This window comes from Arvicola amphibius, chromosome 12, assembly GCF_903992535.2.
Source record: "Arvicola amphibius chromosome 12, mArvAmp1.2, whole genome shotgun sequence".
In the NCBI taxonomy this organism is placed as follows: domain Eukaryota; kingdom Metazoa; phylum Chordata; class Mammalia; order Rodentia; family Cricetidae; genus Arvicola; species Arvicola amphibius.
The window spans coordinates 85,459,689-85,583,194 of record NC_052058.2 but is presented as its reverse complement, the minus strand read 5'-3'; the positions used below and the strand labels follow the sequence as shown (position 1 = coordinate 85,583,194).

Genomic DNA, 123,506 nt, shown 5'->3' with positions numbered 1-123,506 from the left:
CCTGAAATTCTCTGTAAGAATCGAGTTGACAGACCCTGGAGACTTTCCTGATGATCCCTCATCTCTGCTTGGCACTTTTTGTCCGAGACAGCATGACTGCGAATATTCTATGACAGTTAAAACAAGTCTTGGCAGGGTGTGATGACACACGCAGTCCCTGCACGCTGAAGGCAGAGGCGGGGTTATGGGAGCAAAGCTGAGGCTAGCCAGAGCTCTGTAGTGAATCCGGGCTGAAGCCAAACCAAAGCCCTGGTCCTCTGGGAGGGGCGCTGGGAAGACAATGAGAAGATGTCTGGGGAGCTGGCTCAGCGAGTGAGAGGGTTGCTATGCGAGCCCAAGGACCTGAGTTCGAATCCCCATTTTGTGTGGTAACCTCTGCACCATAGGGTTTATCCTGTCAATTTAGCACAAGCTGGAGTTAGCTGAAAGCAGGGAACCTCAACTGGGGGGAAAAAAACTCTCTAAGATTCACGCGTTGTCGCTGAGCAGTGGTGGCACACGCCTTTAATCCTAGCCTCAGGGGAATCTCTAAATTCAAGGCCAGCCTGGTCTACAGAGGACTGCCAGGTCTCTAAACCCTGTCTTGGGGGTGGGGTGGAGGGAGAATTCAAATGTAAGGTTTTTTTTTCTTTTTTTCTTCATTCCCCCCAGACAGGTTCCTCTGTGTAACAGCTCTGGCGGTCCTGGAACTCAGTTTGTAGACCAGGCTGGCCTCAAACTCACAGAGATCCGCCTGCCTCTGGTAAGGCATTTTTTTCACTATGACTGAGGACCCAGCCCTTTATGGGTGGTGCTCTCTCTGTGCTGGTAGTCCTGGGTTCTATAAGAAAACAGGTTGAGCAAGCCACGGGAAACAAGCTGGTACCCATCCACAGCCTTTGCTTCAGCTCTTGCCTCCAGGTTCCTGCCCTGTTTGAGTTCCGGTTCTGACTTCCTTCAGTGATAAGACTACAATGTGTGAGTATAAGCCAAATAAACCTTTTCCTCCACGCTTGCTTGTGGTCATGATGTTTTGTGGCAGCCATAGAAACCCTGACTAAGACAGGGACTGAGACGATGAATTCTGGAGCTTGGTGACTTCCAGCTTAGCTCCTGGCTCAGTAAGTGACAGTCTCAAAGGAATAGCATAGAGAGTGGTAGAACAGGACACTCTGTCCCCTGGCTTCCTTGTGGCCACAAGTACAACCATACCCATACGCATATGGGCATACATCACACATACATACAGCATACTTACGCGCACACACACAACACACAATGTTTTTAAAAATGAGAAAATGAGTCTAGGCATTGTAAAATTTACCTCAGCGAGGAGAACCAGAAGGTGTGGTAGGTTTTCTGGCATCTGTGTGACCCTTGAGTGTAAACTGGCCTCTGTTGACCTATCTCTACCACAGGAGGCGGTGACAGGTGACTGTAGGCCAATTTCTAAAAGACTGGTTGTAACGTCCATGGTCTGCACTTGATCTCTGCCCCTTTGGAATGTGGAGGAGACAGAGAGTTGCCACCATGGGCGAGCCCTCTCCTAGGCCCAGTGCAGGGAGCTGGAAGTTCCGGGTAGGCCTGTCTTGTCATACAGGGCTCTGCACATGCCAGTGGCAGCTGAGGCTGCACAGTGCAGCGAGATTGAGCTGGTTGGGTTTAGCTTTCTCCAGTTCCCGTCTTGCAGGACCCAGACGTACTCACTCTTGTTGTTGTTGTTGGCTTTGGTTTTTGAAGACAGGCTTTCTCTGTGTAACAGTCCTGGCTGTCCTGCAGCTCACTCTGTAGACCAGGCTGGCCTTGAACTCACACAGATCCACCTACCTCTGCCTCCAGAGTGCTGGGACTAAAGGCGTGCGCCTCCACTGCCAGCCTCATTGTCTTAAGTGAAAGGAAGCGAGCTGCTAGAGGTTGTTTTTCAACAAATATAGGAATGCTTAAAAAGAGAACCCAGCCCTTGGGATCTCAGACTGCACAATACACAGCTTCAGCCTTCTTAGGGCCGGTTTTCCAGGTTCCTTCCTGCTCCTGACAGGCTCACAGAATGTCACTGCTCCTCTACCTACTAGACTGAATGCATCCCCATTGTCCCAACCAAGCTAAGGTGCAGATGGGCATGTCTGCTGATACCAGCAGCTCCATGGCCTAGAGCTGGACGCGGCCCACGACACCATGCTGGCAGGCAAGATCCCGGGTGCGGACAGGATTCTTCCAAGACCTCCTTCAGTGAGACAGTCTAGGAAGCATACCACCCCCCAGGCTGTCTTTGTGGACCTGGTGTAATTATCTGTTCTGTCCCTTTAAGAGCCAAGCCCCGCCCACTCCCTCCCCTGTCCACTAGGGCAAGCAGATCTTCCTTCCTGCTTACAGCCTGAGTCTCTTCCTTTTTCCTTCTTCCTCTCAAAGAGGCAGCTTCTGCCTCTCCCCACTTCTCCCCTCCCCCTCCTGTCTCTCGCCACCCCCTTTCTCTCATTGCCTTTCTGCTCTTCTCCTCTTCTCCCCTCCCCTTCCTCTCCATAATCCACTAAACAAATATCCAACCTCACTCTGCATGGTATGCCTATCTGTCTGTCTCTCACCTACCACCTGGGACAGCCACCTTAGGAGACCTGTGGCATGGTCTCGCGTGCCGTCCCTGCCTAGGACTGGCTGCTCTGGGGCCCCTGATGCCTGCCTCAGCTCGGGGACCTGCTGCGTGTTCTCATGGCCTGCTGCCCACTGCAGCCACTCAAGACCCACAGCAGTTTTAATTAATCCATTATAGACGGGGCAGCCCATATTTCTTGTCAACCCCGAAGTCAGCAGGAAGCTCTGTTTAGGGAGAAAACACTTAGAATGCAGGTGGTCCCTTGCCAAGAACGACACCAGGGCCTGAAGCCTATGGTTTTTGTCTAGAAGCCAAGGGTTAGGGGAAAGTGGGGGTGGGAGGGTGGGGGTTGGGAGATTTTTGTGCTTTGCTGAGAGGGACATTAGTTGCTCCTTCTACCTAGAAACCACCAGATGTTTGAGTCAAGGGTCAGACCTACTATGAAGACTGCAGAAAGAAAGGGATGAAGTTAAAAATATTTTTGTTTTTTTTTTTGTTTTGTTTTTTGTTTTTTTTAGTTTTCATAAGACAGGGTTTTTTTCTGTGTAGCTTTGGAGCCTGCCCTGGAACTAGCTCTTGTAGATCAGGCTGGCCTCAAACTCACAGAGATCTGCCTGCCTCTGCCTCCTGAGTGCGGGGATTAAAGGTGTGCGCCACCACTACCTGGCTGAAAATAAAATTCTTAACCCTCCCTTTCTCTTCACTCAGGCTCTTGAGGATAACAAAGAGCCCAAGGACTGGAGATGAAAACATTCCTGACAGCCCCTGCTTAGCTTTGACTGAAATGGCCCTCTAACAGGGTGGACCTGTGTGAACTTGGTTGGGCCCATCTTCCCTTCTGCATATGAAGCTCTGCAGTTTCTTGACAACTTTACCCTTCTTCCATCTTCATAAAGATGCTTTAAGTGTTAAACTGCAGACTGGGTTTTCTGCTTTATTTCTTATTCCATACTAAAGTAAGATTCCTCTGAACACTGATTCCTCGCCAGGCTAATTGGAGTGTCTGCAATCAGAGAGAAGGGACTGTTAGAACAAGCTCTCATGCAGCCCAGGCTGGCCTCAGAATCACTTTATAGTGACGATGACGTTGGACTCTCCATCTTCCTGCCTCCATTTCCCAAATGCTAGAACTACAGATGTACACACTCAGCATAGGGAATATTGAAAGTACCTCAGCCTCAACGGGAACATGGGTTTACACGTGGAACCATGGACCCGACAGTGGTTGGTGTACACCTTTAATCCCAGTTCTTGGGGGGCAGAGACAGGTGGATCTCTGTTGAGTTCAAGTCTAACCTAGTCTACAGAGCTAGTTCTGGGACATCCAGGGCTACATGAGAAGCCCTGTCTCGAATCTCTCCCCCACCAAAAAAAGAAGTCCCACGGAGATCAGTGTGTCCATCACTGTTGTGCCTGTGCCATTACACTGTACAGTGTCCCAGCAAAGCTTGGAGTACCTTGAGCCCTCTCAGGAAATGAGATTAGTCTCTTTGTCTTTGTCTTTCTTCTGCCTCTCAAGATGGAGTAGGAGCTGGCAACTGTTGGCAGCTGTTCCATCCTGAACAACAGGGAAGATGCTGCCAACAACTGTGCCCATTGCCGTGTACCCATGGAGGAGGAGATAGCCAATCTGGTCATGGGATGAATCTGAAGACTGCTGTGTGGAGCCAGGTGTCCCCGGGCACCTGCAGGAGGTCACTGTACCCTTAGCCCTCCCTCCCTGGATTAGAAGATTACCATGTACAGGAGAAAGGGAAACCACACAGCCTGTGGCTGAAGCCGCAGACGTCATTCCTCTGTCCTGTTTGTCTTCCCAGCTTCCCCTAGGGGGAGCTATGGGTCCTGCTTGGTGTGGATACTGGCTGGGAAGCTTGAGTAACCTGCTCTATACCCTGAATTTCTGGGCTCGCACTTCTCGTCTGCTGCTTGCCTGTCTTTCTGGTCCAAACCTTCTTTGAACTTTGATCCGTTTCTAACAGTCGATTGTTGTTCTTGGACTCTGTAGATCCGTCCAGCTGGGAGAGCCTCCCTTAGCTCTTAAGTATTTTTCCAGTTTACTCCTCACTGTCTGAGAGTGAAGCCAGCTGGGAGCCAATGTTTGGCTCTGCGGCTCTACAGAAATGGTGTAGATTTGTTTGGCTGCTTCTGTAGACACTGGGACCTCTGGGTTCTGTGAGCCCGTCCTTAGAAAGAAGGGAAACAAACATCTTTCTTTTCCTTTCTTTCTTCCTTCCTTCCTTCTTTCTCTCTTTCTCTTTCTCTCTTTCTCTTTCTCCCTCCCTCCCTCCCTCCCTCCCTGCCTCCCTCTCTTTCCCTTCCTTCCTTTCTTTCTTCCTTCCTTCCTTCCTTTCTTCCTTCTTTTCTTCCTTCCTTCCTTCTCTCTCTCTCTCTCTCTCTCTCTCTCTCTCTCTCTCTCTCTCTCTCTCTCTCTCTCTCTCTCTCTCTCTCTTTCTTTCTTTGGTTTTCCTGTGAGACAGTCCTGACTGTCCTGGAATTCACACTGTAGACTAGGCTTGGCCTCCAACTCACAGAGATTCACCTGCCTCTGCCTCCCAAGTGCTGGGATTAAAGGTGTATACCACCACTACCCAGCCAAAATACCTTTCTTATGCAGTATTTAGGCATGTATTTGGCAGATGGCTACTTTTTGGCTCAAGGAACATTAGGATTACTAGAGTACTTGGTAAACGGTAGGCTCTAAGGCTCCAGGGAAGGGTGGGGCCTGGGGCTTTGTATAGACTCAGCCATCTCACTGTGCCTGACTACATCACCTGTCTATCAAGAAGTCCAAACATCTTGTAAGTATTCTTTCCTCACAGAGGTAAAACAAATGACAAGAGCCATTTGGGTGGTGATGGGAATTTCCGTATCTTGTTTGTTTTGATTATATAATTTCTGTATCTATATAGGCTTGTCAAACCTTTCATTCTACATATAAGATATAGGAGTATAAACTATGCTTCAAAATCTTTCTTATGTGGAAAGGAATGCAGTTGTGTGTATGTAATAATCACTGTATGGACAGTCAGAGTTCTCTAAGAGGGAGGGGTTGGGGACAAGGGACATACTACCTGTATCCTTAACAGTGTGGTTCCTTGTCTAAACAGACCAGGACACTGCCCAGGGCTTGCTGTCCTCGGAGCTCTGAGGCTTTAACTCCCTGTTTAACACAGCATCTTCCTCTTGAGCAAGAAGTCCAGGCTGGAGTTTGCTGTCTACAAACTATATGTCTACAGACCCACAATGTCCACAGCATGTGAGCCCTGCCTGCAGCTCCAGCCTTAGCCCCCACACCACCCTGAGTTCTCAGACTGGACCTTCATGATAAACCATCCATGGTGTCTGTCACTGCAGCTTGGACACTGAGCACTTGACCTACAACAGGTTCAGCAGCCAGATTGTGCCTTCCAGCTCCCTGTGTTTGATGGTGCCCTCAATGTGGACGTCATGGAGTTCCAGACCTTTCTGGCGCCCTACCCTGCATCCAGCTTCCCGAGGACCCGCTCACCTGTTCCAGCTCAGAAGACCCACTGTGAGAAATGAGTGAACATCACACTTTCCGATTAGACTGTCAAGAACGGGAAGTTCATTGCCTGCCATCTGCTCCTTTGTGAAAACCGAGTGCCTATGGATGTCACTGTTGCTGTTGCTGCTGTCAAGTCCAAGTGCAGCATCCAGTCTGTAAACTGGTGTCCCACAGGGCTCAGGGCAAGTTGAGGGTAAAGAGGATTAACACATGACCCATGTGGTCACTAAGAGAAATTCCAGGAGACACGAATGCACTGAGAATGGAAAGAATAGGGCAGGTGACCCTTGAACTGTCAGAGAAGTGAGGCCTTGGGGCCAGAAGCCAAGAGCGTGGCTTCCTCGTTCACACGTGCCAGGGACATAGACATGTGACTGGGCTCTCCTCTGAAGGGAATTGCTCCCCACCTCCCCGGTATCTTGCTCTGTATAGCTGTCTAACCAGGAACCAGGCTCCTGCTGCAGCCTCCAAGGTGTGCATTAAACACCTGAATGAGGGAACAATTTGGGAAATTCAGAATGGCCTTCATCAGATTAGGGGGTGTAGGAGTCAAAGGCTTCTTGTGTTCTGCACCTGTCATTTCCTCTTGGAGTAATAAACTCATTTAATCCCCACCTCGTCATCCACCCCATTCCTAACGAGCTGGCACATAGAACTAAGTATAAGTTTTATGGGCTTTGCTCTAGAGCAGTGTGGTTCTCAACCTTCCTAATGCTGAGATTCTTTAACACAGTTCCTCACGTTGTGGTGATCCCCTCCCCAACCATAAGATTATTTGGTTGCTACTTCATAACTGTAATTTTGCTACTGTTATGAATCATAATGTAAATATCTGATATATAGGATATCTGCTATGTGACCCCCAAAGGGGTTGTGACCCACAGGTTGAGAACCACTGCTATAGAAACGGATTCTAGAAAGATTCAACATGGCAGTGGTGGCAATAGAGAGCATACTCTGGGGGCTGGAGTGACGGCTCAGTGGTTGAGAGCACTGGCTGCTCTTCCAGAGGACCCTGTTCATTTCTCAGCACCCACAGCTGTCTGCAACTCCAGTTCGAGGGGACCTGACACCCTCACACAGACAGACACACAGGCAAAACACCAATGCACACATAAATAAATCTAAAGAAAGAAAGGAAGGAAGGTAGGCAGAAGAAAGGAAGAAAATAAAGAAAGAGAGAGAGAAGAAAGAAAGGAAAGAAAGAAAGAAAGAAAGGAAGGAAGGAAGGAAGGAAGAAAGGAAGAAAGAGCGAGCAAAAAGTACTCTGCCTTCCTGCACTGTGGTGCTGCTGTATGGCTCACTAGACAGGAGGCACAGACACCTGGACTTGCAGATAATAGTTATTTGCTGGTTAAGGGGCTGTTCTGTAGTTCAGGTTGGTAGGAGGAGTACATCTTGAGACACTCGCTGTGGCTATTGCCACATTAGGAAGTTTTCCCTGTTCCTAGGAACTCTCACTGCGTTAGGAATCAGTGAACTTGCTGCCCTCAGGGGCACTGGCTGGAAGCAACCATTTTTTTAAAGGAGGGAAAACAACCTCAATTATGGAATACATTTGTTTAGCGGTTCTTTTATTTTTTATTTTTATTTAATTTTTAAAGGATTTTATTATTTTTAATTCTGTGTCTGTGTGCGCATGTGAGTACAGGTACCTGAGGAGGCCAGAGACTTTAGATTTCCCCGGGGGCTGGAGTTGCAGGCTGTTATGAGTCACGTTGGTGCTGGGAGCTGCCTGGGTCTTCTGTAAGAGCAGTAAGCTTTCTGCCACCGAGCCCTCTCTCTAGTTCCACATCTATTTTTTTTAAAGATTTATTTATTATGTATACAGTATTCTGCCTGTGTGCATGCCTGCAGGCCAGAAAAGGGGAGAAGATGTCATTACAGATGGTTGTGAGCCACCATGTGGTTGTTGGGAATTGAACTCAGGACCTCTGGAAGAGCAGGCAGTGCTCTTAACCACTGAGCCATCTCTCCAGCCCCCACATCTGTTCTTATACCTAACGAAATTAACGGTACTTCCCCCAAATAAGGACTGGTGAGGCGGCTCCACAGGGAAAGGCAGCAGCTGCTGAGCCTGATGGCCTGAGCTCCATCCCGTGGACCCACGGCGAAGAGGAAGAGAATTGATGCTGGCAAGTTGTCGTCCGGCTTCCACGTACATGCTGTGGCAGACACACACACACCACAGTTTTGTTGTTTTTTTTTTTTTTTTAAAAAAGAATACCAAATAAGTATTCAAACTGACCCAGTTGTCCTAAATGTTTGTCTGTTTGAGGACAGAGCCTTTCTCCTCAGGCCGTGGTGTCCTGGAACATAGGGTCCTTTTGCAGGGACCTCCTAGCGTTGGAATTGTGGATTTCTTTCTTTCTCACATTGTTTGATTCATTTGTTTAGTGTCTGTGTGCATGGGCCTGCTTGCTGGTGATCATAGTACAACATATGTGTGGAGGTCAAAGGGCAATCGGTGGAGTTGGGTTCTCCTTATATCACAGGGATCCAAGGGACTGAACTCTGGTCATTGGACCCAGCGACAGCAAGCGCCCTGTCCTGCTAAGACATTTCACCTGCCCCTGGAATTACAGGTTTCTGTCGCTGTGGCTGTTTCCTTGTTTTGGCAAGGTGGTAAAATATCAGATACCAAGTCACTGTTCTTTCCCCAGGGATGGGATTGCTTTTTCCTTGAGTCAGGGTTTCACTGTGTAGCCCTGGCTGTCCTGAACTCACTCTGTAGACCAGGCTGGCCCCAAACTCAGAGATTCGCCTGCCTCTGCCTCCCAAGTGCTGGGATTAAAGGCATGTGCCATCACTGCCTGACCAGTTGTGGGATCTTTGTGTAGACTCTTCCCAAAACACGAAGAACCAGCTACTGAGACCACCTCCTGTTTCTTCCTAGGATGGCATCAATATCTAGCCCTTTACCCCCATGAGGTGCTGCATGTAGCTGCGTGCTGACCACCACCACGGCCATCTCTGAGACCCAGACCTGCCTTGGCCTTGAGTTTTAGTGCTGTGTGGGAAGCAGTCTCAGTGCGCTAGTCTGTGGGCAGCCTATGGACGAAGGATAGTTCTGAGGCCAGAGAGGAGAGGCCTGCTCTGGAGAAAGATCAATACAGTGTAGTTTCAGAGAAGTGGGTACAGCAGAGCACCTGGTGTCCCCCAGTTTTCTGTCTCCCTGCCCCTGCAGATGCCATCCTGACAAGGACTTTCAAGGATGGCTCAGTCCCGGGCCATCCTGCTTGTGCTTCACGTCGGTCCTTACATATTCCCTGTCCCTCGTCCACCCCAACAAAGGTTGAGTCTTCTACAGCCCTTATCTTCTGGGAAGGATCTGCTCAATGTCAATGCCCAGAAGAAATCGCACCTAAAAATTTAACCAAACCTCCCTCCTCGTGGCCAGCAGAGGACATTAGAGGTTGAACTCAGGTAACCTACCCAGGCCATCTTAAAATGTAAGGTGCAGCCAGGCCGTGGTGGTGCATGATCCCAGCAGGAGGCAGAGGCAAGCAGATCTCTGAGTTCCAGGCCAGCCAGGGCTTCACAGAGAAACTCTGTCTGGAAAAACAAAACAAAATAAAACAAAAATGTAAGCTCCATGCTTTATAGGGAGACACAGAAGCCAACAAGCAGAATTCCAAAAGAGAGCCTTTCTCTTCTTTTGGCCATGAACATATGAAATAACTTTTTTTTAAGAAAAAGATGTATTTATTTATTATGCATACAGTGTCCTGACTATATATATGCACGCAGGACAGAAAAGAGCATCAGATCATATGGTTGTGAGCCACCATATGGTTGCTGGAAACTGATCTCAGGTCCTCTGGAAGAGCAGCCAGCACGCTTAACTTCCAAGCCATCTCTCTGGCCCATGAAATAACTTTTTAAAAGTGTTTGAAACCTTTTGAACAGAAATTTGAAGTCTCATTATCAATGGAGTCCCTAATGAGATGACTAGGGAATTTGTTTTAGAGGCTAGCCAGGTCTGAACACATGGTCTTAAAAATCAATCAGCCAAGTGGCGCTGGTGCACGCCTTTAATCCCAGCACTCGGGAGGCAGAGGCAGGCGGATCTTTGAATTCGAGGCCAGCCTGGTCTACAAGAGCTAGTTCCAGGAAAGGCTCCAAAGCTACAGAGAAACCCTGTCTTGAAAAACCAAAAAAAAAAAAAAAAAAAAGTATTAGTAAAACTTTCTAATAATAGCTAAAGATTGAACAGGTGCCTCTCTTTCTAGCACAGCCCAGGGGCTGGGACGGGAAGGCTTCTGCTTCATGATGTACTTGACAAGTTGCCCTGTGCCAGGCAGAGGTGGCTGGTTTATGCTCTCTAAAAAGAGAGAACTTTCAGGGAGACAGATTCTGGTCTTAGTAAAACCACTAGGCAGAAACTAGCCAGCCTAGTCCCCACTAGAAAAATAAAGCCCTTAATACTCTTAGTTTGCTCTGAGTTTGGGACTTTCAATTCTGGGGGCTCTGGTCATGCCTCTGCTATTTGGGGCAAGTGGATTTTTGTGGTTGGTTGGTTTGGGTTGGAATCCAGGACGTCTCTGGAGCCCATGCTGACTTGACTCAGCCTCCCGCCGTGCTTCACGGCAGCTGGGATAGCTGAGCCCTCTGCCTGGTTTCAAGCTTTGTTTAAGTACTGATGCACCTTGGAGTTGTCTGAGCATGTCTGAGCATGTCCTGTGGCCTTGCTTTAGGTTTGGGTTCAGGAGGCTAGGACTATCGTCCATGTAGAGACAGATTATGTGTTTCTGTAGGCCTCGCCTGATTGGCCCCCAGGAGGGTACCACAGCCCAGAACTTAGGTCTTGAAATGATAGGAGTTGTGAGTCAAGAGATCTGGCAGTCTCTTCGTCGCCTGTCTCCTATTCCCCCACTCTGTCCTGTAGTGTGAAGCGGCGGGGCTGCGTCCCGCCACCCGCCGCTGGCTTTACCCAAAATAATTACACGGAAACTGTATTCTTTTAAAACACTGCCTGGCCCATAGTTTCAGCCTCTTATTGGTTAATTCTCACATCTTGCTTTAACCCATATTTAGTAATCTGGGTAGCACCACGAGGTGTGCCTTACCAGGAGAGATCTTAATCTGTGTCCATCTCGGAGAGGAGAAGCATGGAGACTCACTATGGCGACTGCCTGAAGCGTCTCCCCCACTCTACTTCCTTGTTCCCACAATTCTGTTCTGTCTACTCCACCTACCTAATTTTCTGTCTCTTAAAGGGCCAAGGCAGTTTTCTTTATTAATTAACCAATGAAAGAAACATAGACAGATAACTCTCCTCCATCACTTCTTCTTCTTCTTCTTCTTCTTCTTCTTCTTCTTCTTCTTCCTTTCTCCTTTTCCTCCTCCTCCTCTTCTTCTTCTTTCTTCCTTCTTTTTTTTTTTTGTGGGGTGGGAGATCAAGACCAGATTTCTATGTATAACCCTGGCTATCCTCCCAGGCATTCGGATTAAAGGTCTGTCCTGCCACACCTTGAAGTTACAGAGGTCAATCTACCTCCGTCTCCCAAGTGTTGGGATTAAAGGTGCATACCACCACAACAAACTACTTCCTTTTTCTTTCTTTCTTTCTTTTTTTAACTGTAAGAACTTTAACTTTTAGCCTGCATGTATTTTTAACTCACTGTAAACCATTTAGAGGTTTTCTTTGTCTTTGAATCTCTCTTTACTGTATATCTCTCTTTTTCTGACCACACGAGTCTTTAATTTACCAAACAATATCAGTAGGACTAAAGCCGTGACATTGGCGGGTGGATCCAGCCCATTCCTTAGCTTTCCAGCCTCACGGCAGAGGTACCAGCTGTAGCCTTGTTTATCACCACAACTCTATGGCGGATCAAGGTCCCTGCCAGCAAGCAAGCTGCAACAGTGTTAAACAACAATCAAAAGCTCCATGGTCAGGACCGCCTGCTTGAAAGAGTCAGAGTTTGCCATGGCAGGACGGACCAGAACGCCAGCATTTTAAAACAGCACAACTTTTTTCCTGCTGTGGCTCAAAACCGAAAAGCACACGTTCAGCTTTTCATCAACACCATTTAAGTGTTTCGTGGCAGGACCTCTTAAAATGGCTGCAGGGTTTTGCACCTAAAGCTGAGTCAGGAAGCCTCTCTCAGATGAGAGTGTTTGCTTGCCTCTTGAAAACAGAGAGCCAGACAGCTTTCTCAAGCTTTCTGTGGATTCAGTTATCCACGTTGGGTGCCATTCTGAAGTGAGGAGCAGACGGGCTGCGTTCCTGCCGCCCTGGCTCCTGCATGGCTAGCTTTACACCCGAAATAACATCACACAAATTGTATTCTTTTAAATACTGCCTGGCCCATTACTTCCAGCCTCTTACTCACATCTTGACTAACCCATATCTAATAATCTGTATAGCACCACAAAGTGGTGCCTTACCAGGTAGATTCTAGCCTACGTCCATCTTGGGCTGGAGCTTCATCGCGTCTGGCTTCTCTCTCTGAGGAGAGGCACAGCTGTCTGTCTAACTTAGGAGAGGTGTAGCATCTGACTGATCCTTCTACCTCACTTCCTCTTCCTGTTCTGTCTACTCCACCCACCTAAGGGGCGGTCTATCAAATGGGCCAGGCAGTTTCTTTATTAGCCAATGAAATCAACTCAAACAGAAGACTCTCCCACATCAAGGCTGGCCTCAAACTCACTGAGACCCGCTTGTCTCTGTCTTCCAAGTGTCACCACTGCTGAGCCAGTTCAAGGTTCCTAGCCTATGTCACTTGTTCCTCCTGATTCTCTGGTGGCCCAGCTGACTTTGGCTGGTCCTTTTGGGCTCATGTTCCTTTTCCCGTTTAAACAGCACTGCTGTATCCACTGTTGGCTCTTTATTTCAGAATCTTTTCCTCCAAAGCTGTTCCTGGAAGCCAGCCTGGTTCTTCCACTGCTCAAAATGCTGAGGCTAGAAGGATAGTTAGGTATGGCAGGGAAACGAGGTTAGACCATTACAGCAGTGGTGGTGCACGCCTTTAATCCCAGCTCTTGGGAGGCAGAGGCGGCCAGATCTCTGTGAGTTTGAGGCCAGCCTGGACCACGGAGCAAGATCTAGGACAGCCAGGGCTACACAGAGAAACCCTATTTCGAAAAACAACAAAAACTAAATAAAACAAAACAAAAAAAGAGGTTAGACCATTCTACCCTATTAAAGTACCTATCAGGCCGGGCGGTGGTGGCGCACGCCTTTAATCCCAGCACTCGGGAGGCAGAGGCAGGCGGATCTCTGTGAGTTCGAGACCAGCCTGGTCTACAAGAGCTAGTTCCAGGACAGGCTCCAAAGCCACAGAGAAACCCTGTCTCGAAAAACAAAAAACAAAAACAAAAACAAAAAAAAAAAAAATAAAGTACCTATCATATGCACTGGTACAGGGAACCACTTCCTATAGAACCCCAGCAGCACAGACACTGAGAGAAACAATTAATAAATGGGACCTCCTGAAACTGAAAAGCTTCTGTAAAGCAAAGGACACAGTTAACAAGACAAAAAGACAGCTACAGAATGGGGAAATATCTTCACTAACCCCACATCAGACAGAGGTCTGATCTCCAAAATATACAAAGAACTCAAGAAATTGGACACCAAAAAAGACATAATCTAATTTAAAAAAAATGGAGTACAGACCTAAACAGAGAACTCTCAACAGAGGAATCTAAATGGCTGAAGACACTTAAGGAAATGTTCAACATCCTTAGTCATCAGAGAAATGCAAATCAAAACAACTCTGAGATTCCATCTTACACCTGAAAGAATGGCCAAGATCAAAAACGCTGATGAAAATTTATGCTGGAGAGGTTGTGGGGGAAGGGAACACTCTGCATTGCTGGTGGGAATGCAAGCTGGTACAACCCCCTTGGATGTCAGTGTGGCAATTTCTCAGAAAATTAGGTAACAACCTTCCTCAAGACCCAGTAATACCACTTTTGGGCATATATCCCAAGAATGCCCAATCATGCCACAAGGACATGTGCTCAACTATGTTCATAGCAGCTTTGTTTGTCATAGCCAGAACCTGGAAACAACCTAAATGTTCCTTAGCCGAAGAATGGATAAGGAAAATGTGGTACATTTACACAGTGGAGTACTACACAGCAGAAAAGAATAATAACATCTTGAATTTTGCAGGAAAATGGATGGAGCTAGAAAGAATTGTTTTGAGTGAGGTAACCCAGACACAGAAAGACAATTATCACATGTACTTACTTATAGGTGATTTTTAAAATAAAGCAAAGAAAGCCAACCTACAACCACAATCCCAGAGAACTTAGACAACAATGCGGACACTAAGAGAGACTTACATAGATCTAATCTACATGGGAAGTAGAAAGTAGAAAAAGACAAGATCTCCTGAGTAAATTGGGAGCATGGGGACCTTGGGGGAGGGTTGAACAGGGGAGGGAAGAGGCAGAGAGGGGAGCAGAGAAAAATGTAGAGCTCAATAAATATCAATAAAAAATTGTTTACAAAAAAATAAATAAAGTACCTATCAAAGATGCAGATCCATCCCTCTGTTCTGCCAGTATCTCCACCCACAAACCAGTGAGCTGGTGGTTCCTTTCTTCCTTTCCATCTCTAGGTACATGAATTTATCTATAATCTCTATAAGTTCCTATCTTAGAGGGACCCTTCTACACAGGACACTCGGCAACAGGAAGGAGAGGATCCAGAGAGCTGGACACCTAACCTCAGCACTCTTGGCGATGGGGTCTCCATAGGGTAAGCCAGTAAGTGCAGAGAGCAAGCTAGACATTGCTCTTTGATAAACCAGATACCACCTGGGTGAACAGAGGGGTCAAGGGACACAGCTGAGCGAGGTGGCGGGGTTATGATATGCAGATAAAAAGGAGGCGGGGTTGTGATATGCAGACAAACAAGGAGGTGGGATTACGATATGCAGATAAACAAAGAGGTGGGGTTATGATATGCAGACGAACAAGGAAGTGGTGTTATGATACGCACATGAACAAGGAGGTGGGGTTTGGCATAAGGCTGGCTCTAGGCTGGTTTAGCTAATCTCCATAAGAGCAATCTCTGCCGAGGAGCAGCCTTCAGGCCTTAGATGTCAGAGAGGAGAGAGCTATGGTCACCATTTTCTGTATGCACTATCAACATCCGCACATGGAATACAGGGAAGGCTTTGCAGCTTCTCTCTGGGTTAGAGACTAGGGTCCTCGTCTCTAACAAGCAATATACATGTCAACAACATACGTTCACTCAGTACCTTACAGAACTGGGGCTTTCTACACTCCCCACAACCTCATAACCCCCTTATATCCTTTTTGAGGGGAGTGGGAATTGGTTTTTCTGAGATAAGGTCTTCTGTATCCCAGACTGGACTTGAACTCCCTGTATAGTTGAGGATGGCCCCGACTTCTGATCCTGCTGCCTATCCCTACACTCTCTTTTCTCCCATTTTAAAATAAACATGAACAAAACTGGGCAGTGGTGGTACAGGCCTTTAATCCCAGCACTCGGGAAGCAGAAGAAAATGGATCTCTGCGTTCCAGGCCAGCCTGGTCTACATGAGTGAGTTTCAGCACAGTTAAGATTGTTACACAGAGAAACCCTGTCAAAAAAATAAAAATAAAAAATAAAAAAGAGAACTCTAGAGGTCCATCCAAAGTTCCTGACCTATGACAGAATTCAACAAGCAGGTCTCTGTCCTGAGAATGTAGCTGAACATTTCTGTGTTCAATCTCTATTGAGGGAGTGAGGGGGAAAGAGGAGGGGGAAATGTGAGGAGGAAGAGGGAGAGAGAAAAAATAAAGAATTGGAGTGGGGGGGGAGACCAGATGAGTGTTAGGATACACGGTGAGTTCAAGGCCAGTCTAAGGTGCAGAGTGAAACGGTCTCAAACCATCCCATTTACTCACCCCACCCCTCCAAGAAAGTAGACAAACTTGGGAAGTAGAGGCAGGAGAATTTCAAGTTCCAATTCAGCACAGAAGGACTCTTGTCTCAAAAAGGTTTGCCAACCATCACAAAAAAAAAAAAGAGTTAGCTGTTCCACTTGGCCAACCCAACAGCCTTCTCTCTCTCTCTCTCTCTCTCTCTCTCTCTCTCTCTCTCACACACACACACACACACTCCTGAGCCTTGATAAAATACTAGAATCCCCTGACATAGCCACTTCTAAGGGGTCTCTAGCACAGGGGGCATGACACCTACTTGCCGTGAATCTGGGCCAGATAGGGAACACAGCTAGGAAGAGGAAGCTACGCTGTGTAAGCAAATCATAACGTGACGTGAGCACTCCCAGTAGACATGTGAATGAAGTCCAGAAGCAGAGCAGATGCTGGGCTTGTGGCAGGATCTTGAGAGATGAGTACTGGACTGGCAGGCCAGGAAGGATCACGATAAGGGGGCAGTATACTGTCTTAGAATGAAGTAGCTCCCTAATGCCTATGCTGAAGGTAAAAGGGAAGCTAGTGAAAAATAGGGGGTGTGTCCAAGGAAGAGGCAGACATCTCCATTCTATCTCATTGCCAAGGGCTCAGACTAAGAAGTGAGAAGAGCATTCCCAAAGCACATGAGCCTTTCTTTGAGGGCAGAGTGTGGTGGCTTTTGATGTTGCTGTTTTTTATTTTTTGTTTTGTTTTGTTTTTTAATGCTTGAATTTGTGTCCATGGTGGGGGTAGGGAGCGGAGTCAGAGGACAATATCCAGAAGTCACTTCTTTCCACTTTGTTCCACCTTGTTGAGTGCAGAGACTAGACTCAGGTCCTCTTGCTGGACTCAGAGTGGGTGCTTTAGTTATATGCCCCAGATTGGGCTCTGGTACAGGAAGATTGGTGCTGGAGCTGCTCAGTTATGGTCAGAGAAAGGTGGGAGCCACTGAAACCTGAGCGGTAACTAATGTAGGTGGTTCCCTGTGTTCTTGGCACCTTACTTCACAAAGACTCATTCTCATTGTTCAGGGCAGAGGGATATGTTAGAAACCAAATCAGTGATAGACTTTTGGGCCTCAGCCTCAGGCTGAGCTAGCCCTGTGCGACTCTCCAGAGCACTGACTGCCCGAGGAAAGCTGGGAATGGAGATGTGGCAAGATTCGACTGAAGGCATAGTGTGCGCTTCCCTTGACGCTAGGGAGCCAGCAGGAAGCAGGTGGTTCCTTTCCCCTTCCTCACCCTTCCCTGGTACCTGGTCTTGGAAAAGACAGTGTGTTGCAGCAGCCCACTCCTTACACAGAATGGTTAGGACCTGGGCAAGTAGTGTCTTCTTTGCCTATAAATTAAAGAACTTGAGCTTGATCCTCGCTTGAGAACATCCATCTCTGTTCTTATGGAATATCTACAGAGGCCAGACAGAAAGAACCTGAACAATGAGCTCTCCCACCCCAGTACCCCATTCCTCCTTGCTGATCTGGAGTCTGCCTTGTCCCCTCAGTCTGAGCAGGCTCCCTACCTATCTCAGGCAAGCCCCTAGGAGGTGTGAGGCTGTCTCTTCTGGGAATGGCTACTCCTAAGTTGTTGGAAAGACAGTGGACAAATCCCTTAAGGGATTTCATGCAGTAACAAGGGAGGGGCAGACAGAAAATCCTGGCCTGTTTCGCCATTATAGCCAGGAGTATTCCACTGGAGAATAATTCCCACTACGGTGCCTGTGCCCCTTGGAAACACTTTCCAGCCCAAGCCCAAGCCATGCCTAATTGCTTTGTTTCAGGCACAAGAACCAGCGTGGGTATCTGTTTTGCTGGGTTTCTGCTGCATCATTAGTGGCTAAGAGCACATTCTGAAGCTGGAATGTCTGGATTTGAATCCGAGCTTTGCCACTTATTACTCTATGTTCTTGGCTATGTTGCCGGACCTCAGTTTCCTGCTCTATAAAACAAGACAAGAACAATAACCTTACCTTGAAGTGGCTGGGAGGAGCAGCCACACGGTGGTGAAACTTAGTAAGCCCTGCATAGTTGGGCGATTACCAGCCACTGTGATTGTAACCTTCCACAAAGGAGGGAAGGGGGCCTTGTGCACTTCAGCCCTGGCTCTGCCATTGCCGTTCTCCACATAATCATCCTCTGTTCCCTTTCTACAAAACCGCCTCTTTGTGCCTCTCCACGACTCTTCACTCTCCCCAATTACGCTCTTTTGAAGACACCCCGAATTGAAGACATTCATTCTTAATGGTTAATTATTCCAATTTTCCCTTCGCCAAGGCCTCTCACTGCTTGTGTTTCTCCTCTTACCCCCCGAGGTTTCAGTGTTTCGGAGCCCACACCGTCTGCTCTGCGCGTCCAGCTCTGGCTGCAAGCCCACCTGGACAAAGCCCCCTCAGTACCCTCTGTCCCTGCCCTGCTCTCCCAGAGCCCCAGTTTCTCACGCAGGCGTGAAGAAGCTCTTGGGCAGGTCAGAGGGGTTATTCATTTTATACAGGCTCAACTTTGTCTCCATTCCCAGCCACTCGGCCAGCAGTAAGCCCCGAGAACTCCTCTGAGTGATAAACAGACCCTAGGCACTGACGGTCTGCAGAAGGAATGGAAGCAGCAAATGGAAAGCTTTCTTGCACTTATCTCTTGCTATATTATAAACTACCCCAGGGCTGGGCGGTGGTGGTGCACACCTTTAAACCCATCATTTAGGAGGCAGAGGCAGGTGGATCTCTGTGAATCTGAGATTACCCTGGTCTACAGGCTGAGTTCCAAGACAGTCAGGGCGACACAGGGAAACCTTGTCTCAGAAACAAAAGAAAACAAAAAACTACCCTGGAACTAGGTAGTTTATAACCAGCATCTTTTCTCCATTCATGATTCTGTAACATGGGCAGGACTAGATGGTGGTGGTTCACCTTCATGGTATGGGACTGGTTGGGACAACCCAAGATGGCTGCACCCATGTTTGAGGCCTTAACTGGAAAGGCTGGGGAGAGGATCCTTTCTTTCCAGTCTCTCATCCTCTTAGACTTCAACAGTGTGATCAGACTTTGTATGGCTGCTTCCAGAGCAAAACCAAGTTGTGAGGGCTCTTGAGACCATACGTTTTAGAAATAAAATCACACAAAGGCAAAGAGCAACCTCAGACCTCTTGAGAAGCATCACGGGGCTGGAGAGATGGCTCAGTTGTTAAGAGCGCTGGCTATTCTTCCAGAGGACCCAGGTTCATTTTCCAGCACCCACATGGCTGCTCATCTGTAACTCCAATTCCAGAGGATCTGACACTCTCACACACATGGAGGCAAGACACCAATGCACATACAATAAATTTTTAAGAGAAAAAAAGCAGGCCGGGTGGTGGTGGCACACGCCTTTAATCCCAGGATTTGGGAGGCAGAGGCAGGTGGATCTGTGTGAGTTTGAGGCCAGCCTAGTCTACAGAGTGAGTTCTGGGACAGCCAGTACTGTTACACAGAGAAACCCTGTCTTGAAAAACAAAACGAAACAAAACAAAACAAAAAAGCTGGGTGGTGGTGGTGCATGCCTTTAATTCTATCACTCGGGAGGCAGAAGCAGAGAGTTTGAGGCCAGCCTGGTCTACAGAGTGAGTTCCAGGACTGACTCCATAGCTACTGGGAAACACTGTATCAAAAAACCAAAAAATAAAAAAGTCCTTACAGCTACTTCTAAAGATGAGGGGCCTGGAAAGATAGCACAGAGTTTAGCTCCCATCACCTACCCACAATGGAAAACTCAAGGCCTCCTATAACCAGTTCTGACCTCCATGGGTATCCACACTTAGAACAGATGCACCCATAACTAAAAATAACATAAATCTTTTTATCTTTTTAAAGTAAAGATGAGAAACTATTGGGGCAGGGTGGCCCACCTAATCCAAATTAACCAGTGTCCTTATAAGAAATCGGGCTAGGGATGTATCTCAGTTAGTAGGGTGGCACACACCTGTAATCTCTGCACTCTGAAGGTAGAGGCAGGAGCATCATGTAAGGATATCCTGGGCTACACAGTGAATTTGAGGCCAACTTAGCTATATGAGACCCTGTCTTAAAAAAAAAAAAAGGAAGGTCCAACAAGATAGCTGAGCCGGTAAAGGTGCTTGCTGCTAAGACTGATGACCTGGGTTTGGTTCCTGGGATTCACATGGGGGAAGGAGAGAACACGCACACCAATGTAAAAAAAAAAAAGTTTTAGCCAGGTGTGTGTAATGGTGCACATCTTTAATCCTAGCACTCAGGAAGCAGAGACGGGTCAATTTCTGTGAGTTCCAGAACAGTCAAAACTACATCATGAGATGCTGTCTCAAAATAAATAGTTAAAAAAAGAATAAGCTAGGCAGTGGTGGTGTATGCCTTTAATCCCAGCACTCAGGAAGCAGAGGCAGGTGGACTTTTGTGAGTTTGAGGCCAGCCTGGTCTACAGAGCTAGCCAGGATAGCCAGGGTTATACATAGAAATCTGGTCTTGATCTCCCACCCCACAAAAAAAAAAACAAAAAAAAAGAAGAAGGAAGAAAGAAGAAGAAGAGGAGGAAGAAGAAGAGGAGGAGGAGGAGGAAGAAGAAGAAGAAGAAGAAGAAGAAGAAGAAGAAGAAGAAGAAGAAGAAGAAGAAGAAGAAGAAGAAGAAGAAGAAGAAGAAGTGATGGAGGAGAGTTATCTGTCTATGTTTCTTTCATTGGTTAATTAATAAAGAAAACTGCCTTGGCCCTTTAAGAGACAGAAAATTAGGTAGGTGGAGTAGACAGAACAGAATTGTGGGAACAAGGAAGTAGAGTTGGGGAGACGCTTCAGGCAGTCTCCATAGGGAGTCTCCATGCTTCTCCTCTCCGAGATGGACACAGGTTAAGATCTCTCCTGGTAAGCCACACCTCGTGGTGCTACATAAATTACTAAATATGGGTTAAAGCAAGATATGAGAATTAGCCAATAAGAGGCTGAAACTATGGGCCAGGCAGTGTTTTAAAAGAATACAGTTTCCGTGTAATTATTTCGGGTGTAAAGCTAGCCGGTAGCCGGGTGGCGGGACACAGCCTGCCGTTTCCTTCAACAAAGAAGAAAAGAAGGAGAAGGAGAAGGAAAAGAAGAAGAAGAAGAAGAAGAAGAAGAAGAAGAAGAAGAAGAAGAAGAAGAAGAAGAAAAAGAAGAAGAAGGAGGAGGAGGAGGTGGCTCAGTAGACCCCCATGCTGGAAGGACAAAACCAACTCCTGAAAGTTGTCATTTGACTTCTACCAGTATGCCGTGACTTGTGTGGCCCCTCAACTAAACCGAAAAATATAATAAAAGAAATTATTCATTTTGGATTTTTTGGGATTTTTTTGGCATGGTTTTTCTGTGACAGCCTTGGTTGTCCTGAAATTCACTTTGTAGATCAGGCTGACCTTGACTCACAGAGCTCTGCCGGCCTACGCCTCCCGTGTGATGGGTTTAAAGGCGTGCACCAACACCCAACTGTAATAAAAGTATTTTAAAGATGAAAAAAAAGTATCATCTTTTAAAGGGGAGGGGAAGAACCCGGGTCTGATGTGGGCACAGGGAGAATGCCCAGTGAAGGCTGGAACTATGCCAGGGACAGAGGCTCAGAACTGCACCCTCTTGTGCCCCCACCCCATGCCGCATGAGCCCCCACTCCACCACCATGAACCCCATCCCACACCCCATAAGCCCCATCCCACACCCAATGAGCTCCCACTAAACCCCCATGAACCAGCACCCCACACCCCATGAGCCTCTATCCCACACCCCATGAACCCTTACCCCATACCCCATGAACCCCTACCCCAAACCCTATGAACCCTTACTCCACACTCCATGAGCCTCTATCCCACACCCCATGAACACCTACCCCACACTCCATGAACCCACACCCCATACCCCATGAGTCCCTACCCCACACCCCATGAACCCACACCCACACCCCATGAGCCTCTATCCCACACCCCATGAACCCCACCCCACACCCCATGAACCCCTACCCCACACCCCATGGGCCCCTACCCCACACCCTATGAATCTCTACCCCACACCCTATGAACATCTACCCCACACCCCATGAGCCCCCACTACACCCCCATGAACCCCTACCCCACACCCCATGAGCCCCCACTACACCCCCATGAACCCCTACCCCACACCCCATGGGCCCCTACCCCACCCCAGCCCCATGAGCCCCACCCCCGTGAACCAGCCCTGCCGACATTGACACAGGTCTTCCGGCCTTCAGTCAGGAGCTCTGTCTTAACCTGACATTTAGTACTGTAGCAGCCCTGGCAAAATGGCAAGGACAAAGTCATCCATTTTGTGACAGGATCTCTCTATGTAGCCCTGGCTGGCCTCTGCTTCTGCCTCCTGAGTATTGGGATTAAAGGCCAGCAGGAAAACATTCTTTCTCTCTCTCTCCCTCTTTCATTTTTTTGTCTAAGTCTGTTTTGTTTTTGTTTTTGTTTTTTGTTTGTTTGTTTTTCACTTAACAGCAACACTTGGATTTTTTTTAAGATTTATTTATTTATTATGTGTACAGTATTCTGTCTCCATGTATGCCCACAGGCCAGAAGAGGGCACCAGATCTCATTACAGATGGTAGTGAGCCACCATGTGGTTGCTGGGAATTGAACTCAGGACCTCTGGAAGAACAGGCAATGCTCTTAACCACTGAGCCATCTCTCCAGCCCCAACACTTGAATTTTTGACCCTGAGAAAAGTGATTTCCTGTTTCGGCTTTCAGAACTCTGAAAGAACCAATTTCTACTGCTTTGAGTCACAAAGGTGGTTTGGCATTAGACACGGGAACTGAATAGAAGTCGAAAGAGTGAATGATGGCAGTTGGGAGACGGCGGGCGAGCCTGTCGCTCTAGAACTAAGTGGGTAGCCCCTTCAAAACTTTTCAATTTTCACATTTTCTAATGTTAAGTGTAGCAAGAATAATTCTGGTAAGCATTATTAGAGTGGCAGGATTCTTCTTCTGTTTTGATTCGATGATCTCAGAGTACCAACTGATTTAGCTGCAAAGACATTGGGCATCACAGCCTGGTGTCTGCCTCTAAGATCTGCTCCATGCAAGAGCTGGCTACTCCTCTGGATGCAGCCGCAGACTCAGCACCACACTGGTCCTCGGAAAGGGGGAAGGGGTGAGGTATGGAAGGAACTCAAAAGTAACTGAACCCCAACACTTAATGGAGTTTGGAGACAGAAACAAGCCCCCCCAAAAAACACCCACAATTACACACTAGTAGTTGGGTAAAGCTGGCCACAATCCTGGGTGGTATTTAGTATTTAGAACCCAGGCCTAACCCTAGAGCAGACCTGCTGCTTACAGACTTAAAATACAGAAATACAAACACTGAGTGACACTGTTGGGAGGACGCTACGGTGGAAACCTACGGTGGAAACATCTTTTATTTTACGTGCATTGGAGCTTTGCAGTGGGTGTTGGGGCTCCCGGAACTGGAGTCACAGTTAAACTGCCATGAGGGTTCTGGGAATTGAACCCAGGTCCTCTGGAAGATTAGCCAGTGCTCTTCACCACTGGTATAGACATCTTTATTTTGGGTAAGGTCCCACGGTTACAGGTTGGCACAGAGAGGAGCTGCAGATCAAGTAAGGGAGTCTCCCACAAAGCCTTTCGGTAATTCCTGGACCCCAGAAACATCAACGTATGAGCTTCCTTTGAAGTAGGTACCCGGGACTGAGGAAAGCAGCTCTGCCTCTCCTGTCCATGGAGCCCATGTCTCCTGGAGTGCTCCTTAGCCAGATCCTCATCAGTCGGGCAGGCACAGATGGCTGAGGGACAGCATGTGTCATTGCTGTCACCTTCCTGGAGTTTCTCTTGGGTCATTTCCCTCCCTGACTTTATTGCTAGACTAAAAGTCAAAGTTGCTGAGAGATAATAAAGTTTTCCCCTCCCTTTTTTTTTTCGTTCCTGAGGCAGAGTTTCACTATATAGCCCAGGTTTGCCTCAAAGTATCCCCTGAAGTGCTGAGATTGTAGGCACAGCTGGCTCAAGTCCTCCTCTTGATGACATGCATACACAGGAACAGCCTTGTGGCCATCTGTGTGGAGCACGCGCCACAGGGCTGCGCAAGAACCAAAAGGAAAACAGGAGGCGAGGACCAGGCAAGGACAGATAAGCCCTGACTCCGAGGGAGGACTGCCAAGGACTTGATGGAAAGCTGCCTAACTCCCTTCTCTTTAGGGTGCAAAGGACAGAACGGTAGGATAAGATTTGATTGTCTTGAGCTTCTAAATTCTGTGCTCAATAAGAGTTCTGCAGTCGGCTGGGCAGTGGTGGCGCATGCCTTTAATCCTAGCACTCGAGAGGCAGGTGGATCTCTGTGAGTTCAAGGCCAGCCTGGTCTACAGAGTGAGTTCCAGGACAGCCAGGGCTATACAGAGAAACCCTGTCTCAAAAAACAAAAGAGAGAGAGGGGGGGAGGGAGGGAGGGAGGGAGGGAGGGAAGAAGGGAGGGAGGGAGAGAGAGAGAGGGAGGGAGAGAGAGAGAGAGAGCGCTAGCTGTGCAGCCTACACCAGAATCCCTGGGAGGGTTTGTACCCATTGACTATGCATGCCTGGATCCTGGTATCCTCAGAGACTAGAAGAGGGCTTTGGATTCAGGCCCTCAAGAGCAACAAGTGCTCTTAACCGCTGAACTGTCTCCAGCCTCGAGGACAGCCTTTAAGAACTGCTGCTGTCCCTGGCTTTGCCCTGGAGTCACAGTGGAGTTGCTCCGGAGTAGGCCCGTTTGTTTTCTACAACCTTCCTGAGTGAAGCAAATGTGCAGCCAGAGTTGAAAACCGCAGCCTAGGGCCCCAGACATTTGAGGAAACAGGATGGTCAGATGGTGCATACTTTAGAAATTGTTCCTCAGCCTGACACTCCATCCAGGCCCAAACAAAATAGAACTTAAAAAAAAAAAAAATCCCTAACATCTTGAAGTTAACAGACTTGAAGTCAAGCTCACTGACTCAAATTCCTGCCACCTCTTTTGAATACGTTGTGATCGCCTGTGCCCTGCCCCAGCGCCCCAGGCTGGGGGTTAAACCTAGGGTCCTGACTATGCTGGGTAAGCACTTGCCATGGAGGTAGGTCCCTACTGTGTGTGCTTCTTGTTCCATCATGGTCCCATCCCTGTGGATCCTGTGACAGTTACCAAGGAGGTGAGGGTTCACGCCTATGAGGGAGTCTGCACATCTCTCTCAGACATGAGCCCAGAGACACAAGCTCAGGGTTATCAACCCTTCCTAGCTGCTGACTGAACTTGGGTCTAGATAACTTCAGCCTGTTTCGTACCTGTCTTGCCTCTGAGTGTGGCTGCTGAGCAGGAAGGAGGCTGGGGCTCTGAGCAGAGCCCATCCAAGTCCACACAACTTAATAGCGGTGTGAGCGTGCCATGTGTTTCATGCACTCCTTGCCTCAATTACAAACCTCCAAGGTAAAATAAGGTAAATGGAGCCTGTTGCACTGAGCCGTACAGAGGAAGGCCCTGGAAATGCTTAGCGCAGCGTCTGACCCAGATGGTAATTTGGATACCTCACGATGCCAGCCGTTTTGTAAAGTATCCCTGGGTTCTCGTGCAGAACTGTGTCCGTGGTCTGATGTCTAGGACAGCACACAGCTAGACCCGGAATGCTGGGAGTTGCCCTATGATTAACATGGAGAGAAGGCTGCCTCCACAGGTTTGCTGACTGGTGAATACTTTGTTCACAGAACATCCCAAACGTGAAGGTGATGTGGTAAATGGCCAGGGTCTCAGAGAGGAGTCTAGAGGAAAAATGCAGGTGATTCATGTTAATCCCAAAGATGGGAGAAGAAAAGACCACCGACCCAAGTCATCGCGGCCAAATTCAAGCAAGATTTGTTATTTGTGTACACAGGCTGCCTCCCGCTAAGGTGGGGCTCGAGAGGTTTGCCCTGGGTGAGAGGAAGACAAGGCTTTTACAGCTCAGGGGCAGGGAGTGGTGAATGGATAGGTGAGGTTGCAGGAGCAGATCACAAGCGTTCAGGTTAGTTCCTCCTGAAACAAAGACAGGCTTGCAAGGGGGGCTTACCTAGGTAGTCATTGGTGGTCGTAGAAGCTTTTGAAACAAAGGTAGGGTTGCAAGATAGTTATAAACAACTTTTGAAATGACGTGGGTGCCATTCCTGGAACGGGCAGTATAGAACCATGTGTAGTTAAGGTTACAGGTGGGGCATAGCCCAATCCTTGAGAAACACAGGTTTAATTATAAGCAGGAATGAGCCCAGTTTTTCCTTACTATAAGATGGCTTTTAAGCCTCAGATGAGAGAGACTCGTTCTTCAGTTAATATTTTGAGTCTTGACAGACAGAGGGAGAAGACTCCTCTCTGGATTCTTCTAGTAGAAACGTGCTTGGCTGATTGAGTGGGGTGGGGTAGCCGGTGACGTGGCTACTACCTCAGACTCGGGACTAAGGGGTCTGAAGAAACTAGAGGTGGTGCTGTCTCTGATTGGATTGCTTTTTTTCCCCAGCAGATGAAACGCCTGCTGTGTGTCCTCTATGAGACCTCAGGTCCACAGTGATGAAGAACACAGACATGCAGCTTCTAACCTCAGAAAGCAGGTGTTTGGGTCTAAAGAGGGGGATCAGGAACCTTGAAGAGCCACACGTTTGTAGAGACATGCAAAACAGAGAAGGAGGTTTCCAAGGGAACAAACAACAGAGGGCCTGACCTTGGCGGCCTTTGTGGTAGCGGAAAAAGACTGAGGACAAGTGGTTTGCAAGGTGGAGGCGGCTCAGGCCAGAAAAACGGCACAGGCAAAAGAGCAGAGGCCGGTGGTGAGCTATGAGAGCCGTGCCGCAGACAGTGCTTAGCCATGAACTTAGCGAGTTCTTACAAACGTCTGTGATCCAGAAGCTGTGGGGAAGCCTCTGCAGAACTCTAAAACTTTCTTTTTAACCTTTATTTTTATGTGTATGGATGTTTTGCCTGCATTTATGTCTGTGCACCATGTGGGCCTGCAGAAGCCAAAGAAAACCTTGGATCCCCTGGAACTGGAGTAATAGACAGTTGTGAGGCACCATGTGGATTCTAGGAGTCGAACCAGGGTCCTCTGGAAGAGCAACCAGTGCTCTTAACTGCCAGCTGAGCCATCTCTTCAGCTTGCTGGTGAACTTTAAATCGGGTAACGTCATGACCTCCTGTGAAGAATCTTTGCCCTCACACAGTAATCACATTTGATTGCCATACAACCCTGTAGAGATGCTATCTGTCTTGCATCCCAGCCCCAGCGGTCTCCAGCAGCTAAACCATATCACCCGCCCTTCTTTCTCCTACCAGCAGATGCCTATCTACACCCACACTGATGGAAGGAAAGTGATGTTGCTTGTGGGAAATCCAGGGAACCCGATTTCTCTGCCCTATCTCTTAGCCCTCTTGGTGACAATATTGCTTCTTGAATCTCAGGTTTCTTGAAGTTGCCCAACCAGAAGGGAGACACTCACTCTCCAAGGCCTTTTGGTTGGAAAAAACCTGCCCCTCCCTTTTCACCTGGGGCAGGACTGGCAGGGATAGAAACGTCCTGCCTGCCTGGGCCTGTCTGAGACTCCCTTTACAAACCCAGCGAGCAGGGTTCGTGGGCAATCCGAAGGCTGAGGCTCAGGAATCTTCATCCAGGAACAAGAGCCTGCAGTAGGTGGGTAAGTGCTGGAGCCAATGTGGTTTCTTTAGACAGGGTTTCTCTGTGTAACAGCACTGGCTGCCCTGGAACTCACTCTGTAGAGCAGGCTTCCCTCGAACTCATGGAGCTTCAACTGCCTCCTCCTTCTGAGTGCTGGGATTAAAGATGTGTGCCACCACCTGGCTACTATATGTCTTACATGTAGGAATTCCTTTTTTCACATGCCAAGCTTGCCTGGTAGGTGGAACTCCTTGTTTTACAGGTGGGGAAATGAGCTCCAATGAGATCTTTCAGCTATAAACTAGCTGGAATTAAAAACCCAGATTTGGGAGATGCTAAAGCTTTTGTCCTGTCCTTGAACTTCAGTAACCAGAGAAGATCTGACTTGTTCCACCTCTGCTTCAGTAATATGGAGATCTCCCTCCTGAGATCACTTGGTAGAAATGCAGTTTACATATGCATCTACACAATACACACACACTGGTGGTGGCACACGCTTTTAATCCCAGCACTTGGGAGGCAGAGGCAGGTGGATATCTGTGATTTCAAGGCCAGCCTGGTCTACAAAGCTAGTTCCAAGACAGGCACCAAAGCTACAGAGAAACCTTGTCTTGAAGAAACAAAACAAACAAACAAAAAAAACTACAATACACACACACACACACACACACACACACACAGTTAAAAATAAATATTTTTAAAAATCAAAATAAGGCTCCCCTAAAGAGGGAGACGGGCATGTGGGAGAGTGAAGCAGGATTGCTGTAAATATGAAACTATCTTGGACTATATAGTTTCAGGCCTGTCTGTGGTACAGAGACAGACTTTGGCTCTCCAAGAGAACAAGAGGTGGTTCTGCTGGGCCACAGTGGGAGGTCCCTGGACTCTCAGTTGCTCTACCCATCAGCCATGCAGGTTTGTCTCCAGTCCTCAAGAATGAGGGACTATCACCATTTCTCTGGTTTCAACTGGGCAGAGGGAACCTGTATCACTCTGATCGTGGGCTTTCTTGGCAGAAAGTGGCCATGAAACATGAATGCCATTCTTCTACAATGCCATTCCAGAAAATGGGAACTCCCTGCTTTTGACAAAGATGCACGCAGCACAAGAAAAGAGGTCAGCGAGGATAATGGCTGCTCGGCTGACCTGAAGGGATCCACCAGACACAATGGGGGGGCAGGGAGCTTGTACTTTCATTTTGTAGCCCGGAAGCCCTACTTTTCAAATTGACCAGGCTCAAGTTGCTGCTCCCCAAAGATACCTGAACCTCCACCCCCGTATCAGCCACATAGCATCTCTGCCTGAGTAGGGAAAAGTTGGATCGTGCCCCCTGCAAGGCATGTCTGAGGACAGGTTGGGTGAGCCAGGGTGTTGGGGTTTCTCAAGGTCACTGGACTGATGTTACTCGGAGGTAGAAGTAGCGGGATAGGCATCAGAGGAAGGCTAGGCACTACTGGTAGCTTGATGGTGGCTGTGGTGAAGTTTCTCCAAAGCCCACCTCTTTCAGCTGCAGAAACCTCCCTGTGACTCTCCACCTTTGGCTGCAAGACGTAGAACACCAAGGCTGGCCTCAGGTAGTACCTAGGTCACATCAATCCTGTTAGCCAGTGACATTCCAGGTAACTTCTCTCATATGAGTATCTATCTATCTATCTATCTATCTATCTATCTATCTATCTATCTATCTATCTATCCATCCATCCATTATCTATCTAACATCTACCAATATATATGGCAATACATATTTATCAGTGTTGATATGGTGGCACACTTCTATAATCCCAGCACCAAGGAGGTGGAGGCAGGAGGATTTCAAGTTTGAAGCCTTTGTCCAAAAAGGGAAAGAAAGCCAGGCAGTGGTGATGATGTACACCTTTAATCCCAACACTCAGGAGGCAGAGGCAGCCTGGTCTATAGAGTGAGTTTCAAGACAGCCAAAGCTACACAGACAAACCTGTAAATGGAGACCGTTTTTCGTTTCCCAGCCGCCTAGACCTGAATAATCACACAGAAACTTTATTAATTAAACACTATTTGGCCGATGGCTCAGGTGTATTTTTAGCTAACTCTTACATCTTAAATTAACCCATTTCTAGTAATCTGTGTATTGCCACAAGCCTGTGGCTTACTGGTAAGGTTCTGGTGTCTTTCTCCTTCAGCAGCTACCTGTCATCTGCCTGACTCCACCTTCTTTCCTCCTCTATCTCTGCTTGGATTTCCTGCCTTGCTATATTCTGCCCTGCCATAGACCAAAGCAACTTCTTTATTAATCAATGGTAATAAAATATATTCATACGGCCGGGCGGTGGTGGCGCACGCCTTTAATCCCAGCACTCGGGAGGCAGAGGCAGGCGGATCTCTGTGAGTTCGAGGCCAGCCTGGTCTACAAGAGCTAGTTCCAGGACAGGCTCCAAAGCCACAGAGAAACCCTGTCTCGAAAAACCAAAAAATCCCAGCACTCGGGAGGCAGAGGCAGGCGGATCTCTGTGAGTTCGAGACCAGCCTGGTCTACAAGAGTTAGTTCCAGGACAGGCTCCAAAGCCACAGAGAAACCCTGTCTCGAAAAACCAAAAAAAAAATATATATATATATATATATATATTCATACATACAAAACGGAATCACACATCAGAAACCTGTCTCAAAAACAAAAACTAAAAAAACAAAACAAAAAGGGAAACGAGAGAACGAATGAAAAACTTTGTAAAGAATCTTTCTTGATTTCTAATTATCACTGTTATAGTTATTGAGTGTCATGAACTTGACAGTGTGTGCAGAGTCTGGAGTCGTGGTTTCCAGCATAGGATTCAGGTCACCAAACCTGTACGGCAGGAGCTTTTACCCACTGAGCCATCGTGCCGTTTCTCATGTGTGTCAGCCCACGGACTCCTTAGGGGCTCGGTATGACTCAATGGCAGAGTGTGTGCTCAGTCTCCAGCACTAGAACAAAGCTGGGTGTGTTTTCCACGCTCACGCTCTTACTGCATTACTCCCCACTCCCACCTCTGTGAAGATGAAGTGTGTACACACGCTTACACACACCCTGCTGGGGGAGATCCCAGCATCCCAGGAATGTAAGGATTCTGAGAGGGACCAAGCCTTTTCCCCAAAAGGAAGAATGTTTCCTAATGCCTTCTTTCCCTGCCTACTATTCCCTTGGATTTCTCCAAAGTCATTCATATAGGCCAGAGTGAAATGGCTTCAAGTTTTTAATCATTCACAGTCTCCTATGCCATCACCTCCGGTCAGCTTCTCTGTTTAAGGCATCGCCCTCCCAGAGGTAGATATGCCTGATCATGAGACCACCGGCCTGATTGGCATTTACCGTCAGCTTCACGCAGCTCACTTGGTACCCAACGCTTTTCACAAGGATCTGATCCATCTGCCCTTGCACGAGACGGCCCAGCAGGGTAAAGTGGGTACAGTTGGGGGGCTCACCTTCAGGCTGGTAGCCCAGCTCTACCTGTCCTTTTTCGAGGATGTGTTCTCCATCCATGATGGAGCCTGTTCTTATTTGCACTCTGTCCAGGTTTGCTGGATGGTTCAAAATCACTATCCAATAGTTCCCTGTAGTGACATTGTAGGTCCAAAAGAAGGACTCATCCAGGGTGTAGGCCTCCTGGGGGGAATGAACACCAGAGTGCCTCATGTCTGTGAAAACAGCTCCGGGGAGGACATCAGGACCATGGGGATTTTTCTCCTGGGCTGTTAAGGTCTTGTTCTCAAAAGTGAAGCGAGCTAACCTGTGGTAGAAGAGGAAAGGTCTGCAGAGGATTGGGTTTGGCTGATCCAGGAGGATACGGAAGTGAAGGATCAGCCAGTCGAGTGGTCGCTCCTTGTGGAAGAGGAGGAGGAAACGGACCAGGAGAGGAAGGTCCCTGTTGTGGAAAAGTTTGCCAAGAAAGCCCATATTAGAGAACTCCAGGAGCACCCATGTGTGGGGCTTCCTGTTGATCACCTTTGAGTGAATGTGGGTGACAAAATTGGGGGCACAAAAGACATCATCTTCTATCAACAGGAAATAAGTAGAGAGCTTTGTGGCAAAGCTCATGAGGAAGGCATGATCTACATTCTGCTTGGAGTACATCTGCCCTTGAGAGAGCTCATTGTGGTCGTTATTCACAGTGGGGTAGGCATCAGATGAGGCATGGATCAATAGCAATTGCCCTGCCAAGATCTGTGAGCTGTAGAGGCTTGAAATATGGAGAACAGTTTTTCTGAGCCAGGTAGAGTCAGAATCTGCCAGGTGAACCAGCACCGTTATCCGTTTCTGCTCAGCTATGGAGGAGGCGTGGTACAGCGAGGCCAGGGTATCCAAGAGGCCACCTTGACCCTGTCGTGACACTGAGGTGATCCCCACCGTCAGCCATGCTAAGAGGTAAAAGAGGGACAACTGTCAACGTGTGGTGGGGTGGTGAGAGCGAGCATACAGACTAGAGAAACAAGGCATGGTGAGCCACGCCTGTATCTACCCTTAGTACTGGTGAAGCTGACACAGGAGGACCAGGAATTCAGTATGAGCAACATAGTACAGTGAGATTCTGTCTCAATTAAAATAAAATAAACTTAAAGTATTAGGGAATGGGGCTGGAGAAGTGGCTCATCCTCTGCTCGTGCGAGGATCCAAGTTTGGTTCCCTGTGCCCATGTTAGGAGACTCACAACAGCTTATAACTTCAGCCCCAGGATCCGACACCCTCTTCCGACCTCCATGTACACCCACCCATACACGTGTGCTTATACACACATAATAAATCTTAAAGATGAGAGAATGCTGTCTGGGATATTTAGTTTTTAGCTTGGCAGAGAGAATGCACATTCTTGTTACTTAAAAAAAAAACTTTTTTTTAAAGATTTATTTATTTTATTTTAAGTGCATTGGTGTGTACCTACATGTATGTCTGTGTGAGGATGTCAGATCCCCTGGAACTGGAGTTACAGACAGTTGGTTTTTTTTTTTTTTTTTTTTTTTTTTTGTTTTTCGAGACAGGGTTTCTCTGTAGCTTTAGAGCCTGTCCTGGAACTAGCTCTTGTAGACCAGGCTGGTCTCGAACTCACAGAGATCTGCCTGCCTCTGCCTCCCGAGTGCTGGAATTAAAGGCGTGCGCCACCACCACCCGGCGAGTTACAGACAGTTGTGAGCTGCCATGTGAATCTGGGTTTTCTGGAAGAGCAGTCAGTGCTCTTAACTGCTGAACCATCTATGCAGCTCCCATTCTTGCTACCTTTACTTTTTAAAGATTTATTTGTAGCTAGGCAGTAGTAGCACATGCCTTTAGTCCCAGCACTTGGAAGGTAGAGTTCAAGGCCAGCCTGGTCTACAGGAGAGAGTTCCAGGGCAGACAGAGCTACACAGAGAGACCCTGCTCAACCCCACTCCCCACAAATGTCTTATGTATACAGTGTTCTGCCTGCATGTATGCCTGTGCACCAGATCCCATCACAGACGGCTGTGAGCCACCAGCTTGGTACTCCTAAGTCTGGTCATTCGTCCTGAAATTTTAGTCTCATCTGCAAATTTATTAGGCATGCAGAATCCTGATGCCACCTTCAGATCTGTTCCAACTAGATCACTTGTATGTACTTAAGGGCTGAGGGAATACTAAGCTAAGTGTTGCTGGAGCTTCTGAATATTCTTTTCTAAGACAAGCTAGCTAGGTGTGGTGGCACAAGCCTTTAATCCCAGTACTCCAGAGGCAGAAGCTGGTAGGTCTCTGACTTTGAGGCCAGCCTGGGTTACAGAGTGAGTTCCAGGACAGCCAGGGCTACACAAAGAAAACTTGTCTCAAAAAAGAAAAAAAAATAAAGACAAGATCTTTCTGTGTGTGCCCTGCTGGCCTGGAACTCACTTGTTGCCTAAGATGACCTCGAATTGCAGCCATCTCCTGCCTCAGCCTCCTAAGTGCTGAGGTTGCAAGTGTGTGTCGGCACGTCCAACCTTTTTCTGAGTCTTTTTTAAAACTTGAAGCTTGTGACTAAAGAAGTTGATAAATATTAGCTTTTTGTTATGATTATACTATAATTCTTTCTGCTTTATCCTTTTGTTCAAATCATCTTCCCAAATGTCCCCTTTAACGAAGGTATATGGAGCAGGGAGCTTTTTCTAAAAACCAGGAGCCCTCTCTTGTTTTGGTCTGCTTTCCAGGTGCTAGAGATTGAGTGACAGATTTTATAAACACTGTCTTGGTTTTTTTTTTTTTTTTTTCAACACAACACAAGCTAGAGCCACATGCAAAAGAGTAATCTTTTTTCTTTAAGGTTTTTCGAGGCAGGGTTTCTCTAACAGTCCTGACTGTCCTGGAACTCACTTTGTAGATCAGACTGGCCTCGAACTCACAGAGATCCACCTGCCTCTGTCTCCTGAGTGATGGAATTAAAGGTGTGCGCCACCACTGCCCAGCAGAAGGGCAGTCTTAATTGGGAAAATGCCTCCATAAATTTGGCCTGTAGTCAAGTTTGTAGGGCATTTTCTTGATTAATAACTTATGTTGGAGGGCTCAGCTCACTGCAGGGAGGTTCCCCCCTGGGCAGCTGGTCTTGGGGTCTAGAAGAAAGCAAACTGGGCAAACCAATAAGCAGTGTCCCTCCATGGCCTCTGTACCAGATCCTGCCTCCCGGTTCCTGCATGAGTTCCTGTCTTGGTTTCCTTGAGTGATGGACTGTCACCTGGAGGCCTAAACTGATGTAACCCTTTCCTCCCCAGGTTGCTTTGTGGCTGAGATGCGCAGTCTGTGAAAGCACTCAGCTGTTTCAGTTCCCCAGTCCAGGAGCCCGGGAGCCCACGATTCTTACCCCAGTTCTGTCACCTCTGACTGTGGTGTAACTAAATCCTTTCAGCCCTGCGTTTAGTCCTAAAACCCATGAAGCCAAAGGATTTGGGCTCTCTGTTCTAAGATCCTCCTGTCTCAAATGTTCTTTAATCCAGTGATTGGTCTTTCTAACAACAACTAACTTTATTTTTTCCCTCCAATGATTTTCTCTTCATTTTTTGATGTTTTTTGTTTGTTTCTTTTTTGAGAGAGAGTTCCTCTCTGTAGTCCTGGAACTAGCTCTGTAGACCAGGCTGGCCTTCAACTCAGAGACTTACCTGCCTCTGCCTTCTGATTGCTGAGATTAAAGGCATGAGCAACCACTTCCCGGCTTCTTTTCATTCTTATATATTTTATTTAATCATTGAATTCCTCTACCTAAGAATGTAGACAATCTTAGCCACAACTCTTCTTTTAAATATTTTAACTAATCTCTCTTCCCTCTTATTTAAATGCTATAAAGCCTCACAGTTTCTGGCATAGTGGAACAATAAACGTGTAATACCAGCACCCAGGACACCGAGGCAGGAAGATCTCAAGTTCAAAGCCATCTCGAGATACATAGTGAGGTGGAGGCCAGCCTACGCTGCAAAGGGAGATTCCTTATTTAAAAAAAAAAAAAGACTGGTGGAGTTGGAGAGATGGCTTAGTAGTTAAGAAAGCTTGATGTTGTTGCAGAATTGTTTTTAGCACCCAGATCAGGCGGGTCATGTCTACCTGAAACTCCAGCTCCTGGGGATCCATACCTATACCACACACACACACACACACACACACACACACACACACAATACACACATAAACAAACAAACAAAAAACAATGATTGGCATCATGCCCCTCCAAAAAGGTCACATAAGGTGTGGAGAGACTGCCTAGTGATAAGAGTTCCTACTGCTCTGACAGAGGAGCTGAGTTCAGTTCCCAGCACCCATCTGGTAGGCTTACAAACTGCCTATGGCTGCAGCTCCAGGGTCTGATGCCCTCTTCTGGCCTTTTGTACTTGCATGCATGTACATGTAGCCATAGACAGAGACACATGCCTTCAATTAATTAGAAATAAAGAGTATGATACAATGGTGCACACCTTCAATCCCAGCACTTAAGAGGCAGAGGCGGGAGGTTCTCTATGAACTCAACCTGGTCTACATAGTGAGACTCTCTTTTGAAATCAATAAACAAAAAACCATATGATCATCCACCCTCCAGCTCCTCACCACCACCAAAAGCCATATAACTATCCATTCCTAGGGCATGATCATAATTGCAGATTGAAATATTAGGTTACACAATGGAGTTATGCTCCTTGTTTACCCAATGTAAACATGTATGATATTGCAGATGAGTCTATATACAATGTAATGTTCAGAAATGTTTTGTAATATGTAGTCAACATATTGTATTCACCTACTTTAAGTAATATATATATATATATATATATATATGCATGTGAGTATGTGTGTGTTGTGAGTGATGTGGAACGATCCTTTTGTACACTGTGAATATGTGTTACTCTCATTGGCTAATAAAGAGCTGACTGGCCAATAGCTAAGCAGGAAAAGGTTGGGTGGGACTTGCGGACAGAAAGACAGCACTGGGTACAAGAGGGCAGGGGCCACCAGGAGACACACAGAGAAACAAGATGCTGTGCTGAAGAAAGGTACTGCCACATGGTAGAGTGTAGATAAGAAATATGGGTTAATTTAATTTGAAAGAGCCAGCTAGTAACAAGCCTAAGCTATTGGCCAAGCATTAAATTAAATTGATATTAAGGTTTTGTGTGGTGTGTGATTGTTTTATTCAGGAGCTAGGTAGCAGGACAGAGCTGACTGGTGGAACACAGAAAAAACGTCTGCCTACAGGTGTGTGTGTGTGTGTGTGTGTGTGTGTGTGTGTGTGTGTGATGCTGGGAACTGAACTCAGGTCCTCTGGAAGAAAAGTAAGTGCTCCTAACCACTGAACTATCCTTCCACCCCCTGATTCCACCTATTGAAACACTACCTTGATCTGTTTTTAATTCCTCATACCCTGATTTGTCGATGTTCTGGGAGGGGCTGACAGTCAGATTCAAGTGTTCCTGAACAGAGTTCTGCCTTTCCTCCTCCCGTTCTCTTCTTTCCTAGTCATCTTCCCTCATAGGATCCTCCCCTCCCCGACACTCCAGCTCCCTCTCCCTGGTACTTACTCTTTCTTCTCTGGTGGATTTTTTCCAAATATTTGGAGGTGATGGTCTGCCAGTCTTCTAGGGATCTGGGCTTCTTCTTACTGCTATGCCTCATCACCTGGACCATTGACATATATATCAATCAAAATATTTCTGCTAGAGCCGGGCGGTGATGGTGCATGCCTTTAATACCAGCATTCAGGAGGCAGAGGCAGGCGGAGCTCTGTGAGTTGGCCTGGTCTACAAGAGCTTCAAAGCTACAGAGAAACCCTGTCCCAAAAAACAAAACAAAACCCAAAATATTTCTCCTAGCCTCCCATATGCCATTTCAGGGGCAGAGGTGAGATGACCCAGTCTTCTAGAGCAAGTCCAACACAGTGCCTGCCACGGGACAAAAGAGTCATGGCTCTGGCAGTATTTGTTTTCTCTTTTACCTTGAGAAACACGACACAAAAATGTAGCTAATTCATGGGATAATGGGTAGACCCACACCCCAGCTCCACTCAGAGCTCCCAGCTCCCAGGTGGAGAGGGTTAGAAGCAAAGGCCAGGTTCCCGAGGCAACCTGCCTGTCCTCACCTTCCCACTGTGCATGCCCATTTCCCCAAAGAATAGTCACCACATTTTGGACGTCTTCAATCTCCTCAGGCACCTTCAGGATGATGAAGAACCACAGCAATATGATGGCCACAGAGGCTCTGAAGCACTGCCTGATGGACCACCGCATGGCTGCTCTGGGCTGTGGTTCCTACAGCAGGAAGTCAGGGTGTCCAGCGAGAACTCCATCCTCCCTGACTGTAAGATTACTGTTAACTTACACTAGTAGGCTCTGATCTGGGAACCCGACAGAACACACACAACCGTCTTCCCCACCTAGAGAAAGAATGTCTCCTGTCCTGTGGTGACATTTGTTGCCTTTCTTCATACATTTGTTTGGAGTTTCGACTTTCTCAAAGTTTCCCCTGCTCAGAATGATAGGGCTAACTGAAACATTATTAACGTGGCCAGTTTGTACTAGCAAACAGATGGCCATTGTACTGTATGCATTTAAAAAAAGTGTCAAAGCTGGGAGTGGTGGTGCACCCCTTTAATCCCAGCACTTGGAAAGGCAGGGACAGGTGGCTCTCTGTGAGTTCTAGGCCAGCCTGGTCTATAAAGTGAGTTCCAGGTCAACCAGTGCTGTTACACTGATTAAACCCTGTCTCAAAAAAAAATTGGTTTACAACAAAAAGTCAAACTATTAGGTGGGTTGGGGTGGTGGTGGTGGGGTGGCAGTAGTGTTAGTGGCACATGCCTTTAATTCCAACACTCAAGAGGCAGAGGCAGGCAGATCTCTGAGTTCAAGGCCAGGCTGGTCTACAAAGTGAGTTCCAGGACAGCCGGAGCTACGTAGATAAACCTTGTCTCAGAAGAAAAACAAAACCCAATGAAGCACAAGTCAAACTATTAAAATAAAATAGCTGAAGTCGACAGACATAGTGGCACATGCCTGTAATCCTAGCACTTGAGAGGTGGAGCCAGAAGGATCAGGATTCAATGTGTCCTTGGTTGTGTAGTGAGTTTGAAGCCAGCCTGGGCTATCTGAAACCCTGTCTCAAAAAAACAGATAAATAAATATAGCTGAAATTGATGTGATGCTAAAGTCTGTGTCAAATTGATACTTTCCTTGTCTTTTAAAATCAAAGACTTTTAAATATACTTGGACTCATAAGCCTTAGTTAGAGCAGGATTCTGCAAATTCAGAGTAAGTTAGGTGAGTTTGGGGTTATTGGAACACAGGCCAGCTCAGGCTCAAAAGTGCCTGCATCCAGCCCTCTTGAATATCTTTTCTGATTGATCCTAAACTATCAGAAGAAAGGCTTTCATATGCCTTGTCACCTGAGCTCAGTTATTGTCCTGCATACTCAGGACACAAAAAAAGAAACTCTAGCCAAGTGATTTCTATGCTCCAGAGACTACAATATTCTCCAGTTTCTTTCATTCCTTGAGATGTCTCCCAGCATAGTGGGGTTTAACTTTTTTAATTAATTGATTAATTAATTCATTACTATTATTCTTTCATTCATTTTTTTGGCCCTTAGGAGTTGAGCCATCTCTCCAGCCCAAATTTCTTTTTAAAAAAATTATGTGTGTCTTTATGTGTGCTTATGTAAGTGCAGTGCCCATGGGGGCCAGAAGAGGGTGCTGGGATACACCTAGAACTGGAGTTCACGGTGGTGTGAGCTGCCTACTCTGGAACTGAACTGAACTCCAGTTCTCTGCAAATGGCATCACATGCTCTTGAGGGCTGAGCCCTCCCTCCACCCCCTGAGTTATTTTTTTATAATAGTTATAAAAAACAATACTTACTACTAATAATAAAGTTATATAGATAACTTTTTCTTAACTGTTTTCGTTAAGACTTTTGTCACATGAGTGATTCACGTATGAATTTCCATGTGAGAGACCCAGATGGTCCAGGCTTCTCTAGACCATAAACTCATGGACAAGTATACTTACTGAAAAGGCTAAGTAATTACAGCTAAAAGGCTTCACCACAATAGACATAGCTCAGTTCCCTTCTGCTCTTCCCGGGACATTGTTAGGCAACAGGGAATTCTGTTCTTGTTCTGTCTTCTCAGGTCAACGGTCTTCTGGAAAAGGCAGGACAAAGACTAAGAGGAACCCGAGGGCTGTCACTCCAGCCGTTAGGGACAGTGGTCTGAGGTCTCTGAGGTTTCCTCCCCTTAAGCTCAGCTTCCTCTGTGATGTGACTATTGTGTCTCTAGCACCCCTGCATAGCATCAGAGGAGCACAGGTAAGCACACTTACATGTGATGAGTGTGTGCTTCATAATCCCTATCTAGTAATTATTATTTTTTAAAAGTATTTATTTAGCTTTATTTTATGTGTATTTGGTATGAAGATTCCCTGGAACTGGAGTTACAGTTTTGAGCTGCTATGGTGGGAATTGAACCTCAGTCATCTGAGAAAGCAGTCAGTGCTCTTAACCACTGAGCCATCTTTCCAGCCCCCTAGTAATTATTATTTGCCTTAAAAACCAGCAACTGTTCTGTTTTTGTTTTGTTTTGTTTTTAAAGACAGTTTCTCTGTAGCTTTGGAGGCTGTACTGGAACTAGCTGTTGTAGACCAGGCTGGCCTTGAACTCAAAAGACCCCTCTGCTTCCAAGTGCTGGGTTTAAAAGCCTGTACAGGTGCCACCACCTCACACTCAGGAGTCTCAGGTGGGAGCATGTGAGTTAGGATCCAACATGGGCTACATAAGAAAATCCTGTCAAAAAGAAAAAAGAAGAAGAAGCAGGCTTTTAACCATGCACGCCTTTAATTCCAGCACTTGGGAGACAGAGGCAGATGGATCTCTGTGAGTTCAGGGCCAGCCTGGTCTCCAGAGTGAGTTCCAGGACAGGCAGTGCTACACAGTGAAAATTTGTCTCAAAAATAACATAAACAAACAAACAAATAAAATTATTAATTAAATAAATTAAAATTATTATTACAGTAAAAATTCTAAATCAAGTGAGATACCTCTTCTGCTTGCCATCCTCTGGTGGCCTCTCACTGCAAATACGTTTCAACTCCTGATTATGGCCTACTTGTAAAATTTCTCTCTAGACTTCTATAGAGGCTTGTTTTCTTGGAGGATATCCTGTAAGGCATACTGGACTCTTTTTGTTGTTGTTGTTTGGTTGGTTGGTTGGTTTTTTGAGACAGAGTTTCTCTGTAGCTTTGGAGCCTGTCCTGGAACTAGCTCTTGTAGGTCAGGCTGGCCTCGAACTCACAGAGATCTGCCTGCCTCTGCCTCCTGAGTGCTGGGATTAAAATCTTTTGCCACCACTGCCTGGCGGCATACTGGACTCTTGAGTCAGGGTCTTTGCACATGCTGTTCCTTTTTTTAAAATCTAATACTTATTTTTATTTCATGTGCATTTGTGTTTTGCCTGCCTGTATGTCTCTCTGTATAAGGTCATCAGATCCCCTGGAACTGGAACCCACAAGACAGTTGTGAGCTGCCATGTGGGTGCTGGGAATTGAACCTGCAGTCAGTGCTCTTAACCACGGAGCCGTCTCTCCATCCCTGCACGTGTCAGTCTTTTAGAACACTTCCCTGTAGATTTACCCCATAGCTGCCCCTTCCCTGTAACTGAATTCCAAGCTCAGATGTTCTCTTTGATGCCTTGAGTTACTGGTGGGAAAGCCTCATGCCACCATTTCCATCCTTCCACCTACCTACTGGATAATCTGTTATATTTTCCTGAGCATTTTGCTACCAGAAACAATCTTGGTTGTTGTGTTTACTGTCTGTCACTGTCTGCTAGCCTAGAATTATAAACTTCAGAGGGCAGCCACTTGGTTTTATTTGGTACTATATCTCCAACATTTTGCAGAGTACCTGGCCCTGAGAACCATGCTCAATAAGTCTTTATTAGCTCATGGGTTATGGGAGAACCGTGATAGTTGACAAAATTCACCAGGAAACACTATGGTAGATGCTAAGGGCATAGTAGGGCCATGAGGCCAGAGAAGGACTATAGGTACAGGAGGGTTAAAACACAGATTATGGGCTCAGACAAACTAGGCTAGAATCTACTTCTGTTCAACTTGTTTGTGTGACCTTAGCCAAATGACTCAGTCTTTCTGAAGCCGAGCTCCTCCTCTATCAGCCGAAGATGGCAGATGACTACTCTCAAGTGCCTAGGGGTTCTTTGTTATTTAAGATGGGATCTCATGCAGGCCTTGCTGGAATGCACTTTACTCAGTAGCTCAGGCTGCCTTTAGACCTCTTACACTTTTGGCAGCCCATGACCTTCTGTAGCTGCAGTTCCAGCCGCTCTAATGTTCTGTCTGCCACACAATGCTTGTTGGTACTACATATCTTGGGTAAGTACTTAAATCGGCTGAAGTCAGAATTCCCCTCTTGTCCTGGGCGGGTGAACCACGTCTGCAGGTTAGGGATGGTGATGAACACGCCCTTCTTTCTCTACTTCCTCCCAGGTGCTTCAGCCCGTGCTCCCTTGACAATCAGTGTTTTGTCAGGGACCATGGGAACTCATCAGCCCACTCATTTCATCTGGGGGCTAGAGAGGGCTGGTGTGACACCCAGGGGACCATCTGACCACAGTGTTTGAAAAAGTGAATTGAGTCTGAATACTTAAAATAATGGGAGAGCTCAAGTTAGCTGGGCTAAATTTAATCCCAGGCAGAGGTAGGTAGATCTCTCTGAGTTCAAGGCTGACTTTATCTACACTGAGAATTCCAGGTCAGCCAGGGCTATTATAGTAAGCCCCTGGAAAAAAGGATGAGTCTAAGCAAAAGAAAGAAACAAAAACTAGTGTGGTGGTATACACCTGTAATCCTAGCACTTGGGAGGTAGAGGCAAGAGGACTAACAATTCAAGGTTATCCTTGAGGAAGTATTGAGTCCAAGGCCAGCCCAGGGTACCAGGACAGCTTGTCTCAGCAGCCCCAAACAAAACAAAAAGTATAACAACTTACAGACACATCCTGGACTTTGCTGGCACTTATTTTATATAAGGTGTTAAAGACGGAACACAGAGTGGTTCCTAGGTCTGACGGGCTGTGAACAAACGAAGGAAAATGAGTGGATGAAGGCAGACGACTGAAAAACTCAACAGCAAACCCAGCAGAGGAGCCGAGATAGGACTATCCGTTGTCTACACCGTGTAGACAGTGTTCTTGGGGACAGAGAGGAGCCGAGATAGGACTATCCGTTGTCTACACCGTGTAGACAGTGTTCTTGGGGACAGAGAGGAGACAAGATAGGACTATCCGTTGTCTACACCGTGTAGACAGTGTTCTTGGGGACAGAGAGGAGCCGAGATAGGACTATCCGTTGTCTACACTGTGTAGACAGTGTTCTTGGGGACAGAGAGGAGACAAGATAGGACTATCCGTTGTCTACACCGTGTAGACAGTGTTCTTGGGGACAGAGAGGAGACAAGATAGGACTATCCGTTGTCTACACCGTGTAGACAGTGTTCTTGGGGACAGAGAGGAGCCGAGATAGGACTATCCGTTGTCTACACCGTGTAGACAGTGTTCTTGGGGACAGAGAGGAGCCGAGATAGGACTATCCGTTTTCTCCATCGTGTAGACAGTGTTCTTGGGGACAGAGAGGAGACAAGATAGGACTATCCGTTGTCTACATCGTGTAGACAGTGTTCTTGGGGACAGAGAGGAGCCGAGATAGGACTATCCGTTGTCTCCATCGTGTAGACAGTGTTCTTGGGGACAGAGAGGAGCCGAGATAGGACTATCAGTTTTCTACATCGTGTAGACAGTGTTCTTGGGGACAGAGAGGAGACATGGGGGAGCAAGGGGCAGTGGCCAAAATTAAAGATTAGTTGGGTATTTGAGGAAGATTTGTTATTGGTAATTCCTAAGGGCTCTCTAGAGAAAACCAATAGGATATGTGGCCGGATATATATCCATAGAATACACATACATTTAGATCACGTGGCTATATCTATATATCAAGAGGGAGACCGATTTTAAGGAAATCGGTTAATCACAATTCTGGAAGCTACAAGTCCAAGGTCAAGATTCTAGGAGGCCTTTCTCCAAGGTCTCATCCAGGCTCGTGGCTGGTGGCCTTCCAGCATCTGCACTTCTCTCCCTAATGTACCTTGGTACATCTTCTTGAAAGCTGTCAGCAGTAGAGAAACAGAGGCTAGCCTTAGAGCAGTCTTTTTTTTTTTTTTTTCAAGCACAGTCCATTATGGGCCACGAAAATCAATTTCATAAGGCTTAACCAGCACATGCTATGAAACTTTTGGTAACTCTGTAAAAAAACCCACTGGAGCGAACTGTCAAAGTTTGCAGTCACTGCAGCTTACAAGGAAGTTGTGGGACCCAGACAGAAGGGAAAGGCGCAGCTGGTGGGAGATATGAGGCAAGGCCCCTATATCTGACTGCAGCTTCCAGAGCTCAGCCTGGTGTTTGGGAAGATCAAAGGCGGCCAGGCACGGAGCCTGCCATTCTCATCCTTGCTCTGCAGTTGTTATCAGTGTGATCTTGGCTCATTAGTCTGAGTCTCAGGTCCTCTGAGAAATATGACAGCAATACCACCTCCTTCACAGGGCTGGCGTGTCTAGTAGGCTATGAACTACTCCTGGCTAGTGACACTGATTTTTGTTTTGTTTTCTTATTTATTCATGCCAGGGAAGAAAAGTGTGGAAAAGCCTCCTTTAGCATTTAGGAAGTTGTGCTTGCTCAACATATAGTGTGATTTAGTTGGATCAGGAATTTCAAACAGATACGGTAGATGGAGTGGTACTCTGGAAAGTTCCAGCACGTTCCATCCCAGATAGAGAATTCCAAATATCTGTGCTATCCGAGGAACAGGATGTGCTAGTGGAGTCCCTCAGCCCAGAGACCTGAGAGTTGGTGGATGCCCAGGGACCGTGGCTTTCTCTCGTCCTCCAGGAGCAAAGGAGTGTTCCTTGGCCAAGAACTAAGGGAGGCTGAGTTTCAGGTCAGTTTGGGTTATATTGTGAATTTGAGGCCATTCTGAGTTGTATAGCAAGACCCTGTCTCAAAAACAAAATATAAAATTATTAAATATGGGGGTGGGAAGATGGCTCAGTGGTAAAGAGCACTGGCTGCTCTTCCAGAGGTCCTGAGTTCAATTCCTAGCAACCACACGGTGGCTCATAACCATCTGAAGTAAGATCTGGTACCCTCTTCTGGAGTACAAGTATAAATGCAGGCAGACCACTGTATATATAATGAATAAATAAATCTTAAAAAATATAGTATTGTTCCTTGAGAGTCTCAGGCCTCTCTAAAGTGGCCTAACCGGAATGGGAAGAAACGCCCTGAAGCCCAAGCCTTGGTGTGGGTTACTCTGCCCCTCCCAGCCCCTGTGGGTAGGGCTAGCACTATCGTGGGAACATTCCTCTTGAGATCCACGTAGGGTCTAGTTCTTTGGGCCTCACACCCAGGTAAACCGAAGGTGTAAGCGTTTGGATCCCAGTCGAGCTGATTCAGCAGATTCCAAGGGTGGTGAGGGTTTGGGACAGTTGCTCTGATGTAGTGCTTGTCTAAGAGAGATCTTCCTCTTCCGTGTGTGTGTGTGTGTGTGTGTGTGTGTGTGTGTGTGTGTGTGCGTGCGCGCGCGCGCGCGCGCGCGCAGGACGAGGCAATGGTATCTAGTTAAAAGATGCCTCCCCAAGACCAGACCAACTGTTCAAGGACCGAGCCCACAATGAGAGCCTTTATCATGGTGTCAGATGCGGGTGGGGACCCAAAGAGTACCGCTATCCCACAGAGAAGGCCTTGCAGCTGAGGAGGAGGGACACCGAGCACAGTGGAATTAAGCAGGCCAGGGGAGGGGGAGGACGCTTTAATCTCATTTTATTCGCCCACTGCGTGGGCTGTCTCAAGACTCCACCACCGCGACTCCTTCCTGTGCACAGCATATTCTTTTCCGCGTCCAGCCCAAAGCTTCCTCCTCAGCCAATTGGAGCCGCATAAACTCAAGGCCATCCCCCGCCCCCCTTTTCAACAAATATTTGTGGAGCAACTCCCACGTGCTTGGTACTGACTTTTCTCCTTCCCTCTAGTGACTTACCAAGGGGTGGGACAACGTGCTGAGGAGGCAGCTGGGACTACTGTGGGAAACTGATGTCAAACTAGAAATCAGCGATAAAGAGTAGGAACACGACGTTGTGGAAAGACACAAAACAAGTTAACGCAGAGGGGACACCTGACACCAAATATTTCAGAGCACGAAAGAAGGTGCTGAGTTCAGATGCTGGCACTGAACTGGATAAGAGAAACTGAGATGGTGCACATCGCGGAAATTTGGGAAAACGGGAGAGGGGGGAGGGGTGGTGGTAGACTAAACCGAGGCCGGGGAGGAAGGGAGGCGCACGGACAACACCGGAGCCCCGTCGAGAGGACAGCCGCGCGGAGGGGGTGGGGAGCGGGACCGACACGTGCGCTACGTGCTGCGCCGGCTGCCGCCCCCTCCCGGGCGGCTGGGGAGCCAGGCCTGCCCCCCTCATCCGTTGCTCAGACCCTGAGCAAGGGGTGGGGGTGGGGGCGACGGAGAACGAGAGGAAAGTCTCTCCTCGCTTGGAACCCCGAAGCCTGGTCTCTCCTGCCCGGCGGCCGGAAGGAGCAAGGCTAGCGCCTCTTAGACCAGCAAGCGAATTTGGGGCACACAGGCTGAACTCTTGGGGTGCAGGCCTGGGGTGGGACTCAGCCCTCTGGAGGAGCATGAGGGCCGACGGCTGAGTGGGCCGGATGAAGACATCGATCCCTAAAGATATACTTAAAGGCTCTCCAGCACTCATGGGGTGCTTTGGGGGACGGAGTCCGGGGCGGAGGCGGAGTGTTGTTCATGAGTAAGGAGGGGGGTTCCTGGAGACGTGGCACTCGGAGCGGGCTCGGTTCTCCTCGGGCCGCCGGGACTGCAAACCCCGCTTTCCCCCGGGAACCTGGCGCTGCGGCTCCGCCCAGCCCTCGCTCCCAGCCGTCTGGGAAGCGGAGAGTGTGCACCTCCGGGCCGGGGTTAGCAAGGGCCGGCCTCTGAGACGTCCAGCCGGCCCCACACTAGACAATGCGGAGCGGGCCCCGCCCCCGGAGGCTGATGCGGCTCGGGCCGCGGCCAATCATCGCCTGTGGCTAGGCTCTTTAAAAAAAGAAGAGCCGGCCGCGGTGTGGCTGTCAGCTGGAGAGGGATCCCTCCGCCCATGTAAACACACATCATAAAGGGCAAGGGGAAGCGTCTTCGGTGGGGCGGGGGGTGGGGGGGTGGGTGGGGGCTGGTACCTTAGTAGAGATCCTTCTCAGCCCCTAGGGTTCTCTTTACTAGCTTGGCAGCCGCCTGCTCCCTCAGCGTCTGTTTGGGTCGGTGCGGAGCCAAACAGTTGCTGCTTGATCTGAGCAGTAGGATCTCATCATTTAGGGTCACTGCCGGAAATGGAGGAAGTAGGAGTAGCAGACCTTGAAAGTTGGGAGAGAGATGTAACCCATAGATGACAACTGAGATTTTTTTTTCCTAAACTCGTGCCCTCCAGTTGCATACCCATAATTCATGTACGTCTAGAAGTCTCAACCTACCTAATTTGTAGGATGCCAACGTCAAAGGTACTGCGTTCTCCCAAGGCAGAGAACTTGACAGGAAATCAACTCCAGGAGGAACCTCAAACACAGGCACACATATAATACCCTGGGTCAAGAACGACAATAAAAGATTTCCTTCAGTCAACATGTCATCTGACACCCCAGTCTTTGGGAATGGGGTCAACCTGGGTTACACTGTAAATTCCAGGACAGCTTTGGCTATAAGTATGCAATCCTGTCTTAATTGTTCCTCCCAATACACTATCAAGAAAAAAAATCTGTAAGGGTACAAAATATGGCAAACTGGGTGAAGTGACACATGTCTCTAATCCTAGCACCTCTGAACTGGAAGTCAGCCTGATCTATGTTAGTTTTAGGCAAATCAGAGATACTTAGTGAAATCCTGACTAAAAAAAAAAATTGGCTCCTTTCTCTCCTTTCTCTTCTCCTTCTCTCTCTCCCTCTCTCCCTCTCCCTCCCCCTCTAAGCAATAAAGGTTTAGTTTAAAAAAATTGGCAAATTCTTATTCCTAGGTTTCCCCACAATTTTGTAACCTACTGTATCACCTTATCTTACAACGAAGATACTTTTTTTTCTTGAGTAGGTTAACTGTCTCTTTGGGTTCCATCTTATTTGCAGAATTAGGGAGCAAGAAAAGGTCAAGTCAGACTCCAAAGCCCTAGGGAGTTATGGAGAGGTCGCTTTCTCCAGGAATCGCTGAACCAACTGTTTTGGAGGCTGTGGACCTCTGGGAAGTTTATTGAAGAATGAGACTTTTTCCCTCTTCATCTTAAAATTAAAATGTTTATATATATATATATACACATATATATACATATATATACATACATATATATATATATATATATATATATATATATATATATATATTTGAAACAGGTTTCTCTTGTGTAGCCTTGGCAGTCTTGGAACTTGAGAGCTCTGTAGACTAGGCTGGCCTTGAACTCACAGAGATCTTCCTGCCTCTGCCTCCCAAGTGCTGGGATTAAAGGTGTGTGCCACCACTGTCCAGATATTTTCTATATTTTAAAAGTATCTTTAAATTGTGTGTGTGTTGCCTGTAGATGCCAAAAGAAGGCATCAGACCCCTTGAAGTTGAAGAGGCAATTGTGAGCTGATGGACACTGGATCTGTAAACTGAATTTATGAAATTATACAGGAGCAAAATGTCCTTAACCCGCTGAGCCATCCCTCCAGCCTCCTTGTTTTTTGATGCAAGTTCTCATTATGTAGATCTGGCTGGCTGGGAACTCAGTGTAGATCAGGCTGGCTTTAGCCTCCCAAGTGCTGGGATTAAAGGTGTGTGCTATCACTTCTAGCTTTTCTGTTTTAAACTGAGGAAGCATAGCCTGTGTGTGACAGGATACATCTGTAATTACAGCACCTGTAAAGGCAGGAAGATCAGGAGATCAAAGTCATCCTCTGCTACATAGAGTTTCAGGCCAGCCTGGGCTACATGAGTCTTAATAAAAACTAAACCCTGAGACTAAGAGAGATATCCTTCCTCCAGGTTGTTCTGAAGAGAGGGCTGGAGTCTGTGACAGTCTTCCATGAGTTTGGCTGCTTTCTGGAATAAAATCATTTCATGGCTCAAGTTCTACTTAGGATCTCCTTTTGATTTCCATGGCTCACTTTGAAACACTGGGCTCATCCCTCAGTACTGAAGCCCTTTCCTCCAGAGCTAGCTGTACCTTTCGGCTGTGGGGACCCTGCTCTCTGTGTGTACCAGACACATCTCAAACTCAACCTGTTCCAGCATGAATGCATTTTCTCTAGAATGGTTTGTGCAGGGGGTGATCTGGACGACTGTCCAGCAATGCCAATTGGCCAGTATCTACTGAGGCAGGTGTGCCAGACCCTTTGTATGGCATCCTGTGATTCCTTCCTAGTCTAATTTTTATTTCCTGCAGTTTCATCCTTTCTTTCTTTCTTTCTTTCTTTCTTTCTTTCTTTCTTTCTTTCTTTCTTTCTTTCTTTCTTTCTTTCTTTCCCTTTCTTTCCTTTTTTTCTTTTTGGTTTTTCCAGACAGGGTTTCTCTGTGTAGTCATGGCTGTCTTGGAACTCTATCTGTAGACCAGGCTGGTCTTGAACTCACAGAGATCCGCCTGCCTCTGCCTGCCGAGTGCTGGGATTAAAGGTTTTGCTCAAGTTCAACCTTGTCATAAGGCTGTAAAAGATTTCTGTGCGACACCTCCATTTTCCAATTAATAGTTTGAACTGTTGGATTTTGGCACATGCTTAAGCTACCTCACACGCTAAACAAATGCGCAAAGCATTTAACACAGTATCTAGGATAAGCAAATGTTCAGTGTTTTTACTATCCGCATTACTATTGTTTATGTCTGTCCTCGCTGCTCTTGTGTTCAAGCTGTCTTCTCTACCTAGAGAATCCTCCTCCAGTTTTTACTGTGTAAATCCTTGGTGGCAAAAAGTGTATGGCGTGATTGAATGATCGATTATAGATTTGATCTCTCTACAGGATCGCTAACTTCTTGAGAGCAAGAATTCTGAAAACTTCAGTGGTCAATGAACCATGAAGCCTAAATCCCGTCCCAAGCGGAAGGCCCCAGCCCCTCCCGGTTGGGGGGCGGGGTGGGACCTGGCTCCGGGTGGCAGTAGGAACTATTTTCCTTGCCGTGGCGGCGGAGGCACACGGCGTGGTGTAGCGGCAAGACGTCGTCGGAGGAAGGCTGAAAAAACCCTAGGTGCTGCCGTTGCTAGTAGAAGTCGGACTTGTCTCCGGAGCTGCGCGTCTGCACAGGTCTCGGACGGAGCGGAGCTTGCTACCGCGGTCGCGGAGCCTGCCCCGTGCTCGCCCCTGCCGACGTCGCAGTGATGGAGCCGGCCACCGTGCTGCCCCCAGGCCCGCGTCCGGCGCTACCCCTCGGGGGCCCGGGCCCGCTGGGCGAGTTCCTGCCTCCCCCCGAGTGTCCTGTCTTCGAGCCCAGTTGGGAAGAGTTCGCCGACCCCTTCGCTTTCATCCACAAGATCCGGCCCATAGCCGAGCAGACTGGGATCTGTAAGGTGCGGCCGCCGCCGGTGAGTCAGCCAGCACCCCGGATCCTGCTCGCGGCTGGGGGAGGGAGCGAGGACGCGCGGCCGGGGAGGCCCGAGGCGCGGGGGCGGGGAGCGGGGAGCGGTCGCCCCAGCGGGGCCCGGTCAAGTTTGGGGTGCCTCAGTGGATGGGAGTTGCGGCGGCTGGAAGGCGGCGCGGGGGCTCGTCCGGGTGGGATGCGGGCTGTGAGCACAGCGGGCGCTGGCAGCGCGGCCCGAGGACCGGGTCGGTGCGGCTCCCGGGGCCGGTGCGCCGTACGGCCGGGCAGCGGTGCGGGCTGGAGTGGTGGCAGCCGCCGGACTGGCCACCCGGGAGGTCCCCCTGAGCCCGGCTGAGGCGCGGACGTGAAGGCAAAGCTCTGGGCCCGCACGGCTCGGTGGCTGGTCTTCGCCTCCTCCCCGGGGTGCGGGGGTGTGTTATGGGTGGGGGTGGGGGACTTGCGAGTTGTCGTGTGAGGAGGAAAGTTTTCAATATGGCGGCGGGAGCCCCTGGTCCTTTGTGTGGTGGCGGCGTCGGCCGGGAGCTGCCCTCACCTGAGCGCCCCACCCTCCGGACCCGGGTCCCCCACCACCACCTGGTCCCTCGGCCTCCCGGAGTCCCCGGGCCGGGCTGGGGCAGGGGGCGGCCTGAGCCACTGGGGGAGGGGAGGAGCCGCGGGTCCGGCCTGGAGCGACTGTGTGGCTCGGGGCGCAAGTGTCGTGGGGGGCACTTGGGGGACTGTGGGGCGGGACAGCGGTGCCCCGATGCTCGCCCGCCCGCCCTGGTGGGCGCTCCCACACGGCCTTCGGGCCGGACGGCGCTGCTCCCGGGGGAGGCCTGGCTGGGGCTGAGGGCAAGACGGGCCGTGTTTGTGGAGAGATGTCAGACGAGGTCCCCAGCCTCCCCTACTCGGCCAACCAGCGGGGGCTCTGGCGCCTCGAGCTTTGGGGGGCTGTGAGGGGTGGGGTGTCCCCGAAGCCAGCCCTAACGGCTGCAACGTCCGCCAAGAGCCCGGCCCACTCCTTCCCTGTCGTCCCCCCCCCCACCCCCCGCAGCCGGAACTGGATGCGCTGCGACACCCCAGGTTTTTTGCCTACCTTTTGGGATGGCCCGAGTCTGAGTTGGCCTAAACGACCGTTGGACCGGCCGGGACGGTTGGAGAGGTTTAACTGCCTTGCCTACCGTTTTAAGAATTTTCTATCTCCACTGCTCGCACACAAGTGGAGGAAGACCCCCCCCCCCCCACCACCACTTTTACCTCTTCCTTAAACTTGCTCTTTGTAGTGGCATTTTGAATTGCGGGATTGTGTACGTAATCAATCATTCTGTTCTAGAAAAGCTAGAATAAGCCTTATCTTTCCATCACCCCCCACCAGAAAAAAATTAAACCACAGACACCATATTTTAGTTTCTCTTGGACAACTTTTCAAACAGAAATGAAATAGATGCCTCAGAAAAAACTGACCAGGTCAGCTAGTGTGGAGGAAATGTTTGGAAATATTCATTTCTCCTGGTGAAAGTGGACAGGGGCGATTATTGTTTCTTAAGGGAAGGTACATTTCTTTTACTGTAGAGGCCTGCAGAAGTTACACCCTGGGCTGGTTAGCACTAAGGTTTTAATTTTTAAGAATAGACCATGCTTGCTCTAAACATTGAGCGATGTAGCTTTATGTTAATGTGTCAGGAAAGATGAATGTGAATATTGGACGTTTTCATTGGTAGGATGTTATCCAGACATCAGCAAACTTGACTAAGTTATTAGAAACCAAAATGTAAGAGGAGTTAGGTTCCTGTGAGCTGTCCTCCATGTTGGCATTGTGGCATCCAGGGCTGGGGTAAGTCCTTTCTCTTGCCTTCTTTGCCTTCATATGGCTGTTGTCTTCGAAAAACAGTGTTGCTCTGCTTAGGTCTGGCTACCCATTTCTCATCTGGGTTAGCAGATTAATGGCAATCTTTAGGGTTTGTGCGTTTGTTTTGCTTTTTCCCATTCTGAATGTCACACATGATAGCCACCATTTTGTATTGAGTACTGTGTAGTAGAGCCTGAGAGGAGAGGGGTAAAGAGGAGAAATGATCTACAGACACAACTAGTGCTGTTTGGAGTCCTCCTTTGTGTGCAGGGGACTTGCTTCTCCTTTGTTTAACAAACTCCTGTGCCAATGTAGAAGAGTTGGCCAGCGTTTGCTGTTGATAGAACCACCAGAGAGAAGATCCAGAAGTTGCAGCTCTTGAACAGAGGGGTCCTGGAACAAAGGCTTCTTAAGAGATGTAAACAGTCTTTGTTTAGGGAATGTTTTGTGGTAGGAAAGCTGAGAACAAGTGGTTTCATATAGTTGAAATATGGCAACAAAATAAACCCTTGAGAAATAGGAAATCTTTTCCATAGTGGTAGCTTTATAACGCCTGTCTCTAGACGATTTCTGTTGAGTTTCTGGAAATCTAGTGGCTAAATTGAAGGTATTTGGAGATTGTGGTATACTTTTAGTACGTAAGGGGGAGAATTAAAAAACCATATCTATTTCATTTTGTTCTTAGCTCTGTTTTATCTTTAATCAATGGTACTTAGCTTTGGTTTGTACATGTTTTTTTTTAGTGAGGGTCTTAAACTGCTTGGTTTGTGAAAACTTAGAATGTTTATATTTTGTATGAGTGCATAAAAGTTGACAAAATTTGTGAAAGTGTAAATGTGATAGAATGATGAGTCGAGACTCTGCAAACCTCATTTAAAATAGACAGTAATAAACTTAATTCAAAGCTATCAAGCTTATTTTCAGAAGCGATATTTAAAAATGAAAATGAACTTAATTCTTTTCTTTAAAATGCAAGTATTAATTTCTTAAGTACTTAAGTACAAATGTCATTTTTGTTTTGTAACATTTGCAGATGAGTAAGTAATTTTAGAGATGTTAATATTAACATCCTTAACAAATTAACAAAAGTTGGCTGCTCAGTAAATATATTTTTAATTTCCTAAATTTGATAGAAATGCATTTGATAGCTTCAGTAACTTTCTTTTTTTTTTTTTTTTTTCTAAATATCTAACATGGCTGTAGTTAGGCAGACTCCACAAATTTCTTCTTTGACAGTGACCAAAGTCAGACATTTAAATCAAACCCCGGACAGCACAATAAAGGCTATTTTTTATTTTTCACTTTTAACTTCCTTTGGTTGTTTGTTTAAATCCTTCATCTACATATTAATAGCCAAGAAGTATAAGACTGTTGTAATGCAATGAGCATCTTTGAGAGGATTTGTTAATTTCACTCTTGGAGAATGAGGAAGTTAAAATGCACACTTTTGTAAGGCAGAAAAGTGTTAATGACAACAGAGCTTATTTATGTCAATTCCAGTCTGGGTGGGTGTGTGTGTGTGTGTGTGTGTGTGTGTGTGTGTGTGTGAGAGAGAGAGAGAGAGAGAGAGAGAGAGAGAGAGAGAGAGAGAGAGAGAGAGAGAGAGAGAGAGGTGTCACACTCTGTAGCTCTGCTTCTACCTCCTGAGTGCTTGGATTAAAAGCATGTGCCATAACTTCCAACTCTATTTGTGTGTGTGTATACATTTGTACACATGCATGCATGATATTCTGTGGTGCATGTATGGAGGTCAGAAGACAGTTTGTAGAAGTTTGGGTCTTGTGAATTCTGGGATCAAACACATGAACTTGCTTGCTTATTTAATTTAGAGGGCAGAAAAAGTAGTCAAGGATGTTTGGAGTATATGAAAAATTGGCTGAAATTTGCCAAAAATGGAACTTGTAGAGGGTTTAATGTGTATTATGTATAATATAATCTGTATGGTTTATGTGCAGTAAATCATATGGGATTATTTTATAGCTATCTCATCTTTTTGTTTCATATTTATTTTTTTGTTTTGTGTGCTGTATTTTGTGTTGTGTTTTATTTTGTGCCCATGGGCATGCCTTTGGTTCATAGAGGCCAGAAGAGGGCATCAGATCCTCTGGAATTGGTGTTGTAAAGGGTTGTGCCCTACTATAGGTGCAGGAACCAAACCTGAGCCCTTTGCAGAACCAGCAAGTACTCTTAGCTGCTTAACCATCTGTTCATTGCTGTCTTAATTGGTCCACATTAGGATTTATGGAGAGAAATAAGTCAGGGCTTAGTGTGGTGCACGCCTTTAATTCCAGCTCTCAGGAGGCAGAGGTAGGCAGATCTCAGGCCATTCTGTTTACATAACAGCTCTGGCCAGCCAGGGCTACATAGTAAGATCCTGTCTAAAAACAAAAGGCTGGAGAGATGGATCAGGGATTAAGAGTACTTGTTGATCTACAGGGAGACCCAGGTTTGATTTCCAACACCCACATGGTGGCTCACAACCATTCGCAAATCTAGTTCTACAGGATCTGATGCTGCCTTCTGATCTCTACAGGCACAGGCACCCACATAATGTGCATGTATACGTGCAAGCAAACACATAAATCTTAAAATAAAAAAATTCATGTAAGGGATGAAGAGATGGTTTTATGATTAAGACCTATTTACTGTGCAGACATGAAGACTGGAGTTTTAGTAGAATACCCACATTCTCTTGTAATCCTAGCATTAAGCAGGGAGAAGATAGGGTTCCTGGGCTTCCCTGACTTCCAACCTAGCACAGAAATGTAAGGTCCAGCTTCCAAGAGACTGCTCATAAGGATAAGGCAGAGATAGGACTGTACTTGATGCCTTCCTTACACAGGTGGGTGTACTAGCACACACAGTTGTATATATACATGCAATACATTCACCCATGTGCACACATACTCTTCAACACACAAAACCTTTTTTTTTGTGTGTGTGTGTGTGTTTTTGAGACAGGGTTTCTCTGAGCTTTGAAGCCTGTCCTCCTGGAACTAGCTCTTGTAGACCAGGCTGGCCTTGAACTCACAAAGACCCGCTTACCCCTGCCTCTGGAGTGCTGGGATTAAAGGCGTGCCCGGCCAACACACAAAATTTTAAAAATCATTTAAGTTCCCCCATAAAGACTACTATTTTGATATAGTCATAACTACCAGTGTTTAAATTAAATTTTAAACTTGTTATTTGTGTCTGTGTTGTTTGTGTGTATGGGGGAAGGGAGTGAGCAGGTGCGCATGTGCTCCTGAGCTATTGTAGAGGTCAGAGGGCAACTTGCAGGAGTTGTTTTCTCATTCTATTTTGTTTTGGAGCCAGGTGCAGTTTCTGCCAGGTGTAGCCCTAGCTAGAAAGCTTCAGAGTGCTGGGGTGGGATTACAGATGCATGCCACCCCATCTGGCTTTTATATGGATCTCAGGGATCAAACTTAGGCTGTCAGGCTTGTGCAGCAAATATTTTCACCCATTGACCATCTCACTATCCCCTAACTTCTTATTTAAAAAACATCACAAGTATAGAAAATAGTTCCTATAGTAGTTTTTTTTAGATAAAAGTAGAAAGAACAACCGTCCTGGCATGAGGACCAAACCATAGAATATCTGAGCTGGTGTTTGTCCTACTGTAGTTCCAGGGAAGACTTGACCAATTCAGAGTGAGGGATGATCACTAGTGTGGGGAGTATATTTCCTGGGTTTTAGCCAGTGCTTTTGTTATCTTGTTACAGGTTTTGGAGCTTGTAAAGAACTATTTTGAGGACAACTCTTAGCACATGGAGAGGTGTTGTGGGTAGTGGGTGGAGGGCATTTCCGGTCTGCCTTGTTCCATTGCTGGAATTTGCTGTTATTATCTCTACTAATTAGAAAGGGACTTCCTGGTCACACTGGCCATTTTGTGTGACAACACTTGAGAGGGAGTACTCAGGAGAGAAAAGGAAGTGCCATTTGAAGAGTCTAATGGGTTAGTTAGGTTGTTAGGGTAAGTTTTCTGTGCAGAATAGTAATTTAGCTTTCAGCGTTGATGCTGCAATTTCTGTTTGAGAAAAATTGCTGGTTAACATATGGTAACAGTTTTCCTACTTCAGTGCTGAGGGTGGAAGCAAGACCTTGCTCATGTTAGGCAAATCCTCTATCACTGAACACTATGTATCCTCAGTCCATGGGTGTTGCCGGCCTCAAACTTAATACTTTGCCTTGATCTCCTGTATGCTAGGATTACAGGCGTATATCACCACACTTGGGAAACCATATTCTTTAAAAATCTTTAATTTTAAAGTTAGGTTGTATGCTGACATGATGATGATACAGGTCTGTAATCCCAGCACTTAAGGCTGAGGCAAGAGGATGTGAAAGTTTAAGGCCAGCTGCTAATCTCTAAGTCTCTTTCTCCCTAGAAATACTTTGTAGGGATAAAATTGATCAAACTGAGGACTTGTGTGTGTGTGTGTTGTGTATATTTGTTCCTATTTTGGTTTTTTGAGACAGGGTTTCTCTGTAGCTTTGGAACCAGTCCTGGAACTAGCTCTTGTAGAACTCACAAAGATCCCCCTGCCTCTGCCTCCCTAGTGCTGGCACTAAAGGCGTGCACCACCACCGCCTGGTGTATATTTGTTCTTAAAAGTAGTTTTTTTTAAAATGTAAAAGGAAGGAATTCTTTAAATTTTTTTGAGGTTTTATTTACGTATATAAGTGTTTGCCTGAATGTATGCTTGTGCACCATGTGGATGCAATGTCTGCCTGAGGAGAACAGAAGAGGGTGTTGGATCCCTTGGGATATACAGATGGTTGTGAACCACTGTGTGGGTGTTGGGAATTAAACCTGGGTCTTTTAAAGGTGTCTAGAGTTGTTTTTGTCTATGTTCTTATTCATGCTTGAAAATGAGGGTGTGCACATCTCATAGCATATGTTTGTGGAGGTCATAGAATAACCTTGAACGTTGGGCCTTGCTTCTTTGTTTTTCCACTGTGCATGCGCCAGGCTACCTAGTCTTTATTCTTCTGGGATTTCTGTCTCTCCTCGCCATCTTCCCATAGAAGCACTGGAATTATAGATGATGTCTCCATGTGTTTGATTTTATATGGGTTCTGAGGATCTAATTTAGATCTTCATGTTTGTGCAATAAGCACTTTTACCTACTGTGCAATCTTCCCAGCCAACACTAGAATTTTTTTTTTTAAATATGATTGCGTCATGACCTTGGATAAAATCTGTTTACCCCAAGGGGTATGCCTTCTCATCCTGCTTTAAGGGGATTTGACAAATGACCTAGGGCCACTGTCTAGATTAATTAGTAGATTGCAGGAGCTTAAATTTTAAAGTTTTTTTCCCCCTTTGCTAAGAAGAGTCTCACTTTTTTTTTTTTTTTTTTTGGGGTGAAACCTGGAAAGGTAAAAAGCCCAACATCAAAACTAGAATAAGAACTGGGCATAGCTGTATATGCTTGTAATCCCAGCATTACTTTAGAGGTAGAAGGAAAGTTCAAGGCCAGCTTGGGTTACATAATGAGTTCTAGGTTAGTTTAGTTTTGGAAATAATAGTGAGACCTTGAAACCCCAACCTCAATCCCCAACCCTAGAGTATACTTGGGAGTGACAGTTTATTCCCAGCATTCAGGAGGCAGAGACAGAATCCTGAGTTCAAGGCCAGACTGAGCTATATAGTGAAACCTTGATTCAAAAACCCAAACTAGGGGGTGCTAGGGTAGAGTTTGAAAGGTTAACTGAAGGAGTACTCCATCTATGCAGCCCTGGGGAAGTCGTTCTTCATGCCGTGGTGAGACTTTGAAGTGATGTGAATCATCCATACTCCTGTAACCCTTACCCATGCCCCTGTAAGCCCAATAAACTCATTGAAATAAAGCACAGAGATTTCCTCTTACAAAATGTAAAGAATATAATCCTCCTACTTGAGAGGGACTCATGTTAGTGAGAATGACTATGAACTCCTGATCTTGCCTCTACCTCCCAGGTACTGGATTATAGCTATGCATTATTACATTCTACTTTATTTATTCACTGTTTATATGTATGATTGTTTTACCTGTATGTGTGTAAGCACTCTTGATGCCCGATGCCTACAATAGTCAGAAGAGGGCATGCCACTACTGGCACTAGAGTTACAGATGATTATGAACTGCTCTGTGGGTGCTGAGAACTGAACCTAGGTCTTTTTTGGAAGAGCAGCCAGTGCTCTTAACCACAGAGCCATCTCTCCAGCCTCTATTTGCTTTAATTTTTTTAAAGATTTGTGTGTGTGTGTGTGTGTGTGTGTATTGTTCTGCATGAGCATATGCACATATATGTATGTGGGGATTAGTGAACTTGTGCACATGTAGAGACTAGAAATGGGTATTAAATTCTGGAACAGGTGTTTGCAGGATGTCCTGCTTGATACATGGGTTCTAAGATTGGAATTCCAGTTCTCTTTTAACTGCTGAATCCGGTGTTCTAGCACCCTGCTTTATTCTTGAAACAGGGTCTTACTATGTAGTTCAGGCTGACATCTTAGTTGATTCAGATGTAAGTTTTCTCAGTACCTGAATTTTTAATTTGAAGCCTTCCAGGTCTATAAACTGAATTTATTTATTGATTGATTTATTTTTATGTTTGTGAGCCCATACAGTACTAGGGATTCAACCTCATGTATGCTTGGCAAGCACTGTGTCCATGAACTACAGCCCTAGCATATCTCCTGACTTTTTTCTGTGCTTTCTTCATAAATAACAATTAGAGAAACTTTTTTGAGAGTAACTAGAATTAATAATCATAGAAACTTGGAATCGTGGGTCTGGAGATTTATGGGTCTCTTTCTTGTAAAGATCCTAGTACCCATGTCAGGCAACTCATAACTGCCTGTAAAGCCAGCTCTAAGGTTTCTACTCTTCTGACTTCCAAGGGCACCTGAAGTCACATGTATAGACCCACATACACAAAGTTAAAAATAATAAAAACCTTTTTTAAATAATAAAAATCTTAAAGTCTTGGAATTATGTAATTTCTTACAATACTTCTTAGGTGGACTTATGTAGTCTATACTTTAACTATGACTTTACTGCCTTGCTTTTGTGTATATATGTGTTTTAGTCTTAAATCAAACAATTTAATAGTAATTCTTTCTAGATGTAGATAAATACTTTCCAGGCTGGAAGGATGGCTCTTGAAACCCAGAAACCATGTACAAATTCTGCCTGTATGTAGTAGCCCATTCTGGTAATACCAATGCTGGGAAGGCAGAGAAGACCGGGGCATACTTGGAGCTCACTGGCCTGTCAGTCTGACTGTAGGTCAACTAGAGACTCTTGTTTCAAAGGACGTGAATGTTATTCAAGATTGTCCTCCCCAACCTCCACATACTCCTCATACACACATGTGCACCTGCACACATATGTGCACATACTCCCTGGGGCAGTGCTAAGAGCACTGACTGCTCTTCCAGAAGACCAGGGTTCTATTCCCAGCACCCATGTGGCGGCTCAAAACTGTTTGTAACTCCAATTCCAGGGTACCCAACACCTTCACATAGACATATATGCAGGCAAAACACCAATGCACATAAAATAAAAATAAATAAGAAACACTTCCCAAAGATTTATATTAATGTATTATTTTGTATGTGAGCATGATCATCATTTTTCATTTTTAGGGTCTTGGATGACCTTGAAATAGTGGAGAGTGACTTGGAATTCTTGATTCTCCTGCTGCCAGTGCACAGGTGTTAGAATACTAAGCACAGCTAAACTCTTCTATTTAATAAAACCTAAATAAGAAGGTAGAGATTTCAGTTTCATCTCTCCACCCCCACGTGTATGTGCTTGAATGTGTATGTTCCTGTGTACAGTGTACATGTGATAGAGCAATTTTTGAGAATTGGATCTCCTTCCATCTGTGTGTCAATGTCAGGCTTGATGGCAAGTGCCTTTATCCATAGAGCATATTCTGTTGATAACAAGCACCCATTTAAATGATAGCCAGTTTATCTGGCTGTAATTTTTTTTATATTTTAGGATAATAAAAGTTATTTTGGAATGTAAAAATGTAAAGTAAGTACAGCAATCAGTAATGCAAGTACAGTATTGCACAGTGCAGTTTAAAGTATTGTGGGATGAAGGTAAAGGCCCATGTACCATCTTAAGTTGGGCACGCTTATCACATCCTTTTCATATGGAAACTGTATATTACATGCCTATAATCCTACACTTGGGAGGCTGGGTCAGAAGGATGGTAAGCTCCAGTCCCTAGAAACTTTATCTCAGAAAAGAACAAAAAACTGTAAACAACAAGAGAACTAACCTTGAAGCAAGGTCAGTGAGTTCTTTGGTATATTCATGCTGCTATAACAAAATATTTGATAAGGATAATTTATTACTAGTAATACAAATTGAGGCTGGGAAGTGTAGATTAGACTCTTGTAGGTGTCATGTTTGTCTTATAAGTATCTGTACTCATGTGTACTTAAAATGCAGTGTACTCCTTTTGAAGAGTAATAAAAGGAGACCCTAGGCTAGTCCATAAGGTTTCTAATCACACAAACAGGCTCTGACATCATGATTTAACCCGCTCTCAAAGACCCCATCTTGTTTGTTTTTTCCACAGGGTTTCTCTTTGTCATAGCCTTAACTGTCCTGGAACTAGCACTGTAGATCAGGCTGGCCTCCAACTCACAGAGATCCACCTGCCTCTACATCTCAAGTACTGGGATTAAAGGCGTGCGCCATCAACGCTGTGCTCTAAGGCCCCACCTCTTACTATAATTACCTTGGTTATTAAGTTTCAATATGTAAATGTTTAGAGGGGCACAGACATTGAAACTCTAGCCATCAGAATTGTACTGAAGGTCTGTATTATAGCTCTGTTGACAAAGCTTATCTAGGCCATTGGTTTGATCCTTAGCATAGCTTAAGCCATGGTGGTTCAGACCTGTAATCCCAGCATTCTGTCAGAATAATTAGAAGTTTGAGGCTAACTTTTGTGCTAGGACCCTGAGTCAAACAACAACAACAAAGTGTGATGTGTTGAGTAGACAGACAGTTTGCCTTGTGTAAATATTAAGATAACTAGTGGGGCTCGCTGAGATTTCCTAGCCCCTATCAGTTCAGTGCTGTTTGGGATCATACATGTTTATCTAAAATAATTGTTTCCATTCTTAATGTTAGTATTACAGTTAATGTATCTAACTTGTAACAGGTAAATATCTATTAGTCAATATATTGCATCTAGTGAAATATGGTTTACTGTTTATTCTTTTCAACTAGTTTTGAATGTGTCATTAGTCTATATCCTGTGGAAGAGAGTACAACAACTGTCTTTTTTTTTTAAATGATTCATTTTATTTCATGATCATTGGTATTTGCCTGCATGCATGTCTGTGAGTCAGGATCCCCTGGAACTGGAGGTACAGACAGTTGTAAGATGCTGTGTCGGGCTGGGAGTCCTCTGGAAGAGCAGCCAGTGCTCTTAACCACTGAGCCATCTCTCCCAGTCCCAAATGCCTCTATTTTTAATTAATTAATCATTTTTTTGTTATTTTTTGTTTTTCGAGGCAGGATTTCTCTGTAGCTTTGGAGCCTGTAGTGGAAATATCTCTTATAGACTAGGCTGACCTTGAACTCACAGTGATCCTCCTGCCTCTGCCTCCCAAGTGCTGGGATTAAAGGTGTGTGCCACCAACGCCCGGCATGTTTTTTATTTTATTTTATTTTATTTTGGTTGTTCGAGACAGGGTTTCGCTTTAGCTTGGGAGCCTATTCTGGAACTAACTCTTGTAGACCAGGCTGGCCTCAAGCTCACAGGGATCCTGCCTGCCTCTGCCTCCTAAGTGCTGGGATTAAAGGTTTGTGACACCACTGTCCGGCTGTGTTTTTTATTTTATGTTTTATTTATTTATGTTTTTTTTGTCTCCACATAGTAAGAAAAGTCTCACTGTATAGCCTTTGCTGGCCTGGAACTCCTTATTCAAACCAGTCTGACCTTGAGTTTGTAGCCTTTGCTTCTCTAGTGCTGGGATTAAAGACATTATTATTATTTTTTCTTACTTCATAGCCCAGGCTGGTCAGGTACTCATTTTGTGACTGCAGATTGACTTTGGACTCCTTTGAACTGGCAATCTTCCTCTCTCATCCTCCTGAGCCACCATACCTGGTTTATTTGTTTTTTTTTTTTTTTACAATTTTATATATTGTGTATATGTGTGATGCATTATGTAGACACACATGCCACTGCACTTGTGTTGAGGTCAAAGGATCACTTGGAGTCTGTTTTCTCTTTCCACCTTTACATGGGTTCTAGGAATTGAACTCAGGTCATCATCACTTGCAAAGTAGGGATTGAGTGCTCAGGTTATAATTTACAAAGTAAATGCTTTATCTACTGAGGTAACCCCTGGTTTATTTTTATTAAGAATGATTCAATTTGCCGGGCAGTAGTGGCACACACCTTTAATCCCAGCACTTGGGAGACAGAGGCAGGAGAATGGGTCTCAGTGAGTTCGAGGCCAGCCTGGTCTACAAAGTGAGTTATTTCTTTTTATTTTATATGCATTGGTATTTTGCCTGCATGTGTGTGTGTCTGTCTGTGTGAAGTGCTAATAGACAGTGTTGAGCTGCCATGTGGATGCTGGGAATTGAGCCTGGGTCCTCTGGAAGAGCAGCTAGTCCTCTTATTTGCTGAACCATCCTTCAGCCCCCAGTTTATTTTATTTATTTTGGTTTTTCAAGACAGGGTTTCCCCGTGTAGCTGTAGCTGTAGCTGTCCTGAAACATTCTCTGTGGGCCAGGCTGGCCTTGAACTCACAGAGATGCACTTTCAGCCTTCCAAGTTCTGGCATTAAAGGAGTTAATGTAGCTTTATTTTGCAATGCTTACAATGCTCAGCTTTGTTTGGAATCATTAAAAACCTTTTATAAAATTGTATGTATGTTTGCATGTATGTGTCTTCACATGCCACAGCACACATACAAGTGCTAAGGATTGAAATTGGGGTCTTGCACATGTTAAGTAGATAAGTACTGTCCACTGAACTCTACCTTCAGCCCGGTTGAAGCATACATGTTAGTTCTAATGATCTCCTAAAACAAAGACATGGTTGCAAGGGGGGCATAACAAGGTAGTCATAACAACAGGTAGTCATGGATGGTCACATAAACTTTTGAAACAAAGGTAGGGTTGCAAGATGGTTATAAGCAACTTTTTGAAAGAAAGTCCTGATTGCCATTCCTGGAACAGGCAACACAGAACCATCTGTAGTTAAGGTATGAGTGAAATACAACACAATCTTGAAAAACTGAGGTTTAATTATAGATGGGAATGAACCTAGTTCATTTTTACTATAAAATGGTTTTTAAGCCTAAAATAGAGGTGGGTTGGTTCTTCAGAGAACAGCTATCAGGACTAAGTGGCTTCCACCTTGTTGATGTGGACCTGAGAAGATGGGGCAGTTCCCCTGTCTCTACCTCTCTTGTCCCTATAGGGTACTGGGATCACAGATGTGTGCTACTGGTGTGTGCCACTACAATTGGCTGGATTTTTTTTTTTATTCAACTTTTAAAAGTCCACCAGTGACGTACATGCTTTTTTTTTGGTTTTTCGAGACAGAGTTTCTCTGTAGCTTTGGAGCCTGTCCTGGAATTAGCTCTTGTAGACCAGGCTGGCCTCGAACTCAACAGAGATCTGCCTGTCTCTGCCTCCCGAGTGCTGGGATTAAAGGCATGCGCCACCCACTACCCAGGCCTAGTAATTAAATTCTTCATGTATCTTTTTTTCCCCCTTTTTGGTGTAAAGCATGTGTGTGGAGGGCACATTGTATAAGTATCGTAGGGGTAGGGTGTCCTCCTCTATTGCTCTCTGCTCTGTGATCTGGACATGATCTTTGACTGAACTAGAAGAGCTGGTCTTTTCAGTTAGGCTGGCTCACCTGGAAGGAAGCTCTAGTGATCAACCTGTTTTCACCCTGAATAATGTCATGCCTGGGAAGTCAAACTCAGGTCTTTATGTTTGCAGAGCAAGCTTTCTGACATCTTTGCCTCTTCATTTATCTTTTACTTATATTGCCTTCTAGGCCAGCCAGGGATACTCAGTGAGACTCAAGAGACAAGACAACTAAATGTGATATTATATACTGGATGGAATATTGGAACAAAAGGATGAGAATGGCTGGGAATATAGCTCTGTGGTACAGCTTTGCTGCTTCACACATCTTAAGGCCCAGGCCTTGATACACAGTGCTGCTATTTTTTTTTTTGTTTTTTTTTTTGTTTTTCGGGACAGGGTTTCTCTGTAGTTTTTTTTTTTTTAAAATATTTATTTATTTATTATGTATACAATATTCTGTCTGTGTGTATGTCTGCAAGCCAGAAGAGGGCACCAGATCTCATTACAGATGGTTGTGAGCCACCATGTGGTTGCTGGGAATTGAACTCAGGACCTTTGGAAGAGCAGGCAATGCTCTTAACCTCTGAGCCATCTCTCCAGCCCTTCTCTGTAGTTTTTTTAGAGCCTGTCCTGGAACTAGCTCTTGTAGACCAGGCTGGCCTCGAACTCACAGAGATCCACCTGCCTCTGCCTCCCGAGTGCTGGGATTAAAGGCTTGCGCTACCACCGCCCGGCTACAGTGCTGCTATTTTATTAAAAAGTATATGGGGTGAGGGCTCAAGAGATGGTTTAGCTCTTAAGAGGATCTGGGTTTAACTCCCAGCGTCCATATGGCAGCTCACAACTGTCTGTAACTCCAGATCCAGGGTACCTTGATACCCTCTTTTGAACTGAATGGGCACTGCACTCATGTGGTACAAAAACATACATGTAGAAAGAATAACCATATACATACAATTAAATAAATACATTAAAAAAAGAAATACAGCCGGGTGTATATAATTAGGATTGTATATATAATCCTAATTATATATATATATATAATTATTATATATATATAATTATTATATATATAGCCGGATTATATATAATTAGGAAAATGCTTTGATCCTTAGTTAATGATACTCTTTGTGAATAGGCTCTGTTTTGGAGTTTTTATTTAAATTTTCTTCATATATGTCTATTACATACTTTCCCTCCCCTGACTTTTCCCAGATCCTCTCCTCCTCCCTACCCATACATTTTAATGTTTTCTCTTTCTCAGCAATAAAATTGAAAAGTCAAACCTGCCCCCCCCCCAAAAAAAAATCCCAGTAAGATGTTTGGGTGGTGGCCGTGAACACCTTTAATCCCAGTACTTGGGAGGTAGAGGCACTCAGATCAAGACCAGCCTGGTCTACAAAGCAAGTTCCAGGACAACCAGAAAAACCCTGTCTCAAAAAAAAGAAACTCTCAAAAATCTAACCAAACCAGCCAAACAAACAAACAAAAATCTCAGTAAGAACAAGAGGCAAAACAAAAAACCCAAATTGAGGGGCTGGAGAGATGGCTCAGAGGTTAAGAGCATTGCCTGCTCTTCCAAAGGTCCTGAGTTCAATTCCCAGCAACCACATGGTGGCTCACAGCCATCTGTAATGGGGTCTGGTGCCCTCTTCTGGCCTGCAAGCATACACAAAAACAGAATATTGTATACATAATAAGTAAATATTAAAAAAGAAGCTCTCTGTCAAAAAAAAAAAAAAAACAACCCAAATTGAACACCCAGCACCTTCCTTCCCCCAATACCCACACAAAAAAGTCTGGTTTCTGTTGCTTCTGCTCCTGGGCTAGGAGCATGCCTTGGAGTGTGGTTGATAAACCCAGTTTTGAAGAAAACTGATTTCTCCCTTTCCAAGCAGTTAGGGGGTCAGTCAGACTTTGGTCTACTCTCCCTTGTTAATGATGAAATTTTGTCTGGTTTGAACTGGGTGCAGATCTTGTGAGCTCGTGTGTATCAGCCATTGTGTGTTTGGTAGGTTTTTCCTTGGAGGAACCTACCACTGTGCTTCTTAGAACCATTCTTCCTCTTCTTCCTTCAGAGATTCCTTGTGGGGAGGGGGTTCATAATCGCATCCTGTTTAGGACTTAGATGAGTGCTCCAAACTTTCAGACTCTGCACATTGTCCAGTTGTTGGTCTCAGAGTTAATTACTCTACAGCATGAAGCTTCTCTCAGAGTTGAGCTGATGCAGTGATGGCCTGAGTCCCAACCTGGTGTGGCAGCTGAGGGTTCCTGGTGGAGACTGTTCTATGGGTCTAGCAGGAGATGTGTTAAAAGGAAAGAAGTAGGGGAACCCTGGGTCTGCACCAGGAGGACAAGTCCCTAGAGGATGGAGGCGGGCTGAGAGGAAGTGCTCCTCAAGAATGAGTTTTTGCCCTGGTGGCGCACGCCTTTAATCCCAGCACTTGGGAGGCAGAGGCAGGCAGATCTCAGTGAGTTTGAGACCAACTTGATCTGCAAAGTGATTTCCAGGACAACCAGGACTGTTAGAGAGAAATCCTGTCTCAAAAAAACAAACAACAAACAAACAAAAAACAAAAAAAGTTTTTGACACTGAGTTTCAATTGGTTTGCCTGAAGGGAGTCAAAACACAAACTTGTGGAGCTTCTGTTGAGTATACTTTCTCATTTTGGAAATTATCATACTTCAAGCACTTAACAAACTATAAATTAGCATTTAAGGGATTTTCTAATATGTTAAATATATGGATGCTAATAATTGTTTTATTAAGGAAATTCTTATGGCATTTAAGGAGAATCTTAGGCATTCTTGGAAAGTTCTCTCACATGGGTTAACTTTTGATTTTTAACAGTTTCAGTTGTATGTGCCTAAGTGGTTTTTGCTGAGTTGGTGCTGAGACGAGGATCTTCTGGCTCCTCAGTCCTCTCTGTGGGTTTCAGTCCCCAGGGTTGTCTTTCTAATCACCCTCCCGTGGAGTGCCTTTCGGTGCTAAGAAAACAACTCAGCCTTCTAATGATACAGTGCTTGTCATTTTTGTTTTGAAAGTTAATTTTTAAAAAGTTTTAAAAGCAGAGGAAATTAAACCTCAGAAGGAAATTTATATAGAACTGCTTTGTAGTCAGATTTTTTTCCTTTGTTTTTTTTTTGAGACAGAGTAGTATTTTGTATCCCTGCTGGGCCTATTACTCACTATATACAGTCTAGGCTGGTCGTAAACTCACAAGCAATCCTCTTGCCTCAGCCTCACAAGTGCTGGGTTACAGATGTTGAGCCATACATACCATACCTGGTTTCCTAGAACTCAACTCTAGGGACCCTCATGGTGGAAGAACTGATTCCTTAAAATTGTCTTCTGATACATACATACCCTGATCAGTTTCATCCTTACTCCCCCCGCCCTTTCTTTCCTTCCTTTTTAAAAAGTTACTTTACTGGGGTTGAACCTGGAGTCTCAAGTTTGCCAGGCAAGTGTGTACCACTGAGCCATAATACCCAGCCCTGGTTCCTTTCTGAAAGCCATTAGCCTTTGTAAAGTATGAGAGCAAAGCTCTGGACAAGCTTTCCTCTTACTTTGGTGACATGGCATTAAGAAGTAGTGTCGTGCCGGGCGGTGGTGGCGCACACCTTTAATCCCAGCACTCGGGAGGCAGAGGCAGGTGGATTTCTGTGAGTTCGAGACCAGCCTGGTCTACAAGAGCTAGTTCCAGGACAGGCTCCAAAGCCACAGAGAAACCCTGTCTCCAAAAACCCAAAAAAAAAAAAAAAAAAAAAAGAAGAAGTAGTGTAGTTTCTTTCTTTCCTGTGACATCTTGTTCTGTATAAATTTAACATAATTTCTTCAGATTGCTCTAAACATAAACTTTAATCTTTGGCAATTCTGTGAAGTATTTTCTGTTTTCTTTTTCTCTCTCGGGCAGGTTTAGAATTTCTTGCCTTCTTAACCTCAGCCTTCTAACAGCTGGCATTACAGGTGTACTGGCACACCTACTTTATGTGTGTTTGTGACATAATTTCATCCCAGGGTGGCTTGACCTAGAACTTCTGATCCTCTTGTTTGTGCTTCCCAAGTTCTGGGATTACAGGTGTGCATCTCCACGCCTGTTTTATTTGTGCAGTGTATGCATGGGATTGCTTGTGCTGTGTGCTCTGCTTGTGAGGGCTTCTCAGACAAGTTGGCATTGGGATAGCTTATAGGATCTGCTTGTTCCCACCTCTCATCACTGGTGTTACAAGTGTGTGGGTCATTGTGCCCAACTTTTATCTGGGTTTTGGGGGTTCTCACAATTGCACAATGGGCACTGTAACTACAGAACTACTTCCCACAGCCCAGTTTTTATGTCATGCTGGGGATCAAACCCATGTGTGTATATATAATACACATATAGACAGATATATATATATATATATATATGGTAGGTCTTGTGATGGTTGGTCTTGTCATCCTGATGACATCTAGAATAATCTGTGAGACAGGGCTCTAAGCATGGGCTGGTTCTAGGCATGGGGTGGGGGTCGTCTTAGATTAATTGTGGGCAGGACCATTCCCTGAAGGGCATTTTGGACTCTATAAAGTGAAGAAAGTGAGCTGAGTACTAGAATGCATGCATTGATTGATACATTGCTCTCTGCTTGCTGATTGATGTGGTGCGACAGATGCTTTGAGTTCCTGCGGTGAAGGACTGGACTCTTGAATTGTGAGCCAGAATGAACCCTCTGCATGTGGAGACTTGAAAAGGGCATTCCCTCTCTGACTTGGAGTTATGGATGTGTAAGGATTCTCAGTTTGTTATGTTGGTGAAGGATCTAAACTTTCCTCCTTGCGATTATGCTGCACATGTTCCTAACTGCTGTGTCATCTCTTTAGCTTTTGTTAGAGGATTTTATCACACCAGCAGAAAAATAGGCTAGATAGGAGCAAGCATGCTACAAGCTGAGCCACATCCCCAGCTTTAATACAGTTCTGAGTATGAAATTGGATTAAAGGCTATGAATTAGTATTTTCATAATCTGAAATAATGTAAAATATTTGGATTTATATTTAAACCAGGTAAGGTTCTCTTGTCAATAAAGTCTGATAACATTTGTCTTTATTTGCCATGTTAAAATATGTAATAGAAAACTTGTCATAGCCGGGCGGTGGTGGCACACACCTTTAATCCCAGCACTCGGGAGGCAGAGGCAGGCGGATCTCTGTGAGTTCAAGACCAGCCTGGTCTACAAGAGCTAGCTCCAGGACAGGCTCTAAAGCTGCTAGAGAAACCCTGTCCCGAAAAAAAAAAAAAAAAAAAAGAAAGAAAGCTTGTCATTACAACCATCAAGTATATGAGTATAAATTTAGTGCTGAATACAGTGTTGTGCATCCATAATCACCATGTCGTTAGATCTTTCATTATCCCAAGCTGAAGTCAGTAAGACAGCATTTTTTTTTTTTCTCTGCTGTACCCTTGTTGCAGATGTTTAAGTTGTTTTCCAGTTCCTACCATATTTAGGTACCAATTTACACATAATTTGGATTGTTTTGTTTTGTTTTTTGAGAGAGTTTCTCTGTAATCCTGGCTATCCTTGGAACTCACAGAGATCCACCTGCCTCTGCCTCCCAAGTGCTAAACACAAGATTATCCTTGTAGCCTAGGGCTTGAATTTACTATATAGCTGGGGGTGACCTTGAACTTCTGATTCTCTTTGCATCCCTCTGAATGCAAAGATTACAGGGGTACTAGGGATCAAACCCAGGGGTTCAGGGGTTCGTGTGTGTGTGTGTGTGTGTGTGTGTGTGTGTGTGTGTGTGCCTGCCTTCCTGTGCACGCACGTACACAGGTATATTTGTGCATCCTTATGCCCATGAAGGGCACGTATGGAGGCCAGAGTCAGCTCTAGGTGTCTTGTATTACTTACCTTTTTTAAAAAAACTATTTAGAATGTTTGGGTGTGGTTGCATGTGTGGAAGTCTGTTCTCTTATACCACGTGGTATACAAAGACAAGATTTGGTTCTCAGACTTGATACTAAGCAATTTTACCACTGAACATCTCACCAGTTCCTCTACCATCATTTTTTGAGATGGTCTCCTACTGACCCTGAAGCTCATCAGTTGCACTAGTTGGCCACTAAACTCCAGTTGCCTTTGTTTGCTGTCCAGCTGTGGCTTTACAGGTACATGCCTGTCTTTTTTCTCAGTGTCTCAATGCAGCTCCTCATGTCTACTAAGGCAACTCTTCAGTCCTCTCTTCTCCTTTCTTCTCTCCCTCCTTACTAGAGACAGATTAGATTAAATATGTAAAAATTATAGATAATTTGATATTACGTTGTGTTTGTTTGTGTGTGTTTTGGTTTTTTGAGACAGGGTTTCTCTGTAGCTTTGGAGCCTGTCCTGGCACTCACTCTGTAGATCAGGCTGGCTTCGAACTCACAGAGATCTGCCTGCCCCTGCCTCCCGAGTGCTGGGATTAAAGGTGTGCGCAACCACCACCCGGCCTGATATTGTTTTATAGAGTCAAAATATTTTTTTACCTAAATCAGCAACTTTTTAACAGAGGTGGGCTCAGGGATAGGTCAGGATAGAGGGAGGTGTCTGCCAGGTACTAATATTTGGGGGAAGAGGGTGTATTACATACTCTGAATTTTCTGCTGGAAAACAGGTTGAAAAACTACCTCACTGTTACATTTTGTTTAACTGATAAGAGTTTACGTAACCTTGATTTTAATTTTAAAATAATTTAAGTGTACTTAAATCTAATTTAGCTTTTGCTTTCTCCTAGGATTGGCAGCCTCCATTTGCATGTGACGTTGATAAACTTCATTTTACGCCACGCATCCAGAGGTTAAATGAACTGGAGGTAATGTTCTGTTTATCTGTGTTCCAGAGGAGTACTCTTTGAAGATGACTCTGTCACTTGTCTTAGTGAAATGAAAGCATGGCCAGTAATTGATACTCAGGCCATTGTAACAAACCACATTTTATTAAAGATACTCATTTTTGTCAGTTTTCTTTTTGTCTATTTAATTAATACATATGAGTTATTTTTATTAGATAATGATTACTGGAATTTTAAAATTTATTTTGAAAATAATTTACTTTTGAGAACAATGATAATTCACTTTGAGAAGAATGCAGTAGGAAAGGTTTTTAATCCCTAATTTTCTTTTATGTATGAAACTTATATTTTTTTTAATTTGAAAATTTTTTATTTATGTGTATTGGTATTTTGCCTGCATGCATGTCTGTCTGCATGAGGATGTTGAGTACTCTGGAACTGGAGTTAACAGATAGTTGTGTGTGCTAGGAATTGAACATGGGTCTTCTGGAGGAGTATCCAGTGCTCTTAACTGCTGAGCCATCTCTCCAGCCCTAGATTTAATTTATATTTTATTTTTGTTGTTTTGAGACAGGGTTTCTGTGTGTGACGGTCCTGCTGTCCTAAATTCACTTTAGACTAGGCTGGCCTCAAACTCAGAGATCCCTCATCCTCTGCCTCTTGAGTACTGGGATAAAGGCATGCACTTCCACTGGCTAAATAGATAAAAGTTTCAAAGTTTTTATTTCATGTGTATGGCTGTTTTGCTTGCATGTATGTCTGAGTTGTGTGCATGTCTGGTGCCCTTGGAAATCAGAAGATGATATCAGATCCCTTGGGACTGAAGTTACTGATGATTGTGAACAGCCAGTTCTTTGAAGCTAGACTTAGATTTAGCAACACACTTTCCCCAAAGAAGTGTGGCATTGTCAGTTATTTAGAGAGCAGATAAAGTTGTTTTTGTTTGTTTCTTTACTACAGTTCTACAGAATTTTTTTTTGTTAATGTATTGATGTTTTGCCTGCATGTATATGTGTGTGAGGATGTTAGATCTCCTGGAACTGGAGTTACAGACAGCTGTGAGCTGCCATGTAGGTGCTGGGAATTGAACCTAGGTCCTCTGGAAGAGCAGCCAGTGCTCTTACTAGCTACTGAGCCATCTCTCCAGCCCTACAGAAAGTTTTAAAATATGAGATATAAGGGCTAAATAAATGGCTGAGCAGTTAAGAGCATTTCTTGCTCTTGTAGTGAACCCTGGTTCATTTCCTACCTAGCACTCATGTGGCGGTTCACAACCAATCATCACTCTAGTTCCAGCGGATTTTGATGCTTCCTTCTGGTCTGCAGCTATTTGGTATGCATGCTGTACATTTACATACATGCAAAAAACTCCATTCATATACATAAACATTAAAAAGATAGTAGAAGGTAGAAAATACTAGGTTTTGACAACAAAATCTGATTATATTAGTATTTTGCAAGTCTTTAAAAGTTTAATTTGAAAAAGGGTCTTGATATGTAGCCCAGGCTGGCCTGAAATTTACTTTGTATCCTAGTCCAGCTTCTGAAATATATAGCTGTCTTCCTGCCTTCCTTCCCCTCTGGTTTTATGTGATGCTAGAGATTAAATTCAGGGAGTCATGCATGCTTGAGAAGTGCTCTACCAATTGAGCTTCATTTCTGTCCATGAAGCATTTTGGTCTATTTTCAAAAATTTGTAGTAATTTTTTAAAAAGGTGGGTAGGTATGAGCCAGGTGTGGTGCCTCCCTTTAATCCCAGTCAGTGCTCGGGGGAGGAGGCAGGCCAATAACTAGTTCAAGGTTGGACCTGGTCTACATAGTGAGTTCATTGCTAAATGTGACTATATAGTGAGTCCCTAACCTGGAAAAGAAAAGAGAATAGAAGAAAAAAGAAGAGTAGTAGGTATGTAATAACTTATAGCTTTGGATTACCGTTGGGAATTGCCTGAACACGGATAAAACTCCCAAACTGTCCCCTTTGTGTTTTATAATAAGGGTAACAAAAACTGATTAGAAATGATTTCATAAATAATGTTTATCATTTTTCCTGTGATCTTTAAATTATCAAATAAGGCTTGTAGGCAGACTTTTTCTCGCATGCCAGTTCCCAAATAATCAACACAGAGACTCAATATTAATTATATTAATAAGCCAAGAGCTCAGCCTTATTCTATCTAACTCTTACAACTTAAATGAACCCATTTATATTAATCTATATTCTGCCATGTGGTGTTGCCCTGCTATCATCCTGCACCTCCTTTTTCTTCATGTCGGGCCAGCAACTCCTGACTCCACCCCTTTCCAGTCCTTAGCCTGGTTTTGCCCTTCTAACCTTATCCAGTCCAGCTTTGGGCCAGTCAACTTCTTTATTAAACTAATTCCCCTTAATTTACACAGTGTATAGAAGGATTAATTAAGGTAAATATAGAAATGCTAGAGTAGTTGGGGATGGTGACACACACCTTTAATGTCAGCATTGGGAGGCAGAGACAGGATGATCTCGAGTTTCAGAGCAGCCAGGACTTTACAGAGAAACCCTGCTCTGAAAAATAGACTAACAATAAAATTAGAATAAGCCATTGCTGAATTTTTTTACAAATAACATTAAATTGTGTAGTTTTTCTTAGTTGAAACATTCAGAGCAACTATATTTTATATACTTTTCCTATTTCTCTGTTGTATGCAGAAACTATATTGACTGAGAATCTTAAGTATAGAAATCATAAGCAGTGTATGTAACAGTGATATTTTTCCTTAGACATAGACAGACAGCACCTCACCTATTTTTTAAATACAACTTAGACAAGCAAACACTCTTGTTCTTAATAATTTAATAATAAATAAAAATTAGTTTTGTATTTAAATAGTCTTGAGAGTGAAAAGAGCATAAGGTTATAGTCAGGAGCTTTAAAATGATACCAAGTACATCAGAATATATACATGCCAGTAGTGTAAGCCACTTGGGGAACGAAAATGGTAAGATTGTTTATACCTGTGATGCTCAGCCTTGTGCCATGGGAAATCAAAAATAGGTGAGATTAAAAATGCTTTCTTTTTTTTTGGACATTTAGGCCCAAACACGTGTAAAATTGAATTTCCTGGACCAGATTGCAAAGTATTGGGAACTACAGGGAAGTACTCTGAAGATTCCGCATGTGGAGAGGAAGATCTTAGATTTGTTCCAGCTTAATAAGGCAAGTGCGGGGCAACTGTCTTATGTAGTTTTGCCTTTTTTTTTTTTTTCTCTTTTTAAGTTAAGGATCACAGCTCTATCTGTCTAGTCTATAAGCCTATAGAATAAGTCTTAAGACAACCTATCTTTGTTCTGAAATGCTTCAGTGCTGCAAAGAGCCCTTCCCATTTCTGTTCAGATAGGTGGAACCTAAGGCTCAAGGGAATTGAGAAGACTTCAGCTAAAACAGCTGGGCCCTAATTCATTTCTAGGTCCTACTTTGTACCAAAATGATGGCATGCTTGCTGTCTCTTCCTTAAATACAGATTTTAAAGGTAAGAAAGGAGGACCAAGTACTGGGACAGGGGCCTTATTCTTCTGTAGGGAAGCGAGAAGCAGTTTGAGAGTGGTGAAGTGTGTGGACCACACTGTCAAGAGCTGGTTCACATTGTAGTTGAAAATTAATGCCTGGTAGTTTATCTTTTCTTCTTTTGACCTAGGAAGTCAAAAACATTCAAACAAAAAACATATCAACAACAACAAAAATTATAACTGGGAATTTTGTTTTTAGAATCATACCTAGGTATAGGGGATTAGAAGTAATTTTCTCTAACGTTTATTATTTTTTTATTCTATTTTTTTTTTTGCTGTTAATAGTTAGTCGCAGAAGAAGGTGGGTTTGCAGTTGTTTGCAAGGATAGAAAATGGACCAAAATTGCCACCAAGATGGGTTTTGCGCCTGGTAAAGCTGTGGGTTCACACATCAGGGGGCATTATGAGCGAATCCTCCATCCGTACAACTTATTCCTGTCTGGAGACAGTTTGAGGGTGAGTGTTGGAGCCAGCTTTGGCCTGTTTTATTTAACTGCTTATTTGTTTGGTACATTTTCTTTGTGGGCAGTGAGATGATCTTAATCATGTTCAGAAAACATTGCTGAATTGATTGATTGATTGAAAAATTCCAGTACTTTGGTTTGGGGAACAACTTAAAAGTTTATATTAGAATGAATAAGATTATAAAGAAAATGTGTTTTTACTGTCAAAAGCAGCTAAAATCTGTATTTTAGTATAGGACTTGATTATTATGTATTTTTTAAAAAATGACATATGCTATTTCAAGCATCCCTGGTTGTCACATAAAAGTGTGACCTGTGATTTAAGTGGGCTAACAGTTGTTGACTGGGATTTCCAGGGAGGGTGTCAGGTTTTTAAAGGAGAGAGGACTTGATGCTGGAGGTCTTCATTCTCTCAGCAGTTTCGGGTAAATGCTGCAACACCGTACCCCATATTTCAGGGCTCTGGTAGAAAGGAGTGTCAGTCCATTTGCATCATTTGAGATATTCTGTTACTAGAGCAGTCGTCAGTCCTATAACTGGAACTATTTCTGTGCAATGGAAAGACTGATAGTTTCTCAGGTCAGAATAATAATAAAAATTCTATCCTAATCCTATAGACCAGTAACACCTAGAATGCTAAGTCCTATATATTTTCATACTTCTTTTTTAGACTAAAAGTGGCTTGTCTGATAACTTCATACTCAGTTTTTTTTTTTCTTTTTACTTTTGCATATTGGTGATCAAACTGAAGCTCTGCTCCATGCTACCTTACCACTGACTGTATCACCCAGTTTCCCAAGTTGGGATATTGTGTGTAGCCCTTGCTGTTTTGTAATTTGTAATTTAAGCAAGGCAAGCCTTGAACTCACAGAGATAATGCCTCTCTCTGCCAAGGTGATGGGATTATAGGTGCTGCCACACTTGGCTTTTATTTTGAGACAAGGTCTTCTGTGTCACAGACTGACCTAAACTTGTTGTATATCTAAGGATGACTTTGAATTTCTAACCATCTTGACTTCACCTCCCAAGTGATGGGATCACAGCATGCACCTCCATTCTCAGTTCATACCATGCTGGAGATTCAACCCAGGTCTTTTATGCATATGAGACAAGCATTCTATTGATGGAGCCTCACCCCAATCCCTCTCTCCATTTAAAAATGTATGTTAAAGCCAGGTTGTGGCACATGGCATTAATTTCAACACTCAGGAGGCAGAGGTATTGGATCCTGAGTTTGAGGCCAGCCTGGTCTACAAGAGCTAGTTACAGGACAGCTAGGACTGTTACACAGAGAAACCCTGTCTTGAAAAGCAAACAAAACAAAAATGTATGTTAGCAGTGCAGTGGTGGCGCACACTTTTAATTCCAGCACTTGGGAGGCAGAGGCAGGAGTATCTGAGTTTGAGGCCAGCCTGGTCTACACACCAAGTTCCAGTACAGGCTCCAAAGCTATAGAGAAACTCTCTCCTGAATAAACAAAAAGTATGTTAGTGTTTAGTGAGCCTTGGATGATGTCATTCATTTTGAGACAATGTCTTACTGTATGAGTTTATTGTTGCTTCAGCAAAATACCCGACCAAAGCAACTTGGGCAAATTTGAGTCCATTTTGTCAGGAAAGCATGGTCTCAGAAGCATAAAGTATCTGGTCACATTGTATCTGTAGTCAAACAGATAAAAATGCTCTTACTTAGCTGGGTGGTTGTGGCACACACCTTTAATCCCAGTACTTGGGAGGATCTCTGTGAACTTGAGGCTAGCCTGGTGTACAAGAGCTAGTTACAGAACATGCTCCAAAGTTACAGAGAAACCCTGTCTCATAAAACAAAACAAAACAAAAAATAAATGCTCTTGCTTATCTTGCTTTTTTTCCCTTTATGCCTCCTGGTAGCCCCTGCCCATGAGTTGGTGCTACCCATAGTTAGTGTGCTTCTTCCTACCTTAATTAACCAAATCTAGAAAACCCTTTACACAATGTCCAGATGCTTGTCTCTCAGGTGATGCTAAAATCCTCTCAAGTTGGCTGTATTAACCATCACAGTATGTGTCCTGGTCTGCCCTTGGACATGTGTTTCTCCTACCTCAGCCTCCCAAGTGCTGGGATTATAGTCGTGGGCCATGTACTAGATTAGCCTCTGTTTTATAGTTACATTTTATAAATAGTTGCCCCATAATGATTAACTTTTCTTTGTTTGAATTCTCCTATGTGTGGAGGTTACAATGAGTAAGGGAAAGAAGATCTTAGCTAATTTATGAGTTGCAGCATTCTAGAAACTTGTTAGTTGCCTTGTCAGTGCTGTTTTACAAAAAACACTTGAAAGCTGCTGTGTTTGTAATCCTAGCACACCAGATGTTAAGGCAAGGGAATATTGCCTTTTTATAAAAGCCTAAGCTTGTGTAGTAAGATAAGTAAACAGAGGATGAGGATTTCAAGATTGATTTCATAAACATTGTATATATAACTCAAGTGTTTGTTTTGACCTACTATATACCAATATATTTTAATTACTGATGCATATTCCTTGTAGAACATTTTCTAAAAAGGGCTGAGAATTGTAGCTCAGTTGGGAGAGTGGTTGTCTGCTGTCAATGGTGGCACATGCACTTAGAGGCAGGAGAATCAGAAATTCAAGATTATTGTTGGTTATACAGTGAATTCACAGTCAACTCGAGCTGCATGAGACTGAATCTCAAAGGCAAAAAAAAAAGTGTACAGGCATAATGGAACACAGCCTTGCTCTTGCATCACCATGTTTTCTGAAGGAAAAGTGGCTAAAGGAGAGTGGCTGTCTCTGTGGGATAAGGTGATTATGGTATAATGATATCAACCACCTCTAGTCCTACTTCTCAAGAAGACATAAAGTCCAAAAAAAAAAAAAGGCCGGGCGACGGTGGCGCACGCCTTTAATCCCAGCACTCGGGAGGCAGAGGCAGGTGGATCTCTGTGAGTTCGAGGCAGCCTGGTCTACAAGAGCTAGTTCCAGGACAGGCTCTAAAAAAAAAGCTGCAGAGAAACCCTGTCTCGAAAAACCAAAAAAAAAAAAAAAAAAAAAAAAAAGACATAAAGTGTGTGTTAGTTATAAGACCAATATGCTTGAGATGGTATGGTGTGGTTGGGACTCCTCATGGTGGGCCAGGAAACAGGCATAGATGCTAATTAGAACAAGTCTGTAAGTTGACCCTTTGATCAACATTTTCTCCAGATAGACACCAACTACTAAAGGCCATACAGCCTCCTGAAATAGTGCTATCAGTGTGTGTGTGTGTGTGTGTGTGTGTGTGTGTGTGTGTGTGTGTGTGTGTGTGTGTGTGGAGAGGGGAGCCAAGTATTACAAACATAGGAACCCATGGGGACATTTTTACATCTGACGTTATAAGAATGGTATTTCCCTGTTTGAAACAGAATCTCACTATGATGCCTTGGCTAGCCCGAAACTCACTGTGTAAACCTGGTTGGCCTGCCTCTGACTCTTGATTGCTGAGATTAAAGATGCCCTGCAAAAATCAAATGGTTTTCTGTGAATTATCTATTAATCTTTGTCATGAATATATAATGTAAATGAAAATCCTAGAAAGACCACTTTATATAGTCAGAGGACCTATTTTCTCAACTCAGGATAATTTTGATTATAGCGCTGTTAGTCATAGCAGGTCATGCCAGAGTCTGCAGGATTGTAAAAATCGAGAAAAAATTATTATTCATGAGGTAATTCTTTTTGTTTTGTATGTTTGAGACAGGTTCTCACTAATTGCCTAGAGTCTTTCTGCTTCAACTTTCTTGAGTACTGGGATTACAGATGTGCGCTACCATGCCTGGCCTGCCATGGCTTTTTAAACCTAAGGAGAATAAATCTAAGTCATACTTGAATAAATTTGTCATACTGTTGATGTAATAAAAAAAGAAAATTAGACATTTAAATGTGTATGATATTTTAGATTTGACTTCATATTTCTTTAGATGTTTAACTGTACTATAGTGGTGGTGCTTTTAATCCTAGCACTCTGGAGGTAGAAGAAGGCAGATCTCTTGAGTTTGAGGCTAGCCAGGTCTACCAAAGTGAGTTCCAGGACATCCATGGCTGTTACACAGAGAAACCATGTAAAACCAATTTTTGTTTTGTTTTGAGATAGATATACACACACACACACACACACACACACACACACACACACACACACACACACATTATGGTGGGAAGAAGAAAATTCATTGGTTCAACTGTTTTGTTTGTAGTGTCTTCAGAAGCCTAACCTGACATCAGATACAAAGGACAAGGAGTACAAACCCCATGACATTCCCCAGAGGCAGTCTGTACAGCCCTCAGAAACCTGTCCTCCAGCCCGCCGAGCAAAGCGTATGAGAGCAGAGGTCAGTACTTCCTGGGGTTGATTAGCATTTCTTGAGTTTAGTGTTGATAGCTATTTATCATTGACGTTCTCTCTTCTATAAGTGCTTTGTAGCTTGGAACCTTGGTAATGTCAAAGGGATACTTCACACTGTTGAGTTTTTACACCAGCGACGGGGATGGTGTGTCCACAAAGGGGAAAGAATGGAAGCACTCATTCTGTGTTGCCTGGGAAGTTGCTTAGTTGTTAGTAGTTAGAACTGAACAAACAACTGTGCAGAATATGTGGCCCAGGCTAGCCAGTGATCCCTGTCTTTAAAAAAAAAGAAGAGTAAAAAGTCATTGACAGTTGTATAAGCAAAGTTTCCACAAATATTGGTAGACTTTTGAAGAGATTGGCAAAATTTTAGAAGTTGATGAAATTGTGATGTTTTTATAATTGCTTCAGGTTTGGTAATAATTAAAGCAAAGCTTCTAGCTTCTTGTTATGTTATTTTCATTTTGGATAGTAGCACAGCTAATAATTTTCATTTTTTTGATTTTTTTTTTTCTGTTCCTCCACAAAACCTGTATTATTGGAGAATACTCTTTTAGTTTGTGTATAAAAGTAATTTCAGAAATAGGATATTCTAAGAGGAGAACAAAGTGTCTTCTGAATTACTAATAACAAATAAAAAATGTTAATATATGACAATTTTTTAGGCTATGAATATTAAAATAGAACCCGAAGAGGCAACAGAAGCTAGGACTCATAATCTGAGACGCCGAATGGGTTGTCCAACTACAAAATGTGAAAATGGTAAGAAAGTTTATCCATGAATAAGAAAGACAAAGTAAAAATGATGATGGCAATTATTTCTTTTGTCACCTTGCTGGGTTTGACAAACAAAATCTTAATATATTGTCTTTATTCTCACAATTAACGGGACAGTAGGATGAAAATGGAAAAATAAGCGTATTTGGAATATAGATGCTGCTTTGAAATGTAGTTCCAATAAATCACTTAGAGGACGAGTTGAAAAATGTAGGTTCCTTTTTATTTCAAGCCAAACAGAGACTTTATCTAATTTGAAGTTAAGCTGATAATGCTTACACGGCTGTCACTTGATAGAGGCTGTGAGAGAGGTGTTGTTTTCCCTGCTTTCTTTTCCCATCCTCTTTTTTCTCTCTTGCACTTCCTCCTTTTCTCTCCCCCTGCTTCCGTCTCCCAAGTGCTGGTGTTATGGGAATATGCCACCACACCTGGCTAGAGGCGCATTTGTAGTTCACATAGGATAAGTTCTATTTTGTATATACACATGGGCATATGCAAACACAGTGCTAACATGAGCTCTTCATAGACATTAAAGTGTTAGCGAAAAAGCAACACAATATAGTGGGAAGTAAACAGCTGTGAATCTGAGTCCTGGCTCAACCTCTAACTAGTGTGACCGTAGAGACTTAAAATTCTTTAAAAATTTATTTGTTATACAGTGTTCTGCCTGCATGTATGCCTGCAGGCCAGAAGAGGGCACTAGAATCTCATTACCGATGATTATGAGCCACCATGTGGTTACTGGGGCCTCTGGAAGAACAGCTAGTGCTCTTAATAGCTGAGCCATCTCTCTAGCTTCTAGAGATAATTCTTATGTTCTTTGAGATGGTTTGTTGTAAATGAATCACTTGATAGTTTAATACTTGATTGCTCAGTTTAACTAAAATTACCAGGTTTTGGAAACTGGAAATCATCTTAGATTATAAAGAGACAATGTATAATGTGGTAGAGACCTGTGGTGAATCTTTGATATCCCTGTCATGAGCAGGAGAAACATGTCTTGTTGTTCTTGTTAATTTTTTTTGAGACATGGTCGGTCTCACTATATAGCTCTGACTGGACTGGAACTCACAGAGATCATTCTTTCTCTGCCTCCTGGGTGTTGGGATTAAAGATAAGTGCTTCCATGCGCTGCACATACCTTATTCATAAGCAAAGAACACTGTAGTTCCAATTTTGAAGGCACACACACGTGTAAATAGCATATTCATAATAGAACTTACATACTAGAATTTGAGGTCAGTTTGTATTTTATCCTACTCAATATTGCGCTCTTGTAGTTTGTAACCCTAGGTGTCACTAAAATTAAAACTATCGGGGGCTGGAGAGATGGCTCAGAGGTTAAGAGCATTGCCTGCTCTTCTAAAGGTCCTGAGTTCAATTCCCAGCAACCACATGGTGGCTCACAACCATCTGTAATGAGGTCTGGTGCCTTCTTCTGGCCTTCAGGCATACATACAGAATATTGCATAATAAATAAATAAATAAATATTTAAAAAAATTAAAAGTATCATTAAAATGAAAACTAACATGGGATTTTGTTTGTATGGTTTATGCTGAGAGTGAGGATGAGGTGGGCTAGAGGGCAGACATAAGTGTAGCACATAAAGAAAGAACTAACTTTTGGTTGCCTCCTGTAGAGAAAGAAATGAAAAGTAATGTCAAGCAAGAACCCACTGAGAAGAAAGACTGCGTGTTAGAAAGTGAGAAGGAAAAGCCCAAGAGTCGGTCTAAAAAAGCCACTAATGCTGTGAGTGACACTTAACCTTTCTCCTTTAGCCCATTTTCTTTTCCTCCTTTGATTACTTGCTTTTTTTTCTTCTTATAAAACAGGATCTCTTCATATTCAAGGTGGCCTTGGATTTGTAATTCTGTTCCAGCCTTCTGAGTAGCTGGGATTGTAGAAGTCCACCATCTCTTCCTCCCTCCCTCTCACTCTGGTGGGGAGCAAACTCGGGGACTTGCACTTGGCAAGCACTTTGCCACTGAGCTACATACCCAGCTCTGGGAAACGAACAGCATATTTTATATGTAACTCAGGCCTTGTATATACTACACAAGTACTCAACCACTGAACTTCATCCCTAGCCTGTATTCCCCTGCCCCCCCTTCCATAATCCCTATATCTATAAGCATATACTTATGTGCATTACTTATTATCAGTTAACTTAATATCAACAAAAAAGATATTTTAATGTCTGTTTAATCAATTTATGAGTAAAGAGATAACTGGATTCTAGTCAGCATTGACAGTTAACGATTTTTCTGGAATTTGTTCAGCTCATACTGGATAGTAACGAAGAATATTGAACGGTTCACAAATTATTAGCCTACCTGCAGATGAGCTGAAGGGTAGACCAATAGTCAAATTTATGTATTGTACCTCTTAACTAGCAAGGGTGAAAAAGAACAAGAAGTGAGGAAGGAAAGGAGGCATCCGGGTAGGGCTTTGGTAGATTGAAAGCTGGAGAGAGACTTTAACCCTCAGTTGGAATGTTTGTTGAAAGTCATGCTCATGCTAGAAGTGGTGGCTCTCTCCTGCAATCCTGGTACTGGAGGCTGAGGCAGAAGGATTGCTAAGAGTTCAGACTCTAACATGGGTTACAGAGTTGAATTTGTCTCAGAAAGCCAAAAAACAAATAGAATTTCACCTGTGTAAAAAAAAAAAAAAAATTTGACCTTCCCTGAAAGATCCTGACAGTAGTGTCTTTAAATTGGAAATGACCTCAACTTTTCCTTTCCCACCATACCACAGGAAATACAGTAAGAAAATGTGTGGAGTCCAGATTTTTTCCCTGTGATTATAAACAGATTTAACAAGTTAGATTTCATGTTAGTTGATGTCTCAGCTTTCTGTTAGTATGTTATTAATATTAGATTTGGGGAAAGAGCTACCATAATAAAATATCATAGATTCCATATTTTAACAATTTATGCAGTTCTGCAGGATATAAACTCAAGGCATTGGCCAATACATCGTCTACTGATTGAGTGTGTGTGTGTGTGTGTGTGTGTGTGTGTGTGTGTGTGTGTGTGTGTGTGTGTGAGAGAGAGAGAGAGAGAGAGAGAGAGAGAGAGAGAGAGAGAGAGAGAGGAGAGAGAATATACAACCCTATGTGGGTTGGCACATGACTGTCTGGTAGAACACTTGCCTAGTAGTAGCATGCTTGAGAATCTAAACTTAATTCCTCAACAGCACGAAAACAAGGTGTGGTGATGCACACCTGTAATCCCAATACTTCAGGTGGCGTCAGAATCATAAATTCAAGGTTATCCTCAACTAAGCAACTAAGAGGCCACTTGTTACCTGGAGACCCTCAGAATAACATAACATAAAATGAAAAAAGAATCCACAAAATTATTGTAAGGAAGGCTGCTTGTTGGTTCTGGCCGCCCAGCTATCTTAGACCCAAAATAACCACACAGAAACTGTATTAATTAAAACACTGCTTGGCACATTAGCTCTAGCTTCTTATTGGCTAATTCTTACATATTAATTGAACCCATTTCTATGAATCTGTGTATAGCCACATGACAGTGACTTACCAGCTAAAGTTCCCAGTGCCTATCTCTGACAGCTCCATCACTTCTTTCTGACTCTACCTTTATTCCTCCCAGCATTCAGTTTAGTTTTCCCCTCCTAGCTAAGTTATACCGTGCAATAGGTCCAAAGCAGTTTCTTTATTCATTAATGGTAATCACTTTGTTTTATATTTATTTATTTTAACACTTTGTAAGACCTCTTTCCTATTCACTTCTGTTTTGTTTTGTTTATTGCTTTTTTTGAGACAGGATTTCTCTGTGTAACAAGCACTGGCTGTCTGGAACTCACGCTGTAGGGCAGCGTTTTATATTTATTTTTGTTTTATATTTATATTTATTTTTGTTTTATATTTATTTCCATTGCTGTAGGTGGACCTGTATGTATGCCTCTTATGTGGCAGTGGCAATGATGAGGACCGGCTCCTCCTGTGTGACGGCTGTGATGACAGTTACCATACCTTCTGCTTGATTCCCCCTCTCCATGATGTTCCTAAGGGAGACTGGAGGTGTCCTAAGTGTTTGGCTCAGGTAAGAATTAATGACTGAGAAAGAAAATTGTTTTTGGAACATTTTTCTTTGCCTGTGGGTTTTAATTTTAACAATAATAAAGTTCATGAACAAAACTAGCCTTAGAAGTGAATAGGAGTTGGTGGTACTGGAGCACACCTTTAATCCCAGCACTTAAGGAGGCAAAGGTAGGTGGATCTTGGAGTTCGAGGCCAGCCTGCCCTACAGCGTGAGTTCCAGACAGCCAGTGCTTGTTACACAGAGAAATCCTGTCTCAAAAAAAAGCAATAAACAAAACAAAACAGAAGTGAATAGGAAAGAGGTCTTACAAAGTTTCACAGTATGTGTGTGTCTCTATAAATAATATATATGTTCAGAGGCAGGAAATTTTTTTAGACAGTTACATTTTATTCATTTATTCAACAAATTCATTGTAAAACAATTTATATTCTTATCAACTTAGATGATTTCACAAGGCATGGGTAACAACCATCTTATTAATGTCTTAGTGTCTATATTCATCCAGAGTTTTTCTTCTCTTGCTCTGCGTGTATGGGTCTATGTTGGTGAGGGATGCTTTTATTTGTTAGTATATGTGTGTACACAAGTTCACCAGTGACAGGGTCTCTGCTGAGCCTGAAGCACATTCATTTGCTTAAGAGTGACTAGACAGGAGCTTCAAGGATCTGCCTTTCTCCATTACCCTTCCCATCAAGCAGTGGAACAAGGATTTTGTGTTCTCAGGATATAGATTCAGGTCCTTATGCCTGAAGTTCATTGACAGGGTCATCTCCTTAGTTCCAGACATTACTGTTTTATACAAATGGAAATATATTAAACAACTAATTTTAGTAATTTGCTTTTTATCTTAAATATTTTTGATGTAGTATGTATATAGTACTGATATTTTAACAAAATGTAACAGAATTCTTTTTTATCCCTAGAAGGAAGTACTTAATCATTGTAATGTTATGTTTTGTGTTAGATATAATACTAAGAAGAAGTTTTTTATTATGCTGCTTAGATCTAAAGGTCCTAAAGGATTTCTGTATAGCCATTGTGTCACATGAGATGGATCCAGAGGACAGGTTATTATAGAATGTGGAAAGGGTCCATGGTGTTAAAATTTAAAATGTTCAGATATTTAATATCAGGGTAGAGATGATCTTACAAATGAGTCTGATACTCAAATATTAAATGCATTGTATAGGGCAGTTTTATATTGCCTCTGTTAACTTAGTACTTTGTTTTTGGTTTTGATAGCATTATTTGGTTACCATTAAATGTACCGGTCTGAAATTTTTTGTTTGTTTGTTTGTTTTTCGAGACAGTTTCTCTGTGGCTTTGGAGCCTGTCCTGGAACTAGCTCTTGTAGACCAGGCTGGCCTCGAACTCACAGAGATCCATCTGCCTCTGCCTCCCGAGTGCTGGGATTAAAGGCGTGCGCCACCACCGCCCGGCCCTGAAATTTATTTTGTTTCCATCTGATTATTTCTATTTTGATATATTTTATGTTGATTTTATAGTTGAAAATTCTTGAATATTATTCCTCTCATTTTTAGTACTGAAGACATTTGATCCTGAAAGCAAATCAAAGTTAAAAGGTTAAGATGGCAAACATACAACAAATAAGTTACCTAGCATGGAAAAAAAAATTAAGATTGTTAAAACATACCTTGATTTCTCAGTACCAAATAAGTTATTTACTAACTGGAACAATCTCATTCTTTTTTTTTTTTTTTTTTTTTTTTTTGGTTTTTCGAGACAGGGTTTCTCTGCAGCTTTTTTAGAGCCTGTCCTGGACCCCTGGACCTAGCTCTTGTAGACCAGGCTGGCCTCGAACTCACAGAGATCCGCCTGCCTCTGCCTCCCGAGTGCTGGGATTAAAGGCGTGCGCCACCACCGCCCGGCAATCTCATTCTTTAAAGATAATAATTTTTCTAATGAAGACCTAATAGAATGAAAAAATCTTAAATCTTAAAAAAAATTATCCTTGTGACTATTGGCTAGATACACTTGGTGTTTTCAAATGCTACCTAGAACACTAACTTTCTTTTTCCTATGCAGGAATGTAGCAAGCCACAAGAAGCATTTGGCTTTGAACAAGCAGCAAGGGATTATACTCTCCGTACATTTGGGGAAATGGCAGATTCATTTAAATCTGATTACTTCAACATGCCAGTCCACGTATGTAGATGTATACTAATTTGGTTTAGAATTTTAAAAGTTTTGTTATTAATTGGTTTACTTTAGTGTTTTTTGGGGGTACTTAGGCAACAATATGCACATGGGAATCAAAGACTACTTGTGGACGTTGTTTCTCCTATGTGTGTTCTAGGGATTGAACACAAGTCACTAGGTTTGGCACCATGTGTCAAGACATCTTAATAAGTTGTGATATTTTTTAAAATGTATTTGTTTTGATTTTGTGTGCATTGGTGTACATGTATCTCTGTGTGAGGGTGTCAGATCTTGAAGTTTTACAGACAGTTGTAAGCTGCCATGTGGGTGTTGGGAATTGAACTTGGATCCTCTAGAACAGCCAGTTTTCTTAACTGCTGAGCAATCTCTCCAGCCCCACTAAGCTGTGATTTAAAATTTATTTTATGTTACTTTTCTGGGATTGAGTCTCAATTATGTAGCCTGAGCTAGTTTGGAATTCCCTGTGTGGATCAAGCCAGCCTTGAACTCTTGAATCCATGTGCCTCTCTCTGCCTCCCAAATGCTGGATTAAAGGGGGGTACTCCCACACCTGAGTTAGATAATGAAGAAAAAAGAGTTAATGGAGATACTGTAGACAGCTTCTCTGCAACTCTATTACTACTGTTGAAAGAAAAGCTCCATTCATTGAAGCCACAAGAATATGAATAAATTGCACTTTGGCAGCCATTGAACAGAAGGAAACTTCCTTTCCTTTTTCCTTTTTTTTTTTTTTTCTTTTTGAGCCAGGGATTCCTCTGAGTGTGGCTCTGGCCGCCTTGGAACTCATTTTGTAAATCAGATTGGCATTGAATTCCCAGAGATTAGCCTGCCTCTGCCTCTCAAGTACTGAGATTAAAGGTGTGCACCACCACTGTCCAGGTTGAAGTTTTATTTTGACTCCTTATGCATTAATATTTTCCTATATATTTGCATAATAGTCATGTTGACTGGCTTTTACTATGTTACTGGATTTTATTTTACCTACAAGCTTGAAGACTCTAAGGTTCAGACATATAAGTTCTTTGCCTCTACTAAGAATAGTTCCTTGACACTCTGATAGCTTTATTATGTTGTTGGATGTGCTGAGGCAATGATTTTTTGTTTATTTATATTCTGCAATTTCTTATTGTATTACAATCTTTTTAGGCTTATTTATTTATTTATTGATGTGGGAGTGATTTGCTTGAGTGCATGAATGTGTACAACATCTGTATGCTTGGTGCCTATGGAGGTGAGAAGAGGGCATTGGATCCTCTGGATCTAGAGTTATAGATGGTGGGTGCTGAGAATCAAACCAGAATCTGCGAGAGCAACAAGTACTCTTCTTGATCACTAGAATTTCTCTCCAGCTGCATTTTTTAATTCATGTTTGTTGTCTGTATTACTTTTAGCCAGGTTTAGTCAAATAATGTGCTAAAAAAAAAGTTGGGTGTTAAATTTCTCAAAACAAGTTTATTTCAGATTATTAAAAAAGAGAACAAAAAAACAAAACAAAATAGGTCCTTTTCCTTTCCTTGAAGGCCTCTCTTTGTAGTTGTGGTTGGGTTTGTGATCAAGTAACATGAATTTTTTTTTTTTAAATTTCATGGTTTTTTTTTAAATAATTTAATTTTTATTTTATGTGTACTGGTGTTTTGTCTTCATGTTTATCTGATCTTGTAGTTACAGACAGTTGTCAGCTGCCATGTGGGTGCTGGGAATTGAACCCTGGGGGTCTTCTGGAAGAAAAGTCAGTGCTCTTAACTGCTGAGCCATCTCTCCAACCCCATGTTTATTTGTTTGTGTTTAGATCGCAACCAAAGTTTCTTCTCTAGCCTCCCCTCCCATCTACCTACCCCCACTCCTCCTGTTTCTCTTTAGATATGGGCGAGTCTCCCATGGATATCATCTAGCCTAGTTGCAGTAAGACTAGGTACTTCTATTAGGGCTGGATGTGGCAGTCTGGTAGGAGAAATAGCTCTTGTTGTCAAGAGCAGGCAACAGAGTCAGAGACAGCCCCTGCTTTTAGTGTTAGTGATCTTAACAATAAAACCCTGTTACACAACTCTAACATATGAAGAAGGCCTAAGTTGTTCCCATGCAGGCTCCCTGGTATTTCTTTCAGTCTCTGAGCCTGTATGAGCCCAAATTAGTTGGTAACATGAATTCTTAATCAATACTCAACAGTTCTTAATTATAAAATTTATTTTAGAAAACAGTTGTTGCCTGAATTTCTTGAGTCACCTGTGGGAAATTATGGACAGATTTTTTTCCCTAGCATGTTATCCTGTGATTCCCATCTCTTAGCCAGTCATTAACAATTATTCATTGTCAATGAACGGAAAAATTATTCTTTGAATTTCCTCATGCTTCCAGATGGTTCCTACTGAGCTGGTGGAGAAGGAGTTTTGGCGACTGGTAAGCACTATTGAAGAAGATGTCACTGTGGAGTATGGAGCTGATATCGCTTCAAAGGAGTTTGGCAGTGGCTTTCCTGTACGAGATGGGAAAGTCAAGGTTTCTCCTGAGGAAGAGGTAGGCTCTGACTGTGGGAACTTGAAGTGTGAGGTGTAGCTCTACATCTAAAGCACAACCGTGATCTAAAGGGCGGAACACTGTAGTGGACATCCTCAGTGTGACAGTTGAAAGTCCCTGCGAGTGTCTCGGGAAGTATATGTTGAAATTCTGTTTTGTCAGCTTAAGTATTTATAATTACTCTCAGTACAGTCTTAATTACTGGATTTTTAAATAATTCAAGAAAAACTAGGTTCTCAAAATCCTAGTCCTGATTATGTGCTACAGAATGGTGATGACGGAACATTATTACCACCTTTCCTTCAGGGTCTGACCCTGAGTTCTTTAAAAAAAAACAACCTGAGCCGGGTGGTGGTGCACGCCTTTCATTCCAGCACTCGGGAGGCAGAGGCAGGCGGATCTCTGTGAGTTTGAGGCCAGCCTGGTCTACAAGAGCTAGTTCCAGGACAGGCTCTAAAAAAGCTGCAGAGAAACCCTGTCTCGAAAAACCTAAAAAAGAAAAAAAGAAAAAAAAAAAACAACCTGAGGAATTGAGTCCTTATTTAACATTAATGTTTATAAGTTTCCATTGTAGTGGACTCCTATGGCCAAATAATTTTTATATTTATTCTGTGGGCAGTCAGATTTAAAATGTGTATGCATATGTGTGGTGTTCATTTTATATTTTACATACACACGGAGAAGTATATAATCATGTGTCCAGCTTGATTAGTCTTCACAGACTGAACTCTTGAACACATGGGTAACCAGCCCTAGACCTGGAAAATCAGATATACTAGTGTGATGCTCCCTCCCTGCTTTTCATCTCCTCACTTCCCTCTTCCAGGACAGTCACTATTACACTATCCCAACTCCTCGCTAATGAGGTAGATTAGTTTGCCTCGTTTTGAACTCATGTCTTCCTTCATGTTTTGAATTTCATGCTCAGTTCTCCTATATCCTAAAACAAAACAAGGGCAGTTTTGTGTGTGTGTGTGTGTGTCTGTAAAATTCAAGTCCACTTATTTAAGGTCCCAACCAGATACCATATAGAGTTAGAGGTCATCCTACTTTGACTTTAAGCCCTTTATTTTATTTCAAAGGAGCTCTATTGCTGTTTCTGTTTGGTTTGATCTGGCTTTTTGGGAGGGGGTTGTTTTGTTTGTTTGTTTGTTTAATTGCATACATGTATACCATACCAATATAATAAATATAAGAAAATAAGAAAGGAAAAAATAAACATTTCTAAAGAGTTAGCATGGTACAAATATAACTTTATCCCCTTTTTTTCTGGCTCATTTTAGGAGTATCTTGACAGTGGCTGGAATTTGAACAATATGCCAGTGATGGAGCAGTCTGTCCTTGCCCATATTACTGCTGACATATGTGGCATGAAGCTCCCTTGGTTGTATGTGGGCATGTGCTTTTCTTCCTTCTGTTGGCATATTGAAGACCACTGGAGCTATTCAATCAACTACCTTCACTGGTGAGAAATTTTATATGGAGCTTATGAGCAGTGTGTTAGCTGAATAGGAAATTTCTCTTTTTCAGGTATGAGTTGCCTGTGTCTGAAGGTAATGGGTTCTTTTTAATTTAGCTTCTATTAGATTAGGTTTACTATCAAGTTATATCAAGTATAGGATGTTTCTAGGAATAGTATAGTTTTTATCTGAACTTCACTAACAAGTTAAAGCACCATGTAGCTTTTATTGGTACAGGAAATCTCATGGTAACCCATATATTTCTTTGGGACTATCAGTTTCCTTTTGTTGTGCTTAAGTCTGAAATATAATACTTAGACCTCTGTAATCCCTGCAGACTTTTGAACTTTACTGTTTAAACTTTTCACCTAAAAGCCATTTTTCTCTACATTTGTTTCCATCTCCCCTATTTCTTATACTTCGAAGTACTAAAATATTTTAAAATCCATAGCCCACTCTCTTTGAGGATGTACCACAAGAGAGAGAGTGCTGCACTGGCATATGAATATGCAACGTGGTTCTGCTTTCTTAGGCGATTGCCCCAGATGTTACAGGAAGATGATGTTTATCAGACCTCACAGGAATGGCACAGATTAATTGGTTGACAATTTAAAGTGCTTTGAAGAATAAGAACTCTTTAGAAATGCTAATTGCCTTATTTTTATTTGATTTAATCCTTTTCCAGCAGAATGGGCAAGGGAAAAGGAAACTGGAAGGCTGCCATCTTTCTCAGTTGATGAAGGAAGTTGTGGAAAACATGTATTCTCTAGCAAATGTGATTCTTTATATTAGAAACTCTAGATGTCTGCATTTTGTCAAGTGGGATCTGGGATGATGCTGACCTCAGATGCAAAGTCTCCTATTTTATACTTGAAGGGAAAATGCACTACATACCATCCACTACATTTCTAATGTTAATGTCTTTGATTTAGACATTCGTTTGTAGCTCACTCTTACAGAACAAGCTTAGAAAAATGTGAATTGCTTAACTTTGTGTGTGTTGGTATTATAAATAGATTGACTTTTATATTCTGTTTCTAGGGGTGAGCCAAAAACCTGGTATGGAGTTCCAGGATATGCTGCAGAGCAGCTAGAAAATGTAATGAAGAAACTAGCTCCAGAGCTCTTTGTGTCCCAGCCAGATCTCCTCCACCAGCTGGTGACCATCATGAACCCCAATACTCTGATGACTCATGAAGTGCCTGTATGTTGTGATTTAACCCTCCTGCTATTCCACTTATTCCCTACTTCTCTATTACTCTTTTTCTTCTTTTCTTTTTAAAAAGTTAGTGTTTTTATAATATAATTTGTTAAGATAAGGTGCTTTTTAATGCTGTATAGCACTAATCCAATGGCTCAGGTACTAAGAAAACATAAACTTATTGTAGTTAATATATAGATATCGAAAAGACTTGCTTTGTAAATGAGCGCAGTACTTTTCAGTGTACAATTCCGCATAGTTTTAGGTTGTATAGCCATTACCACTAATGGTTTCTGTACTATAAATTTTGTTTATAGCTTCAGTCAACAAAAATGTAAAAAATAGTTACTTACAAATACAAAATAAAAAATAGTTACTTACAAATACAAAATAGTTTATTAAGAAAATGGTTAGCTTCTGTTACAGTTAGATCAAAACTCCAGTTTTAAAATTTTTTAAAAATAATTGATAAATTTGGTTTGTATGTGTTTTGTTTGTATGACTGTTTTTATGTGCTCCATACACATGAGGAATCTGAAGGTCAGAAGAGATATCAGATCCCCTCAAACACAACTTACAGGTGGTTGTGAGCTGCCACATGGGTGGTGGGAACTGAATCCCACCCAGTTTCCAAGTCTTGCTGTCTTGTTTCTACCTAAAAGAATAATTTGGGAGCCGGGCGGTGGTGGCGCACGCCTTTAATCCCAGCACTCGGGAGGCAGAGGCAGGCGGATCTCTGTGAGTTCGAGACCAGCCTGGTCTACAAGAGCTAGTTCCAGGACAGGCTCCAAAGCCACAGAGAAACCCTGTCTCGAAAAACCAAAAAAAAAAAAAAAAAAAAAAAAAAAAAAAAAAAAAGAATAATTTGGGTTGGAATTTTCTTCAGTGGAAATCTTATAAGCTCAGGCCCTGGATTTAATTCCCAGCACTCCATAAAGAAGAGGGAACAATGAATCTTACTTAATCTCATAATCTTATTTTTGAATGATTAACCAAAGTGTCACACTTGGTAGGACTATATTAATGGTGGTGCTGGGAACTGAACCTAGGGTCTTGATTTACTAGATGTACACACTGTCCTGGTTCCACTTCTCAGCCAGAATTGGCTGTTTTCTACTGCTAATCACCCTCCCTCCTGTTAAACATCTGTGGGTGTATGTGTATGCCTGCATTTGGGTGTTGTGCCTCAGGGACCATCAGGCATGATGTTTTAGGATTTTAATATGAGGCTCATTAAGTATGTATTCATGGACAATAATTTAGAGAATAATGATTTAATGTATGAAACACCTATCAAGTCTTAATTTTAGTATGTTTCTTGTTGGATTTTTCCCATTTGTCAGAATTGGAATCAAATATAGGAGCTGGATTCAGGGCCTAGGATAATAAATGGATTAGTTATTCTTCCTGGTCTGGAACCTGCTATGCAGTCCAGACCAACTTCCAGTTCACAAGCATCTGCTTCTCTTGGCTTCATTCACTCTTGCTGAACCTTAGGACGTCCCTGATTGTATCTGTAAGGGATGATGCATCTTATCTCTTAGATGGGGCCTTACTTGGTGTGAGCCCTATCTTCTGTTCAGACTAACTAGTGCAGTTATTGTGGTATACACTCTAGCTTGTGCCAGAAGTTAGGTGATTGTACCACAGTAACTTTTTTCTCCTCAGTTTTAATTGATAGAAGGTATATATGTACAGATGTTTGTTTGTCCTGTCCTGTTTGTCTGGTGAGTCATTTAATAGTGCATGTCTAAATTGACTTTGAGAATGTTACTGTCAAACCTTAAAAAATCTCTCATTCCTGTCTCTGTAGGTTTATCGAACAAATCAATGTGCTGGGGAGTTTGTAATCACATTTCCAAGAGCCTATCACAGTGGTTTCAACCAAGGTTTTAATTTTGCTGAGGCTGTTAACTTCTGCACTGTTGATTGGGTATGTATTACAAATTTGAGCTTTCTCAAATCTACAGTTTTCCTGTGGAAATGGTATATAATGTTTTGAAAATTGTCTTGTATACTTTGCTGCTCATCTGGTTACTATGCAAGTTCTTTTCCAGTCTGCAATGAGATAAAGTACTTTGTAACACCTTGCATGGCATTCAGACCTGTATCACATTGCTTATTTTAGTTGACATTACATTTCTTTTGTAGCAAGACCCCTTTCTCTGTTTTTTAAAGTGTGTATGTGTTTGTTTTTCTGCACATACACATGCACAGGCATGTACTTGGACCAGTAGAGGCCAGAAAAGGCATTATGTTTACAGACGATTGTGACTAGTCTGACATGGTTGCTAGGAACTGAAGCTTTTTTAAGTTGTACAAGATTTAAATCAACTTTTTGTTGATAAAGCAATGGTTTAGTTTTGTTTTCCAGTGTTACCAAGCCTAACCCTGAGCTATTTGTTGCAAACTATTCTCCTACCTCAGGTTCTATGGAACTTTTTAACTTGTAGCAGGACTCTGAAGAGCAGTCTAAGGACTTAACAAACCTGAAGTTTGTTAGAGATTACAGACTAGTAACAAATATTAGTAGAATTGGCCTAATTATCCACAATGCAAAAATTCAATGACATGTTTATTTCAGTTCATTGCAGAGTTGAAATTTTATGTAACAAGGTGTGTGATAAAATTTAGTGACTTGTAGCTTTCTAATGTTTTGAGACAAGGTCTCTTAAAAATCTGTATAGTTGAGGATGGCCTAGAATTACAGATCTTCCTGCTTTTAGCCTACAAGAGCTGGAATTTAGGCATGTGCCACCATCTAGTGCTTCTCTTGAAAAATAGCATTAGTTCTTTCCTTACTTTCCACCATACAGGTGTTTTTTTTTTTTTTTAAATATTTATTTATTTTACATACAATATTCTGTCTGTGTGTATGTCTGCAGATGAGAAGAGGGCACCAAACCTCATTACAGATGGTTGTGAGCTGGGAATTGAACTCAGGACCTTTGGAAGAGCAGGCAATGCTCGTAACCTCTGAGCCATCTCTCCAGCCCCCCCACCATACAGTTTTTGAGTATTAGTTGTCCACTGGAGTAAAGGAAGCCTAGGAGTTCGGCACAGTTGTTTTAGGAAATATACAAATATTTCCCATTAGACTCCACATTACTCACAATAACTCATTGTCAGTACATTGTCATTTTTTTTCTTAACCAGTTTTCAACTTAAGTTACCCAATGTGCCATATCTTTAGAGCACAAAAATAATAGGCCCAGGGCTTTGGGAATCTGAGTCTGGTTAGGGTTAATGGGGGTAGGTGTTTTGACCTAGATTACATTATTTGGTAATATGATATAGTAAATCAAAAGTTTTTGGAAATTAAAAAAGTGACTATGTCCAATTTCCTCTGCTTGTGACACAGCTACCATTGGGCCGCCAGTGTGTGGAGCATTACCGCTTGCTACACCGTTATTGTGTCTTTTCCCACGATGAGATGATATGCAAAATGGCTTCCAAAGCTGATGTATTAGATGTTGTAGTTGCATCAACTGTTCAGAAAGACATGGCTATTATGATTGAGGATGAAAAAGCTTTAAGGGAAACTGTGCGTAAATTGGTAAGCTTTTTGGAAATCCAGTCCCTTGTCTCTGACTTACTAAAGTTCTTGTACTTTACTATGATTTTAAGAAGCTTTTCCTTGCATTTCTAATTGACATGTAGTAATATTTTGTTTTAATATGTATTTACTGTTTTATCCCTTGTATCATCATTTGTGTAAAGTACCTTCAAATGGTTTGTCTGATTTAATTATAAAATTATATTATTACAGTAGCGCTGCTCCCTTGTCTCTGTCTGTGTTTGTGTCTGTCTCTGTTTATCGCTCCCTTTCTTTGCTATACTAGTGTCTCCTGTATCCCAGGATGGTATGTGGGCCTTGATCTTCCTGCTTCCACTTTTCAAGTGCTAGATTACAAGCTTGCCTCTTTTTTTATTATATTTTATTATGTATCCTTAAGATATTTTGTATAATTCAAAGCCAAAGTCACAAGGATTTTCTCTAGAAACTTTTAAATTTTCATGGCTGCTGGACCATTTTATTTAATTTTTGTTATTTTTAAAATACAGGTTTAAAGTGTTTTGGGTTTTTATTTATTTTTGCATATGGATGTCCAGTTGTCTCTTCACAGTGTCTTAGTTTTTATTTTCTCTGTTGAATTGCCTTGGTACCTTGGTTTTAAACCTATTAATCTAACCTATTGCTAATATAAATGGTCTTTACTACTGTAATTTTCTTTTATGATTTAAATTTTATTTTTAATTACCAGCATATGTGTATATGTCTGTGTGTGTAGAGTTTTGTGCATGTGAGGTCAGTGCCCACGCAGGCCAGAACAGGATGTCCAATAGCTTGGAACTGAAGTTACAGGCAGTTCTAAGCTCAGTAGCATAGGTACTGGGCCCTTTTTAAGGTTCGTACAGTTAACATTGAGCTCTTTCTAACCCTCTAATTTTCTAAAACCTTTGAAATAAGTAATAACTGGTGTGAGTCTTCCAAGACAAGGTCACATAGAGCCCAGTCTGGCTTTAACTGTCTATGTAGTCAAGAATGACTTTGAACTTCTTTCTGATTATCCTGACTCTACTTTCCCAATATTAGAGTTATAGGTATATGGTACCATACTCAGTTTTATTCAATGCTGAAATCAACCTCAGGGCTTGGAGTATATAAGGCAAACACTCTACCAAGTGAGCTACACTCCTTACCTCTTTGTTCATTTGCATTTTCCTGTTACAGTTTTGATTTAATAGATTTTTAAAAATGGATTCTTTTGAATCAACCACATATACAATCATTTTCTTTTATATGCCACTAAATATTCTCTATTGGGAGCCCATTATGGACCAGTAGGCTATCTACTGTCCCCTGATAATTTATAGTTGGAGAAAGCAATGCCTAGTGGATTACTGAGGTCTACATCAGTAATGATAGCTAGTGATTACCTGCAGAAGAACTGGCTAAGACCAAAATTCCAGCCTGATGTGTAATAGGAACTACCTCAAGCTAAAGAGCTGGTAACTGTTGATAGCTACTCCGGGACGGAGAGTGATTTTTCTTAGGCAATGTACCTGTGGGAGGTTGTCGATTCTCCAGTGAATGACCCCACACTCATGTACCTGTGGGCAGCACTTAATTGGACTTACTGAGTTACTAAACACAAACAAACAAAAAAAATGGAGACAAAACTGGGAAAAGGATGTTTGGGAGAGCATTGTATTAGGGGGCGGATGTAATTAAGATACATAGGTAGAAAATTCTTTAAAATATTACATAAAAAATAATGGTAGCTAATTTCTGCAACTTTGTGAACTTTTTCCCAAGTTGTGGAATTTATAAACTACATGATTTCCAGTTTCATCTAAAATACAAAGTTGGTCTTTGGTATCCTTCAGTCTCAACTCTCCAGACCAAGGAAGGACTTTTCAATAATTATGATTAAAATGACAAATGCATCCGTTAGTGTTTCATACTTCGTCTTTGCTGACTTAGCAGTAATTGTCAGGAATAGTTACAATGTTAAAGTAAAACAAAGAAGTCTAATGAGTTAACCAGAATTGTCATTCAAGGTTGAGTTTTGATGTAGATGAGAAAAGACAGTAGAAGTTTGGCTTCAAGGGACAAAAGATATCTATTAGAAGGGCCTTTTGAGATCAGATAGGATGCACTATAGTTGAAATGTTTACTTTGGGACTTTAAAATATTTTCTCAATGGGACTTTATCTCCTGAATTATACATTTTCTAACTTATTCAATGATATGTTCAGGTAGCTTTCTGTCTGTTCCTACTACAGCCATCTTGGTTTGTAGTATTAATTTTTTTAAACCCTTTTTTTAGTTTTAAAGTGTGTGGTGGGGTCAGAAGAGGGCATCAGACCTCCTGCAGAGCCAGAGCTGCAGTCCTTGTGAGCCAGGAACTCTGTATTCTGCAGGAGCCATGTGTGTCATCTTCAGCTTCTCTGTTGAGGAAGATGCTAAATCAAATCCAGGGCTTTGTGCATTGTAGGCAAGTGCTCTGAGTTGCATCGCCAGCTGCTTTTTATATTTTCTGTGATAGAAAGCATATGTCTTTCTTTTTTTCTTTTTTTTTTTTTTTTTTTTTGGTTTTTCGAGACAGGGTTTCCCTGTAGTTTCTAGAGCCTGTCCTGGAGCTAGCTCTTGTAGACCAGGCTGGCCTCGAACTCAGAGATCCGCCTGCCTCTGCCTCCCGAGTGCTGGGATTAAAGGCGTGCGCCACCACCGCCCGGCTGCATATGTCTTTCTTTTGCTCTTCTCTATGTTCAAACTTCAGTAAAGTAAATTTGGAGTAAGATAGGTTGCTAACCTCAACAGTATTAATTCAGCATTGTTTTTGTTTACGCTTAGATCATAATGGTTAGACATGGGACCTTACCTTTACCCAAGGAGGGATTCCCGCTGGACAAGTGGATTAACATGCTAGGCTATTGTTATTTTGTAATCCATTTAGTTTTAAATGGTGCTTATGGATTTTAACTAAGGCTTTAAAAAATTCTGTGCATGCTTGTCATGGTCTTTTAGATTGTATTATTCTTTCGAAGCCTCTAATATAGATTTAATTTTAGGGAGTAATTGACTCAGAAAGAATGGATTTTGAACTGTTGCCAGATGATGAACGGCAGTGTTTACAATGCAAGACAACATGCTTCATGTCTGCCATCTCCTGCTCTTGTAAACCTGGCCTGCTTGTTTGCTTACATCATGTGAAACAATTGTGTTCCTGCCCCCCTTATAAGTATAACCTGCGGTAAGTAGGAAGGATAAATTTTCATTTTTTTTCCTTTGGGAAAGCATGGAATTGTTTATTTCTCTTTGTGTGTACATGTGCATATGTGTATAGTCGTGCATGTGTGTGTGAGAGAGATCACATTCATGTGTGCTTGTGGAGTCAGAGAACAGCTTCAGGTGTTGTCTCTGGCCTTGCACCTTGTTTAAGGTAAGTTTTCCCGGTTCTTGGCTATACGCCAATCTGGTGGACCCATTAGCTTCCAGGGAGTCTCCTGTCTGCATCTGTATCAGCACTGCTTTTACATGGTACCTGAGTCTGTGAAGTGACCATGGCCATGGTAACTCTTTAGTCCATTATCCTCTTGGCAGGGAACATGGTAGCCCCAGGCAGGCATGGTAATTTAGAATTCTACATCTGAATCCAGAGGTAGCAGGAAGAGAGATTACTGGGCCTGGCCTGAACATTTGAAACCCCAAACCCCAACCCCAGTGACACACTTCTTCCAAATCCTAATACCTGTCAACTATTTCCACTCCTTAATGATCAAGCATCAAATATATGGGCTTATGGGGGGTGAATTCCTAGTCAAACCCCCACACATGGGTTTTGGGTATTGCTTTCATGGAAAGTGCTTTATTCATTGAGCCATCTTCCCAGCCTGCACCTAGTGTTTACTCAATGGCATCTCTAATTTAGGTCTTTGAATGTTGAGGATAAAACACCTTTCTCCACAGTCACCGGTGTCAAAGCTGTTTGTGCTCTGTATCCAGGTATAGATACACTCTGGATGACCTCTATCCGATGATGAATGCATTGAAGCTTCGAGCAGAGTCTTACAATGAATGGTCCTTAAATGTGAATGAAGCTTTGGAAGCAAAGATCAATAAGAAGAAAAGTATGTCATGCTTTTATTTAAATGTGATTTTTTTACCAGCAAAGCAGACTTGGATTTTGTTGTGCCAGCTTTCATTTATCGACAAAACAGATGACTGAAAACAGCCTAATTCATCCATAGGTCTGATACCTGAACAGGGTTCCAGATCTTTGGCAGAGGTTTTTGACTTTTTGAGACACGGTTTATCTAACAATTCTAGCTGTCGTGGAACTCATTCTGTAGACCAGGCTGTCCTCGAACTAAGGAAATCCAACTGCCTCTTCCAGGTGCTGGGATTAAAGGCATGTGGCACCACCACCTGACCTTGGCTCAGGTTTTAAAAGAAGAGTGGACAAAGCAGTTTGCCTCATGAGATAAATGTTGTCTAAAATATAATTATAATGTTACATTTATGGACGGACCTCCACTCTGTTTTGTAATTATAAACCTGATGATCAAAGAAAGATGACATGTTCTTTATTTTAGGTCTGGTCAACTTCAAAGCTTTAATTGAAGAATCAGAAATGAAGAAGTTCCCAGACAACGATCTTCTGCGTCACCTGCGCTTAGTCACACAGGATGCAGAAAAGTGTGCCTCTGTTGCCCAGCAGTTGCTTAATGGCAAAAGACAGACAAGGTATATATTTCTGATTATTTGAGATGTTAATCTATGGCATCTGAACCTAGAAACCTGTTACAATTTTTCCATTTCATTCCATCTGTGCTATTGGGACCTATGAATAATGAACATATGTGTTCTCATAGCTTTCTCAGGCCCTTGTCTTGTCTTTTAGGTACCGATCTGGTGGAGGAAAGTCTCAGAATCAGTTGACAGTGAATGAACTCCGACAATTTGTGACTCAGTTGTATGCTCTTCCCTGTGTCCTTAGTCAAACACCATTGCTAAAGGTAACGTTGTAAAGATGTGTGTGAGGATTTTGGGGTAAATACCATATTGTGTATACTTTATTGGCATTATTAAGTTGCCCTCTTCGTTGGTTAATTTGCATATAGCATGATAACCCACATTTCTAATCCCAGCACTTAAGATCCTGAGGCAGGAGAACTGCCATCAGCATGAAGCCAGTCTGGGCTCCATAATAAGTCCAAGGGGGCTGGAGAGATGATGGTTCAGTGTTTTTGAGCTCTTGCTGTACAACTATGAGAAGAGGTTGGATTCTAGCCTCCATGTAACAAATTAGGCATCCTGCACATGCCTCTAACCCCAGTTCCAAGAGAGCTCTGAAACAGGATTATTGCCAAGACTGACTGACATGTGTTGCCTCATTCACTCAAATTATTACTGACATAGTGTGGCTTGGTGAAGAGGCTTGCACTGGTTGTGAATTTCAGGTTTGAAGTTTGAGAAAAGTACTGAAGTCCGAATTTGATGGGATGCCTTGTACTAACTATTTGGCTATGCTTGCTTGCTTGCTTGCTTTTAGGATCTCTTGAATCGGGTAGAAGATTTCCAACAACATAGCCAGAAACTACTGTCTGAGGAAATGCCTAGTGCTGCTGAACTGCAGGACTTACTGGACGTCAGCTTTGAATTCGATGTTGAACTTCCACAACTCGCTGAGATTCGTATTCGCTTAGAACAGGCCCGTTGGCTAGAAGAGGTGCAACAGGCTTGCCTAGACTCCAGTTCCCTTTCTTTGGATGATATGAGACGACTCATAGACTTAGGGGTGGGGCTGGCTCCATATGCAGCAGTGGAGAAAGCTATGGCCCACCTGCAAGAACTGCTTACAGTTTCAGAGCACTGGGACGACAAAGCTAAAAGTCTTCTTAGAGCAAGGTAAAACAAAACACATCTCAATCTCTCTCTTGGGAAGTTTGGATGACAGGTGAACTTTAAAACATAGAGCACAGAAGCCAGCACACTGTCCAACATAGCTGTCCTTGTAAATACTTGGACCAAAAGCTTATCTGTTTGGGCCTGCTTTGAAATATGGGTAAAGAAAATTAGCCAGGGTTAGTGATGCACACCTTTAATCCTAGCACTCAGGAGGCAGAGACAGGAGGGTCTCTGAATTCAAGGCCAGCCTGATACGCAGATTTACCATATACTCTCCAATAATACTGTCTTTGGGAAAAGAAAAACTTTACAAATATAGAACTGTTCAAACTTACAGTTAATAAATAAGATCCACAGTCATGAAAGACAAATGTCTGAGAGTTTAATTCTGTGCAGTAATAATGCAGAATATTTTCAGTAGAAATAACTTTAATTTTGCTCTTGCTGAGTAAATCAGGATGTTTAATCTGAGTTTTTAGGTTGAGGTGTGTTAGCCAGAGGTGAAAAGGAAGTTATTCCTTAGTCTTGCTTTCTATATAGCAAGCAAATCTTTATTGTTTAGTGGGCAGCATTAGCATTAAAACATCTAGGTTACATACAGATGATGCATTTTTAAAATAGTGGTCATTGAGCAAAGGATGTAAAATTTTTTGTATTGTGCTTTGTGTTACTATTTTAGAGATTTTCTTAGTTCATCTGATTCTTGACATCTAGCATAACACAGAATAAATTACTAATTTTGTATTACTTTATGCAGTAGAACTTTGTTATCATAAAATCAGGAATAGGTAGAAATCAAATGGTTTTGGAACCTGGGACTGGGGAGATGGTTCAGCTGTTAAAAGTGCCTTCTGCTTTGTCGTCATCACACAAGCTTCATCTGCCTGACACTCCAGCTCCAGGGTTTCTGATGCCCTCTGCAGGCACTCTTTCATGCACACACTCACACACACATAAAATAAAATGATGACAATCTTACTTGCTCTTCAATCTTAATCATTTCAAATGAGTTTACTTGATATGTAGTGGTCAGTACCCTTAATAAAGACTTTTTTTAAACCATGATGAATTTGTTTAGAAATTATTTTCCTAGTCGTTTGGAAAATGTAAGAAAAATACAGTTCTGATTCTTTGTGTTTTGCTTTTATAGACCACGGCATTCTTTGAGTAGCCTTGCTACAGCAGTAAAGGAGATTGAGGAGATCCCTGCCTATCTGCCCAATGGTGCAGTCTTGAAAGATTCAGTGCAGAAAGCCAGAGACTGGCTTCAAGATGTAGATGCATTGCAGGTTGGTTAAAAATAAGACGGAAGAAAAATGTCTTCAATATAAGTGCAATTAGCTGCGGGTTTTTTCCCCTACCTGGACAGATGTAGGAAAGAAGCTTTTCAAGTAGTGGTTTTTCAGCAGCCCTTGTTTCCTTCAGTGTTTGACAGCAGAGGGGATAAGCAGGTGGATGTGGATGTGGAGCAGGTTACAGTCCTCTGGTAACTGAACTGTTAGCTTACAAGTGTTAAATCTCTCAGCCTGGGCTCTGAGACCCTAGACCCTGAAAATATGACAGCTCTCAAGCATGTAATGACGATGCCTACAGGTTTTTTAGATTATTTTTCATACGTATGATTGTTTTGCCTGTATGTATATCTCTGCATCATATGTATGCCTGACGAGTTCAGAAGAAGATGTTGAATCCCCTGCAACTTATATAAGTTATAGGTGGCTGTAAAATGGCTTCACCGTGGGTGCTGAGATTCAAACCTGAATCCTCAGGAAGAACAGCCAGTGCTGTTGACCTCTTTCCAGCCCAGTCCTATAAAACATCTTTCATTCCTTGACAGTTTCCCTAATTTCCTTCTCCCACTCCTTGGATAGCCTCCAGTAGGTCCCTCTCCCCTTTTCATGGTCTCCTTTTTTTTTTTTTTTTTTTTTTCCCATGGACCTATCCTTGACATATAGGAGTCAGAATCTCTGGGATGGGGACCGGGAAACTGTGTATAAATAAATTTCCCAGATGATTTTTTTTGTTTTGCTCTTGAAGACAGGGATTCTCTGTAATAGCTTTGACTGTCCTAGAACTCCCTTTGTAGACCAGGTTGACCTTGAACTCAGAGACCCACCTCTGCCTCCTGAGTGCTGAGATAAAAGGTGTGTGCCACCACCACAATGACCGGATGATTCTTTTATGTGCCAAAGTTTTAAGAAGCATTGAACTTTCTAACTTTCTAATTATTTTCTGAATAATTTATACTGAATTATTTTAGTAATTCAGTACTGACAAGTGAATTGGGGTAAAATGCTATTGTTTATCTTTTTTAAAATGCAAGTCAAAAGTCTTAAGTTTGTTCAAATTTATTTCTGTTGAAGTAAATTTCTTTGCTACTGTTCATAAGGACCAATGTGGTACATGAATTTATCAATGGGTGTAAATAGAAACTTATATGTGGGTAAGAATAACCAGGCAAAAGGAATAATTATCTCACATTAATTTTTTTATCCATTGGAGCCTAGCATTAACTAAATTTGTGGGCTGTTTGTTAAATGAAAAACAAATGGTGTTCGCTCTCTCTCCCCCCGCTTGGTGAACTTAATATGTTGAAATCATAGGTCATTGTTCTTGTTCTTTTCCTATTTTGTATAGAAATATTCTTTTCTTAATTTATTAGGCAGGAGGACGTGTGCCAGTGTTAGAAACACTCATCGACCTTGTTGCAAGAGGCCGATCTATCCCAGTACATCTGAATTCTTTACCAAGATTGGAGTCACTAGTAGCCGAGGTTCAGGCTTGGAAAGAATGTGCTTCTAAAACATTCTTGACTGAGAATTCTCCATATTCTTTGTTAGAGGTAAGTTTGCAACTATCTTTAGTTTGAATTATGTCTATAGCATGCAAAAGTAACTTCATTTATAGGCAGAGTTTTATGTCCTACCCGGCCCCACAGCCATTCGGTACCAAATAAATACACATTGGCTTATATTAAGAACAAACTGTTTGGCCTCTTAACTCAGACTTATTATTAACTAGTTCTTACTACCACCCAGTTCATAGCAGTTGCATGGAAACAGACTTCATCTTCTGCCTTCCATAGGCACTGTACACACATGGTGCACAGATACACATGGAGGAAAATATCCATACGCATAAAGTAAAAATAGATAAAATGAAGGTAATAAATTAGTCAGATGTAGAGTCTAATTTGATTGACCATAAACAGAAACCTTTTCCTAGCCAGGTATGATGTACACATCTGTAGACCCTAAACTGGAGAGAAAAAGCAGACAACTGCCACAATTTCAAAACCACCTGGTGCCAGAGTAAGACTCCATTGTACACGAAACAAAACTTAATGGAAACATGTTCTTCTCTAAACATCAATGGACTGTGTATCCTACATGTAGCCAGAAACATTTAAGGTTGCTAAGAACAAGCCACAGTAGATAGAGCCACCCATGAGTGCTGTGGGAGAATGCTCTTGTAAACTGTAAAGATGTCACTTGTATTGGTTTAATGAAACGCTGATTGGCCAATATCCAGGCAGGAATTATAGGTGGGGTGACCAGACTAGGAGAATACTGGGAAGAAGGACTCAGTCTGTAGTCACCAGTCAGTCACAGAGGAAGCCACAGATGAAAATGCCTCACTGATAAAAGGTACCAAGACACGTGGTTAAACATAGACAAGAATTATAGGTTAATTTTTTTTCAGGCATGCTTCTCCCCCCCTTTTTTTCTTTAATCATTTCTTTGTGTGTGTACACACGTGCACATACATGCACATGAGTAGAGTTTTCAGACTTAGGCAGCACGTTTCAAAGAAAATGATAGATAACAAAAAATGTTCATATAGCCTACTATTTAAAAGTCTTTTAACTTACCTAATCTGAAATTTGTTTGAACAATGGTTGTGTTTTCTCTCACATTAGGTGCTTTGTCCTCGTTGTGATATTGGCCTTTTGGGGTTGAAAAGGAAGCAGAGAAAATTGAAGGAGCCTTTACCAACTGGGAAGAAAAAAAGCACCAAATTAGAGAGTCTGAGTGACCTGGAGAGGGCCTTAACTGAAAGCAAAGAGACTGCTTCAGCTGTACGTAGTAGGATGTCTTTTTCTGGTTTGTTTTTAGGGGAGGATAGCTTATTACCCTTTCAGGTACTATGTGGAATATTAACATGTTTACTGGGATAACTTGCAGAGCGCTTGACGTTGCCAAAATGTCTTTTAAAATTGTCAAGTTTAAAGATAGCTGTTACGGCCAGGCTGTGGTGGCACATACCTTTAATCCCAGCCTCTACAGAGTGAGTTACAGGACAGCCAGGGCTACACAGAGAAACCCTGTCTTGGAAAACGAAAACACTGTTCCAATGGTAAAAGCTTGCCTGGCATTAATGGGTTCCTGAATTCTGGAAAATAATAAAATATTAAACATCCCCAGAGGTGCATAAAATTTGGAGTAGGCCACCCAATCCGAGTCTTTGTTTGAGATGGGTTCTCTCTGGTTGCCTTGAAATTTAGTATGTATGCCAGGCTGACCTCACATTTAAAGAGTTCTTCCTGCCTCTGCCTCTTGAGTGCTGGGATTAAAGGTGTGTGTCACCAAGCTTCGTTCAGTCTGAGTCTTGACCTTGAGAACTTGTTTGGAGGTTCTAATGTTTGGAGGTTCTAAGTGCAGCTACTTGTGTACCCTTGACCGAAGGCTGGTCCTCCTCTATTGGGGAAGGTCATCCTCATCTACCAATCACGCAGCTTTAGGAGGGATGCATATGGAACGGGAAGAAGAGGACACCTGCCTAGCCAGCCAGATCAGCAGAATCAACCCTGACGATCAATGGGGTGACAGATCGCCCTCACTTCCTCAATCTGAGTCTTAAATATTGAGCACGCATATGGGTTTATCTAGAAATACTAGTTAGGAGATCAAGGCTGCCAGAAAGGTGAAACAAGTTAACTTGTCATAGGAAGCACTTTAAAAGTATACCAGTCCACTCGGGAGGCAGAGGCAGGCGGATCTCTGTGAGTTCGAGGCCAGCCTGGTCTACAAGAGCTAGCTCCAGAACAGGCTCTAAAAAAGCTGCAGAGAAACCCTGTCTCAAAAACCAAAAAAAAAAAAAAAAAAAGTATACCAGTCCTTGGCGGGGTGGGACTCAGGAGGCAGGGGCAGGTGGATCTGTGAGTTTCAGGCCAGTCACTTATATAGTGAGACCCTATCTCAAACGTAAATATATATACTACATAATTGAGTCTTACTCACATTTTGTAAGCATTGTTGATTCAGGATAGCACCAATAAAGTGAGATTGTGTCTAAGTAATGCTTAGTGAGCATGATGTCATGATGAAAAGGGGTATAGCTGTGAGAGTTGGATGCTCTAACGACACAGAGCATTGCCTGACTGATGAGATTGCTCAGTGGGTGAAGGTCCTTGCCAAACTTAGATTCATTAAGAATACCCTCATTATGTCCCTTAACAGTGAGATTAATTCTGGGGGGTGCGTTGTTGGTCAGTTTAGTCATTGTGTATCATACCAGCTGATACCAGCTAATATGACTGCAATGGCAGTAGACTGTACAGTCTTACCAGATCACTGTATATGCTGACCATGCTGACCAAAGCATTACCACACAGTGTGTAACTGTGGAACTTGACTCATCCTTGGGCCACAGCACCTTTTCTGTTGTAGCTATCTGGCCTCTTGCGATTGACACATAAATTGACCGAAATTTATGAATTTTGACACCTGGAATCTTTTCAAGTCTTAGGAAAGTCTTTCCCCATTCTGATGTTTTCAAGGTAGCTACTGTATCTTTGGTTCATTTTATGAAGACTTCATTGAAAATGATAGTTCTTTCCTTGAAATACACAAATGCCTATCTCAACTTCTCATGGCAGTAAATCTCATAGATTCTAGTAGACCTATCTAATTCATGAGCTCCTTGCTTAAGAATTCCCTTGTGTGCATAGTGTATGGCTATGGTAAGGTTCTGAAAAATTTGCCTACCATTGCTATGCTGTAGGAGGGAACCTTATTACCCATAACATACATATACACATATCTATTTATATGAACGTACATTCAATAAAATATATTATCTCTCTTTTTTGTTTTGTTTTTTGTTTGTTTGTTTGTTTTTTGGTTTTTCGAGACAGGGTTTCTCCGTGGCTTTGGAGCCTGTCCTAGAACTAGCTCTTGTAGACAAAGCTGGCTTCAGACTCACAGAGATCCGGCTGCCTCTGCCTCCCAGGTGCTGGGATTAAAGGTGTACGCCACTACCCGGCTATGTTATCTTAATATACCAAACGTTTGTTATTTGATTTACTTCTATACCCATCCCTACCATTAAAAAAATATTCTTCATTCATTTATCCACTTCTACAATCTGAAAAGAAGTAATGAGTAATTCGTTCTGTCCTTATGAGTCAGGCGTCTCATCTGATGACTCAAGATTGATCTGACTTTTTGAGGCAGGGTTTCTCCATGTAAAAGCTCTGGCTGTCCTACTTTGTAGACCAGTGTGGTCTCTAACTCACAGAGATCTGCCTGCCTCTGTCTCCCCAGAGGCAGATTACAGGCATGTGTGTCACTTAATGGTTTTCTATTTTTTTTTTGTTAGGGCTTAATTTCATAGCCTATTATTAATGTGTTCATTACATGTAAATGACTTAGTGAACAAAACTAGACATAGATCAGCCACTGTGTGGTGATTGTTTGAGCACCCCCACACACGCACGTGCCTAGCCCCATTGTAGTTCAGGCTGAATTGAAGCTCAGGCTAAACTCAAACTCAGTCTCCTGAGTGCCATGCTTTCATTCTTAAGCTACCACACCTGACTCTAGACTTTTCTGTCATGTACCTTCCTAGAAGGCCACCCAATCTAAGGGAACGAAACCTAGTAGAGAAGGTCAGAAATGAGCATACAGAAAATATCAGCACTAGTCTTTTTTTAAAAATATTTATTTATTTATTTATTTATTTATTATGTATACAATATTCTGTCTGTGTTTATGACTGTAGGCCAGAAGAGGGCACCAGACCCCATTACAGATGGCTGTGAGCCACCATGTGGTTGCTGGGAATTGAACTCAGGACCTCTGGAAGAGCAGTGGTGCTCTTAACCTCTGAGCCATCTCTGCAGCCCCAGCACTAGTCTTTTCATAGAAGTAAATATTCAGGCCATAAATGTACAAGTCAGACTTTTAAGAAGTGATGTAGGTTAGGTGATTGTTTAGACTGTGTGCAAGGCACCTCTCATTTGTAGCGTTTGCAGATGTTGGCAGTGGAATGTGGCTTAGCTTGAGACAGAGCTTGCTTTGGATTTGAGTGCAGATAATCTACTTTGGAGTACATCTAATTAACTTAGAGTTGTGGAAGATAGTTCTCTGTGACCATATCCTTGATGGCTAACTCCTTTTCAGATGGCAACTCTTGGGGAAGCTCGCCTAAGAGAGATGGAAGCTTTGCAGTCTCTCAGATTTGCCAATGAAGGGAAATTGCTGTCACCTGTCCAAGATGTAGAGATGAAAGTCTGCCTGTGTCAGAAGACTCCAGCTACTCCCATGATCCAGTGTGAACTCTGCCGGGATGCTTTCCACACTAGTTGTGTGGCAGTACCCAGTATTTCACAAAGCCCCCGAATCTGGCTTTGTCCTCATTGTCGGAGGTCGGAGAAGCCTCCATTAGAGAAAATTCTGCCCCTGCTGGCCTCCCTGCAGCGTATAAGAGTTCGTCTTCCTGAGGGGGATGCTCTTCGCTACATGATTGAAAGAACCGTGAACTGGCAACATAGAGCCCAGCAACTGCTTTCTTCAGGGAATCTAAAACTTGTGCAAGACCAAGTGGGCTCTGGACTGTTGTTTAACAGATGGCAGGCTTCAGCAGGACAGGCACCAGAGACAAACAAGGTGAGCCTGGGTTTTGTGGGGTGTTGACATCTGCATAGCTCTGTTCTTCTGTCTGGTATTTGTGTTCCTGAGACCATCCCTCTTCCTGTCACTAGCAATATGGCACTTCCCTGTTTAGTTAGGGTCATTTAGCTCTGCTCTGTCATTTAGTTTTCTCTATCCCCCTAATTGTCAAGAGTTTTTGTTTGCTTGCCTTTAAAATTATCATTAATTATTATTGTGTGTGCTCGTGCACATGCATGATTTAAGGGCCTGAATATGAACGTCAAAAGGCTGTCTTTTATGGAACAGTTCTGTCTTTATACGGGTTCTGAGATCTCTGGTCATCAGGTTTGTGCTGTAAGCCATCTCACTGGCCCTGCTTTTTGTTTTTGAGATGAGATCTCCCCTAGCCCAGACTGGTCGTGAAGTCACTGTGTCTGGGGATGATGCTGAACTTCCATCCTCCTGCCTCTTTATTTCCTGAGTGCTGAGGTTATAGGCATGTGAGATTATTTGTTTCTGGGGATTGAAACTAGGGCAAACACTTTACCAAACAAGCTGCATCTCCACTGTCAGGAGTCTTTCTTAGACATTTTGTTTCTGTTTGTATATATAAATAATTTTTCTGCTTCATTCTGTTAACCTGTATGCCTGTTTAATTTATGCATACAGTTTTATTTTAAAATTTTGCTTGATTGAAATTTCATATAAGTCACTGTGCAAAAAGAGAAACCATCACTTGCTTTGTCCTTTTAGCCTTTAAGGAAGAATAGTATTTCAGGGGTTCAGATGCATTTGCCCTTTTTATTTGTGTGTGTACGCCCCTGGGCAAGTTCCTTAGGAGCTGTCTATCTTGTTTTTTTGAGACAAGGTTTCTCACTAGACCAAGACTCACCAGTTAAGCTAGCTTGCCCAGCCAGTGGGCTCCAAGGATCTGCTTGTCCCCCGACTTACTCCGTTCCGTGGTGCTGGGATTGATGACTAATTCATGCTGTTGTGCCTAGCGTATTGTTTTGTCTGTTTGCTTGCTTTAGTATGGGTGCAGGAGAGAAACTTGTTTTCATGCTTAGGACAAACACTTTACAAACTGAGCTCTTTCCCAAAGGTCCTATTCATGATTTTATCAAAAGATAGATTCTTCAGGCCATCATTGCAGTGGTGGTCAATTTCCTGTTGTCTCCTGTAGGTGGGCTGCAGGAAAAGAGTGTGAAGATAAAGGAAAGTGCAGCTAGAATGGCAGTAGTCAATCTTTATATTTAAAAAGGTTGAGCCGGATGGTGGTGGCGCGTGCCTTTAATCCCAGCACTCGGGAAGCAAAGGCAGGCGGATCTCTGTGAGTTCAAGGCCAGCCTGGTCTACAAGAGCTAGTTCCAAGACAGGCTCCAAAGCTACAGAGAACAAAACAAAACAAAAAACATAAAAAGGTTGTTTTGTTTTTAGATTTGTTATTTATGTGTATGTGTGTTTTACCTGCACGTATGTGTATTCTATGTGTGTGCCTGCTGCCGCCAGAGGTTTGAAGAGGGCACTGGATCCCCTGGAATTGGAGTTACACTATGTGGGTGTTGGAAATTGAACCCAGGTCCTCTGCAAGAACAAGTGATCTTAACTGCTGAGCTAGTTCTACAGCCCCTTTAAAATTGCTTTTATAATTACATGTGTTTGTATGCTCACACACAGGAATCATTCTCCTTTCGCCCTGTGAGCCCTTGTCTTTGAACTTAGGTCATTTGGCATAGTGGCAAGCACCCCACCTGCTGAGTCATTTTTCTGGCCCCCTGTCACAATATATTTCTGTAACAAAGATATTTACAAACTGAACACAGCAGCACTCAACTGTATCCTTTGCTATTCAGAAGACTGAGGCTTGTAGAATTACTTGAGCACAGGAGTTTTAGACCAGGTTGGACAATGTAGAGGCACTCCCATCTCTCTAAACAGCTTAAGGCTAGATATAGCCTGGTGTGTTTGCCTGGAGCTTGACCCCCAGCACGATAAAGGAGAGGGAAACTGGAGAGAGTCACAATTCTTGTTCTTGGTTGATCTCAGATGCACGAGTTGAGAGCTTAGCAGAGCACAGGTAAGGACTGAAAATGGCCTGTCTTTGTTTCTGCAAGTGATTAAATATTTGTTGCTATTTGGTTAGCCAACAGCAGAATCATTTGTATTTCCAAGGCTGTACTGAGAATTTAACTTTATGAGCAGAGGCTGAACTCGGGTTCTGACAAGATGGCGGGGCTGCCCCACAGGATCATCAAGGAAACCCAGCATTTGCTGGCAGAACCAGTTCCTGGCATTAAAGCAGAATGAGAGCAACACCCTTTATTTTCATGTGGTCATTGCTGGCCCCCAAGATTCCCCCTTTGAGGGAGGGACTTTTTAAACTTGAACTATTCCTTCCAGAAGAATACCCAATGGCAGCACCTAAAGTACGTTTCATGACCAAAATTTATCATCCTAATGTAGACAAGTTGGGAAGAATATGTTTAGATATTTTGAAAGATAAATGGTCCCCAGCACTGCAGATTCACACAGTTCTGCTATCAATCCAGGCTTTGTTAAGTGCTCCTAATCCAGATGATCCATTAGCATATGATGTAGCCAAACAGTGGAAGGAAAACCAATGAAGCCCACGCCATAGGAACAGCGAGAGCATGGGCTAGGCTGTATGCCGTGAATAATATTTAAGTCGATCAGATCATCAAGTGTCCATCACTTCTGTTCTGCCACGACTCTTCCCTTTTTTGTTGCATTTAATGGACACAGTCTTAGAAACATTACAGAATAAAAGCCCAGGCATTTTCATCTTTGGTGATTACATGCACATTAGCAAATCTATGTCTTGTCCTGATTCACTGTTGTAAAGCATGAGCAGAGGCTAGGAGTGTCATCCGGGTTGTTGTGAAGTGTTTGAAAGCAGTGACTCTGCTTGGATTCATTTCCCCACCATGGTTTAAGTACAAAGCATTGTGAGTGAAGGTAGTCGTCAGGGTTAGCTGCCAGGGTGTGGGTGTTTTTATTTTTTAGGGGGGAAGTTTTATTTTAATTTTATGGTTTCCTTTCTCCCTTCCCCTCTTATGGGATCTAATTGCAGTGGTTAAATGCAGCTAACCAGTTTTTTAGAATATGGACAAGCTTGATTGTCTGAACCAAAATGGGAACATTAAGTAAACATCACAGCCCTCACTAATAGCAATAGCATTGTGACTTTGCTGTCAAGTGTAGATTCTCTGCCCCATCCCCCCAAAAGAAGAAGAAGAAAAAGCTTGTGACCATTTTGTATGGCTTGTCTGGAAACTTCTGTAAATCTTATGTTTTAGTAAAATATTTTTTGTTATTCTAAAAAAATTTTAAAAAGAATTTCTTTATTAAGGGAAAGGACACAATTATTGCTTGTCTTTTTGAAACAGGGTTTCATAGAGCCATGGATGTTCTCAAACTCCTGATCCTCCTGCTGTTACCTCCCAAGCGCTAGGATTACAGGTGTATGCCACCATGCCTCTCTGTTGCATGCCCTTTGAGTAAAAAGAGTTACATAAACATTTGAAAGGTAGTGTGATCTGTTCTGTCCAGAGAAAATGGTTTCTTTCCCCAATGTTTTCACCTCTCTGATATCAGTGTGAGTAAAAAATTGGGAAGCTGAATGGCTTTGTTTCTAGGAGTGTTGGTTTGGCTTGTTTTTGGATGCCAGAGGAGACTTACTAAAATTATTCTAGAAGCTCCTTCATTGGACTGGTCAGTGTTTTTTAATTTGCAAAAGCCTTGTAATAAGGTGTTTCTCTTCCATTAGGTGTCTCAACCTTCTGGTACAGCATCCTTTTCCTTGCCCGATGACTGGGACAACAGAAGCTCATATTTACATTCTCCCTTCTCTGCTGGACAGAGTTGTGTCCCCCTCCATGGTTTGTATTTTATTTTATACTATTCATAGATAGTAACAGGCCACCTTGCCTAGGGTTTTGTAGTAGATAATCTAGTATCCTATAGAACTCTGTATCCTTGTTAGGTATGATGTTGCATATGTATAACACCCACATTCAGGAGGCTGAGGCAGGAGTTCAGGGCCTTCTGGGCTACATAGCAAGGCTCTATTTCAAAAACAATAAATGAACAAAAATCCAAATACCTTTATTACTTTGCATTTTCTAAATAATGAAGTGATGGATCATATTTGAAGATTTTTAAATGCAAAGGATACAGGAATGCATCCTCTATTTCTTTGAGGAATAAGAGTTAATCCTATAGCAGCTAACACCAAGCACCATGTATTTAGGTCAGATGCTAAGTCATGGACTTGTTTTAGACTTTCAGAGGATAATAGAGGTAACCTGTATTTGAAACCTACCTCCTTTCTCTCTTTTTTTCCCCCTAATTCAGACAAGGTCTTGTTTAGCTAAGGGTGGTCTCATATTGAGTGTTTAGTAGAAAAAGATCCCCCCCCCTTTTTTTTTAATGTGTGTGGGTGTTTTGCCTGCCTGTATCTCTGTACCATATGCATGCAGTGCTTATAGAGGTCATCATGGTGGTCTGCCCCAGAGAGGAGAGGCAGGGCAACTGTCTGAGCCATCTACCTCACTTCCTTCTTCCTGTTCTGTCTACTCCACCCACCTAAGGGCTAGCCAAGGCAGTTTCTTTATTAACAAATGAAATCAACAGATAGATAGAAGACACACCTACATCACTGCCTAAAGTGTTTTTTGAGACAGGGTTTCTCTGTGTAGTTCTAACTGTCCTGGGAACTCGCTCTGTGGAACTGGCAGTCCTGGAACTCACAGAGATCTGCCTGTCTTTGTCTCCTGAGTGCTGAGATTAAAGGCAGGTGCCACCACCACATGGCAGGCCAGACAGTGAAATCTGTCATGGTAGAAGAAGTGATCTCTTTTGTGTTAGCAGTAGGTGAAGAGTGAATTCTGATGAAGTGTGGGCATTTGCCCTGGAACCAAAGTCTTAGGGAGTCTACATTAGCCTCTCTTTGTTGTATTGTGGTGTCTTAGAAATTTTATTGCTGTGAAGAGATCACAGCAACTCTTATAAAGGAAAAAGATTTAATTGGGATGGCTTACAATTCAGAGGTTTAGTCTATTAAGATCATGGCGTGATATGGTGATATCCAGGCAGACATGGTATTGGAGAAGGAACTAAGTATCCTACTATATTTTAACTACAGGCAGGAGGAAGTGAACTGAGACTGGTGTGGCTTGAGCACATATGAGATCTCAAAGTTTGCCCTACAGTGACACAGTTCCTCCAGCAAGGTCATACTTAACTCCAGTAAGCCACATCTCCCAGTGCTGCTCCTTAGTTTATGGGGGCCAGTTACATTCAAAGTACCACATATGATTTAGACACATTATATAAACCTAACAAACTGAATGGGGGCAGTCTTGTATGTCCAACACACTTATATGTGCATGCACTAAATTTCTCTGTTCCCGTTCTGATTGGGTCTTTAACAGGTGTGAGTCCAGAAGTGAATGAATTATTGATGGAAGCCCAGTTGCTCCAGGTATCCCTTCCTGAAATTCAGGAGCTTTATCAGACTTTACTTACCAAGTCAAGCTCTGCTCAACAAACAGACCGAAGCTCACCAGTTAGAGCCAGTAGTGAAAAGGTGAGTGACAGCTGCTGGGAAGCACATCTGCAGCATTTGCACTTAGTGTCACTGCCCTCTGACTGGGTGGCTCTGTCTTTGAGCCACAAGAGCATCCAAACTGTACCTCACAACTCCATGGACAGACACTGAAGTCATTTGCAGCAGTCATGGGTTAGATTTTTTTTTTTTTTTTAATGTCTGGGCTTTTTCTTTCTTTTTAGGGACCTGTTCTCATCATCACTGTTGAGGTAACAGTGAGAAGTAGATTATTTTGCACTATAAAAGCAATGCGATCAAGATGGAATTTGTAGTTGAAATGGCCTTTGTTAGTAAGGATTTTTAAAGATGCTAGATAACAAATGTTTTCTCCACTCTTCTAAACCAGGAGACCAAAACTGTATGTTGAGGCTGAGGGTGCTTATTTATCCTTGATACTGAAAGACACTGTGTAATGTCCTATTCCCCCGCACCCCCGCATCCCTTTCATGTGTATTTTTGTGTGATGTGTGCTTATGTGTACATGTTTTTGCGTACATATATATATATATATGTATGTATATATGTGTGTGTGTATATGTATGTATGTATGTATGCTTGTGCACGTGGATCCTGAAGTTGATGTCTAGAATCTTTGATTGCTCTTTGCCTGATTCATTGAGATAGGATTGTTTAATTGGACAAAGAGCTTGCAGATAGGCTAATCTTGTTAGACAACTTCCATGGCTGAAACCACAGACAAGCCACCACAGCCGCTGAATATTGACAAGGATTTGGGGGCTCCCTCTGGTCCTCTTGCTTTCATGGCAGGAACATTAACTGCTGCAACATCTTTCCAGCCCCTTTAATGTCCTTTGTTAAGGAGCTACTGCTCCCTTCTATCTCTGTAAGCCCTGTCACACAAAAAGGCCCTGAGAATATAATCAGGATAAAAATATGAACTAGGAAAACCAAAAAAAAAAAAAGAAATGGCCGGGCGGTGGTGGCGCACGCCTTTAATCCCAGCACTCAGGAGGCAGAGGCAGGCGGATCTCTGAGTTCGAGGCCAGCCTGGTCTACAAGAGCTAGTTCCAGGACAGGCTCTAGAAACTACAGGGAAACCCTGTCTCGGGGGAAAAAAAAAAAAAAAATGAACTAGGATGTCTGAAACCTCAATGAAAAAATACTCTTGTGAGAGGTACCCGGAAGACTGATTACAGAGCAGTTAATCATTTTACTCCTGAAAGGGCAGGAGTGAATGTCCTTCACAAACACTTGATAGAATAGCCAGTCACTCGCTTAAGGTGAGAAGAAGGGTCTATGTATATCTTGGCTCTCCTGGTGCTAGTGGGCTACTCTGAAGGTCAGTCGTGTCATTAATCATTAACACCCTTCCCCAGTGCTCCCCTAGGTCACAAGCAGCGGGGAGGGATCCTGGTAGTTAAGCTGTTATTCTTGAGTACTAGGAGTGGGGAGATGGTAGTAGTAGTTAGGATGGAACACACTGAGGGATCATTTGGTTTCTCGTTCGCATATTTTCTTTTGTTGCATCAGTTAGTAATGGGCAAACTGAAGGCTTAAGTTGAATTATCATCTCCCATCCAGAATGATTGCCTTCGAGGAAAGCGAGATGGAATCAGCAATCTGGAGAGAAAACTGAAGAGGCGCCCCGAAAGAGAAGGCCTTCCCAGTGAACGGTGGGATCGGATTAAAAAAATGCGGACACCCCAAAAGAAGAAAATAAAATTGAGTCACCCCAAGGACATGAACAATTTCAGATTAGAAAGAGAGCGTAGCTATGACTTAGTCCGTAATGCTGAAACGCATTCCCTGCCCTCAGACACGTCCTACTCGGAACAGGAGGACTCTGAGGATGAAGATGCCGTCTGTCCCGCTCTGAACTGCCTGCAGCCAGAAGGCGATGAGGTCAGTGAGGTTTGGGCCATAGAGGACGCTTCCCCTTAACTCAGAAACCCTGTAAGCTAGACCTCATCTCCTCGGGGCTCTCTCCTCTGCTTGTCTGCTTTGAGCTGATCTGAATGGATTGCTCAGTTCCCCTACTGATATCTCTGCTTTTAACCATCGGTCCTGGGTCTCCTCCCTTTTCTTGAAGAAACTCTGGTTCTTCCCTTTTTTCCTTCTCTTGCTCCTCCAGCTTTCGCCACCCGGCGCCCGGAAGGTGGGAGGGATGCTGATGGAGTGCCCTTGTGCTTACGGTCCCAGGGCAGCGGCAGCGCTGTCTACCCCAAAGCAGGCACAACTTGAAGAGTGACTCTGCCTCGGTTGCTTTGGCGGTGGGACAGCTAGACTCCTGTGGTTAGCTGTGTGCCAGAGGCCCCAGTGCTGAGACAGTGGCCATTAGTGGCACACGGCCTGAATATCTTGAGGCTGGCCTGCCCAATTTTGAATGGCATTTTTTTTCCTCTGAACACCCCGTCTTCCTGCTCTTTGTAACCAGGTGGACTGGGTCCAGTGTGATGGCAGCTGCAATCAGTGGTTTCATCAGGTCTGTGTTGGTGTCTCTCCAGAGATGGCAGAGAAGGAAGACTACATCTGTGTGCGCTGCACTGCAAAGGACGCACCAAGCCGAAAGTAAAAACAAAACACACTTCCTATAATTCAGGACTCCAAAAAAGAAGATTTCCTCAATCTCAGCAAAGCTACAGGACTGGGGTTAAGCCAGCCTGTACACGGTGCTATTTCTATTCCTTGCGGGATCATTTTTCCAGAACTCTTTGAAAAAAAGAAAAAAACAACTAAAAAAATTTTTGACACTTTTTGTATTTTTTTCCTTAAGAGCTGTTTGTGGTTGTCGAATTAAACTGCTGACTGTTTTTGCAGGGGTTGCCGATTTCGAAGGTGTTGGAGTTTGCACCTTTTGTGTACAGCATTAACATTATACTTTTGCCTGGGATGTACCGGCTTAAGAGTTCAACTCAGTTTCAAGGCCCAGCATGGGCACCAGAATTCCAGTAACCCTCACTGAGCGACTGTTCTCCTTACTCTGTTACCACATTGGGGGCTTTTTAAGTTTTTCACTTTGGGGTTTTTGTTCTTTTCTTTCTCTATTTCTTTTTCTTTCTGGTAGGTTAGGTTTATTTATCTGAGCAATAACTTCTATGTTGGTTTCAGTGGCTGGAATTAAAACAAACTTCTCAACAGTGTGTTGGTGCTTTAGCATTTGGTTAATGTACAGAACGCAATGTCTAGTTTCTAGTGTCACTGATGACCTAGTGATGTAGAAAGAGACTGCGCTGTAAGTAATCGCCACGGCTGTATTCTGGCTTTGTCCCTGCCCGTTCTTCCTCCCCTATTTTTTTTTTTTTTTTTAGATTGTATCAAATGTTGCAGTTTATATTGTGGAATAATAAATCCTTGGTCCTATTGTAACACTAGACTGCAGCTTCTTCTGCCCCTCCACCTTGTGGTCCTAAGGAACCAGAAGGGGTTGCTTGCTTGTGCTTCTCCCCAGGCAGGCTACAGCAGGAGTGTGTTTTCCTTCAAACTTGCAGACTGTCTTTGTAGCCTGATTCTTTAGGTAGGCTCTTGCCTTCATGTTCCACTAATAAAGAACCCCTGTCTTTAAAGACCAGAGCCAGTCCTTCAAGCCATGCTTTTTATAAATAAGCTCTCAGAATGTTGGAGTTGTTCCCACATCACTTCAGACTTGAAATAAGTCCTTATGAAATGCTTTTTGTCATTTGAATTGTCAGGGAAATTTGGTTGAGAGTTAAGATCCTGAGATCCATCATCTTAGAGGGTTGGTTTTATTGTATCAGTTGAAGGGAAACTTGGGACTACCAGTCCTGCCTGCTTGGGCTTCCTCTCCCAATTCCGTAGTTCCGTCCATCTTCACTGGCTGGAGGCAGCCATCCCCATAGCGGTATCCCTCCATTCTGCAGAGGGACAGGATTCCTGGTGAGCAGAACAGCAGGTTCGTGCTCACGTCTCCTGAGTTGTCACAGACACTTGCTTTCCTCACTGTCGATAGCCATAAGCCCGATGTTGGGTAGAGCTAGTAGATCTTTATAAAACATCAAGAAAGTTGTGATGGAGCAGAGATTTAAATGTACTGTCCCCTTTATGCAATTCAGACGATTAAATCTGTTTAAGAATAATTCCTAGTGTTCTGCAGTGTCCTGCAGTTGGTTGCTGTGGCGTCTCTTGTTCGGGGATGAACATAAGCTTTGAAGGGAACACTATGGAGGCCAGGGGTACAGCTCGGTGGCAGAGCTCTTGCCTAGTATAAGCAAGAGCCCTGGTCTCATATTCTGCACTACCAATAAAGAATTGCTGTTAAAACAAGTCTGCCTTGATGGCCTTTCAGCCCTAGTATGAGCCTCCGCCCTCCAGGTCTTAATAGTTGTTTGGTTTCCTCATTGGAGGTAAGAGTGTCATGTGACCCAGGCTAGTTATGTAGTCAAGGATGACATTGGACTTACTGTTGTCAGGCCTCTACCCCTGAATTCTGGGGTTGTAGGTGTGCACCACTATGCCGAGTTTATGTGATGCCAGGCAGTCACTCTGCCATATGAGCTCTTTCTGCACCCCTCACCAGCTTTTCATGTCGACCTTGTGCACAATCTCTGATACTAGAAGCTTTACTGAGATAGCTACTACTTCGTTGATGGGAGATTTGAACTGTCTCCTCCCACAGTGGGAATCATGTTTTTTTTTTTCTCTCTCTCTTTTAATGTGTCAAATTGATACCACAACAGAAGTGTCAACTGCACAAAATCATACTATGAGTCAAAATCAAATGACACCTAGGATTTCTTCAGGTGTATTTATCTATGCTACCTTGTACAGTATCTAACACTGCAGATGTTAGAGCCATTCAACTTCCAACTTAGGCCACCTGTTGTCCTGACTACAAACTAAAGCTTTATTTTAAAATACATTTCATTATGTGTTAGCTTTGAAGCTCGCCGATACCTTAGCAGGGGTTCTCAACCTATGGATCAAGACTCGTTTGGCAACTCTATCTCCAAAAGTGTTTACATTACAACTCTTAACAATACCAAGATTACAGTTTTAAGTAGCAAAGAAAGTATTTTTTTTTTTTGACTGGGGGGGTCACTACAACATGAAGGTCACAGCATTAGGAAGGGTGAAAACCACTGCTTTAGAGGAACATTGGATATAAGATTAAAATGGCAGCTGACATGAATTTTCCATCTTAGTGGTCCTGCAGTCCTTGGACTTGGAGAAGAGGATTGGAGTTAGAGCCTGAGTCAGGAGGGGGGCAAATAGCGAGATTGGAGAACTCTGCAGCAAAGGCTGGGATAGAACACTTGAGTGACTGTTACCGGAAGGCCTCTTGTGGAGCATAAAGAGCCTGTTTTCTATCAAGCTGTAGCTAGAGAAAGCATAATTTGACCTCGCTGTCAAGAGGCTCACTTGGGACTTGGGAGAGTGAAGTACCACTTTCAGTGGTGGACAGTAATACAAACCTGCTTCATTCTGTCAGAGAGGAGAGAGAGATCTTCTGATCTGATTTGGTAGAATTGGCGAAGATGCTCCTAGTTTGCCCACCATTAAAAGCAGTGTTGTAAGCTGGTGTAATGGCACACACTTGTAATCTCAGCACCTAGGATGCCAAGTCAGGAGGATTGTGAGTTTGAAGCCATCCTGGGTTAGTAAGACTGCCTCCAGAAGCCAAAACAGTGAGGCATGGCTTTGGGTGTCGGTGTGTAATCGATTAGCTGGAGGACAGTAGATGCTTCCTTGGCGGTGGTCGAAGCTGGGCTTCTCGCAGCAGGGCTGTACTCAAGATGTCTTGTGGAGTCAGTTCTCCTATCTTTACCTGTGTCCCAGGTACCAAGACGGGCTGCCAGGCTTCTGCAACAAGCACTGTGAGCCATCTCCAGCCCTACGGCCTTTGTTGTGGATTTCTACTTGTCCCTCTTCCCACTTACATCTGGACGGATATTTGGCAGTCCTGTATGACCTGCTTATGTCTTGGAGCAGGAATGATGAGATTTAGCGCCTATGGTTGTTTTTTTGGGGCCCTTTTGTGCCTGGGGTGCTCCATGTAACTGGAATAGATTCCTCTATACTCGTAACAGGAGGTGAATCAGACAGCAGGCATTTGAAATGATCAGTATGCATTAAGCCATAGCTGGTCATCCAGTAACAAACTGACATACATTAGTCTGTGTGCTACCATCAGCCTATATTAAAACGTTCTGTTGAGCTGGGGATGAAGCTCTGAAAACACTTGCCTAACGCACATGAGTAAGGCCCAGGTTTCCTCCTGCCATGATGCTGCAGAAATACTGAATCGGGAATACTGCTTATGAAGAACTTGGGAGGAGTGGTGAAGACGCTGTACTTGTGAGCTCTACTTGGAGTGTCCTTCCTCAACAGTGACTGAAACTCCGGAGTTTATGGCTTCTCCCTTGGTCCTTTGCCTGACAGGCTTCATATGTAACTTGTAAAGAAAATGATAAAAAGTTCTAAACAAAAATGATATAAAGCAATATTGTTGTAAATCTATTTTCCAGGCATAAGCAATTTGTAAGGTATATTTCACTCTGCAGACCTGTGTAAACAAAATTCATGTTTAAGCATTACATAAGAATGTTTCTGTACATTTTCATCAGTGTAAACGAGGCATTTCAAGCCAGCCAACACTCCCAGTTTGGGTTCTGGGATAAAGGGCAAAGGGCTGTGAACTGGTGAGTTCAATTGTGTTTTAAATTTTTGGGATATGCCTTGTGATAGAGGAATGGCATAGTGAGTTTGCTTGATTGTTTCAGGCAAGTAGAGACCATAGGGCTGGTCTCTCTATTTGATAGAAACTCAGAAATGTAAGTTACCTTAAACATTTGCCTTCCAATGTAAGGTAGACCAACGATGTCTTAGTTCCTGGAAAGCTTTATGCTATAAGTTGAGCAGTGTTGAGTTGCCCCTGCCCCTGCCATTGCCTTCCCACTGTCCTGGCTTTGCTGTGAGCATGCACAACAGAAAGCCATTGTACATACGATCGGAAAAAAGTGCATCTGATTTTAACCTGCATCATAACCATGTATATTTATTATACTTTGAAGTTGATAAGGAATGAGGCCTGTAACAGGCTGTAAGTGCTCTCTAGGCAAAGACTGTGAGCATGATCAACTAGGGACATGCAGAGGTGGAGTTGAGGGTAGTCCCAGGTGGCTAAGACTTGCCTGGTGTTTGCAAGTCAGTCAAAGCTCTTGCAAGGCGTCCGTCCTAAGCTCCCAGGAGACAAATCCTGGTAACCTGCAGCTTTCTTGATCCAGTCGGAACTGTTCTCACCTTAGCACCGCCCTCAAGAGTGGAAGGAGCAAGTGTTTCATGCACGTAGAAATTACAAAGGCTAACATAGTCCTAGCAGAGGTAAACTTTGGGAATGGGTTTAAGAACATTTTGTTCTGGCTCACTACTTCCTTAACCAAAACCTCTTGCAGTTTCCAGAGACTTTAGAACATTGTCCTTGAGGTTGGTGAGTGCTTCATCTCTGAGTAGGGTGGTCATATGTCCCTAGGGTTCAACCTATAGTCATCAGCCAACCATTATTTATGTGTGTGACTCTGGTGTGAGGTGCCGTTTAGAGAAGTCTTAAAATCTAGTGGTCATGAAATGGCCACTCGAGTAAAATACCTCCTGCTCCGTGGAGACAGAACACACGGTCGGTGCTGTGTGCCATAACTGCTCACCAGTCAGGAAGCAGGTGCTGGGTACTAATGTCTGGTCACTGCCATGCCTTGGAAAACTGAGATGTCTTGGTGGCTTTGAGACTCTGCTTGTTCCATGTTCTTTCTGTTTCTAACTACTACCTATGTTCCTCACCATTCCACCCACTGAGTGAGCAAGAGCAAACATCCATTCAAGTGGAGTAGTGCCGGAAGGGAAAGGGGTGGGAGTGGAAGGCAGTGGCAGTACTTGGAGAAGGACTCCACAGTTCATTTCCAGATTGACTCAGCCTGTTCTTTGGCTGCCACTCTAGCCTTGGCCACCAGATAGCACTGTTTTGTTTCCTGGAGTGCTGTGGAGCCTTCTGATTCTTAGGTTCATCCTGTGCAGTGGCCAAAAGAAGGTAAATTAGTGAGTTTAGGCATCCTTTGATAGGATTGTCAGCAGTTTAAAGCCCAAGTCTTCCTAGGGGAGAAAAATCTGTGCATTGGAATGGTGACTTGCCTTGTTGCAACAAAATAACCTGACACAGGCAAATGAAGGCGTTATTCTGGATCATGGTTTGAGAGTATGGTCCACCATGGTGTGGAAGCCATGGCAGCAGTAGCTTGAGGCAGCTCGTCAGATTGCACTTGCAGCCAGGAAGCAGAGAGGGGAATACCAATGCTCAATCTAGAAAAACCACTAAGAGACATGCCCAAAGCTTTGTCTCCAAGTGATTCTCATCCTGTCGAGCTGATAATATAAACCAGCATAATTGCCTTTCCCGAATTCTATGTACTGGGAGAACAAAGGTGAACGATCGTCCTATTGTGGGCACTACCATTTAGGTGGTTGACTTTGGTCAGGCTGAGGTGTGCTCATGGTTCCCATTGTTCTTCTCCTAGACCCATATTCACTGGAGAAAGTTTGAGGACAGTGAGCACTTACTGAGGGTCCAGAATTGCTAGGTCCTAAGGAAACGATCACTTCCTCTTTGCTGAACAGCCTGTAGTGTGAGCCTTGGGGAAGCCATTGTTGAGGATGTGTGACTTGAACTGGAATAGAGAACCTGTGTGGAGTTGGAAGCCAGCTCCCAGGCTTTCTTTTACTTGGTTTTGCCATTGTGTCATGACAGTCACGCTGTTTTGTTTATTTTTTTTTCTTTTGAGACAGGATTTCTGACTGTCCTGGAACTCAGGTTGTAGACCAGGCTGGCCTTGAACTCACAAAGATCTGCCTGCCTCTGCCTCCCAAGGGCTGGGATTAAAGGCTACCACTACCCAGAGACTACACTTTTTTTTTTTTAAAGATTTATTTATTTTTATGTGCTTTGGTGTTTTGCCTGCATGTATGTCTGTGTGAAGATGCCAGCTCCCCTGGAACTGGAGCCAAAGACAGAGAGTTGCCATCTGAGTGCTGAGAATTGAACTCCAGTCCTTTGGAAGAGAAACCAGTGTTCTAAATCGCTAAGCTATCTCTCCAAGCCCAGCAACCATATTTTTTAAAGTTATTGTGGGTCCCAGGGATGGAACCCTGGTTGTCAGGCACAATGCTAAATCTCTTTACCCACTGAGACATCCTGGCTCTTGTTGAGTTTTTAGGGGAAAACAAAAACTTCTGTAGCAAGTCTTACCATACATGATTCTTAAGAGATTTACACACATTTAATCCTAACACAGAGGAGAATTTCCCTTAAGTTTATTTTTATTTTATGTGTACGGGTGTTTTGCCTGCTAGAGTGTCTGTGCACCGTGTACGTGCCTGGTGTTCAGACAGACCGGGGAGGGGTCAGATCTCCTGGGGCTGGAGCTCTAGACATGGGGTGCTGGGAACTGTACCTGTGTCCTCTGGAAAAGCAGTCAGTGCTCTCAGCCACCGAGACATCTCTCCAGCTCCAGGGTGGGATTTTTTTTTAAGGTTTATTTTAAATCATGTGTTATTCATTCTGGTCTGTGCCAGAGAAGTCCTATCTGGAGCTGGAGCTCCAGGCAGCCGTGAGTCATCTGACAACGGTGCTGAGAATGCAGCTCTGCTCCCTGGAAGAGTAAATACATGCTCACTGAACCATCCCTCCAGGCCTGGGGATTTTTTTAAAAATATTTGTTATGTAGACAATATTTTGTCTGTGTGTATGCCTGAAGGCCAGAAGAGGGCGTCAGACCTCATTAC

The 123,506-nt window shown here is 43.4% G+C and overlaps 2 protein-coding genes and 1 pseudogene across 4 annotated transcripts; 2 read left to right on the top strand and 1 right to left on the bottom strand.

The window, feature by feature from the left end:
* Positions 1 to 28,891: 28,891 nt before the first annotated feature.
* On the bottom strand, positions 28,892 to 37,307 carry LOC119827152 (alpha-1,3-mannosyl-glycoprotein 4-beta-N-acetylglucosaminyltransferase-like protein MGAT4E). Its single transcript, XM_038348582.2, has 3 exons — positions 37,016 to 37,307; positions 30,851 to 31,982; positions 28,892 to 29,192 (listed from the first exon to the last, which is right to left on the bottom strand). Exons 1-3 carry the CDS (start codon positions 37,305 to 37,307, stop codon positions 28,892 to 28,894), a joined length of 1,725 nt encoding a protein of 574 aa, XP_038204510.2.
* A 12,052-nt stretch (positions 37,308 to 49,359) lies between these two features.
* Positions 49,360 to 117,452, top strand: Kdm5b (lysine demethylase 5B). 3 transcript variants are annotated; one of them, XM_038348851.1, is made up of 27 exons: positions 49,360 to 49,728; positions 70,189 to 70,266; positions 73,317 to 73,439; positions 74,075 to 74,245; positions 78,486 to 78,620; positions 79,300 to 79,396; positions 81,052 to 81,161; positions 83,324 to 83,482; positions 85,529 to 85,648; positions 88,019 to 88,177; positions 89,461 to 89,642; positions 90,679 to 90,841; positions 92,652 to 92,771; positions 94,200 to 94,394; positions 97,418 to 97,599; positions 98,352 to 98,476; positions 98,942 to 99,092; positions 99,250 to 99,364; positions 99,901 to 100,256; positions 101,407 to 101,545; positions 102,919 to 103,098; positions 104,176 to 104,334; positions 107,660 to 108,145; positions 111,918 to 112,029; positions 113,584 to 113,738; positions 115,302 to 115,622; positions 116,155 to 117,452. In XM_038348851.1, exons 1-27 carry the CDS (start codon positions 49,525 to 49,527, stop codon positions 116,290 to 116,292), a joined length of 4,635 nt encoding a protein of 1,544 aa, XP_038204779.1. In that variant the 5' UTR covers positions 49,360 to 49,524; the 3' UTR covers positions 116,293 to 117,452. The 3 variants fall into 3 exon arrangements, with proteins under 3 accessions (XP_038204779.1, XP_038204780.1, XP_038204781.1); XM_038348852.1 differs by lacking the exon at positions 49,360 to 49,728 and adding an exon at positions 67,236 to 68,199; XM_038348853.1 differs by lacking the exon at positions 49,360 to 49,728 and adding an exon at positions 69,254 to 69,583.
* On the top strand, positions 109,754 to 111,903 carry LOC119827299 (annotated as a pseudogene).
* Positions 117,453 to 123,506: the final 6,054 nt, after the last annotated feature.

Bases quoted from the DNA above. Each gene is read 5' to 3' on its own strand.
- LOC119827152 (XM_038348582.2), bottom strand. From the start codon at position 37,307: ATGCGGTGGTCCATCAGGCAGTGCTTCAGAGCCTCTGTGGCCATCATA. The intron at 31,983-37,015 runs GTAAAAGAGAAA...TTTACCTCTTAG, and splicing joins TTTGTGTCGTGTTTCTCAAG to CATGGCTGACGGTGGGGATC. The intron at 29,193-30,850 runs GTGATGGCATAG...GATGTGACCTAG, and splicing joins AACAGAGAAGCTGACCGGAG to GTACTACCTGAGGCCAGCCT.
- Kdm5b (XM_038348851.1), top strand. From the start codon at position 49,525: ATGGAGCCGGCCACCGTGCTGCCCCCAGGCCCGCGTCCGGCGCTACCC. The intron at 103,099-104,175 runs GTAAGTTTGCAA...CTCTCACATTAG, and splicing joins CTCCATATTCTTTGTTAGAG to GTGCTTTGTCCTCGTTGTGA. The intron at 112,030-113,583 runs GTTTGTATTTTA...GGTCTTTAACAG, and splicing joins GAGTTGTGTCCCCCTCCATG to GTGTGAGTCCAGAAGTGAAT.